The following is a 144179-nucleotide window of genomic DNA, read 5'->3' on the forward strand; positions in this document are numbered from 1 at the left end:
ACTGGCTAGGTAACCTCGATAACCTCGATAATTACTCTAAACTACACAATTATCTTGGATACAAAGACAGCAAAGACAACTATGTAGCTAGCTAACACTACACTAATCAGGTCGTTCCGTTGTAATGTAATAGTTTCTACAGTGCTGCTATTCGGTAGAAGTTGGCTGGCTAGCTAGCAGTGTTGACTAGGTAGGAGAACGGCAGCGCGGCGGACGAAAATAGCTGGCTAGCTAACCTCGATAATTACTCTAAACTACACAATTATCTTAGATACAAAGACAGCAAAGACAACTATGTAGCTAGCTAACACTACACTAATCAAGTCGTTCCGTTGTAATGTAATAGTTTCTACAGTGCTGCTATTCGGTAGCATTTGGCTAGCTGGCTAGCTAGCAGTGTTGACTACGTTAGAAGGACGAAAATAGCTGGCTAGCTAACCTCGATAATTACTCTAAACTACACAATTATCTTTGATACAAAGACGGCTATGTAGCTAGCTAAGAACAAATTGCTATGATCAAACAAATCAAACCGTTGTACTGTAATGAAATGAAATGAAATGTAATACTACCTGTGGAGCGAAGCGAAATGTGACTACTCGCTCCAACCCGGAAGTAAAATAATAGAATTAAGAAATATATAAATATTAGATTGAGCAATTTCGGAGTGGCATTGACTAAAATACAGTAGAATAGAATACAGTATATACATATGAGATGAGTAAAGCAGTATGTAAACATTATTAAAGTGACTAGTGATCCATTATTAAAGAGGCCAGTGATTCCAAGTCTAACTATATAGGGCAGCAACCTCTAAGATGCAGGGTTGCGTAACCGGGTAGAAGCCAGCTAGTGATGGCTATTTAACAGTCTGATGTCCTTGAGATATAAGCTGTTTTTCAGTCTCTCGGTCCCAGCTTTGGTGCACCTGTACTGACCTCGCCTTCTGGAGTTCAGGTGGTTGATGTCCTTGATGATCTTTTTGGCCTTCCTGTGACATTGGGGGCTGTAGGTGTCCTGGAGGGCAGGTAGTTTGCCCCCGGTGATGCGTTGGGCAGATGGCACCACCCTCTGGAGAGCCCTGCAGTTGCGGGCGGTGCAGTTACCGTACCAGGCGGTGATACAGTCCGACAGCATGCTCTCAATTGTGAATCTGTTGCGCCTTCTTCACCACACTGTCTGTGTGGGTCGACCATTTCAGATCGTCAGTGATGTGTACCCTGAGGAACTTGAAGCTTTTCACCTTCTCCACTGCGGTCCCGTCGATGTGGATAGGGGGGTGCTCCCTCTGTTGTTTCCTGAAGCTCCTTTGTTTTGTTGACGTCGAGTGAGAGGTTATTTTCCTGACACCACTCTCCCATGGCCTTCACCTCCTCCCTGTAGGCTGTCTCATCATTGTTGGTAACCAGGCCTACTACTGTTGTGTCGTCTGCAAACTTGATGATTGAGTTGGAAGCGTGTGTGGCCACGCAGTCATGGGTGAACAGGGAGTTCAGAAGGGGGCTGAGTTGAGGATCAGCAGAGTGGAGATGTTGTTTCCTACCATCACCACCTGGGGGCAGCCCATCAGGTAGTCCAGGACCCAGTTGCACAGGGTAGGGTTCAGACCCAAGGCCCTGAGCTTAATGATGAGCTTGGAGGGTACTATGGTGTTGAATGCTGAGTTACAGTAAATGAACAGCAATCTTACATAGGTATTCATTTTGTCCAGATGGGATAGGGCAGTGTGCAGTGCGATGGAGATTGCATCGTCTGTGGATCTATTGGGACGGTAAGCAAATTGAAGTGGGTCTAGGGTGTCAGGTAAGTTAGAGGTGATAGGATCCTTAACTAGCCTCTCAAAGCACTTCATGATGACAGAAGTGAGTGCTACGGGGTAATAGTAATTTAGTTCAGTTACCTTTGCTTTCTTGGGTATAGGAACAATGGTGGACATCTTGAAGCAAGTGGGGACAGCAGCCAGCTGGTCTGCGCATGCTCTGAGGACGCGACTAGGAATGCCGTCTGGGCTGGCAGCCTTGCGAGGGTTAACACGCTTAAAATGTCTTACTCACGTTGGCCACGGAGAAGGAGAGGCCACAGTCCTTGATAGCGGGCCGTGTCGGTGGCACTGTGTTATCCTCAAAGCGGCCGAAGAAGGTGTTTGTTCGGAAGCTTGTTCAGAAGCAAGACATCAGTGTCTGTGACGTGGCTGGTTTCCCCTTTGTAGTCCGTGATTTTCTGTAGACCCTGCCACATATGTCTCGTGTCTGAGCCGTTGAATTACGACTCCACTTTGTCTCTGTACTGACATTTTACCTGTTTGATTGCCTTACGGAGGGAATAACTACACTGTTTGTATTCGGCCATATTCCTAGTCACCTTGCCATGGTTAAATGTGCTGGTTCGCGCTTTCAGTTTTGCGCGAATGCTGCCATCTATCCCCGGTTTCTGATTTGGGTAGGTTTTAATAGTCACAGTGGATACAACACCTCCTATACACTTCCTGATGAACTCAGTCGCCGTATCCGTGTATTCGTCAATGTTATTCTCAGAGGCTAGACGGAACATATCCCAGTCCGCGTGATCAAAACAATCTTGAAGCATGGATTCCGATTGGTCAGTCCAGCGTTGAATAGACCTTAGCACTGGTACTTCCTGTTTGAGTTTCTGCCTATAGGAAGGGAGGAACAAAATGGAGTCATGATCAGATTTGCCGAAGGGAGGGCTGGGGAGGGCCTTGTAGGCGTTTTGAAAAGTTGAGTAGCATAGTTCCAATGTTTTTCCAGAGCGAGTACTACAGTCAATGTGAGTACTACAGTTTAACTTCGGTAGTGTTTTCCTCAAAGTTGCCTTATTCAAATCCCCAGCTACAATAAATGCGGCCTCAGGATATGTGGTTTCCAGTTTGCATAAAGTCCAGTGTAGTTCTTTGAGGGCCGTCATGGTATCGGCTTGAGGGGGAATATACACGCTGTGACTATAATCAAAGATAATTATCTTGGGAGGTAATATGGTCGGCATTTGATTGTGAGGTATTCTAGGTCGGGTGAACAAAAGGACTTGAGTTTCTGTATATTATCAAAATCACACCCTGAGTAGTTAATCGTGAAACATACACCCCCGCCTTTCTTCTTCCCAGAGAGTACTTTATTCCTGTCTGCGCGATGTACTGAGAACCCAGTTGGATGTAAGGATTGGGAGAGTATATCCCGAGAGAGCCATGTTTCCGTAAAACAGAGTATGTTACAATCCCTGATGTCTCTTTGGAAGGAGATCCTCTCCCTGAGCTCGTCTACTTTATTATCCAGAGACTGAACATTATCGAGTAATATACTCGGAAGAGGTGGATGTTGTGCAGAAGTCCACTCCGAATACCTCTTCTCCGCCGCCAGTGTTTTGGTGCAGCCTCTGGAATAAGTTCAGTTACTCTGGGGGGGTACGAACAAAGGATCCAATTCGGGAAAGTCGTATTCCTGGTCGTAATGCTGGTGACTTACCGCCGCTCTGATATCCAAAAGTTATTTCCGGCTGTATGTAATAACACAAAAAATGTTCTGGGCTAATAATGGAAGAAATAACACACAAAAAAACCCGAAATAGTGCAAAGTTGCTTAGGAGCTAGAAGCAGAGCTGCCATCTAGGAAATAAGACTATTTACCACGAACAATACGAGTGGGAAAACACCCTCTTACCCTCTGCAGTTTTTCCAGACATATGGAACATAACACTTATTTTGAAATTGTGCATTATTTAGTTACTTTTAAATAATTAGCTGTTTTTCCAAGCAGAAAAATGTTTAAGCTTGGTCAGTTGGTCGGGATATTTTTACCAGACGCCCACATCATGACCTGTAGTGAAAAACGGTTCATATGTACTTAGATATGTGCCAATTTCCCAATAACAGGAACAAATTGTCTGTAAAAACACAATATTTCCTTTGGAGTCTAAGTACCAAAATACACTGCAGCCTGCCTGCCTACTGCTGTATAATGCACCCAGAGCAGAACAAATAAAGTACTGTGTAAACAATAGCTTAGAGATCCTAACCCGTATCTCACCCTGATGATTAGGAATGATAGGAATAGCAGCACCTCCTGCTAACAGAGAGAGGAGGCTGATCACAGCTCTATGCCTGCAGGCTAGAACAGACAGGCTAACACACACAAAGAGGAGGCTGATCACAGCTCTATGCCTGCAGGCTAGAACAGACAGGCTAACACACACAAAGAGGAGGCTGATCACAGCTCTATGCCTGCAGGCCAGAACAGACAAGCTAACACACACAGAGAGGAGGCCGATCACAGCTCTTGCCTCCAGGCCAGAACAGACAGGTTAACACACACAGAGAGGAGGCCGATCACAGCTCTATGCCTGCAGGCCAGAACAGACAGGCTAACACACACAGAGAGGAGGCCGATCACAGCTCTATGCCTGCAGGCCAGAACAGACAGGTTAACACACACAGAGAGGAGGCCGATCACAGCTCTATGCCTCCAGGCCAGAACAGACAGGCTAACACACACAGAGAGGAGGCCGATCACAGCTCTATGCCTCCAGGCCAGAACAGACAGGCTAACACACAGAGAGGAGGCTGATCACAGCTCAATTCCTACAGGCTAGAACAGACAGGCGCCTTTGAATAGACAATATGTACAGTAGACAATATAGTAGCATTGTACATCAATCGATCGGCCCTCAAAGAACTACTACAAATGTATTTATAAAGCCCTTTGTACATCAGCAGATATCACAAAGTGCTTATACAGAAACCCAGCCTAAAACCCCAAACAGCAAGCAATGCAGATGTAGAAGCACGGTGGCTAGGAAAAACTCCCTAGAAAGGCAGGAACCTAGGAAGAATCCTAGAGAGTAACCAGGCTCTGAGGGGTGGCCAGTCCTTTTCTGGCTGTGCCGGATGGAGATTACAAGAGTACATGGCCATTTAAGGCCAGTATTGTTCTTCAAGATGTTCATGTCACGCCTGCTTCCGCTCCCCCTCTCTGGCGCTCGAGGGCGCCAGCAAGCCCATTATTACGCACACCTGTCACCATCATTACGTGCATCTGCCCAATATTGGACTCACCTGGACTCCATTACTTTGTTGATTGCCCCTCTATATCTGTCTGCTCCTCAGTTTGTTCCCCGTGTCAGCATTAATGTCATTATGTTTTTCATGTCCAGACGCTGTCCTGTTTCATGTCTGTTTATTAATTAAAAGTTCACTCCCTGTACTTGCTTCTCGTCTCCAAGCTGCTGTCCTTACAGAATGCTGACACCACAATTTTAAGCATCAGGGAGTTTTTTTGTTTTTGTTGGTGATGTCGGGTCCGGGTGCCCGCTTCCAGAGGAACCAGGGGTGCCTCAGCGGGCTTCCACACCTTAGCTAGCTCGTGAGGGTTCCTTGCCTTGGTTGGCTCGGCAGGCTCCCATCAAACGTCATGCCTCAGCCAGCTCATCGGGCTCCCACGCCTCGACCGGCTCATCAGGCTCCCACGCCTCATCAGGCTCCCATCCCACGTCATGCCTCAGACGGCTTGTCGAGAGAGAGAAAATCAGAGGGAGCATACTTAAATTCACACAGGACACCAGATAAGACAGGATAATTACACCAGATATAACTGACTGACCCTAGCCCCCCGGCACATAGACTATTGCAGCATAGATACTGGAGAATGAGACAGGGGTGGGTCTGGAGACACTGTGTCCCCGTCTGGTGAAACCCCCGGACAGGGACAACCAGGCAGGATATAACCCCACCCACTTTTCCAAAGCACAGCCCCCACACCACTAGAGGGATATCAACAGACCACCATCTTACTACGCTGAAAAAAGGCTGAGTATAGCCCATGAAGACCTCCTCAACCATACGATCCCGAGGGGGTGCAAAACCGGACAGGAATATCACGTCTGTGACTCGATCCACTCAAGTGACGCACCCCTCCTAGGGACGGCATGGAAGAGCACTAGTAAACCAGTGACTCAGCACCCGTAATAGGGTTAGAGGCAGAGAATCCCAGTGGAGAGAGGGGAGCCAGCCAGGCAGAGACAGCAATGACGGTCCATCGCTCCTGGAGGCAGGAAGCCCTGAAATTTTAGGGACAATAAGGAGGCCTGCGTCTTGTGACCGTAGCGTATTTGAAGGTATGAACGGCAGGATTAAAACAGAGAGATAGGGAGGAGCATGCCCATGTCATGCTTTGTAGGTTAGCCGTAAAACATTGAAATCAACCCTAGCCTTAACTGGAAGCCAATGTAGAGAGCCTAGCCCTGGAGTAATATGATACATTTGTTTAGTTCTAGTCAGGATTCTAGCAGCCGTGTTTAGCACTAACTGAAGTTTATGTTGTGCTTTATCCGGGTAGCCTAACCTAGAAGTGAAAAAAGCATGGATTAGCTTTTCTGTATAATTTTTGGACAAAAAGTTTCCGATTTTTGCAATGTTACGAAGATGAGAAAACGCTGTCCTTGAAATATTCTTGATATGTTCGCAAAAAGAGAGCTCAGGGTCCAGAGTAACGCCAAGGTCCTTCACAGTTTTATTTGAGATGACTGTAAAACCATCAAGATGTCACGATTGTCGTCTGGATAAGGAGAGGACCAAAACGCAGCGTGGTAAGTGTTCGTCATTTTAATGGTAAACTGAACACTACAAAGCAAAACAACAAAGTGACAACCGAAAACAGCTCCGTCAGGTGCAACACACACTAAACAGAAATTAAACACACAATGGAAAACAGGCTACCTAAATATGGCTCCCAATCAGAGACAACGATAGACAGCTGCCTCTGATTGGGAACCACACCAGGCCAAACACATAGAAAACCAATAACCTAGAAAAAAGAACATAGACTCCCCACCCTAGTCACACCCTGGCCTAACCAAAATAGAGAATAAAAACCCTCTCTATAGCCAGGGCGTGACACAAGATTAATTGTCAGATCCAACAGCAGCTCTCTTTGTTTCTTGGGACCTAGAACTAGCATGTCTGTTTTGTTCGAGTTTAAAATGTAAAAATATACCGCCATCCACTTCCTTATGTCTGAAACACAGGCTTCCAGGGTAGGCAATTTTGGGGCTTCACCATGTTTCATTGAAATGTACAGCTGTGTGTCATCCACATAGCAATGAAAGTTGACATTGTGTTTCCGAATGACATCACCAAGAGGTAGAATATATAGTGAAAACAATACTGGTCCTCAAACAGAACCTTGAGGAACACAGAAACGTACAATTGATTTGTCAGTGGACAAACCATCTTTCCGACAGATAAGATCTAAACCAGGCAAGAACTTGTCCGTGTAGACCAATTTGGGGTTCTAATCTCTCCAAAAGAATGTAGGATTGATCGTGTCAAAAGCAGCACTAAGGTCTAGGAGCATGAGAACAGATGCAGAGCCTCGGTCTGACGCCATTAAAAGGTAATTTACCACCTCCACGAGTGCAGTCTCAGTGCTATGATGGGGTCTAAAACAAGACTGAAGAGTTTCATATACATTATTTGTCTTCAGGAAGGCAGTGAGTTGCTGCGCAATAGCTTTTTCTAAAACATTTGAGTGGAATGGGAGATTCGATATAGGCCAGTAGTTTTTTACATTTTCCGGGTTAAGATTTGGCTTTTTCAAGAGAGTCTTTGTTACTGCCACTTTTAGTGAGTTTGGTACACATCCGGAGGATAGGGAGCCATTTATTTCGTTCAACATAGGAGGACCAAGCACAGGAAATAGCTCTTTCATTAGTTTAGTTGGAATAGGGTCCAGTATGCAGCTTGATGGTTTAGAAGCCATTACTATTTTCATGAATGTGTCAAGAGATACAGGATTAAAAAGCGTGAGTGCCTCCATTGATCCTAGGACCTGGCAGTTCTGTGCAGACTCAGGACAACTGAGCTTTGGAGAAATACGCAGATTCAAAGAGGTGTCCGTAATTTGCTTTCTAATGACCATGATCTTTTCGTTTAAGAGGTTCATGAATTTATCACTGCTGAAGTGAAAGCTATTGTCTCTTGTTGAATGCTGCTTTTTAGTTAGCTTTGCGATAGCATGCACATTTTGGGGGGGGATTGTTCTTATTCTCCTCAATTAGGTTGGAAAAAGCGGATGATCGAGCAGCAGTGAGCACTCGTCGATATTGCACGGCACTGCCTTTCCAAGCTAGTCGGAAGACTTCCAGATTGGTGGAGCGCCATTTCCGTTCCAATTTTCTGGAAGCTTGTTTCAGGGCTCTGGTATTTTCTGTATAACAGGGAGCAAATTTCTTGTGACAAATGTTTTTAGTTTTTAGGGGTGAGACTGCATCTAGGGTATCACGCAAGTTTACATTTAGATCCTCAGTTAGGTGGTTTACCGATTTTTGTACTCTGACATCCTTGGGTAGGTGAAGGGAGTCTGGAAGGGCATCTAGGAATCTTTGTGTCATCCGAGAATTTATAGCACGGCATTTGATGATCCTTGGTTGGGGTCTGAGCAGATTATTTGTTGCAATTGAAAATGTAATAAGATGGTGGTCCGATAGTCCAAGATTATGAGGAAAAACGTTGAGATCCACAATATTTATTTCACAGGACAAAACTAGATCCAGTGGACCATGAGTAGGTCTGGAGACATGTTAGACAAAACTCACTGAGTCGATGATGGCTCCAAAATCCTTTTGGAGTGGGTCTGTGGACTTTTCCATGTGAATATTAAAGTCACCAAAAATTTGAATATTATCTTCCATAACTACAAGGTCCGATAGGAATTCCGGGAACTCATTGATGGAAGGCTGTATACGGCCCAGGAGGCCTGTAAACAGTAGCTATAAAAAGTGATTGAGTAGGCTGCATAGATTTCATGACTAGAAGCTCAAAAGAAGCTATTTTTTTTGTAAATTGAAATTTGCTGTCATAAATGTTAGCAACACCTCCGCCTTTGCGGGATGCGAGGGGATATGGTCACTAGTGTAACCAGGGGGAGAGGCTTAGTTTAACACAGTAAATTCATCAGGCTTGTGCCATGTTTCAGTCAGGCCAATCACATCAAGATTATGATCAGTGATTAGTTCATTGACTATAACTGCCTTGGAAGTGAGGGATCTAAACATTAAGTAACCCTATTTGAGATGTGAGACATCACAATCTCTTTCAATAATGATAGGAATGGAGTAGGTCTTTATTCCAGAGAGATTGCTAAGGGGAACACCACCATGTTTTGTTTTGCTCAACCTAAATCGAGGCACAGACACGGTTTCTTGGGGATAGCTGAGCTGACTACACTGACTGTGCTAGTGGCAGACTCCACTAATCTGGCAGGCTGGCTAACAGCCTGCTGCTTGGCCTGCACCCTATCTCATTGTGGAGCTAGAGTAGAGTAGACAACATGGCTCACATCATTGGCTGTGTGTGTGTGTGTGTGTGTGTGTGTGTGTGTGTGTGTGTGTGTGTGTGTGTGTGTGTGTGTGTGTGTGTGTGTGTGTGTGTGTGTGTGTGTGTGTGTGTGTGTGTGTGTGTGTGTGTGTGTGTGTGTGTGTTATATTGCTATACTGTACGTCTCAGGGCTCCAAAGGGACAATGGTATGAGCACAGATAGAACAATGAGACAGATATTTCACTGGATGTATAAATGTGAAGCATCCGGTTGGCATTTCCACTCACTACCAGATATGGAGGGGGAAGAGGGAACAAGATGGATTTTGGCCGACATTCTGCAAATTTTCTCATCGATTAAACATTTGATCTCAATACAGTTTTCTGTTCCCAAAACTAAAATCTGTTATGAACGGAGTTAACTAAGTTTTGTAGACTTGATCTTTTGCAAAAGTTTTTAAAAACCATACTGTTTAGGAGTGCAAAGGCGAATTGAGTTATTGCACATGCACACTTCACAGAGTAGGCGTTCCCTAACGGAAATATGCAGATGTATACTAGAATGCGCCAATAGGATATCGCTAACGCGTACTTGGTTCTGCCCACCTCCTTGCTTGTTCTGCCCACTATGACTAATTTGTTCCCATTGGAAACGACAAGCTGTGGTCTATCTTAGTTTAGTTATACAAATCTGTGGTATGAGTGTGATAGTTAAAGGCCCAGCGCAGTCAAAAACATGATTTCCTGTATTTGATGCATATATTTCCACACTAAGGTTGTAATAATACTGTGATATAGTCAAAATGATGATAATACCCTTTTAGTGTAAGAGCTGTTTGAAAAGAATATCTGGAATTTCTGCCTGTTGTGGTGGGGTGGAGTTTTGGCCTGCCTGGTGACATCACCAGGTAGTAATTTAGTTCATAGACCAATAAGAAAGAGTTACAAATCTCTCTGCCAATAACAGGTAGTTTTCCGTTTTCCTCTCCCCACTTAGACCACTCAAGCAAGATTTTTTCCTAGGAAACCTCTTGCTTAAGACATTGCTCTTGCTAAGAAGCTATTTTTGTTCATTACAAAAATAAAAAAAATATTGAAAACAATCACAGTAAGGAACTTAAATGTTACCCAGAAATGAATGCTCAAAGCGCACATTGCACAGTTTCTCTAGAAATAAATCAGATCCAGCCCGAACTGTGCAATGTAGTAGGGAGTTCTAGTGTCCAACAAGCAAATATACTACATAGTTAAGCGCATAAAACGTGGTAATTAACTACAGTGATCATAATCCATTGAGCATCTACTTGTCCAGTCTGTGTTTCTTTTACGCCTGCTATGGAAGAGACAGAAGAATGCATGATCATGAGGTGATTATAGAGAGCAGTTGTTGCTTCATGAGGTACACTATATATACAAAAGTATGTGGACACCCCTTCAAATTAATGGATTCAGCTATTTCAGCCACACCCATTAATGACAGGTGTATAAACTCGAGCACACAGCCATGCAATCTCCAAAGACAAACATTGCCAGTAGAATGGCCTTACTGAAGAGACTTTAAACGTGGCACCGTTATAGGATGCCACCTTTCTAACAAGCCAGTTCATCAACTTTCTGCCCTCAGCCGCAAAGTGGTAGGCCACACAAGCTCGCGCAGCGTGTAAAAATCGTCTGTCCTCGGTTGCAAAACTCACTACCGAGTTCCAAACTGTAAGCACAAGGGCTTTTGGAAGTAACGTCAGCACAAGAACTGATCATCAGGAGCTTCATGAAATGGGTTTCCATGGCCAAGCAGCCGCACACGAGCCTAAGATCACCATGTGTCGGCTGGAGTGGTGTAAAGCTCATCGCCATTGGACTCTGGAGCAGTGGAAATGCATTCTCTGGAGTGATGAATCTCGACCTCTACCCCATAGAACACTTTTGGGATGAATACCGATCAGTGCCCGACCTCAGTAATGATCTGGAAGGATCCTGGAAGGATATTGATCTCATCCCGTCAGTAGAGGATGCCGGGTTATTTTTTTAAAATGCCTTCCTGACCATCTTAAATAAGCATGCCCCATTCAAGAAATTTAGAACCAGAAACAGATATAGCCCTTGGTTCTCTCCAGACCTGACTGCCATTAACCAACACAAAAACATCCTATGGCGTTCTGCATTAGCATCGAACAGCCCCCGTGATATGCAACTTTTCAGGGAAGCTAGAAACCAATATACACAGGCAGTTAGAAAAGCCAAGGCTAGCTTTTTCAAGCAGAAATTTGCTTCCTGCAACACAAACTCAAAAAAGTTCTGGGACACTGTAAAGTCCATGGAGAATAAGAACACCTCCTCCCAGCTGCCCACTGCACTGAGGATAGGAAACTCTGTCACCACCGATAAATCCACTATAATTGAGAATTTCAATAAGCATTTTTCTACGGCTGGCCATGCTTTCCACCTGGCTACCCCTACCCCGGTCAACAGCACTGCACCCCCCACAGCAACTCGCCCAAGCCTTCCCCATTTCTCCTTCTCCCAAATCCAGTCAGCTGATGTTCTGAAAGAGCTGCAAAATCTGGACCCCTACAAATCAGCCGGGCTAGACAATCTGGATCCTTTCTTTCTAAAATTATCTGCCGAAATTGTTGCAACCCCTATTACTAGCCTGTTCAACCTCTCTTTCTTGTCATCTGAGATTCCCAAAGATTGGAAAGCAGCTGCAGTCATCCCCCTCTTCAAAGGGGGGGGCACTCTTGACCCAAACTGCTACAGACCTATATCTATCCTACCCTGCCTTTCTAAGGTCTTCGAAAGCCAAGTCAACAAACAGATTACCGACCATTTCGAATCCCACCATACCTTCTCCGCTATGCAATCTGGTTTCAGAGCTGGTCATGGGTGCACCTCAGCAACGCTCAAGGTCCTAAACGATATCCTAACCGCCATCGATAAGAAACAATACTGTGCAGCCGTATTCATTGACCTGGCCAAGGCTTTCGACTCTGTCAATCACCACATCCTCATCGGCAGACTCGATAGCCTTGGTTTCTCAAATGATTGCCTCGCCTGGTTCACCAACTACTTCTCTGATAGAGTTCAGTGTGTCAAATCGGAGGGTCTGTTGTCCGGGCCTCTGGCAGTCTCTATGGGGGTGCCACAGGGTTAAATTCTTGGACCGACTCTCTTCTCTGTATACATCAATGATGTCGCTCTTGCTGCTGGTGAGTCTCTGATCCACCTCTACGCAGACGACACCATTCTGTATACTTCTGGCCCTTCTTTGGACACTGTGTTAACAACCCTCCAGACGAGCTTCAATGCCATACAACTCTCCTTCCGTGGCCTCCAATTGCTCTTAAATACAAGTAAAACTAAATGCATGCTCTTCAACCGATCGCTGCCTGCACCTGCCCGCCTGTCCAACATCACTACTCTGGACGGTTCTGACTGGACGGTTCTGACTTGTGGACTATGTGGACAACTACAAATACCTAGGGGTCTGGTTAGACTGTAAACTCTCCTTCCAGACTCACATCAAATCTCCAATCCAAAGTTAAATCTAGAATTGGCTTCCTATTTCACAACAAAGCATCCTTCACTCATGCTGCCAAACATACCCTTGTAAAACTGACCATCCTACCGATCCGCGACTTCGGCGATGTCATTTACAAAATAGCCTCCAATACCCTACTCAATAAATCGGATGCAGTCTATCACAGTGCCATCCGTTTTGTCACCAAAGCTCCATATACTACCCACCACTGCGACCTGTATGCTCTCGTTGGCTGGCCCTCGCTTCATACTCGTCGCCTAACCCACTGGCTCCAGGTCATCTACAAGACCCTGCTAGGTAAAGTCCCCCCTTATCTCAGCTCGCTGGTCACCATAGCAGCACCCACCTGTAGCACACACTCCAGCAGGTATATCTCTCTGGTCACCCCCAAAGCCAATTCTTCCTTTGGCCGCCTCTCCTTCCAGTTCTCTGCTGCCAATGACTGAAATGAACTACAAAAATCTCTGAAACTGGAAACACTTATCTCCCTCACTAGCTTTAAGCACCAGCTGTCAGAGCAGCTCACAGATTACTGCACCTGTACATAGCCCATCTATAATTTATTTAACTACCTCCCCCTACTGTATTTATTTATTTTGCTCCTTTGCACCCCATTATTTCTATCTCTACTTTGCACATTCTTCCACTGCAAATCTACCATTCCAGTGTTTTACTTGCTATATTGTATTTACTTCGCCACCATGGCCTTTTTTTTTGCCTTTACCTCCCTTATCTCACCTCATTTGCTCACATTGTATATACTTATTTTTCTACTGTATTATTGACTCTATGTTTGTTTTACTCCATGTGTAACTCTGTGTTGTTGTATGTGTCGAACTGCTTTGCTTTATCTTGGCCAGGTCGCAATTGTAAATGAGAACTTGTTCTCAACTTGCCTACCTGGTTAAATAAAGGTGAAATAAATCAAAAATATATATATTGTGGCTGAATGTAAGCAAGTCCCAACAGCAATGTTCTATCATCTAGTGGAAAGCCTTCCTAGACATCAATGCATGAAGTGAAAATATGTTTTTAGTGGAAATTAGCATTCTCTCCTAAATAAAGTTTAATTCAAGTTAAATTACTAAAATGAAAGGCTTGTTTGGGAGTGACCCCAGGCCCCTGGGAGGCCTTCTGCAGCTGGCCCTCTAACCAGGCCTCCTGGACGTCTCTCAGGTCCGGGCAGGCCCACACACCAAAGAACAGCTGGGTTGGGATTACAGTATAGGTTAATGTTATTTAGATAATGTCATTATCAAGCTTTATGTATACAGCACATTTCAGACATGGAATGCAGCGCAATGTGCTTCACAGAAAAAAACAAATAAAAAACAATGAAACTTTTACTACACAACAAACATAAGAGGATAAAAAAACTAAAGAATAACAATAAAAACGGAATGACTAAAAAGCACACTAAGATCTCTTTAAATTTCCACAGTTTTGGCCCCTTCAGGTTCTCTGGAAGGCTATTCCAGAGGCTGGGGGCATAATAACTAAAGGCTGCCTTCATGCCTCTTTGTCCTAGGCTTTGGGATTGTTAAAAGGCCAGTGCCAGAGGACCTGAGGGACCTACTGGGTACATCACTTAAAAGTAGGTCTGACATGTATTGGGGTGCACAATTGTGGATTGATTTAAAAACCCATAGAAGAATATTAAAATGAATTCTAAAACTCATAGGCAGCCAGTGCAGAGACCTTAAAACCGGTGTTCTCCCTCTGGTCTTGGTCATTACCTGTGCTGCTGCATTCTGTATGTTTTGCAGTTGACCAATGGCTTTCCTGGGTAGACCAGACAGGAAAGCATTACAGTAGTCAAGCCTGCTTTTAATAAAATCATGGATGAGTCTCTCTGTATCAGCCTGAGAGAGAAACAGACGCACGATCGAAATAGAGTTCAGAATCTAAAATGACACCTGTTCAGAGCAAAATTTGTGTGACTGTCCTTGTCTATCAGTTTTTTGTTACTTGTCATGTTTTGTGTTATTTGTGGACCCCAGGAAGAGTAGCTGCTGCTTCTGCAAAAGCTAATGGGGATCCAAATAAACAAACAAAACAGTCGTAGCCTAATTCACATTGGATTAAAGTGTTAGCTAAGGGCTGGCACTCTGCCCCTACCATTCATGCTATAGGCCAATTGTTTCTATCTGGGTCAAAATGACCAGTGTTTTTATAAGGGACTGTAAGGGCTTTGTACAATCTCCTTCTACAGTATGTTTTCATCTCACTCTAGCCACCCACCCAGAAGCTGAAGTAGTCATCTCCCCAGGCGTTGCAGAACTGGGCTACAGTCTCCGGGGTGGGTGTGTTACCCAGGTCATGGTTCTCACTGACAAACACCAGAGGGATGGAGGGCTCTGTACCCCTCAGAGCCACCTTCAAGTCCCGCGCCTGCCCCTCCCGGAACGGGGTGCCTGCATGGGGGAGAGAGGACACACTCACTGTTAGGGGTCGGCAAGTGGCGACCTGTGGGCTAGAAATAGCCCAAGCCTGCCTTTTATCCGGCTTGAGAATTGGTGGTATTATTTTTTAACTTCCAAGGTTGTTTTTTTTCCATTTAAAGTTTGGATGGATATTATGGCCCCCTGCCTGTTCACAACATTCATTACCATCCACATATTAAAAACTGAGAAATTGAACAAAGTGAATATATCTGCTCTGTGAATAAAGTAAGGAGAAAGAGTCAAATAAGTCTATTTATAATTTACAATCAAACAAACCCATCAATGCATAGCAAAGTATTTCTTCCTTCCTTTCTTCCGGTTTTTATTTTTCCATTTAAGTAATTATTTTACTGCCCTACTTTTGGAGATAAAAATTCCTTAGAAGTTTGGATAGGGTTGGTTTCATAAGACAAGAGCATTTCCGGCAATACGAATTGTGCTGGAAGTAGAGAATAATAGTTTAGTAAAAAAATAAAAAAAGATAAAAAACCAAAGTGACTTTTTCCCTCCCTGCTATAATTAAGTGAACCTTTCTATATTCTGACACACGTACAAACAAGCACACACACACACACACACACACACACACACACACACACACACACACACACACACACACACACACACACACACACACACACACACACACACACACACACACACACACACACACACACACACACACACACACACACACACAAGGAAATGGGAAAATTAGGATAGCGCCTTCTGTCATTTAAATCTGGTGCTTGTATTCCCCATTCAAGCAGCTGTGGTGTCTGTACTGTATCAATGCCTGCATGCATTGACTTTATTAACATTTGGGGATCCTCGTGGGGTGGGGAGCCAATCAGCCCATATGTCCTGCAGAAAGGAATGGACGAGCAGCTAATTATCTGATGACTGATGTGGAGACCGGAGAGACTAAACCAAATCAGAGAGCCATCTGGACTAATAGTTACAATACACTAACATGATTTAGACGAGAGGAACATTTATCGTATAGAGCAACAAAATCCGTTAAGTAAGAAAGAATAACAATCAAATGAGGTACAACGACTGCCAACTGACTGCTGATTGCTGCTGTGAACAAAGGGTCAATACAGGGAGTCTGGTCTGAGGCTTTCAACAATATGTGTCATTATGTTTTTTATTTGATTTATTTTACCTTTATTTATACAGGGTTTTTCTCATTGAGATAATATCTATTTTCCAAGAGAGACCTGGTCCAATAGCAGCAGGGGGAACAACGTTTCAGACAAAACAACTTCCATACACTAACACAACATTAAACAAAGCTATTTATTTTATTTATTTTATTTTACCGTTATTTTACCAGGTAAGTTGACTGAGAACACGTTCTCATTTGCAGCAACGACCTGGGGAATAGTTACAGGGGAGAGGAGGGGGATGAATGAGCCAATTGTAAACTGGGGATTATTAGGTGACCGTGATGGTTGAGGGCCAGATTGGGAATTTAGCCAGGACACCGGGGTTAACACCCCTACTCTTACGATAAGTGCCATGGGATCTTTAATGACCTCAGAGAGTCAGGACACCCGTTTAACGTCCCATCCGAAAGACGGCACCCTACACAGAGCAGTGTCCCCAATCACTGGGGACACTGTAAACACACATATAAACACACATGCAGTACAACAATTACATATTACATTAAAAACACAAACATCTTGACTAAAAACACCTGGCCTAAAAACAATTACACTCTTCTATGTTAAATACAACTGGTAAATAAATGCTCCTGTCCTCTTAAATACATTTTCAAAACAATAATACAATTATAAAAAAGGAGCCCTCACATACAGACACAGATTGACATACAGGCTACTGTTGATAAATCCACTACACTACACCATACAAGGCTACTGCTGTTAGATCCACGACACAACACCATACAAGACTACTGTTGTTAGATTTGGATCCTGTAGTACAAACTCTAAAAAGTTCTGGGACACTGTAAAGTCCATGGAGAATAAGAACACCTCCTCCCAGCTGCCCACTGCACTGAGGCTAGGAAACACTGTCACTACCGATAAATCCACAATAATTGAGAATTTCAATTATCATTTTTCTACGGCTGGCCATGCTTTGCACCTGGCTACCCCTTCCCCGGTCAACAGCCCTGCGCTCCCCACAGCAACTCGCCCAAACCTCCCCCACTTCTCCTTCACCCAAATCCAGATAGCTGATGTTCTGAAAGAGCTGCAAAATCTGGACCCCTACAAATCAGCCGGGCTAGACAATCTGGACCCTCTCTTTCTAAAATGATCTGCCGAAATTGTTGCAACCCCTATTACTAGCCTGTTCAAACTCTCTTTCGTATCGTCTGAGATTCCCATAGATTGGAAAGCTGCCGCAGTCATGCCCCTCTTCAAAGGGGGAGACACTCTAGACCCAAACTGCTACAGACCTATATCTATCCTACCCTGCCCTTCTAAGGTCTTTGAAAGCCAAGTTAACAAACAGATTACCGACCATTTCGAATCTCACTGTACCTTCTCCACTATGCAATCTGGTTTCAGAGCTGGTCATGGGTGCACCTCAGCCACGCTCAAGGTCCTAAACGATATCATAACCGCCGTCGATAAGAGACATTACTTTGCAGCCGTATTCATCGACCTGGCTAAGGCTTTCGACTCTGTCAATCACAACATTCTTATTGGCAGGCTCAACAGCCTTGGTTTCTCAAATGATTGCCTCGCTTGGTTCACCAACTACTTCTCAGATAGAGTTCAGTATGTCAAATCGGAGGGCCTGTTGTCTGGACCTCTGGCAGTCTCTATGGGGGTGCCACAGGGTTCAATTCTCGGGCCGACTCTCCTCTCTGTATACATCAATGATGTCGCTCTTGCTGCTGGTGATTCTATGATCCACCTCTACGCAGACGACACCATTCTGTATACCTCTGGCCCTTCTTTAGATACTGTGTTAACTAACCTCCAAATGAGATTCAATGCCATACAACTCTCCTTCCGTGGCCTCCAACTGCTCTTAAATGCAAGTAAAACTAAATGCATGCTCTTCAACCGATCGCTGCCCGCACCTGCCCGCCCGTCCAGCATCACTACTCTGGACGGTTCTGACTTAGAATATGTGGACAACTACAAATACCTAGGTGTCTGGTTAGATGTAAACTCTCCTTCCAGACTCACATTAAACATCTCCAATCCAAAATTAAATCTAGAATCGGCTTCCTATTTCGCAACAAAGCGTCCTTCACTCATGCTGCCAAACATACCCTCGTAAAACTGACCATCCTACCGATCCTCGACTTCGGCGTTGTCATTTATAAAATAGCCTCCAACACTCTACTCAACAAATTGGATGCAGTCTATCACAGTGCCATCCGTTTTGTCACCAAAGCCCCATATACTACCCACCACTGCGACCTGTATGCTCTCGTTGGCTGGCCCTCGCTTCATACTCGTCGCCTAACCCACTGGCTCCAGGTCATCTACAAGACCCTGCTAGGTAAAGCCCCGCCTTATCTCAGCTCACTGGTCACCATAGCCGCACCCACCCGTAGCATGCGCTCCAGCAGGTATATCTCACTGGTCACCCCCAAAGCCAATTCTTCCTTTGGCCTCTCCTTCCAGTTCTCTGCTGCCAATGACTGGAACGAACTGCAAAAATCTCTGTGCAGCTGTAGCTACAGTCCTGCTACAGTTATACCTCATCAATCTGCATTTGGGACAAGTCAATACCACGGTATCGGTGAGTGATGATGAGACTAAGATTTTTCACATTAGGGTACTAGGGGGTAACTAGCCACCCCTAACAACAATGTCTAATTGCTGACACAAAAAAGCAATGTTTAGAAAAAAAAGTATCTGGATGAAGGTCGTGCTTTGGCGAATAAACTAAAGGGACATAAATGGCTATTAAATCCATTTAATCAGTTTTATTTAGAAATTCTTAAGTAAGTAATACTTAAAATCTAAGTCTAGTTGTTATATTTTCATTATTTAAATCAAATTTGGGGGAAAAGGGTGTTGCACATGTCACTATTAATATCTGCACTATGAGGAGATTTGATGTAAAGTCCCTCTTTTTAACTCACCTGCACATTAATTGTCTTTGTTCTTTCTTTGTTGTTTATTTTCCTTACAATCCATTATGTAAATTACACTAAATATCATTTGAATAATACAAGATTTTAAATCCCAGCAGTCTTTAAAATGACATTCAGGAGCAAAAGGTTTTCAATAGCTTTTAATTCATTCAAAAATGTATTCATTGGAATATGATATTGGAATGGAATATAACTAATAACATTAAATAACATTGGAATATAACATTTAATAACAATAAAACATAACTTAACTAATTCAGTGTAACATTGATGTTGCGTCTCTTATGCTCTGCTATTGCACGATTCTAATTTGTACCTAGGTCACAAATGAAGCTATCCCCAGTAAAATTGGAGCACAACTCATGAGCCCACCTCCTGCATTGCTCACACCTAATCCAGTCCTGTGACTGAAAACAGCTCCTCACAGAAAAGACATTCCGCATCCCCTTCTTTGGTGGCTGATGTGGCTTGTTGTGCTGCAACAACCTTCTTTGAGACAACTTTTATTTGAAGAACCTGCATCATTTTCTTACTCTCTCTCTCTTCTTGTTGATGTTTCTGTAGAGCGTTTTCCTCCAGCAACCTTTTGTAAGGTGAGGCTGTCAGTACAGCCGCAGACTCTGCCTTCCTCTTCCTCGGCCTCGACTCCTGGAGCCTCGACCTCAGGGACAACTCCAATAGAACTGCTGCAGCTGTTGGTTGTCGGTTTAAGCAAAAACAAACAAACAAGAACACATGAGTATTGGTACAATAAACACTTCTAACAGACTAACAGACTTTTTTATTTTCTTACCAACATTTGGACACGGGTAGGCTGCAGGGTGGAGGTTGTGGCAGAGGTAGATGGGGTGGAGGTAGAGGTTTTGGTGTTAGAGCTGGTGGAGGTAGAGCTGGTGGCCGTATCGGTAGAGGTGGAGACGGTAGAGCTGGTGGCCGTATCGGTAGAGGTGGCGGCGGTAGAGCTGGTGGCCGTATCGGTAGAGGTGGAGACGGTAGAGCTGGTGGCCGTATCGGTAGAGGTGGCGGCGATAGAGCTGGTGGCCGTATCGGTAGAGGTGGCGGCGGTAGAGCTGGTGGCCGTATCGGTAGAGGTGGAGACGGTAGAGCTGGTGGCCGTATCGGTAGAGGTGGAGACGGTAGAGCTGGTGGCCGTATCGGTAGAGGTGGCGGCGGTAGAGCTGGTGGCCGTATCGGTAGAGGTGGCGGCGGTAGAGCTGGTGGCCGTATCGGTAGAGGTGGCGGCGGTAGAGCTGGTGGCCGTATCGGTAGAGGTGGAGACGGTAGAGCTGGTGGCCGTATCGGTAGAGGTGGCGGCGGTAGAGCTGGTGGCCGTATCGATAGAGGTGGCGGCGGTAGAGCTGGTGGCCGTATCGGTAGAGGTGGAGGCGGTAGAGCTGGTGGCCGTATCGGTAGAGGTGGCGGCGGTAGAGCTGGTGGCCGTATCGGTAGAGGTGGAGACGGTAGAGCTGGTGGCCGTATCGGTAGAGGTGGCGGCGGTAGAGCTGGTGGCCGTATCGGTAGAGGTGGAGACGGTAGAGCTGGTGGCCGTATCGGTAGAGGTGGAGGCGGTAGAGCTGGTGGCCGTATCGGTAGAGGTGGCGGCGGTAGAGCTGGTGGCCGTATCGGTAGAGGTGGCGGCGGTAAAGCTGGTGGCCGTATCGGTAGAGGTGGCGGCGGTAAAGCTGGTGGCCGTATCGGTAGAGGTGGCGGCGGTAAAGCTGGTGGCCGTATCGGTAGAGTTGGCGGCGGTAGAGCTGGTGGCCGTATCGGTAGAGGTGGCGGCGGTAGAGCTGGTGGCCGTATCGGTAGAGGTGGCGGCGGTAAAGCTGGTGGCCGTATCGGTAGAGGTGGAGACGGTAGAGCTGGTGGCCGTATCGGTAGAGGTGGCGGCGGTAGAGCTGGTGGCCGTATCGGTAGAGGTTGCGGCGGTAGAGCTGGTGGCCGTATCGGTAGAGGTTGCGGCGGTAGAGCTGGTGGCCGTATCGGTAGAGGTTGCGGCGGTAGAGCTGGTGGCCGTATCGGTAGAGGTGGAGACGGTAGAGCTGGTGGCCGTATCGGTAGAGGTGGAGGCGGTAGAGCTGGTGGCCGTATCGGTAGAGGTGGCGGCGGTAGAGCTGGTGGCCGTATCGGTAGAGGTGGAGACGGTAGAGCTGGTGGCCGTATCGGTAGAGGTGGAGGCGGTAGAGCTGGTGGCCGTATCGGTAGAGGTGGCGGCGGTAGAGCTGGTGGCCGTATCGGTAGAGGTGGAGACGGTAGAGCTGGTGGCCGTATCGGTAGAGGTGGCGGCGGTAGAGCTGGTGGCCGTATCGGTAGAGGTGGCGGCGGTAGAGCTGGTGGCCGTATCGGTAGAGGTGGCGGCGGTAGAGCTGGTGGCCGTATCGGTAGAGGTGGCGGCGGTAGAGCTGGTGGCCGTATCGGTAGAGCTGGTGGCCGTATCGGTAGAGGTGGCGGCGGTAGAGCTGGTGGCCGTATCGGTAGAGGTGGAGACGGTAGAGCTGGTGGCCGTATCGGTAGAGGTGGAGACGGTAGAGCTGGTGGCCGTATCGGTAGAGGTGGCGGCGGTAGAGCTGGTGGCCGTATCGGTAGAGGTGGAGACGGTAGAGCTGGTGGCCGTATCGGTAGAGGTGGAGGCGGTAGAGCTGGTGGCCGTATCGGTAGAGGTGGCGGCGGTAGAGCTGGTGGCCGTATCGGTAGAGGTGGCGGCGGTAAAGCTGGTGGCCGTATCGGTAGAGGTGGCGGCGGTAAAGCTGGTGGCCGTATCGGTAGAGGTGGCGGCGGTAAAGCTGGTGGCCGTATCGGTAGAGGTGGCGGCGGTAGAGCTGGTGGCCGTATCGGTAGAGGTGGCGGCGGTAGAGCTGGTGGCCGTATCGGTAGAGGTGGCGGCGGTAAAGCTGGTGGCCGTATCGGTAGAGGTGGAGACGGTAGAGCTGGTGGCCGTATCGGTAGAGGTGGCGGCGGTAGAGCTGGTGGCCGTATCGGTAGAGGTTGCGGCGGTAGAGCTGGTGGCCGTATCGGTAGAGGTTGCGGCGGTAGAGCTGGTGGCCGTATCGGTAGAGGTTGCGGCGGTAGAGCTGGTGGCCGTATCGGTAGAGGTGGAGACGGTAGAGCTGGTGGCCGTATCGGTAGAGGTGGAGGCGGTAGAGCTGGTGGCCGTATCGGTAGAGGTGGCGGCGGTAGAGCTGGTGGCCGTATCGGTAGAGGTGGAGACGGTAGAGCTGGTGGCCGTATCGGTAGAGGTGGAGGCGGTAGAGCTGGTGGCCGTATCGGTAGAGGTGGCGGCGGTAGAGCTGGTGGCCGTATCGGTAGAGGTGGAGACGGTAGAGCTGGTGGCCGTATCGGTAGAGGTGGCGGCGGTAGAGCTGGTGGCCGTATCGGTAGAGGTGGCGGCGGTAGAGCTGGTGGCCGTATCGGTAGAGGTGGCGGCGGTAGAGCTGGTGGCCGTATCGGTAGAGGTGGCGGCGGTGGCAGTAGAGCACTGTGGTTGAATGAATTCTTTGCATTGAAAATAAACAACAAAAAACACTTTCTACCAAGTACATGCTGCTTCTGCAACGTTTCCTTCATTTTGATGACTTTTTCTTACCGGCAATGGGCCCCTCTATAACCTCAGCGGACACGAAGTCCGCTTCTGTGAAGATGTCCTTCTCCAAAGGCCACAGCCCACTGGCCCGGAAGCCCTCCACTCCTCTCTCCACACTGGCCAACTTGTTATAGGCCTTTGCGAAGAGGCCAGCCATTTGGTATATACCTATCGTTTTCACAGGATGGGTCGTCATACACTGATCTGCTGCCCTGTTGTAAAAGGCCTTCAGACCCTTGAAGATGGTACGGTCTAACGGCTGCATCTTGTGGCTGCAGTGGGGTGGCAGAGTGATGAGAATCACTCCCTGGCTTCTTGCCGTCAGAACAACCTCCAGGGTCTAATGGAAGGGGTGCCCATCGGGGATCAGGATGTGGGGTTCCTCAGGGATGCAACCAACACTATGGGTGAAGTGGTGGAGCCAGGCGACAAAGATGGTCCTGTCGACCCAGCCTGAGTCACTCACCCTTCCAACGGACCCTGGAGGTGCTCCAATCAGGAGCTGTTCTTTCATCCTCTTCCGGGGAAAGATGAAGAGGGGCGGTACGTACTGCCCCGCTGCACTGATAGTACAAATTACTGTGACTGTAAAGCCCCTCTCTGTGCTGGTCATCCGTGCAACCTGTTTTGCTCCCGGGTGGCCACCACAGGCAACGGTTTCTGGACACTTTGTATTCCCATCTCATCCATGTTCCAAATCCTCATTGGCCCAACGTCCCTGACGCTGTTTAAAATGTCCTCATAGGCCTTAAAAAAAACTGGTCAACCTTAAGCTCATTAATGCCCACGGCCCTCACAAGACCGGTTGCTTACAGTACTCAAACTGATAGTTGAGTTGCGCTTCATGAAGCCACTGCACCAATCGAGCCCTGCATACCCCGTTCCTTTGCTGAACCTGTGCTTGATTCCCATCCTCTCTGTCAGATCGAAGGCGAGTCTTCTCACGTCCCATGATGTTAGGCCAAATAGGGCTCTTTCCAATTGTTGAATGTGGTTGACAAGGTCACTTTCATACGTGGAAGAGAAGGCTGGCACCCCACCCATTTGGCTGAAGCCTGGGTTTTTCACCTCCTTTCCTCTGTGGTGCTGTAGGGTTCTTGGTGGAATGTTGAACACCCCGGCAGCCCCTTTAAGGTCTGCCAATTTTCTACTGCCTTCAGGGCATGCTGTATCACCTAAGAGCCATAGCTTCCACGGTCTGTTTTCTTCTTGTATGTTCTCATCTGCAAATAAAAAAATGAAATTATTTTAGGAACTGTAAGGAACTGACCCCTAATCTAACAGATGGCCCCTAACCCCCCTAACTACCCCACATAGGACGGTGTACCTTAAGACAAGTCAGTTTCTTTCAAACCACCTGACTCAAAGTATTATTATTAACCTGCAGAGGGAAGAGGTGCCAATTTAAAAGCCCTCTCTTAAAAACGTAGCTTGCTATCTAGCTATATGACGTAAAATGCTGTGTAAAATAGCTAAAAGGCTATAAAGTAAGATTAACTGTAAAGCTATCAGTCACTAGTGCAAACATTTACAACTGCTATTAAGTTGTGTTATATTTTTTTATGTATCTTACCTCAGACGATCTTGTAGTAAGGTTGCTAGCTATCACTGCTAGCAGCTTATGCTAACTAGCATTTACTGGTATGCAGGTTAGCATAAACTAGCCCATAACTAAATGTCTAAATGACAGGTAAACACATTCATAACCATAACCCCAGGGGCCAGTTACCCCCTAGTAGAGGGGGTACTCAAAAATGATCTACATTTTTCTCTCTAAACAAGTGGATTATGTATCTTAAGGCTTTCCTACTTGTATATACAGTTGAAGTCAGAAGTTTACATACACCTTAGCCAAATACATTTAAACTCAGTTTTTCACAATTCCTGACATTTAATCCGAGTAAACATTCCCTGTCTTAGGTCAGTTAGGATCACCACTTTATTTTAAGAATGTGAAATGTCAGAATAATAGTAGAGAGAATAATTTATTTCAGCTTTTATTTCCCTCCGATGAACCATCAAACACGCAAAGCGCCAATAAAATAAAGTGGTGATCCTAACTGACCTAAAACAGGGAATTTTTACTAGGATTAAATGTCAGGAATTGTGAAAGAATGAGCTTAAATGTATTTGGCTAAGGTGTTAAAACTTCCGACTTCAACTGTACCTTAATTTTAAGAATGTGAAATGTCAGAATAATAGAGAGAATTATTTATTTCAGCTTTTATTTCTTTCATCACATTCCCAGTGGGTCAGAAGTTCACATACACTCAATTAGTATTTTGTAGCATTGCCTTTAAATTGTTTAACTTAGATCAAAGGTTTTGGGTAGCCTTCCACAAGCTTCCCACAATAAGTTGGGTGAATTTTGGCCCATTCCTCCTGACAGAGCTTGTGTAACTGAGTCAGGTTTGTAGGCCTCCTTGCTCGCACACGCTTTTTCAGTTCTGCCCACATATTTTCTATAGGATAGAGGTCGGGGCTTTGTGATGGCCACTTCAATAACTTGACTTTGTTGTCCTTAAGCCATTTTGCCACAACTTTGGAAGTTTGCTTGGGGTCAGTGTCCATTTGGAAGATCCATTTGCGACCAAGCTTTAACTTCCTGACTGATGTCTTGAGATGTTGCTTCATTATATCCACATCATTTTCCGCCGTCATGATGTCATCTATTTTGTGAAGTGCACCAGTCCCTCCTGCTGCAAAGCACCCCCACAGCATAATGCTGCCACCCCCATGCTTCACAGTTGGGATGGTGTTCTTTGGCTTGCAAGCCTCCCCCTTTTACCTCCAAACATAACGATGGTCGTTATGGCCAAACAGTTCTATTTTTGTTTCATCAGACCAGAGGACATTTCTCCCAAAATTACAATCTTTGTCCCCGTGTGCAGTTGCAAACTGTAGTCTGGCTTTTTTCTGGCGATTTTGGAGCAGTGGCTTCATCCTTGCTGAGCGGCCTTTCAGGTTATGTCGATATAGAACTCGTTTTACTGTGGATATAGATACTTTTGTACCCGTTTCCTCCAGCATCTTCCTCCAGCATCTTCACAAGGTTCTGTGATTGATTTGCACTTTTCGCACCTCAGTACGTTCATCTATAGGAGACAGAATGCGTTTCCTTCCTGAGCGGTATGACGGCTGCGTGGTCCCATGGTGTTTATACTTACTATTCTTTGTACAGATGAACGTGCTACCTTCAGGAGTTTGGAAATTGCTTCCAAGAATGTACCAGACTTGAGGTCTTCAATTTTTTTCTGAGGTCTTGGTTGATTTCTTTTGATTTTCCCATGATGTCAAGCAAAGAGGCACTGAGTTTGAAGGTAGGCCTTAAAATACATCCACAGGTACACCTCCAATTGACTCAAATTATGTCAATTAGCCTATCAGAAGCTTCTAAAGCCATGACATCATTTTCTGGAATTTTCCAAGCCGTTTAAAGGCACAGTCAACTTAGTGTGTGTGAACTTCTGACCAACTGGAATTGTGATACAGTGAATGATAAGTGAAATAATCTCTATCTGTAAACAATTGTTGGAAAAAATACTTGTGTCATGCACAAAGTAATGTCCTAACCGACTTGCCAAAACTATGGTTGAAAAACGAGTTTTAAGGACTCCAACCTAAGTGTATGTAAACTTCCGACTTCAACTGTATATATATATTTTTTTTTTTAAATATAAAAAAAATCACAAAATTGTTTTGTTGAAATATATCCAAAAGTTGTGATGACACAAATTACATTTTTGGTTGAGCAAGAGCAGTGGCAGCCGGGGAAAGTGTTGGGGAAATAGTTTGGTGACATCTTGTGGTCTTAATTTGAATTACAGGAGGGAGGGCAGTTACCCCCCTAGTACCCTAAAATGTGAAATGATTACAAAGTTAAACAAACCATACAACTCTATGCACAGACTACTTTTTTCAATTTCCACTGCAAATTTTACAAAAACATATTTAGGCTTACTAGAAGAAGAGTGCAGATGCAAAGATGGGTAACAGGATGACAGTTTGTGCTGTTTTAGTGCCGTCATTCTGTTACCAAACTTTGCATCTGCACTGTTCTAAAAAAAAATATTTTAAAGTGAAATATCGGTGTCTCAGCATTATTACCATGAAATTGCCCAACACGTCAACTGAGATTCATGAACCATGGCTAGCTGTAATTTCTGTAGACACAACCCCACTAAGGCATTGACAGCAACTGTAACCTAGAACCACATGTCTAGCTGTGATGCTGATTTTCATTCACCCATTGATTTCTGATATTAAAGTTATGATGTATGTGGACCACAGGAAGAGTAGCTGCTGCTTTTGCAGTGGCTAATGCGGATCCTAATAAATACCCCTAAATACCAAATATTGCAACGCTAAGGCCACTAGCTTCTATGATGGTATCATTTTATTTAGACAGCGAAAGGCACACTTTAATAGGCTGAGCTGAGCTCAGAGAATATCTGAGAAAGAAAGGATTTTGACAGGTCGGGATAAACACTTTCCCATGGGACTCTGCTGAGAACTATAGTCCTGTACTGTATACCACATCGTTGGCTCAAGCATTTAGGAGATTGAAGGGTTCTCCAGCTGCTAGTCCTTCAGTCTAGCCAAATACTGTATATAACCTATGTATCCATATTCATCAGACTGCATACTGTGCTTAACTTCCTGTGCGTACAACCTTGTGAAAACCTTGAGAAAAGTATAAAAATATGCATCACAATTAGTCTAAAAGATTAAAACTATATAAAACTGAATACATAATAAGCAATTCACAAGAGCTATAACAAAACAAGGGCACAGGCAGTATTACAAAGTACTGTATTGACTTCACTATGAATCAACTGAGCCAGCCAGTACATTCTGACACAGATGTACCAGAGACAGTTAGTTCTAACTCTTCTCTGTAGGGGTCCCCCCTACATAGTCTCCTCTCTCCTCCTCTCCTTTCCTCTCCGCTGTCCCCAAACCCCTCATAAACCCATTAGAAGCTCTTCCCATTGGATGTCCCCATCAGCAAAACACAGACACGCACACGCACACGCACACGCACACTACGCTGCATGTACACACACTACGCCTTCTCACAGAGCCTGATTTCCCCACTCTCTCTCCTGTCCAAATTATGTGCTGCTGCTGCTCAATTCCACAGAGTCCCACTTTATCTGCCTTCAACTACAATTAGGAGGCTTCCGCATGGGTGGAGGGGGACTGTATGGCTCAGTTGGTATAGCGTGGTGCTTGCATCACCAGGATTGTGGGTTCAATTCCCGGGGCCACCCATATGTAAAATGTATGCACCCATGATTGGATAAATGCATCTGCTAAATGGCATACAGCATATTATTCTATACTACTGGGAGTCCGAGACTAACCTCACTCTTACCTTCCCCCGTTCATGTGCTCTTCTGTCGTCCCCTAACCAACCCCTGAAGTCCTTTGTAGTGCTCATTAGGAGTGTGTTTAGTCCAGCATGTTGCTTTAATCGAATCATCCTTCCTTCTCTGAACGTTTCACGGCTCTTCATTCTCTGTGAGAGAAAAGTCCTTGATGGGTCTCTCCCTCAGTCTCTCCTGGGATGGGATTACATTTTAGTCATTTAGCAGACACTCTTATCCAGAGCGATTTAGAGGAGCAATTAGGGTTAAGTGCCTTGCTCAAGGGCACATCAAGGGATTTAAAAGAGCAACCTTTCGGTTACCGGCCCAATGCTCTTAACCACCTGCCGCCTTGGGATCACAGCGAGATCTGTCAGTAATAGCAGCACGGAATGGGATGGTAACAGGGGATATGTTTCCTCTGACAGCTGCTAGTTAGGGAAGGAGACCTGTGGATTGCTGGAGTAGGGGGTCAGGGATGGGCATTTTCATTGGGCCCAGCATGGAGCCTTGTGGCACACCACAGGTAGTTAACAAAGGTGATGGATGATCAAACTGTCAGTCGCTGAGTCATTCAAGGCCCTGTGTTTTCCTGATCACTACAGTGATAATGTACGGTGTTGAAGGATACAAGTAGAGAATTTAATTAATTATTTAGCCTTTCTCCCTTCGTGGTGACTGAAGAATGGTGAAATAAGATATGTATTTTCACACAATAAAGTGAGTTATGCAAACAGGTTGGGAAGGGAGATGTTTACTCAAAGACACCCAGCCAGGAGACATTTGGCGCCAATTTCCTGTCTTTCCCTGACAGCACTGTTTGTGGACAGGCAACTTCCTCTGGCCAGCAAAATACTTTTTTTCTGTTTGTAAATAAACACAAACAGTTTTTGGGCGATACCCCCCCCCGGTAGTGGGAGCCGTGGAAACGGCTGTGCGTGTGACGGACGTAGCTTGTAATGCACCTGGCACACACAACCTGCTCAGGCTGCCTGACGGTAACTAAGAGAGACGGCAGGCCATTTAAAATGTCCCCAAACCCTGGGCGGTTAGACTATCACTATGCATTTGGTAGGGACATGTGAAATCACAGTGACCTATAAATGCAACTGATCAGGGAGGGAGGGAGGGACAAAGGGGAATGAGAGGGAATCGTGCCCGACTTAAACTGTACAGTCATGGAAAATATTAGTTACCGAGCACTCAGAGGATTGTGCAGGAGTGGAATGTGTTTAATGTATAAATGTATCCATTATAGTGTTTGTCAGCAGAACGTACAGTACAAGGCGAATTGGAGGTCATTATTACTAAGCATGGACAAAAGGAGAGGAAGAGGGTAGCTCTGGGGTTATCTGTATGCACAGCATTTCTTATGTAAGCAGAAGTAAGATTTTTCCCTCGTCATTTAGCTAAATGTGCATTCTGCAAAATGTGAACAAACAATACAGAAAAATGATACCTTTTTATATAGTCATAATAAAATCCTGTTCATGAGAACTATATTGGACACGTATAGTATACATCCCAGAGAAAACAGACAGACAAGCCTGATGACTTCTGCAGATGCCAAATATTCAGAGCCAAATATTCCACAGATCCACCCTTGGAAGGCAAAGCACCCCACAGTCCCTAATTGTCAGGCAAAGGTAGTTCCATTGGGAAGCAGCACGTTGGTGTGCAACAATATTATCTCTGCAGTGGGTCTAGCCTTCCGATTCCTCTTATCCTGTTATCAAATTAGTCAGCTGGACATCAAACACTCACCAAGCTATAGCCGCTCACTTAATTACATTCACCACCAGCACCTGTTTCCCCGCTAATGCCTCTCAGGCATACAGAGAACACCACTCAAACTTGTTCTCCTCTTTAAAACCACACAGGGAAGGATTGGGTTTTTCTGATTTTTTTCTTACATTGACAAATGGGAGTTTAGTTTTCCTTAAGGCCCAACAAACCTCTGCTCTGCTTTCTCCCAAGCCAGACTCAGATCTATTTGAGTAGATAAAACTCATCAATTTTCCAAGATCTACCATTTGTGAAAAATTTCCTAGAGGCAAATACTTCCCTCATATATTTTTGATAAAACATCACACAGATACAGTAGTGGGAGGGAGTCTGCTGTTAAGTCCACCGGTATCAAGATGCGGCTCATTCTTCTGCCTCTCATAGAGAACATTCTGTAATGATTCCAAACGCTCTAACGTCCTCAAGAGTGCATACATTTAATCAGAACAATCTCAGTGGGGAAGGAGAATCCATTAATCATTATATAACAGCCATATTCCATTCCCTTTATAGACCCATATAATATCAGAGACTTTCAAACTGATTTATCAGAATGTCAGTAACAGTGCATCTGCATAGCTGCTGGACATAAAACTGTTGTGGTCACACAACTACAATGAAATGTGCCGTAGCAAAACTATACTCGTCCACTCCTAGTTGTTGTTATGAATACAAACGATGGCATCATGTCGGGGACTGTGACACAAAAAGGATCCCATCATTGTCAAAGCATGACTGGACTGCTCTCTTCTATACAGTATGTCTACCATATGAATACAGGTAATATCCTCATGTTCACACCTGTTAAGGCTCAAGTGTGTTTCCTTTGAACTTTGTCTTACCTGGCATGGACCATATCCCCACACAGCACCATGAACTTGGGCCTGCGGCACAGCTTGTTGATGGCCTCCACAGCCTGCTGGGTCAGTTGGACCTCTTCGGCCCACTCGTCCCCTTCCCCGTCGCAGTCCCCCTCCCTCCAGGCCTTCATCAGACCCAGCTGGAGGTCTGCAAAGGATGAAGCCGAATGGACCTCTCCATTCCTTCTGCTCTTCTGGGAAGGTAGGGGAAGAGGAGAACAGGGGAGAGTCATCCCAGAGACATTGAATAAAAGATACACTCAACATACGTTTTTTGACACCCAGTCTCTCCTCTGTTCGTGAAAGTAATGCCAGAGTTATAGTCCTAATAGCAGCATTCTTACAAAATGGTCCTGTAGACCCACAGGGGATTTTGTTCTAGCTACTAATCAATTAATCATCAAGCCCTTGAATTGTTTAGTCTGGTATGTTACTACTGTCTGTAACAAAAAGCCTACACACCCTGTGGGTCCAGGACCAGGAGTGGAGAACAACACTGATGTAACAGTTATTGTCATAGTCGTGTTTCCCCTCTCAATAAAGAAAAAGGTTAAATAATTAGGCCTAACAGAACTATGGATATTGATGTGTGCATGGCAAAGTGTTTGAAATTATCTGGACATTACATAACGTGCCCATAACCTACAATAATCTCACTCAAATATGAATTTAAAAAGGCATTTGTTTTCACAGAGATAGGCAGGTATGCTGCGCCGCCAGTGAGTAGCAGTCGGGAGGACCTAAGACGGATCTAACAGTTTTTAATGGATTGCCCTTGTTGCATGAAAATGGCCAGCAGAAACAGACATCCGCTGTTTGTACAATGTGTTGAGAGGAAGGACAAACAAACTCTCTCTAGTCTGGTCTGCATCCCTCATTCTGTTCTAGAAGCTCAAAAAGCTACATGCTGTGTATACACACACAGGACTACACACACACACACACACACACACACACACACACACACACACACACACACACACACACACACACACACACACACACACACACACACACACACACACACACACACACACACACACACACACACACACACAGGACTACACACACACACACACACAATACAGTACAGTATACACTCTCTCACACACACACACACACACAGACACACACATGGCCGTACACAGCAGGACTTCCTTTCTCATCAGAATCTTCAATGTTTAACAAGCAGCAAATGAATGATGGTGAATCACAGTACTTGGAACAACAGAAAAGAGCTTTGTCTTTGGTCTTTGTATCTTCGTTTAGGAAATAATGGGGAACATTCCCTGCTTCTATGGTTAGGGCAATTCTGCTACATTTTGACCTCATATTCATTATCTCCAGCACCATACCAGTGTTTACATAATGTGACAATGGCACGTTTCTATGATCTGTTATTAAAACAATAAGAAGAAAGATCCAAAAAAATGCTTCTCTGTGACTTCACAGGGTAGAATTAAAAGTAAGGAAAACTGTGATTTTTAAAACCTGCAACAAGTTTCTAGCCAGAGGGAGGGTATTTTCTTGCTCCCCAAGTCACCACGAATGTCATACTTTGAAAATCACTGTTTTTAAAATATTGTATATTTTGATGATGTCATCAGGTAAAACTTTTTTAATGTATATTCTTTCTACAAAAAGTATAAATATACCGTTTTCATATATGTAGACATTGGTATTGTGCTGGAGATAATGATAATTAATTTGAAAAGAGTTGGAATTGCCTTAAAATATCAGATTTATTAAACACAACACCAATTAGATGTCTTACTTGCAGGGTATTTGGAGGGATCAAGGTTAAGGCAGTGTAATGTCTGCTTCCAACTCACACCCTCAAACACGTAGATCACCTGAACGCAGCTCACTTTCCAGACCACTTTCCAGCTCACACCCTCAAACACGTAGATCACCTGAACGCAGCTCACTTTCCAGCTCACACTCTCAAACACGTAGATCGCCTGAACGCAGCTCACTTTCCAGACCACTTTCCAGCTCACACCCTCAAACACGTAGATCACCTGAACGCAGCTCACTTTCCAGCTCACACTCTCAAACACGTAGATCGCCTGAACGCAGCTCACTTTCCAGACCACTTTCCAGCTCACACCCTCAAACACGTAGATACCCTGAACGCAGCTCACTTTCCAGACCACTTTCCAGCTCACACCCTCAAACACGTAGATACCCTGAACGCAGCTCACTTTCCAGACCACTTTCCAGCTCACACCCTCAAACATGTAGATCACCTGAACGCAGCTCACTTTCCAGCTCACACTCTCAAACACGTAGATCACCTGAACCCAGCTCACTTTCCAGACCACTTTCCAACTCACACCCTCAAACACGTAGATACCCTGAACGCAGCTCACTTTCCAGACCACTTTCCAGCTCACACCCTCAAACACGTAGATACCCTGAACGCAGCTCACTTTCCAGACCACTTTCCAGCTCACACCCTCAAACACGTAGATACCCTGAACGCAGCTCACTTTCCAGACCACTTTCCAGCTCACACCCTCAAACACGTAGATACCCTGAACGACACTAATGACGCCTTTTGCCTATTCCCTGCAGGTTCTTTAGCCTATTGGATTTCCTGTTATCTACCTATTTCCTGATCTCCCGGACTACGTTACTAGCCTTTTCCCTGCCTGTACTGTTGCCCTTTTGGACCCCCTGTGCATGACCTTCTGCCTGCCCCTGGACCCAGCTACCTGCCTCCTCCTGTGGTCCTTTGCAATAAACACCTGCTGCGCCCTGCGCTTGAAACCAGCTCTCGGTCTCCCTCGTGTTCATTACTGGCAAATACTAACTAATTTTGACATTACAATTTTCAGTCGAAGTTTATATCATTTTCACTGAAGACAGAATGTTGCTTGGGTACTTTTCATAGGTTGAAAACTTCCCTGAACTTCTACAATTCAGCAAAACCCTTATGCTGTAAAGGATAATGCTGCAATATATTGGAATATCCTGCATCAGCATATGGGCCTTAGTTCACTGATCTCTCCAGCACCAATTGGGTATATGTGTTTCCTCCCAACCCTAGATATGTAACAGGCTAAGCCCTCTCTTTTTTACTGCCTCATATGAGACAGATGCGTGATTTGTAAGGCTTTCATACTAGCCTAGCATTTAATCTCTCATTCTAGCCAAGCATGGTACCTTTTAACACTAAACAAACTTTACAGTAGTGTGCGTCTCAGGAATCGCTGCTGTGTGAACTATTTTAGAGGCAACTTTTTTTTTTTAAAGCATAAATAGTTTTTTACACAAGGAGCCAAAGCTCCCATGACCGCTGATAAGTACACGCAACTTTGTGCGGATGCGCTGAGCGAGCACCACTTCAAACATAAATCGGAGAGATTTCTCAGGTGGCAGATGGTATGTTCAAACAATCCTAATCATATTTCAACATGAAGCACTGAGGGCCTTTTTAATAAAAAAAAATGAAAAAGGAATGAAATATGGAATTTATGTGGGATTGTCAGTGAAGAGAAAAACCTATTAATTCCACCATCAGTTTGAGGTGCTGAAAAACTAACACGGTTTGTAGAGATGTGATGGTGCAATCAGCAAAGCTGTCAGAGGAAGAGATTAGTCTGCGAATCTGATTAGTCTGAACACTCAAATGCCTCAGTCTGTAAGCTTGGCCAGAAATAGGACTATTCAGCCCAGTCCGTTCACTGGTCAAAGGTCAAATGTCTAAGGTAGATAGGGTCTTCATTAGTTACCACAGCTACAAAGTCATTATTAAGGCTAAACCTAACTTTAACCACACTTCTAACCTTATGCCTAAACTTAAAAAGCAATTATTTGTTTTTATACATTTTTATGATATAGCCGATATACACCGAACAAAAATATAAACACAACATGTAAAGTGTTGGTCCCATGTTTCATGAGCTGAAAAAAAAGATCCCAGAAATGTTTAATATGCACATAAAGCTTATTCTCTCAAATAAAATGCTCAAATTTGTTTACATCCCTGTTAGGGTTGGCATATCAAGAAGCTGATTAAACAGCATGATCATTACACAGGTGCACCTTGTGCTGGGGACAATCAAAGGCCACTCTAATGTGCAGTTTTGTCACACAATGCCACAGAGTTCTCAAATTTCGAGTGAGTGTGCAATTGGCAAGCTGACTGCAAGAATGTCCACCAGAGCTGTTGCCAGAGAATTTAATGTTAATTTCTCTACCAATGTCGTAATAGACCGCAGACCACGTGTATGGTGTCTTGAGGGCGAGCGGTTTGCTGATGTCAACATTGTGAACAGAGTGCCCCATGGTGGCGGTGGGGTTAAGGTATGGTCAGGCATAAGCTACGGGCAATGAACATGCAATTCATAATGCATTTTATTGATGGCAATTTGAATGCACATGAGATACCGTAATGAGATCCTGAGGCCCATTGTCTTGCCATTCATCTGCCGCCATCCCCTCATGTTTGAGAATGATAATGCACGGCTCCCTTTTGCAAGGATCTGTACACATTTCCTGGAAGCTGAACATTTTCCAGGTCTTCCATTGGCCTGCATACTCACCAGACATGTCACCCATTGAGCGTGTTTGGGAAGCTCTGTGGCAACTTGTTTCGACAGCGTATTCCAGTTCCCGCAAATATAGAGCAACTTTGCACAGCCATTGAAGAGGACTGGGAAACATTCCACAAGCCACAATAAACCACCTGATAAACTCTATGTGAAAGAGATGTGTCGCGCTGCATGAGACAAATGGTGGTCACACCAGTAACTGACTTTTTTCTGATCTGCGCCCCTACCTTTATTTAAAGATATCTGTGACCAACAGATGCATAGCTGTGTTCCCAGTCATGTGAAATCCATAGATTAGGGCCTAATGAATTTATTTCAATTGACTGATTTCCTTATAAGGACTGTAACTCAGTAAAATCTTTGAAATTGTTGCACGTTGCGTTTATATTTTTGTTCAGTATATATTTTTACTTTGTGTCTATGGCAACTAGTGAGAACCGATAGACAGTGAGCGGGTTCGATTAATCCTGCCTGGGCACACGTGTAGCCATGTTTTGCATCGGCTGAAAGTTGCTTCCCGGGCGTGAGCCAGGTGCCCGCTTTGTCCGACAGCGACGTCTGCTCAAAACAAAAGTTACTTAATTAAGCACGTGTTGTAATTAGTAGGATTCTGTGTTTTTACATGAAAAAGTGATTGCTTTTGATTAAAACCCTTTATCTGCCTTCCCAATGAAAACTAGTTTGAAAATTCTAAATGTATTTGATAGAAAAGAGTAGATGTATATTTAAGCAATAAGGCCAGAGGAGGTGTGCTATATGGACAATATACCACGGCTAAGAACAGCCCGTGGCCATATATCACAAACCCCAGAAGTGCCTTATTTCTATGATAAACTGGTGACTAATGTAATTAGAGCAGTAAAAATAAAGGTTTTATCATACCCATGGTATACTGTCTGATATACCATGGTTGTTAGCCAATCAGCATTCAGTGCTCGAACCAGACAGTTTATAATTCTGGACAATGCACCATGCTGCCTTGTTGACAACATGACCGAGCGGTGCAGATTACTGTTCGATTTGAGACGGGCAGTCCTCCTTCCCCACTTTCGCCCAATGATGTGATAAGCCATTGCCCGGTTCAGCCCGGGCCAGCATAAAATAACTCCCACCCTAACTGACTTCCTATCACACCATGACCAACCAATCCTAAAATAGGCCTATTTAAAGTTAAAATCCTAAGTTGCTACAGCCATTTTTGGACTTATAAATTAATGATATATACCCATTGAATCTTGAAGAATTTTACTTATAAACGCCTCATAAGCTTAGTTCAACCCATACCCCATCAGAACCCCAAATATAAGCTTATTTTTCTTTAATGTTTCTAAACAATGTAAATTTAAACAAACACTGCATAGCCTCAAAACATGTTTATACATGTGATATCATGGATGGTCAGTACTTGCATCCATAGCTCTGTCTATGAATTTGAGAGTGGTTACATTTCTCCAGCCCTTCCCTTAGCTTTTTAACAAAACAGGGGTGGGGATGTTTTCTTATTGTTTCAATTAAGGATTCTAGCTTAAAAAATATGATTTGAAGGTATTCATAATTTGTTAAGTATTCCATACAGCACCACATGTAATATACCATTGGTTTTGGGCAGAGACCCGTTTTTGGGTTATGATAAGGAAGCTAAACGGCAATAATGCAACTCACATTTACAGCTATAGGCATTTGTAAATCATAATCTTCAAAATCAAGGGGTATATTTCAGCAAAACTAAATTGCAAAACGAATGGATGTTAGCTAGCCTACTATATGGACGGCTAGTTAGTTAGCTTGCTAGCTAGTTGGCTAGATTTAGGTAGCTACCTTCAGTCAGTCTTGATGTTGTTCTTTTTTTGTCAATGTACAGTGAGGTATTTGTGAATCACAAACAAGGCGAAAGTCACTATCTGGCCAAGTAGCATAACAACAATGTCCGAACCCCTGCCTAGTTTTACAATTTCTACAACAACCCCCGGCCTTGTTGCTGACGAAACTCAGAGGGAGACTTCCAGAGAGTGACAATACACTCGTGAATTTAATTATGTAATTCATATGAATTAATAAAACGAGCATGAAATTCATATTTGTGATTCAGCCATAGACTCGTCGCTCTTGTTGAATCGACTACATCATCTAACTATTAACTTTGCTTTGCTGCATAACTTTTCTGTAGCAGCCCTTGTGACTGACTGACTGCATCTGGGAGCTGTACCTTGACTTTCTCTCTCTCTCTCTCTCTCTCTCTCTCTCTCTCTCTCTCTCTCTCTCTCTCTCTCTCTCTCTCTATATATATATATATATATAAACTCAGGAAAAAAAGAAACGTCCCCCTTTTCAGAAGCCTGTCTTTCAAAGATAAAAATCCAAATAACTTCACAGATCTTCATTGTGAAGGGTTTAAACACTGTTTCCCATTTGCGTGAACGTACCTTAGGCATGCTGCAAGGAGGCATGAGGACTGCAGATGTGGCCAGGGCAATAAATCCGAACATCACACCTGCGGGACAGGTACAGGAGTGCAACAACAACTGCCCGAGTTACACCAGGAACGCACAATCCTTCCATCAGTGCTCAGACTGTCCGCAATAGGCTGAGAGAGGCTGGACTGAGGGCTTGCAGGCCTGTTGTAAGGCAGGTCCTCACCAGACATTACCTGCAACAATGTCACCTATGGGCACAAACCCACCGTCGCTGGACCACACAGGACTGGCAAAAAGTGCTCTTCACTGACGAGTCGTGGTTTTGTCTCACCAGGGGTGATGGTCGGATTCACCTTTATCGTCAAAGGAATGAGCGTTACACCAAGGCCTGTACTCTGGAGCGGGATCGATTTGGAGGTGGATGGTCCGTCATGGTCTGGGGCGGTGTGTCACAGCATCATTGGACTGAGCTTGTTGTCATTGCCGGCAATCTCAATGCTGTGTGTTACAGGGAAGACATCCTCCTCCCTCATGTGGTACCCTTCCTGCAGGCTCATCCTGACATGACCGTCCAGCATGACAATGCCACCAGCCATACTGCTCGTTCTGTGTGTGATTTCCTGCAAGACAGGAATGTCAGTGTTCTACCATGGCCAGCGAAGAGCCCGGATCTCAATCCCATTGAGCACGTATGGGACCTGTTGGATCGGAGGGTAAGGGCTAGGGCCATTCACCTCAGAAAGGTCCGGGAACTTGCAGGTGCTTTGGTGGAAGAGTGGGGTAACATATCACAGCAAGAACTAGCAAATCTGGTGCAGCCCATGAGGAGGAGATGCACTGCAGTACTTAATGCAGCTGGTGGCCACACCAGATACTGACTGTTACTTTTGATTTTAACCCCCCCCCCCCCCCTTTGTTCAGGAACACATTATTCCATTTCTGTTAGTCACATGTCTGTGGAACTTGTTCAGTTTATGTCTCAGTTGTTGAATGTTGTTATGTTCATACAAATATTTACACATGTTAAGTTTGCTGAAAATAAACGCAGTTGACAGTGAGAGGACATTTCTTTTTTTGCTGAGTTTATATACCCACTACCGTTCAAAAGTTTGGGGTCACTTAGAAATGTCCTTGTTTTCCATAAAAACATACTTGAAATGAGTAGACATTGTTAATGTTGTAAATGACTATTGAACCTGGAAATGGCAGATTTTTTATGGAATATCTACATAGGCGTACAGAGGCCCATTATCAGCAACCATCACTCCTGTGTTCCAATGGCACGTTGTGTTAGCTAATCCAAGTTTATAATTTTAAAAGGCTAATTGATCATTAGAAAACCCTTTTGCAATTATGTTAGCACAGTATCTGGAGCATCAGCATTTGTGGGTTCGATTGCAGGCTCAAAATGGCCAGAAACAAAGAACTTTCTTTGGAAACTTGCCAGTCTATTCTTGTTCTGAGAAATGAAGGCTATTCCATGTGAGAAATTGCCAAGAAACTGAAGATCTCGTACAATGCTGTGTACTACTCATTACAGCGCAAACTGGCTCTAACCAGAATAGAAAGAGGAGTGGGAGACCCCGGTGCACAACTGAGCAAGAGGACAAGTATATTAGTGTCTAGTTTGAGAAACAGACGCCTCACAAGTCCTCAACTGGCAGCTTCATTAAATTGTACCCGCAAAACACCAGTCTCAACATCAACAGTGAAGAGGCGACTCCAGGATGCTGGCCTTCTAGGCAAAGTTCCTCTGTCCAGTGTCTGTGATCTTTTGCCCATCTTAATCTTTATTTTTATTGGCCAGTCTGAGAGATGGCTTTTTCTCTGCAACTCTGCCTAGAAGGCCAGCATCCCGGAGTACCCTCTTCACTGTCACTGTTGATGTTGAGACTGGTGTTTTGCAGGTCCAGACACAGTATTTTGATGAGGTGAGCTTTTTGAACAGGTGAAAGGCAGCGAGTAGAATATGATAGCATATGGGAAATATGAATTGTATATAAGGGAAATCATTCCTAAAGGAAATCAATCCACAGAACTCTATAATCCAACGTTTGTGAGGCATAACAAATATAATTTTGTGATGAATAGAGAAACGTCTCTGTGTATGATGTCACTGTGCATGGAAAGAGACGAGTGTTTGTGTGGACTCTTAGTCAGGCCAGTGTATAAAAGCATTAGTCTTCGAGTGTAAAAAATAAATACATACGTGTAGCCTATGCAACTCAGGCTGGCAAAACAACCCCCCTATAACCCTCTAATCTCATTTGGAAGTTACCATAACGGAAATGTCTGCATCCCGTGACCATATTTTGTCCGTGCGCAAATTATAAGAAGGAAAAAACTGATTTGCTAGGCAGCACAACTCGATCCACAATTCGTAATGCGCGTTTTGGGCTGTCACAGACTCACAGATATGTTTAACAATACAGTGATCTCTCTTTCTTCTTCGGAATTCCTCCTTACCTTCTCTCCTCCTATCTTTTTGCGCACCATGCTCTCCCACCTCAGCTCTTATTCGTTCACTCCCGCTCAAAACATTTGTGCAGTTAGTTCTAGCTCCATCGACTCCTGTGTGTGAGAGCGCGCTGATGGATGTGAGAAGTGAAGTAGCCTAGATTTGATAACATCATGGAATTATTTTTCTAAGAACACCTGTAGAGAGATTGTGCACTGGGGAAATATTCTAAGAAGGACAATACCCATATAAATGCAACGTTTTATTTGGGAAAAAATAACAACAAATGGTTCTCTTTACCTTCATGGATGTCGAGGACATTAGTGAAAACGTTCACCAACACTGATGGCAGTGTTCTGCAATTTGCATGTATGTTTTTGGACTTTTCATAATACCAAGACCGTACGCTCTTCTTCTTCTTCGAGTGTCTTCTGAAATGCGCTAGAGGAGCTGAAAGGAAGGGGGAGAAGGACAACACAATGAGGGGGAAATACTTTCTGCTCGGTTACTTGTTGGTCAAAGTTATGGCGCTGGTCTGCAAGGCGGACGGAGAACCAGGACAACTGGAGGGCTTTGTCATGATGACGACGTCCAACGGATCCAGGGAGGACGAGGGCGCAGGCTTCTCAGAGCCCCCACACACAGAGGACCGGTGCCGGGGGTACTATGATGTGATGGGCCAGTGGGACCCGCCGTTCGTTTGCAAAACGGGCGATTATCTGTATTGCTGCGGCACCTGTGGCTTTCGGTTCTGCTGCTCCTACAAGACCTCGCGGCTGGATCAGAGCACCTGTAAAAACTACGACACTCCGGTGTGGATGATGACAGGTCAAACCCCGTTTAAGAAAAACGACCTCCGGCACGACCCCACCAAAGATAAAACTAATTTAATCGTGTATATAATCTGTGGAGTAGTCGCTATCATGGCACTTGTTGGGATATTCACAAAACTCGGCCTGGAAAAGGCGCACCGACCTCAGAGAGAGAATATGGCTAGGTGGGTTTCTGGGGTTCTGCTGCTGTTGAGCGCGCCGCGAGCTCCTTTCATGCGCTTGTTTTCAAGGAGCTCGCTTGGTGCGCACATATAGGCTAGAGCGCGCGCCACAATAATATTAAAGCTTGAGTTCTAGACTCGTGCTTGCCAGTTTTATATTGGTAAACGACTCTATTGTAATAGCCTTGTCACTGATAGTAGGAAGGATCCAATCTAAATGTGGTTCTTGTTTAAAATTATAATAAGAAATCCCCCCTATAAATTACTTTTACGCGAACAATAAGACCTCTTCGATGGACAGAAAGTAGCTGTCATCGACAGTTTATCAATTGGACTAGATTGCATAATGTCATCAGACACTTGGCTCACCTGTGTGGGTTGCTTGCCTGCTTCACTCGCAGAGAGCACGGGGGCGTGTGTCTCTTGCAGTTGTGAGCGAGGCCACAATGCCCCCCACAACATGCGCATGCTATGCCTTTATTTGGAGATAACAATGGACTTCAATTATTGTCCTATTAGTTTTCATCATCATGTCTTATTTATTCTTAGAATTTAATATTTTCGAATTAATGTGGAAGCGGTTAAAATTAACTAGTCAAATTAACTTATTCATTTGAAAATGTTTAATTTTGCTTTCTCTTGAACTCCCTGCCCTGTGCCTGGTCTCATAGACTAGACATATCATAGTAAATGTAAATCTGAGACACTAAAATTAGCATGATATGTTATGTTTGGTATGGTTACATAAGACAGATGGTTACGTGGTTGGTCAGGGTAGTCTAGCAACTGAAAGGTTGCAATTTCGAATCTCATCACAGAAAACTTTAGCATTTTAGCTAATTAGCAACTTTTCAACGACTTACTTATTTTTTCCTAATTTGCAACTACTTAGCATGTTAGCTAACCCTTCCCCTAACAGTAACCCTTTTAGCTAACCCTTCCCCCAACCCTAACCCTAACCTTAACCCTTCTAGCTAACCCTTTAACCTTCCTCCTAAACTTAACCCTAACCCTAATCCCTAGCCTAGCCACCTAACCACCTAGCTATTATTCGTAACATATCATACGTTTTGAAAATTCGTAACATATTGTGCGTTTTGCTAATTCATAACATATAATACGAATTGTAATTCGTAACATATACAAAATGGGTGATGGACATCCACAAATGAATACATAATATTCGAAACATAGCATATCACACTAAATGGATTGTCTCAGATTTCCTTACAGAATAATACGAAATGCTCTGAGACCAGGTTGCAGCGCAGCGGTGTTTAGCATGAAATCAAGCATTAGGCGCAATTCTTCATTCTCTCTCTCTCTCTCTCTCTCTCTCTCTCTCTCTCTCTCTCTCTCTCTCTCTCTCTCTCTCTCTCTCTCTCTCTCTCTCTCTCTCTCTCTCTCTCTCTCTCTCTCTCTCTCTCTCTCTCTCACTCATACACACACAGGGCTGTCCAAAGCGTGTTACAGGTCGGCAGTCCAGGTGAGCAGTTCCAGGGGGAGGACACCCTTGGCATGCACGCACAGCACTATGACACAAGGGCCAACAACCTCCGTAAGTTTCACAGTTTTGGCCCTTATAAGCAGAGGTTTTTGGTGGTGATGGTTGTGGACAGCTTTGTGTGGATGTATCTGCCCCAAACAGATAATAGCAAACGTAATGTGGGCAGGTTGCATTGTTGCATATTGTATTTGTTTCAAGTGTGGCATTCATGTTATAATCTTAGATGGAGTCATGTGGAGGGAAACCAACTGCCTTATGCTTTAGAAATCCAGTGGTAATTCACAGTTTTATTTTGTCCCATGCCTACATGATTCAACGATTCAAAATGTGTAGGAGAGAGAGAGAGAGAGAGAGAGGGAGAGAGAGAGAGAGAGAGAGAGAGAGAGAGAGAGAGAGAGAGAGAGAGAGAGAGAGAGAGAGAGGTGTGAATGGCATCTATTTCTGTTGCATCATGTGGGCAGCACAGTTATGGGCTTTGTGTAAACAACTCAGAAACACAGAAGAGGCTTAATCTGGAGTATTTCATACTCATTCCATACTGCTGTACCAAGAGATTCTGATTCCAGTATGATTACATCACCACCTTTTGGGGCTGGATGTGTTTCATCCTAAAAATTGAAAAATTATTAAAACACAAAGCAAGCGGCACATCTAAGCCCCCTTCTACTTGAAAGGATGTATTTTGAGACGTACTGACTGAAACTGAGAGTGTAGCTGACAGTGCTGTTGTCAATGGGATTTGTCCTATTTTCTTGATACTATCAAACACAATCTGACTGACACACCTTATCATCCGGTGTGACTGTACTGGACTCCTAACAGCTCTCCTTCGAATCATTTTAAGGTAGTGTCCTTTGTCTCTAATGTCTTCTGGGGTGCTGGTGTCATCTGTCATCAATTATATCTATAAATAACGGTCACTGATGTTTCGAAGAGGCAGATGTACCAGGTCTACCTCAAAATAAATAAAGGTTAAATATATATAGATAGAAGTACCAAACATGGGGAGGCATGTGTGGAAATCTTAAACGAGGCTCTAGTCTAAAGCCAGGCTCTCTGAAGTATGCATATTAATATATGTCTTCTGCTGCTGTGAGGGACCACAAAAATAGGATAATATCACCTGGGAGGCCTGGCTGGTGAAATAGTGATTATTATTGATGTGGAACCCTGCTCCACTCTTTAGTCTGGGGTCTTGTGGGTAATCATGTGGAGTGTTATTAACCCCTATGATCTGATTAGATCCCCAGAGAGGCTTCATATGGGTTTAGATGTCTCGACCAGCCGGGAGACGGATTTATCATAGAGAGAGGGATGGATGAAGGGAGTTCAACTGTGTACTTGTCTTGTTGATCACACTCTATTTTTAGAGTAGACCATCTATTGATTATAGCTTATGGCCAGATTACCTTATTACTGACATTATCAGTAGATCCCCATCTTAGCTGTCCTCACCCAGCTTTGGAGAAGAATGACGAGGGCAGTTTGTATGGCTGATAGTCATAACAATGCCTCTTTCAGCAGGGCAATGGTGGATAACAGCTTGGGATGAGCTACTTTCTCCCCCAAGCATTTTCTTCAAGCACCTCTGAGTATTAGCTAAGGACAAGACTAGAGCAAGTGTTTTGTTCCTTACGTTGCTTTGTTTTGCCATCATATGGGATGTAATGCGTAAAACCCTTTATCATGTATCGCACATGTGAGACATGTCTCACACACCACATCAATGAGTAATACGTCAGATCTCTCCATGTTATGTTAGACCCCATGAGGACTGGGGCCTCTGCTCTGTACCCCTCTACATATGAAAAATTAACAGTTTAATCTTGGTGGCTCCACGGCCATGAACCAAGCAGCCCTCCCAAGCCTTGCTGGGCTGGTGATAACACTTTCATGTCATCTCAAAACGGGATACTTTTAAAAAATTCTTAAAGAGCTCAAAATCCCATGTCTCCGAGCCTTCAGCATCAAAGCACAAAGTGAGAAATGGAGTGAGAGACGGAGACAGAAATAAAGAGGCAGCGAGACACAGAGAAGGAGAAGGGGAAATGGGGAGAGAGAATGAAAGAGAAGGAGAGAGAGAGAAAGGGAGAGAGGACAACATGTCAAGACTGTCGGAGAGGATCAGTTCAATGTCAACAGTCAAATATCTTTAGAGTGACAAAGTTGACAAACTGCAGGCAGAATGTAACCTTGTTTACATCTGTGAAGGGAAATGTGTCATACAAACGATATAAGGTCACCGCTGCTTCTGGTAGATTTGTCCCACCTCAACCTAAACTCATGAGGTGGGACATTGAGAAAAATAGAAGATAGAAATGGTACTCTGAAAAAAATGAAATATTGTGACATGAGAGCCCCAGGACGAGAGCAGGGTAGGCTTTCCATCCGTGAGCTGACTGAGAGTGATCTGTATTTACAACTCACGTTCACACATAGTGTGTGTGTGTGTGTGTGTGTGTGTGTGTGTGTGTGTGTGTGTGTGTGTGTGTGTGTGTGTGTGTGTGTGTGTGTGTGTGTGTGTGTGTGTGTGTGTGTGTGTGTGTGTGTGTGTGTGTGTGTGTGTGTGTGTGTGTGCAAGTGGGGGTGTGAGTGTGTCTAAAATGTAACACTACTGCTGGGTTTATCAGATCACACAGTTCTGTTGAGAGATACAACTTTACCCTGACCTCTAAGTCACCCATCACCTAAGACTCCAGACTCTTTCATCCTGAATCCTACACAGACATGCATCCAGGGAAGCAGCTACAGACAGAAAGCAAAGGAAAAGAAAGAAAATTGACATTTTCCAATCAAGGTACAGGAAGCTAAGAATAAAAAAATATTCAGCAATTCTAGGGAGGACAAAAATAGTTATTTATTTTTGGCAAAAAACATAACAATAAAGAAACAATGTGACCCACCACCTGGATTCGGTCCTATGTAGCAACATTTGAAATGTTTTTTTTTTACTATGCTCATTATTTAACAATTTTATTTGTATTTACAGATGGCATACAAGTTTGTTATTAAGGCACATGAACGTTTGCATGTTCGAGAAGGCATTTCTGCCCCCCCCCAAAAAAAAACGTTCAAATGCTTCTCCTGTGAAGTAGTAATGAGCGACATACGCCTAGTTTCTTGAAACAGGTCACAAGTGTATACCTTGAACTTCCATTGTGTTTTTTTTATCCATTGTCCTCCTAAAAGTTGCAGAATGTTTTTTAATCTACAGACAGACCCAGGTCCAGACGTGCTCCTCCCGGGCCTCGTTCCCGTGCCCTTGCTCAGGCTAATTACACTAATATGGGTCCCCTCAGCAGCACCGGAGATCCATTAGGCTGTGTTCATTAGGGCTGTGGGCCTCCCAGCCTCCTCAGACGGCTCTGATCGACCAGACACAGTAATCAGCTCAGAGTCATACACATGGGGAGGCTGGGACTCACTGCTCTTTGGAAGAAGTAGAGTAGAAAACATAGAAAAAGGGATTATTTAACCATCTAAGGATTTTTTTCATGGAGGGAAGTTGATTACTGGACTTGGTCTTAATGTATGACTCTGTTCCTATGTACTGTATAATCTGCCATCTTGTTGTCATGGTGTAATAACAAAAGAAGCTGTAAGGAGGCTGAATATCTCAGGGTGTAATCAGCGGACTGGCCTCTGTCCTTGTACGACCCTGGGGAATATTAATCAGTTCATTTACAGCCAGAGACTCAAATAAAAATGTTGACAGATAATTACGTGTGTGTGTGTGGCTTCTGCATGTGTGCGTGTTTGGCTTGTGCGTGCGTGAGTGGGTGTGTGGATTGGGTCTGAGGAGGGCTAAGTGGATAAGAGTCTGTCATGTCTTCAAGGGAGCGACTCATCAGACATTTGTATTACTACACCCATCTACATCAATATCAATAAAAAGATGAGCATTCCTCCTTTCTATGTTTGAACAGTCGGGAATCCTTTGGATTGTAATTAAATGCTACAGTGAGTATATCTTATTACACAGTTTAATTCATTTGAATTAAGATCTTCACAAATATTAGGATTATGTGTTTTAATCTGCAAAAGGAAAATCTTTTTCCAGATGTCCTTTGATTTTAAATGTCTTAAGTTTTAATGTAATGTAATGTAATACCCCAAGGAAATTAGGGCGGAAAATTGTTATTGATTGAGGCTCAGATTATGATGCATATGGAATACATCGATGTAGCTCCTACTGAGGAGAAAAAAAAGATGCTCAAATGTCTGTTTTGCTCCTCTGGGGTCCAAACAATTGGGGATCCTAATAAAATACAAATTAGTGAAGGGAGGAAAATCTGAGAGAGACATTCTAGCACTATTTAGCTTCTGTATGTGGCTACACAGTAGTATTTAGCTTGCCGAACATGTGGCTGAGTTAGTACTAGTCTCCCTAGCATGTGGCTGTGCTACACAGTGAGAAATCCCCTTAATGTCTTGCATCATATTTTCAGTCAGAAAATTCCATTTGAATTTCCATTCATTACATTGACATTGTGTTGATGAACGCCTCTGTATGTAGGTTTGCATTGCAAAATTGTATTGTGAAGAAAGACTATACAGAGTTTTCATGTTGGTTCTAAGCTCTGACGCTACAGAACATACTGGCACTTCTGGTTCAATCTCTGTACATGGACTGAGACGTTTGGCTCACTTGCTCACTCAATCAATCACACACACACACTCACTCACTCACTCTCTCACTCTCTCACTAACTCACATACACTCAAACTCTCCCTCCCTCATGATTTGCCCTGGGGGCAGGCAGCAGATTCTTTTGGCTAACTGACTAACGCCACCAGCGATGTCATATTACTGGCAGGGGGACCACCCACTGAGGGCAAATTTTGTGATGCACCACCTCCCTCTCTCTTAGGGCACGGCTCTATGGAGAGTTGGCCCCTTCTCCCCCGCCTAGAGATTCTCTGGCAGCAGCTCTCTGTATGCCTCCTGGGCTCTGGCCCAGCCCGGGAAACAGGGACATGTGGTGGCAGTGAGAAGTGCGTCACGGAGCTGGGCACATTCACAGGTCTACTGCTGATCTTATCTATTTAGGATTGGTGGTTACACACACTGAATCCTGCTGCTTTCTGGGTTTTGGTTTTGACAGACTTTGATCTGTAATTAGCTTGCAATTGATTTGGGAAACATTATCAGGTATCAAATCAAACTTTATTTCTCACATGCGCTGAATACAACAAGTGTAGACTTTACCGTGAAATGCTTACTTACAAGCCCTTAACCAACAGTGCAGTTCAAGAAGAGTTAAGAAAATATTTACCAAGTAGACTAAAATAAAAATATGGGCTTTCCTCTGACACCGCCTATTATATAGGTCCTGGATGGCAGGAAGCTTGGCCCCAGTGATGTACTGGGCCGTTCGCACTACCCTCTGTAGCGCCTTACGGTCAGATGCCAAGCTGTTGCCATACCAGGCGGTGATGCAACCGGTCAGGATGCTCTCGATGGTGCAGCTGTAGAACTTGGGGCCCATGCCAAGTCTTTTCAGTCTCCTGAAGGGGAAAAGGTTTTGTCATGCCCTCTTCACGACTGTCTTGGTATGTTTGGACCATGATAGTTTGTTGGTGATCCCCAGGTATGTAGGCATTATAAAGGCTTCATGAAGGTTTCATAAAGCATTTGTAAGTTATACTGTACTTTGTTTGAAGTGTGACCTTTTTGATTGATGTTTTTAATTAACTAGTAGTTTCTTTCATCAGTCATGTATGACGATAATACCTGCCACCCATGGCTAATCGATCAATCAAAGGTATTTATAAATCCCTTTTTACATCAGCAGATGTCACAATGTGCTATACAGAAACCCAGCCTAAATTCCCCAAACAGCAAGCAATGCAGATGTAAAAGCACAGTGGCTAGGAAAAACTCGCTAGAAAGGCAGGAACCTAGGAAGAAACCTAGAGAGGAACCAGGCTCTGAGGGGTGGAGATTATAAGAGTACATGGCCATTAAGGCCAGATTGTTCTTCAAGATGTTCCAACATTCATAGATGACCAGTAGGGTCAAATTATAAGCACAGTGGTTGTAGAGGGTGCAACAGGTCAGTGCCTCAGGAGTAAATGTCAGTTGGCTTTTCATAGCCGAGCATTCAGAGGTCGAGACAGCAGGTGCGATAGTGAGAGAGAGTCGAAAACAGCAGGTCCAGGACAAGGTAGCACGTCCGGTGAACAGGTCAGGGTTCCATAGCCGCAGGCAGAACAGTTGAAACTGGAGCAGCAGCACGCCCAGGTGGAATGGGGGCAGCCAGGGGTCATCAGGCCAGGTAGTCCTGAGGCATGATCCTAGGGCTCAGGTCCTCCGGGAGTGACGGGAGAGAGAGATAATTAAAGGGAGCATACTTAAATTCACACAGGACACCAGATAAGACAGGAGAATTACACCAGATATAACAGACTGACCCTATCCCCCCCATCACATAGACTACTGCAGCATAGATACTGGAGGCTGAGACAGGGGTGGGTCGGGGGACACTGTGGCCCCGTCCGACGATACCCCCGGAAAGGGCCAACCAGGAAGGATATAACCCCACCCACTTTGCCAAAGCACAGCCCTCACACCACTAGAGGGATATCAACAGACCACCAATGTACTACACTGAGACAAGGCTGGCTATAGCTCCTGGAAGATCTCTTCCACTGCACAAGCCAGAGGGGGCACAAAACTGGACAGGAAGATCCTAGGGACAGCTTGGAAGAGCACTAGTAAGCCAGTGACTCAGCCCACGTAATAGAGTCAGAGGCAGAGAATCCCAGTGGAGAGAGGAGAGCCGGCCAGGCAGAGACAGCAAGGCCCTGCCGTTCACCTTCGCACCCCTGGGCCAGACTACATTCAATCATAGGACCTACTGAAGAGATGAGTCTTCAGTAATGCCTTAAAGGTCGAGACCGAGTCTGCGTCTCTCACATGGATAGGCAGACCATTCCATATATGAGAAAGTCCTGCCTCCAGCTGTTTCCTTAGAAATCCTAGAGTCAATAAGTAGGCCTGCGTCTTGTGACCATAGATTACGTGTAGGTATGTACGGGAGGACCAAATCTGAGAGATAGGTAGGAGCAAACCCATGTAACGCTTTGTAGGTTAGCAGTAAAACCTTGAAATCAGCCCTAGCCTTAAAAGCAAGCCAGTGTAGAGAGGCTAGCACTGGAGTAATATCATCACATTTTTGGGTTCTTGTCAAGATTCTAGCAGCCGTGTTTAGCACTAACTGACGTTTATTTAGTGCTTTATCCGGGTAAACGGAGAGTAGAACATTACAGTAGTCTAATCTAGATGTGACAAAATCATGGATTAGCTTTTCTGTATAATTTTTGGACAAACAGTTTCCGATTTTTGCAATGTTACGAAGATCCTTGATATATTCTTGATATATTCTTGATATGTTCGTCAAAAGAGAGATCAGGGTCCAGAGTAACGCCGAGGTCATTCACAGTTTTAGTTGAGATGACTGTACAACCATCAAGATTAATTGTCAGATCCAACAGAAGATTTCTTTGTTTCTTGGGACCTAGAACTAGCATCTCTGTTTTGTCTGTTTAAAAGTAAAACATTTGCCACCATCCACTTCCTTATGTTTGAAACACAGGCTTCCAGGGTAGGCAATTTTGGGGCTTCACCATGTTCTATCGGAATGTACAGCTGTGTGTCGTGAGCATAGCGCTTAAAGTTGGCATTGTGTTTCCCAAATTACATCACCAAGAGGTAGAATATATAGTGAAAACAATAGTGGTCCTAAAACAGAACCTTGAGGAACGCCAAAACGTACAATTGATTTGTCAGAGGAAACCATCCACAGAGACGGACTGATATCTTTCCGAGAGATAAGATCTAAACCAGGCAAGAACTTGTCTATGTAGACCAATTTGGCGATCTAATCTCTCAAAAATAATGTGGTGATCGATGATGTCAAAAGCAGCTGTCACAGTTCCAAAAGTGGTGATTGAAGGAGTCAGGCGCAGAGAGCAGGGTAGTTCAGAAGGACGTGGATTTAATATTCCAAAAATAACAGCGAGACGGTTACGCCACACACACAAAGGCGCGTCAAGTCCCAGTCCAAAACAAACAGGACTAAATGTAATCGGAACAGACACCACAAGAAATAACGAAACACCACAAACAGAAAAACAAGCCCGCACAAAAGTCGGCGGGCCAACTGGGTTTAAATAGCCCACAATAAACCTAAACACAAAACAGGTGCAACAAATCAGACAAAACTAAATGAAACAGAAAAGGGGATCGGTGGCAGCTAGTAGGCCGGAGACGACGACCGCCGAGCGCCGCCCGAACGGGAAGAGGCACCATCTTCGGCGGGATTCGTGACAGCAGCACTAAGGTCTAAGAAGGACATATGCAGAGCCTTGGTCTGACGCGATTAAAAAGTAATTTACCACCTTCACGAGTGCAGTCTCAGTGCTATGATGGGTCTAAAACCAGACAGAAGCTTTTTATATACATTATTTGTCTTCAGGAGAGCAGTGAGTTGCTGCTCAACAGCTTTTTCTAAAAAAATTTGAGAGGAATGGGAGATTCGATATAGGCCGATAGTTTTTTTTACATTTTCCGGGTCAAGGTTAGGCTTTTTCAAGAGATGCTTTATTACTGCCACTTTTAGTGAGTTTGGTACACATCCGGTGGATAGGGAGACATTTATTACGTTCAACATAGGAGGGCCAAGCACAGGAATTAGCTCTTTTAGTAGTTTAGTTGGAATAGGGTCCAGTATGCAGCTTGAGGGTTTAGAGGCCATGACTATTTTCATGAATGTGTCAAGAGATACAGGATTAAAAAACTTGAGTGTCTCCATTGATCCTAGGACCTGGCAGTTCTGTGCAGACTCAGGACAACTGAGCTTTGGAGAAATACGCAGGTTCAAAGAGGAATCCGTAATTTGTTTTCTAATGATCATGATCTTTTCATTTAAGAGGTTCATGAATTCATCACTGCTGAAGTGAAAGCAATCCTCTTTTGTTGAATGTTGCTTTTTAGTTAGCTTTGCGACAGTGTCAAAACTACATTTGGGATTGCTCTTATTCTCCTCAGTTAGGTTGGAAAAATAGGATGATTGAACAGCAGTGAGGGCTCTTCGATATTGCATGGTACTGTCTTTCCAAGCTAGTCGGAAGATTTCCAGTTTGGTGGAGCGCCATTACCATGACAAGCCTCGGGTATTTTCTGTATACCAGGGAGCAAATTTCTTGTGACAAATGTTTTTTGTTTTTAGGGGTGCGACTTCATCTAGGGTATCACGCAAGTTTACATTTATATCCTCAGTTAGGTGGTTTACCGATTTTTATTCTCTGACATCCTTGGAGGGAGTCTAGAAATGCATCTAGGAATCTTTGGGCTGTCCGAGAATTTATAGCATGGCTTTTGATGATCCTTTGTTGGGGTCTGAGCAGATTATTTGTTTGCGATTGCAAATGTAATAAAATGATGGTCCGATAGTCCAGGATTATGTGGAAAAACATTTAGATCCACGGGAGAAAACGTCCTCTCACTGTCAACTGTGTTTATTTTAACCTCTTGAAGCTAGGGGGCAGAATTTCTATGTTTGGAAAAATAACATTCCCATTGTAAGCTGCCTATTTCTCAGGTCCAGATGCTAGAATATGCATATAATTGACAGAGTGGGATAGAAAACACTCTAAAGTTCCCAAAACTGTCAAAATATTGTCTGTCAGTATAACAGAACTGATTTTGCAGGCGAAAACCTGAGGAAATCCAACCCGGAAGTGACTCTTATTTTGAAAAAGCACTGTTCCATTGCCTGCCTTTCGTCCATTCAAAGGGACATCAACCAGATTCCCTTTCCTGTGGCTTCCTCAGGGTGTGAGCAGTCTTTAGACATAGTTTCAAGCTTTTATTCTGAAAAATTAGCGAGACTTATCAAATCGCGTCAGTGGATGGCCGATGTCCTTCCATTAGTTCATGCGCGCAACACTGGTAGCTAGACATTTTCTTTCTCTCCAGTATTGAATAGTTTACAGTCCGGTTGAAATATTATCGATTGTTTATGTTAAAAACAACCTGAGGATTGATTATTAAAAACGTTTGACATGTTTCTACAAACTTTACGGATACTATTGGAATTTTCGTCAAGCCTTGATGACCTGCCTAAGGCTGTGGAATACTGAACATAACGCGCCAAACAAATGGATGTTTTTTGCTATAAAAATAATCTTTATCGAACAAAAGGAACATTTATTGTGTAACTGGGAGTCTCGTGAGTGCAAACATCCGAAGATCATCAGAGGTAAGCGATTAATTTTATTGCTTTTCTGACTTTTGTGACCAATCTACATTGCTGCTAGGTGTTCTTAATGTTTTGTCTAGTGATCGATAAACTCACACAAACGCTTGGATTGCTTTCGCTGTAAAGCATAAAATCTGACACGACAGGTGGATTAACAACAAGCTAAGCTGTGCTTTGCTATATTGCACTTGTGATTTCATGAATATAAATATTTTTTGCAATTTGTATTTTATTTGGCGCTCTGCAATTCAGCGGTTGTTTACGAAAATGATCCCGCTAAAGGGATCCGTGCGTCAAGAAGTTTAAGCAAACTTAACATGTGTGAATATTTGTATGAACATAACAAGATTCAACAACTGAGACATAAACTGAACAAGTTCCACAGACATGTGACTAACAGAAATGGAATAATGTGTTCCTGAACAAAGGGGGGGGTCAAAATCAAAAGTGACAGTCAGTATCTAGTGTGGCCACCAGCTGCATTAAGTACTGCAGTGCATCTCCTCCTCATGGACTGCACCAGATTTGCTAGTTCTTGCTGTGAGATGTTACCCCACTCTTCCACCAAGGCACCTGCAAGTTCCCGGACATTTCTGAGGGGAATTGCCCTAGCCCTCACCCTCCGATCCAACAGGTCCCAGATGTGCTCAATGGGATTGAGATCCGGGCTCTTCGCTGGCCATGGTAGAACACTGACATTCCTGTCTTGCAGGAAATCACGCACAGAACGAGCAGTATGGCTGGTGGCATTGTCATGCAGAAGGGTCATGTCAGGATGAGCCTGCAAGAAGGGTACCACATGAGGGAGGAGGATGTCTTCCCTGTAACGCACAGCGTTGAGATTGCCTGCAATGACAACAAGCTCAGTCCGATGATGCTGTGACACACCACCCCAGACCACGACGGACCCTCCACCTTCAAATCGATCCCGCTCCAGAGTACAGGCCTCGGTGTAACGCTCATTCCTTCGATGATAAACACGAATCCGACCACCACCCCTGGTGAGACAAAACCACGACTCGTCATTGAAGAGCACTTTTTGCCAGTCCTGTCTGGTCCAGCGACGGTGAGTTTGTGCCTGCCTTACAACAGGCCTACAAGGCCTCAGTCCAGCGTCTCTCAGCCTATTGCGAACAGTCTGAGCACTGATGGAGGGATTCTGCGTTCCTGGTGTAACTCGGGCAGTTGTTTTTCCCATCCTGTACCTGTCCCGCAGGTGGGATGTTCTGGATGTACCGATCCTGTGCAGGTGTTGTTACACGTGGTCTGTCATTGCGAGGACGATCAGTTGTCCGTCCTGTCTCCCTGTAGCGCTGTCTTAGGCGTCTCACAGTAAGGACTTATTTTATTGCCCTGGCCACATCTGCTGTCCTCATGCCTCCTTGTAGCATGCCTAAGGCACGTTCACACAGATGAGCAGGGACCCTGGGCATTTTTCTTTTGGTGTTTTTCAGAGTCAGTAGAAAGGCCTCTTTAGTGTCCTAAGTTTTCATAACTGTGACCTTAATTGTCTACCGTCTGTAAGCTGTTAGTGTCTTAGCGACCGTTCCACAGGTGCATGTTCATTAATTGTTTATGGTTCATTGAACAAGCATGGGAAACAGTGTTTAAACCCTTTACAATGAAGATCTGTGAAGTAATTTGGATTTTTAATTACTTCACAGACAGGGTCCTGAAAATATAGGCCTATGGGCTAGGCTACATGAGGTGTGTGACTATGTTATGACTATGATTTGACCAAGTTGACAAAAAAAAGACATTGTTTCTTATTCTGGGCATCATTCACAAGTGATTGGCTAATTGTCACCCATCACACTATTCTTGATTTAATCTTGTGTTTACATATACTCAATAATATATGTGACATTTGTTTTGATTTAGAATCTACCATTATCATGCACCTGTATCAAAACAGGGGCAGAGGAAAAAATTAATGTAATCTATGCACATACAATAGCGAATGGAGGGCTCTTTTCCCCGTGGTTTATTTTCATTCCAGCCAGGTAGGGTATTCTCCTTTAGTAAATATAAGCAATGTGCTTAATATTAGGAAAGTTGAGAAATAAATATAGTAGGCCCAGCCTATAGAAAGCTGATGGGATCCTATTTTTATTACCGGCCATCACTCGGTTTTCTCCCGCAATTGCATAGCCTATAGAAATGTTGCTCAACATGAGCTCATGGGCTCTCATGAAGTGTTTGATTAGATTTTTAAAGACATTTGCATTGATGTCAGAGTGACTAGAGGGACAATAGAGTGCTGAGTACCAGGCATTTAGCAAGTTTGGTAGGCTACTAATGACCTGCAGCAGCATCAGAGCTTGGAGAATCCTAATTACCGGGACTAAACGGTCATGTGGAATTTGACTGCCTTCATGACTGGTGACCGCCGGTAATACGGTCACCGCAACAGCCCTAGGCGTGACCACCATTTGCCTCATTCAGCGTGATATCTTCTTTGCATAGAGTTGATCAGGCTGTTGATTGCGGCTTGTGGAATGTTGTCCCACTCTTCAATGGCTGTGCGAAGTGGCTGGATATTGGCGGGAACTGGAACACGCGGTCGTACACGTTAATCTAGAGCATCCCAAACATGCTCAAAGGGTAAAATGCAGCATGCCTAAGGCACGTTCACGCAGATGAGCAGGGACCCTAGGCATCTTTCTTTTTGTGTTTTTCAGAGTCACTAGAAAGGCCTCTTTAGTGTCCTAAGTTTTAATAACTGTGACCTTTATTGCCTACCGTCTGTAAACTGTCTTAACGACCGTTCCACAGGTGCATGTTCATTAATTGGGAAACAGTGTTTAAACCCTTTACAATGAAGATCTGTGAAGTTATTTGGAATTTTTACAAATTATCTTTGAAAGACAGGGTCCTAAAAAAAATTTGATCCAGGGTATGACTGTGGGAAAGAGTAGGTCCGGAGACATGTTAGAAAAAACCCACTGAGTCAATGATGGCTCCGAAAGCCTTTTGGAGTGGGTCTGTGGACTTTTCCATGTGAATATTAAAGTCACCAAATATTAGAATATTATCTGCCATGACTACAATGTTCGATAGGAATTCAGAGAACTCTGAGGAATGCGGTATACGGCCCAGGAGGCCTGTAAACAATAGCTATAAAAAGTGATTGAGTAGGCTTCATAGATTTCATGACATTTTTTTTTCTAAATCGAAATTTGCTGTCATAAATGATAGCAAGACCTTTGCGGGATGCGAGGGGAATATGGTCACCAGTGTAACCAGGAGGAGAGGCCTCATTTAGCATAGTAAATTCATCAGGCTTGAGCCATGTTTCAGTCAGGCCAATCACATCAAGAATATGATCAGTGATTAGTTCATTGAGTATGACTGCCTTGGAAGTGAGGGATCTAACATTAAGTAGTCCTATTTTGAGATGTGAGACATCACAATCTCTTTCAATAATGACAGGAATGGAGGAGGTCTTTATTCCAGTGAGATTGCTAAAGTGAACACCGCCATGTTTAGTTTTACTCAACCTAGATTGAGGCACAAACACGTTCTCAATGGGGATAGCTGAGCTGACTACACTGACTGTGCTACTGGCAGACTCCACTAAGCCTGCCTGTGGAGCTAGAGGAGTTAGAGCCCCGTCTATGTTGAAAGATAAGATGAGAGCACCCCTCCAGCTAGGATGAGGTCCGTCACTCCTCAGCAGGCCAGGCTTGGTCCTCTTTGTGGGTGAGTCCCAGAAAGTGGGCCAATTATCTACATATTCTATCTTTTGGGAGGGGCAGAATACAGTTTTCAACCAGAGATTGAGTTGTGAGACTCTGCTGTTGAACTCATCACTCCCACTTACTGGGAGGGGGCCAGAGACAATTACTTGATGCCGACACATCTTTCTAGCTAATTTACACGCTGAATCTATGTTACTCTTGGTGACCTCTGACTATTTCATCCTAACATCATTGGTGCCGACGTGGATAACAATATCCCTATACTCTCTACACTCGCCAGTTTTAGACTTAGCCAGCACTACCTTCAGATGAGCCTCTATGTCAGTAGCTCTGCTCCCTGGTAAACAGTGTATGGTCACTGGATGATTATTTAATTTTTATTGCGGGTAATGGAATCGCCAATGACTAGGGTTTTCAATTTGTCAGAGCTAATGGTGGGCCGCTTCGGCGGCTCAGACCCCGTAACGGGTGGAGGAGAGACCTGAGAAGGCTCGACCTCTGACTCCGACTCGTTGTTTAATGGTACAATATGATATTATTACAGGTTGAAAGTTCCTGTCGACTGAATGAGCGACACTGGTTGAGCTTCACAAGGCGATAGTTCTCCTGTATATTATGAGTACAGTGACTGCAATTGGATGGCATAGTGTTAATGTTACTACTTAGCTTTTTCAGCGGGTGGAGGTCCTGTAGAAACATATATAGCGTCCGGGGTGAAAACTTTCAATGAAAAAAGTTGAGCGAGGAAAAAAACGAAATGTTTGGCAGATAGATAGTCAAGTAGCAACAAATAGCACAGCAGCATGGTAACAAGTCCGGAAGTTTGTTAGGACTGTCTGGGAGTGTTCAGAAATCGAGATAGCAGCTGTACAGAACTCATCCAAAGTAGCTAGTAAACATGTTTTACAATTAACAGACACATACAGAGACATATACTGTATTTTACATTTTTATAGTGGCCTTTAAAGTAATAATATTTATTATTTATTCATACTGTCAGGTCGTAACAGTATCTCATTTAAAGCCAGATTTTGTCAGAGTGAAAAAAGTGTTTTGTTTGACATTGGACAAAAGATGTAACCCACAAATATGTTGGATTCGTTTTTTTTTGCCAAACTAACAATGTTTTACTGTATTTAATTTCTTTATTTGATTTCAACTAACTTATGTTTTAATGTCCTTCAGAAACTTTGATACCTCTGATACCTGCCTCCTTGAATCTGAGACGATCACTCACAGAGACGCAGTATCAAAGAGATTGGTCAAAGTTTTTAATGTTACCCTTCCTGATTGAATGTATAACATCAAAGACATTCATACGACCTTGCCTTCAAAAGAAATCCAGGGATTAAATCTGTTTGAATAGATGAGATCAAATGATATAATCTCCACCCATCGTCATCTCTACATAGCTCGATCTATTATCATGTACAGTATACCATCCCCTTCACTCTTCTCATAGATTTCTGAGTGTGTGTTTGTGAATATGGTGACTGTTCTGGAAATGCTGGCAGTTTCTCTGCCTTTTTGTCACCCACTGTATTTCGTGCAAATGCTACTACATGATACTCCAATGTTCCCTATACCCATCATGAGGTTGCTACAACCTAGCCTATGAATAAATGTTTACAATGTAGGTGCACGCACACAGGTCGAGAGAACATTTGACTTGACAGACAGTGACACATTCAATTCCTCTTGCACACTCTTTCCTGCATCTAGCTGATCTAGGGTGTAATCATTAGTCGAACAGTTGCGAACAAGATTTTTTCTATGGGACAAATTCAGGTAAGTTTATCCTCATTTCGTTCCGTTTGCGTCCGTTTAAGATTTTTTTTAAAAACAGAATCGACGGAATGAATACACCCCTGATCACGGGTAAACACAGTTCACTTTCATAGCAGCCACGTTGTATTCCTTCTCGCATCTATGCGCTCTCCTCCTCTCACCTTTTCCCTTTGCTTGTGGACTTGCACAACACATCAGCTGTATGTGACCAGGCAAAAAAAACTTTCCATGCCAAACCATATCATAACCGCTACAGACAGCCTACATTGTTGTCACCATATTAGCTAAATTAACGTCAGTCAGCATAGCTAATAGAACTAACGAGTTAGTAAACCCACTACAATCATGCAGTAACATTACAGTGTACTGTCAGTTAGCAGTTTAGAACTTACACCGGCGGGCCCGGTGGCAATATTTTTGACAAACCAAAAGCTTACCTTGACTTGGAAGACTTCCAGTGTTGTGTTGGATAGTCATAGACAGCTAGCTAACATAGCATCTCTCTGTTTGAGCAGGGTGTTTGAGTGGGCTAAACTAGCTCTCTGCATTTGCTAGCTAAGTAAGTGAAACTGAAAGTTTAAAAAAACGACTGTCTATATCTCTCTCTTGCTTGTCCTTTATTTGAGAAGAAATGAATTTGTTCAAAACTATTCAACTATTGTCTTTCTTTCTCTTTGAGTCAACTACTCATCACATTTTATGCGCTGCAGTGCTAGCTAGCTGTAGCTTATGTTTTCAGTACTAGATTCATTCTCTGATCCTTTGATGGTGCACCATGGTGCTACCCTACAGAGTGCTGTTGAGGCTACTGTAGACCTTCATTGCAGAACAGTGTGTTTTAATCAATTATTTGGTGATGTGAATATATTTAGTATAGTTCTAAAAAGGATAATTGTTTTAATGTTTTGCAATTAAAAAAAAAAAAATCCACTAAGGAGGATAGTCCTCCCCTTCCTCCTCTAAGGAGCCTCCACTGGTACAATATGATATTATTACAGGTTGATTAATTACTTTATCTAGCACTGTGACATATTGACACGTTTTGACTCTGAATTTGTTTCTGTCTTGTCAGTAGTATGTTTCTCTCTGCGACTTGACAGCGAATTTCCCCTTGGGGATCAATAACGTCTGAATCTGTCTATCTATCTGTCAGTATGGCACACTGCAGAATACTCCAACCCTACTTTTAGGATTTCTGTCCTTTCCTCAAAGTGAAACATGCGCATTGTCTGAACATGCACAGGCTAAACTCAAGCAGGCAGTAAGTATACCACTCCCACGGTCACCCAACGTATAATCAAACATCTAGACATCTTGAAATCATAGAACAGAGAGTGACTGTACTCTGTACAGTTGAAATTCAAACAGGGCATGGGGAGAAAGAGCTCCAAAGGGAGAAAAATACCTTGGATGTCACTGTCATTCTCTCTAGAAATTATATTGAGTTTGCCCCTAGGATTCCTGGAAAATAAAAGAACACAGGAGTTGAAAGGATCTTTTTCCCCGATATGGTTTGTAGCCCGAAGGGGAGTAAGACGTGTCACACACCCGCAGGAGCACCTCTCTTCGGAATACTGATCTGGGAGCCATGCTTTGCAGAGTGCCTAACGGCTCAGGAGAGAATTCTCCCAGTCGGTCACCTGGTGCTGGATTCTGACACAATGGGTGTTGTTTTGGTGACGGCTTCGACTTTCTTTACGTAAAAAAAAAACACATTTTCATGTGATCTCATGTGAAGTTAATGTGATAACATGTGACAACATGTAACACAACATGTGAAAACATGTGATCACATGAGAAGTGTTCCAAAAACATGTTTTCACATGATTTCACATGAAATTTCACATGAAATCATATGATTTTCCATATGTGAAATCATGTGGTTTTTCTGTAAGAGTTTATAATTAGTCAATGATTCTCAGTATGTAAAGAACTGCCCGAGCCCAATAGGAAATCCCTATTATGTCAAGTGTAAACACATTTGACAGGTTGCGTCAGTCTAGTAGAATTTCATTTGAAAAGATAGCAGCCAGTTGAATGATGCATCATTGATAACTGATTCCTTCAAGGACTAGGCTGCAGTTTTATAGTCATACAGTACGATCATGATGAAAAGACTTGGCCTGGTTGGCCTGCTGGGCAGTGTGTGTGTCTGTGGACGTCTTTAACTATTCTTGTGGGGTCCCCACATGAATAGTGAACAAACAACAATTTTACCAACTGGGCACATTTTGTTGGTCCCCACAAGGTCAAGTGCTATTTCTAGGGGGTTTAGGGTTAAGGTTAGGGTTAAGTTTAGGGTTAGGGTTAGGGTTAAGGTTAAGCTTTTTGGTTAAGATTATGGTTAGGATTAAGGCTAGGTTTAGGGTTAGGGAAAATAGGATTTTGAATGGGACTGAATTGTGTGTCGTCACAAGGTTAGCTGTACAAGACTGTGTGTGTGTGTCAGTGTGCTCATGTGTGCTCGTGTGTGTGTCTGCATGACGCAATTATTTTAGTATCATATAGAATTGCATCTATCCTGACCTCAGTCACTTAGCAGGTGTATATGTGTATTGATTTTAATCTGTAACTGTGGCTCTTCCAGCATCCACCTACCCCCCCCCCCCCCACACACACACACACACACACACACGCACATCTCGGGTAAATGACTGATTGTGTGCCAGGATCTGCAGTCCTCATAAAAACGTTTTACAGGCCTAAATCATGTATAATTCATAGCATGTATGTGTGGTTTCTGTTTTTGACCTAGAATATTTATCTTGTGGAAACTCTCTAGATTTTAATGCATTACTCACTTTTCTTGGGTGAAGTAAGAGAAACGGGAATATTATTTGACATGTTGTCATAGGAATTCTGCGCTTGCTATGGTTTTCTGTATTTGATCTACACTATAGCACAGTACTGCAGTACTTACCGTATACCCCTCAGTTTGGTAATCATGTAAATATGATTAACAAACATCAATGTTTCTCAATTATCTCCAAAAATGTCAGCATGTATGTTTATGTACCCAATTATAATTCATTACATACAGTATCATAACTACATTGACATATCGTCCTGATAAAAAACAAAGACGGTGCATGTCTCTATTCTTCTGTCTCTCGTCTCCCGGACCACAACAGACAGCTGAGTGTTTGTTTATTTGTTAGTTTATTATCTAAAATGATTTGCTAGCAGCAGGAGAAGGCCACAGGTTGTGAATGGTAATGAGTAGAGAGTCTGAAGGTCTATCGTTGTGGCAGCGTGTCATTTTCTCCTGAGGCAGTGATTGGCATTAATTACTTAACAGGTGTTAACTGGGATGAATCTCATAATTAACTATTTTAGAATTTTAGTTCACTCGGAGTGTGTATCTTTGTGTGTGTGCGTGCATGTGTGCACTTGTGCGTGCGTACACTCATGTTTGTGTGCACGAAAGCATGCATACCGTACATACACAGTTCCTTGCTGAAGGCGCTGAGTTAGTTCTGCAGCCCTGAAGGCAGTGGGGCTGAGCCGAATGGCCCGGGGTTCCATATGGGGTTTCCTAGCGACCCACTTCTTCCTCCATAAAAAAAGTAGTCCCTCCCTGGCGCTGCTTCATATTAGGAAGAAGGAGATCCTTTGTCTTGGACCAATATATTTTTCTCACCATTTCCAAGACGCCGCAATGGCAAAGTACACCCAAAACTACTGCTCATTCTGCTTGTGCCCTCACCAACAGAGCCACACGCTGTGTTCAGTAACCTAGTTTTCTCCCTGCTAAATGTGCTAGCTTGTATTTTTCTCCAACGGAGTATAGTTGTCTTCTTTGAATTGATTTTCATCTCTCAGATCGCCACTAAGATACATGTTCAGTTTTAGCTAATAATAAAAATAATGTGCATCCTAGAATGTAAATGGATAGGCTTGTCCAATGCAGGGTGGACATCACTGGTGAGCTAATATGCCCTTCTCATTGCTGCATTCCTATGGGATGCTTCTGCTCCTCCTGAAAGATATGCCTCTGCATCTTTTATGAGCTATAGGAGAGGAAAGGTATCTGCTGCTGGAGTGTTGACCTAGTCTCTCTGTGTCAACAGACTTTGCAGCAACCTTCAACACACAGAGGCCCGTCACTGCTTTCCAAACACAGAGAGAAATGAGAGCAAAGCGAACAGACGGACAAGTAGACACACATGGACAGACTGACAGACATATACGTAGTCACATACATGAACACACACACACACACACATCAAGCTCCCCATGCCCTAAAAACACAGTCCTGAGGTTTAGTGTCTCTTATTATGATGTTTTTTAATAATAGCATTTTCTCTCAGTAATGGAAAGTGAACCTGTAAAAAGAGCAGCTTAATCATGTTCAATTTCAGCTAATTATAGTTTCACTGCTGCCTTTCACAAACGCTAATCCCCATGCTGGGTAAAACCTCTCCAGAAGAATCCTACCCAGCTACCCTGTCTGGGCTGATTTAGAAAAACATCAGTACACAGATTAAAAGCATGAAGTAGCCTGAGGGCCCGAACAGGAAGAGGATGACAGTGCCGTTTAAAGAACAGGGGGACAGACGTACAGTACAGTATTATCTAAGTCTTACCAATTTGATTCTGATGTTTATCCACGTTAATCCAAGAGTCAAATTTCAAAGTTAAGGGTTTATGTTTTTTATAGGGTTAAAACAGTACATTTAGGCATTCATTCCGAATGGTTAAGTTTGGGGTTAAGGTTTGGGATAGGGTTAAAACAAAACCATTTCTTTTGTGTGTATCACTGGGATCAAACACGCAGCCTTTCGGATCTGGAGTCATGGGATTACGCCTAACCACCACCCCCATCCACCCTAGCAAAATCCAATCCTACATGATGTAATAGCACTCACCATTGCCCATAGCGGTCGGTTTTGAAGACATTTCCTGACTTCCTCAGGACATGGACAGGTGTCCAATTTTAAAGTCAATCTTGAGCGATCTGCCTGGTACGGAAAGGCAAGCGGATGCTTTTGACTCACTTGTTTGGGATTTCTCTCAGTTTTTTTTAACCAGAGATAAATATATGTATTTATTCAGGTTTTTCCTCGTTTTCATATTTCATATTTCAAGTTATTACACATTTCATGATTTACAATTACAGATGACTTCTTCCAGTTACATACTGTACATTTAGATGGGTCAGAGGGTCAGGTCTATTCAAGGTCATGGACACTTTAAAAGGCAGTGAGAGTATTACCAGAGATGATTTGATGTTGAGTTTGAGTGCTAGGGTTTTGATGCTACCACCACACATTTCTAAACATCCCCCTTTATATCCCTATGTATTCCCTGGTGCATTTATTGATGAGTAGATTATGATACTTTAACGGACTGTAGGCTATCTCCAGCCTATCACCTCAAACTGTGCAATAAGAAGACATTTTGTAGAATCAATCGTTTTTTGTAAAACACTACAGAGTTTTTTGGACCTGGTGAAAGATTAGTTTGCAGCGTTGCCGTGTAAATAGTGGGCCCGTTTATTGTTTATTCCTGTTTGTCCCGTAAACCCACATATAATCACTTGCCTCTCTCATCCAGCTTTGCTGTTGCTGAGGGATTAAAAAAAATATCTTAATTTTATTTAACTAGGCACGTCAGTTAAGAACACATTCTTATTTACAATCAATCAATCAATCAATCAAATGTATTTATAAAGCCCTTTTTATATCAGGTGATGTCACAAAGTGCTATACAGAAACCCAGCCTAAAACCCCAAACAACAAGCAATGCAGATGTAGACGCACAGTGTCGAGGAAAAACTCCCTAGAAAGGCAGGAACCTAGGAAGCAACCAGGCTCTGAGGGGTGGCCAGTCCGCTTCTGGCTGTGCCGGGTTGAGATTATAACAGTACATGGCCAAGATTTTCAAAGGTTCATAGATGACCAGCAGGGTCAAATAATAATCAATGACGGCCTACCCCAGCCAAACTCTAATCCAGACGACTCTGGGTCAATTGTGCGCCGCCCTATGGGACTCCTAATCACAGCCGGTTGTGATACAGCCTGGAATCGAACCAGGGTCTGTAGTGATGCCTCTAGCACAGAGATGCAGTGCCTTAGACCGCTGCGCTACTCGGGAGCCCAGCTTGGGATGAACTGCAGAACTGCTTGCAATCGAACCACTCTGTTCTGTCTTCTCTTCTCAGGGCCAAGAAACTCCCTCAGAGAACGGGCTTTGCCTGGCACTCTCTCACACCTGCCAAGGCCTACAACACAAGGCCATGCAGGCTGAGGCTAGCGGTATTAGTTATTTAACGCACAGTCGTTTCACAGGAGCCAGACTGTTACACTCTAGGCCAGGGATGGGCAACTTTGATAGGGATGGGGTCCAAAGAAAATCAGAGCTCATGTCTCTCTGAGGATATTTACATCACATCCCTGTCTGTCTCTCTGAGGATGTTTTCATCACATCCATGTCTGTCTCTCTGAGGATGTTTTCATCACATCCCTGTCTGTCTCTCTGAGGATGTTTTCATCACATCCATGTCTGTCTCTCTGAGGATGTTTTCATCACATCCATGCCTGTCTGTCTCTCTTAGGATGTTTTCATCACATCCCTGTCTGTCTCTCTGAGGATGTTTTCATCACATCCATGCCTGTCTGTCTCTCTTAGGATGTTTTCATCACATCCCTGTCTGTCTCTCTGAGGATGTTTTCATCACATCCCTGTCTGTCTCTCTGAGGATGTTTTCATCACATCCATGTCTGTCTCTCTTAGGATGTTTTCATCACATCCCTGTCTGTCTCTCTGAGGATGTTTTCATCACATCTATGTCTGTCTCTCTGAGGATGGTTTCATCACATCCATGCCTGTCTGCCTCTCTTAGGATGTTTTCATCACATCCCTGTCTGTCTCTCTGAGGATGTTTTCATCACATCCCTGTCTGTCTCTCTGAGGATGTTTTCATCACATCCATGTCTGTCTCTCTGGGGATGTTTTCATCACATCCCTGTCTGTCTGTCTCTCTAAGGATGTTTTCATCACATCCATGCCTGTCTGTCTCTCTGAGGATGTTTTCATCACATCCCTGTCTGTCTCTCTGAGGATGTTTTCATCACATCCATGTCTGTCTCTCTGAGGATGTTTTCATCACATCCCTGTCTGTCTCTCTGAGGATGTTTTCATCACATCCATGTCGGTCTGTCTCTCTTAGGATGTTTTCATCACATCCCTGTCTGTCTCTCTGAGGATGTTTTCATCACATCCATGCCAGTCTGTCTCTCTGAGGATGTTTTCATCACATCCCTGTCTGTCTCTCTGAGGATGTTTTCAGCACATCCATGTCTGTCTCTCTGAGGATGTTTTCATCACATCCCTGTCTGTCTCTCTTAGGATGTTTCATCACATCCATGTCTGTCTCTCTGAGGATGTTTTCATCACATCCCTGTCTGTCTCTCTGAGGATGTTTTCATCACATCCATGTCTGTCTCTCTGAGGATGTTTTCATCACATCCATGTCTGTCTCTCTGAGGATGTTTTCATCACATCCATGTCTGTCTCTCTGAGGATGTTTTCATCACATCCATGTCTGTCTCTCTGACGGATGTTTTCATCACATCCATGTCTGTCTCTCTGAGGATGTTTTCATCACATCCCTGTCTGTCTCTCTGACGGATGTTTTCATCACATCCCTGTCTGTCTCTCTGACGTAGAGGATGTTTTCATCACATCTCATCCCTGCCTGTCTGTCTCTCTCCGAGACCTGTAGAATGTTTTTATCAGGGGTTGCTGGCTGCTGGCTGCTGACTCATACAGCTGTCCAGGAACTGTGAGCAGGCAGGGAATATAACTCACCCTGACGGTGGCAAAGAGCTACTCAGAAGGCCAAAATAAAATGCTCTCAGCAGACCACTCAGGGAAAACCAAAGATTAAAAACTAAACAGGGGTGACTGTCAGCCAGGCTGGCTCCCTTTAAACTCACAGAAACAACCATGGACCTTTTCTACGCATGTAGGGCTTGGAGAGAACACCTTGAACAATACGAAGTGGACAGTTGTTGCTCCGGTCTCTGTGGTGCTGTGGTGGTCCATCACTATGATGAACGAGCTGCTCTTTGTCAATCCTATTGTTTAGTGGACCATTGTTTATCTATCTGTCTGACTGATGAGGCTGTCAAGGAGGAGACACAAAGGCTAGTCACAGGGGAAACAAGAGGGAAGTTCCCGTTCAGTGTCCTACCTGCCCGGAAACCAGAGCATGACCTGAGACAGAAAGCAAACTTGTAACCACCTAGCATGACAGAAACTGGATGTGTATATTTCATAACAAAATGTCTGTTGGAATTTATAAACTATCCTTTTTGAGAGATAATATTTCTGTTTCCCTCATATTTAGGTTAGGTCCCTCATTATCCAATTCCTTATTCACCAGACAAGACAATGGTGGAGAAGGCTGCTTGTTTGTGAATCCATCTGGGAAGACTATATTCAGTTGTGAGTGAGTAGAACAATGGAGATAAATATGTGGTCTACAGAATAGGGGTGGAATATTATAACAGGAGCCAAGTGGAATTCATAGCGCGATCCAGCACGTCGTATCATAGCATAAAAGACACAGACAACTAATCATAGCATGAAAGGTACGGGCAGGACAATGAAAGCAACAGAAGCCAGTGCTTTATCTATGATCATCTCACTCTAAGAAAATATATGAAACCCTGCACATTTTTTATCTCCTGTAACAGTATTGCTTCCGTCCCTCTCCTTGCCCCAACCTGAGCTCGAAGCAGGGGCCCTCTGAACACATCGACAAGTCAACCTCGAAGCATCATTACCTACCACTCCACATAAGATGGATTATTTTTATTATTAGCTAAAACTGAACATGTATTTTAGTGGCGATCTGAGAGATGAAAATCAATTGAAAGAAAACAGGACCCTATGGGCACTATATAGTGAATGGGGTGCCATTTAAAACACAGTCAGGTTCTGTATCTTGTTCCCCTCTGAGTCTCCTTTAACTGTATTCTCATCAATGAATACATCCTGTCCTGCTAATGACAGATGATGAAGAGATGGACATATGGTGATGATAATGAGCACCACAATGTTTAGAAAACAAGCCATGTATTGTACAGCACCGTACTGTGGATCTCACACATTGTCTTCGCCAACGTACAGTATGACTACTGCAGAACCTATGAATTTAAGCTATACAGCAGCAATACAGACTCCTGATCAGTTGGCACTTACTGGATAAGTGTACACTTGGAATAAGTGCAGAGACAGGTATCTGCATAGTCCGGTTAAGTGCACTCTTGAACAACACTCCAAATGATTGCATACAGAATATTAGGAGGATGCTATTGTAAATTACAGATTCAGCGTCAAATGCGCAAAAACAATGTATGGCCACCTTTATGTGAGAAATAGAACACACAGTAATACCACAATCTGTATAATCACACATTTACGGATACAGATGTAGGATCTTAATTTGATCACTCTTTTGTTGCTGAGAATTTTCCTGCACAGAAGAAAATCCAAACTTGTAGTGTATTCAAGGTTTAAAAATGCTTCTAAAGTTTGTAATTTCCACTTAAAAATGTCCGACTTGATTTTCCTAAAACAAAAAGTGTATCAACCCCTACAAAATATGTAAATTATTTATAACCCACATTATAATTCACATTCCTGATGCTGTAGGGTTATTTACCTGCTGTATCAAACTGGCTCAAATTAAGATACGGCATCTGAAATGCCGAACACACACACACACACACACACATACACACACATACAGTATACACTCACACTCTTACAGATAGAGAAAACACACATAAATCCACATACAAACACACACACACGCTCACACTGACCTCACACTTCTCAGAGCAGATAAACCGGCTTAGAGGGCAAGTTCTAGTATACATATACAGTGCATTTGTAAAGTATTCAGACCCCTTGACGTTTTCCACATTTTGTTGGATTGGATTAACTTGCATTCCCCCCTCATCAATCTACACACAATACCCCATAATGACAAAGCAAAAACAGGATTTGAGATTTTCTTTGCAGAAAAAAAAGAAAAAGAAATATCACATTTACAAAAGTATTGAGACCCTTTACTCAGCACTTTGTTGAATCACCTTTGGCAGCGATTACAGCGTCGAGTCTTCTTGGGTATAACGCTACAATCTTTGCACACCTGTATTTGGGGAGTTTTTCCCATTCTTCTCTGCAGATCCTCTCAAGCTCTGTCAGGTTGGATGGGGAGCATCGCTGCACAGCTATTTTCAGGTCTCTCCAGAGACGTTAGATCGGGTACAAGTCCGGGCTCTGGCTGGGGCACTTAAGGACATTCAGAGACTTGTCCCGAAGCCACTCCTGCGTTGTCTTGAGGGTGTGCTGCGGGTCGTTGTCCTGTTGGATGGTGAACTTTCGTCTGAGGTCCTGAGCACTCTGGAGCAGGTTTTCATCAAGGATCTCTCTGTACTTTGCTCAGTTCATCTTTCCCTCGATCCTGACTAGTCTCCCAGTCCCTGCTGCTGAAAAACATCCCCACAGCATGAGGTTTAGTGTTGAGTGAGTGATTTGTGCCAAAAACGATGCTTTTAGTTTTGGAGATATTTAGCACCAGCCTATTGCTAGTTAAAAAACTGACTGGAGCTCTATATTAAGGGTGTCAGTTATTTATTTTACTGTCGTAGCCGACATGTATACTGTTGAGTCGTCAACCTACATAGAGACACATGCTTTATTCAAGGTCAGTAAAAATAGAAAACAATAATTGCTCAAGCCGGCTTCCCTGCGGTACACCACACTCAACTGAATTTGCATTAGAGGGGCTTTCATTGGGCCTCTCGAGTGGCGCAGCAGTCTAAGGCACTGCATCGTAGTGGTTGAGGCGTCACTACAGACCCAGGTTCGATCCCAGGCTGTGTCGCAGCCAGCCGCAACCGGGCTGCCCATGAGGCGGCACACAATTGGCCCAGCGTTGTACGGGTTAGGGGAGGGTTTGGCTGGCTGGGCTGTCCTTGTCCCATTGCACTCTAGTGACTCCTTGTTGCGCGCTGGGCGCATGCACGCTGACTTCGGTTGGCAGTTGTACAGTGTTTCCTCCGACATATTGGTGCGGCTGGCCTCTGGGTCAAGAAGCAGTGCGGCTTGGCAGGGTCATGTTTCAGAGGATGCATGGCTCTCGAACTTTGCCTCTCATAAGTCCGTATGGAAGTTGCAGCAATGGGACAAGACTGTAACTACCAATTGGGGAGAAAAAGGGGTACAAATTTGAAATAAAAAATATTTAGCAACTTGGATTAAAGAACACCCTACCCTCTGTGTTCTATTAGATAGGTAAATCTCAATCCATGATAAGGCAGAGGATGCAAATCAATTACATCAAAAGCTGCACTGAATCCTAACAAAACAGCTCCCACAATCTTCTTACTATCAATTTCTTTCAGCCAATCATCAGTCATTTGTGTCAGTGCCGAGCGGATTGTGTGCACTTCCCTATAAGCATGCTGAAAGTCTGTTGCTAACTTGTTTTCTGTAAATTTACTTTGTACACCATTTTTTCACAAATTTGCAAAGCACTGGTAACAAGCTGATTCGTTGGCTATTTGAACCGTTAAAGGGTCCTCTGCTATTATTGGGCAGTGGAATGTCCTTTGCCTCCCTCCTGGCCCGAGAAAACACACCATCTTCTAGACTTAAATTGAAGATGTGGCAAACAGGAGTCGTAATGTATTCCGCTACCTACCTCAGCAATTTACCATCCAGGTTGTTGGTACCAGGTGGCTTGTCCTTATTTATCTGAATCCAAGATGGCGTAGCAGTCAGGCGTCTTTGTCTTCATCTTGTCGTCTCCCGTGTTCAATTTTTTTCTTCGCATATATTTCGTATATATTTTTTAAATATTTTTTAACCTCAACTTCAACATACTCTCCTGCAACCCGGCTCACCCAATGTGGTATGGATCTGCTATTTTCTGTACTTTAGAACCGGAACCCCCAACAGAAGCTAGCCAGCTAACGAGCCACTAGCTAGTAGTCAGCTAGCCACTGCTAGCAGTCATCAGCTAACCTTTAGCCCGGACATCTCCTGCCAGTCTGCACAGCGCGATTCAATCCAGAGCATACATTACTTATTTTTCTCCACATCTCCGGATTCCTACCGCGAGCTCTGAACCTTCATCTCTGTCCCGAAGCAAGCACCAATTAACCTGGAGCTAGCCTATGCTAGGCCCATCTCCCGGCTAGCTGAAGAGGTCCATCAGCCACTCTTTGGGCTACAATACCTATTTTGCCAATTGGCATGGACCCCTTTTACTGCCGATACGGAGCCCCGCCGATCCATCACGACTGGACTACTGACGTAATCCGCCCGAGGGGGTTTTCAACAGGCTCCTCCGTCGTGACGTCCCCTGAATGTCCATTGCTAGCCTGCTAGCCGCGGCCCGCTAGCTGTCTAGAGCATATCGGACTGTTAGTTGAAGAGGTCCATCAGCCAATTTCTTTGGCTACAATACCTATTCTGCCAATTGGACTGGACCCTTTTACTACACGGAGCCCTGCCAATCCATCACGACTGGTCTGCCGATGTAACCGCAGGAGGGGGCTACAACAGACTCTTCCGTCGCGACATCCCCCTAAGGCCCTTCTGCTATCCCCGGCCCGCTAGCTGTCTGAATCGCCGTGTCTCCAGCTCGCCTAGCTACTCACTAGACCCCATGATCACTCGGCTACGCATGCCTCTCCCTAATGTCAATATGCCTTGTCCATTGCTGTTCTGGTTAGTGATTATTGTCTTATTTCACTGTAGAGCCTCCAGCCCTGCTCAATATGCCTTAGCTAATCATTTTGTTCCACCTCCCACAAATGCGGTGACCTCACCTGGTTTAAATGGTGTCTCTAGAGACAATACTTCTCTCATCGTCACTCAATGCCTAGGTTTACCTCCACTGTATTCACATCCTACCATACCCTTGCCTGTACATTATGCCTTGAATCTATTCTACCATGCCCAGAAACCTGCTCCTTTTACTCTCTGTTCCGAACGTACTAGGCGACCAGTTCTTATAGCCTTTAGCCGTACCCTTATCCTACTCCCCCTCTGTTCCTCTGGTGATGTGAAGGCTAATCCAGGCCCTGCTATGCCTAGCTCCACTCCCATTCCCCAGGCACTCTCATTTGTTGACTTCTGTAACCATAGAAGCCTTGGTTTCATGCATGTTACCATTAGAAGCTTCCTCCCTAAGTTTGTTTTATTCACTGCTTTAGCACACTCTGCCAACCCGGATGTCCTAACCGTGTCTGAATCCTGGCTTAGGAAGGCCACCAAAAACACTCAAATTTTCATCCCTAACTATAACATTTTCCGACAAGAGAGAGCTGCCAAAGGGGGCGGAGTTGCAATCTACTGCAGAGATAGCCTGCAGAGTTTTGTCTTACTATCCAGATCTGTGGCCAAACAATTTGAGCTTCTACTTTTAAAAATCCACCTTTCCAGAAACAAGTCTCTCACCATTGCCGCTTGCTATAGACCACCTTCTGCCCCCAGCTGTGCCCTGGAAACAATATGTGAATTGATTGCCCCCATCTATCTTCAGAGCTCATACTGTTAGGTGACCTAAACTGGTACATGCTTAATACCCCAGCCGTCCTACAATCTACCAGGTACAACCCCAAATCCGTAAACATGGGCACCCTCATAGATATCACCCTAACCAACCTGCCCTCCAAATACACCTCTGCTGTCTTCAACCAGGATCTCAGCGATCATTGCCTCATTGCCTGCATCCGTAATGGGTCTGCGGTCAAACGACCACCCCTCATCACTGTCAAACGCTCCCTAAAACACTTCAGCGAGCAGGCCTTTCTAATCGACCTGGCTCGGGTATCCTGGAAGGATATTGACCTCATTCCCTCAGTAGAGGATGCCTGGTTATTCTTTAAAAGTGCTTTCCTCACCATCTTAAATAAGCATGCCCCATTCAAAAAATGTAGAACCAGGAACAGATATAGCCCTTGGTTCACTCCAGACCTGACTGCCCTTGACCAGCACAAAAACATCCTGTGGCATACTGCATTAGCATCGAATAGCCCCTGCGATATGCAACTTTTCAGGGAAGTTAGGAACCAATATACACAGGCAGTTAGGAAAGCAAAGGCTAGCTTTTTCAAACAGAAATTTGCATCCTGTAGCACAAACTCCAAAAAGTTCTGGAACACTGTAAAGTCCATGGAGAATAAGAGCACCTCCTCCCAGCTGCCCACTGCACTGAGGCTAGGAAACACTTTCACCACCGATAAATCCACGATAATTGAGAATTTCAATAAGCATTTTTCTACGGCTGGCCATGCTTTCCACCTGGTTACCCCTACCTCGGGCAACAGCCCTGCACCCCCCACAGCAACTCGCCCAAGCCTCCCCCGTTTCTCCTTCAACCAAATCCAAATAGCTGATGTTCTGAAAGAGCTGCAAAATCTGGACCCCTACAAATCAGCCTGGCTAGACAATCTGGACCCTCTTTTTCTAAAATTATCCGCCGAAATTGTTGCAACCCCTATTACTAGCCTGTTCAACCTCTCTTCAAAGGGGGAGACACTCTAGACCCAAACTGTTACAGACCTATATCTATCCTCACCTGCCTTTCTAAGGTCTTCGATAGCCAAGTTAACAAACAGATCACCGAACATTTCGAACCCCACCGTACCTTCTCCGCTATGCAGTCTGGTTTCAGAGCTGGTCATGGGTGCACCTCAGCCACGCTCAAGGTCCTAAACGATATCATAACCGCCATCAATAAGAGACAATACTGTGCAGCTGTATTCATCGACCTGGCCAAGACTCAACAGCCTTGGTTTCTCAAATGACTGCCTCGCCTGGTTCACCAACTACTCCTCAGACAGAGTTCAGTGTGTCAAATCGGAGGGCCTGTTGTCCGGACCTCTGGCAGTCTCTATTGGGGTGCCACAGGGTTCAATTCTCGGGCCGACTCTTTTCTCCGTATACATCAATGATGTCGCTCTTGCTGCTGGTGATTCTCTGATCCACCTCTACACAGACGACACCATTCTGTATAATTCTGGCCCTTCTTTGGACACTGTGTTAACTAACCTACATACGAGCTTCAATGCAATACAACTCTCCTTCCGTGGCCTCCAACTGCTCTTAAATGCAAGTAAAACTAAATGCATGCTCTTCAACCGATCGCTGCCCGCACCTGCCCACCCGTCCAGCATCACTACTCTGGACGCTTCCGACTCAGAATATGTGGAGAACTACAAATACCTAGGGGTCTGGTTCGACTGTAAACTCTCCTTCCAGACTCACATTAAGCATCTCCAATCCAAAATTAAATCTAGAATCGGCTTCCTATTTCGCAAACATACCCTCGTAAAACTGACTATCCTACCGATCCTTGACTTCGGCGATGTCATTTACAAAATAGTCTCTAACACTCTACTCAGTAAATTGGATGCAGTCTATCACAGTGCCATCCGTTTCGTCACCAAAGCCCCATATACTACCCATCACTGCGACCTGTATGCTCTCATTGGCTGGCCCTCGCTTCATATTCATCGCCAAACCCACTGGCTCCAGGTCATCTATAAGTCTGCTTGGTAAAGCCCTGCCTTATCTCAGCTCACTGGTCACCATAGCAGCACCCACCCGTAGCATGCGCTCCAGCAGGTATATTTCACTGGTCACCCCCAAAGCCAATTCCTCTTTGGCCGCCTTTCCTTCCAGTTCTCTGCTGCCAATGACTGGAACGAATTGCAAAAATCACTGAAGCTGGAGACTCATATCTCCTTCTCTAACTTTAAGCACCAGCTGTCAGAGCAGCTCACAGATCACTGCACCTGTACATAGCCCATCTGTAAACAGCCCATCCAACTACCTCCTCCCAAATCAAATCAAATCAAAGTGTATTTTTATCACTTGCGCCGAATACAACAGGATACAACCGAATACAACCTTACAGTGAAATGCTTACTTACAGGTTCTAACCAATAGTGCAAAAAGGTATTAGGTGAACAATAGGTAAGTAAAGAAATAAAAACAACAGTCAAAAGACAGTGAATAATAACAGTAGCGAGGCTATATACAGTATCGAGGATATAAAAGTAGCAAGGCTACATACAGACACCGGTTAGTCAGGCTGATTGAGGTAGTATGTACATGTAGATATGGTTAAAGTGACTATGCATATATGATGAACAGAGAGTAGCAGTAGCGTAAAAGAGGGGTTGGCGGGTGGTGGGTGGCGGGACACAATGCAGATAGTCATTTGATTACCTGTTCAGGAGTCTTATGACTTGGGGGTAAAAACTGTTGAGAAGCCTTTTTGTCCTAGACTTGGCACTCCGGTACCGCTTGCCATGCAGTAGTAGAGAGAACAGTCTATGACTGGGGTGGCTGGGGTCTTTGACAACTTTTAGGGCCTTCCTCTGACACCACCTGGTGTAGAGGTCCTGGATGGCAGGCATCTTAGCCCCAGTGATGTACTGGGCCGTACGCACTACCCTCTGTTGTGCCTTGCGGTCGGAGGCCAAGCAATTGCCGTACCAGACAGTGATGCAACCAGTCAGGATGCTCTCGATGTTGCAGCTTATCTCAGCTCACTGGAACCTTTTGAGGATCTCAGGCCTCAGGTCAAAGTTTCCTGAGGGGGAATAGGATTTGTCGTGCTTCACGACTGTCTTGGTGTGTTTGGACCATTCTAGTTTGTTGTTGACGTGGACACCAAGGAACTTGAAGCTCTCAACCTGCTCCACTGCAGCCCTGTTGATGAGAATGTTCGGTCCTCCTTTTCCTATAGTCCACAATCATCTCCTTAGTCTTGGTTACGTTGAGGGATAGGTTGTTATTCTGGCACCACCCGGCCAGGTCTCTGAACTCCTCCCTATAGGCAGTCTCGTCGTGTACATATTCCTTTTTATTAGAATGACGCCGACAAAACAATAAACAAAACAATAAACAAAACAAAAACGACCATGAAGCTTAAGGGCTATAGTGCCACAAACAAAGACAACTTCCCACACAGAAAGGAGGGAAAAGGGCTACCTAAGTATGGTTCCCAATCAGAGACAACGATAGCTAGCTGTCCCTGATTGAGAACCATACCCGGCCAAAACAAAGAAATACAAAAACATAGAAAATAGAACATAGAATGCCCACCCAAATCACACCCTGACCAAACCCAAAATAGAGACATAAAAAGCTCTCTAAGGTCAGGGGTGACATGTTGTGTCGTCTGCAAACTTAATGAGGGTGTTGGAGTCGTGCCTCCCCATACAGTTATTGATTTGTTTTGCTCCTTTGCACCCCAGTATCTCTACTTGCACATTCATCTTCTGCACATCTATCACTCCAGTGTTTAATTGCTAAAGTGTAATTATTTCGCCACTATGGCCTATTTATTGCCTTACCTCCCTTATCTTACCTCATTAGCACACACTGTATACAGAATTTTCTATTGTGTTATTGACTGTATGTTTGTTTATTCCATATGTAACTCTGTGTTGTTGTTTGTGTGGCACTGCTTTGCTTTATTTTGTCCAGGTCGCAGTTGTAAATGAGAACTTGTTCTTAACTGGCCTACATGGTTAAATAAAGGTGAAATAAAATTTAAAAAAAAATGTTTTTTTAATGTACAGCAGCAATTTTTTCACCTCTTCCACACCCACTTTGTGGAACTCACAACTACAGTGCTTGTCTTTCATTATTTGGTCTTTATGCATGAATATGAAGGCTCATCGTTTGTTGTTTGCATGTCATGCCTAAGTTTGCTGATCTTTTCAACAAAAAAGTTATTAAAGTGGTTGGCAATATCAAAGGGTTTTGTTATGAACAAGCCATCTGCCTCAATGAAGGATGGAGCCAAGATTATTCTTCATTTAAAGTAGTCCAGAGCTTTTTTCTAGCATTCTTTATGTCATTTATCTTTGTTCCATAGTTTAGTTCCTTCTCCTTGTTTAGTTTAGTTACGTGATTTCTCAATTTACTGTATGCCTACACAGTAGCCTGTTGGTATGTGTGGGCGATGCGCACAAGACAGAAAAGAGCTCTCACACACACACACATACACTCTTCATGTTGCCATGACAAAGTGAAAGCGTGAGAACAGGAGAACATAAAAGGAATCAGTAGCTGAATCCAGGAGAGGAGGTTTATTATGACACAGCTCTTAAACACCAAACCAAACAAACACTGAATTCCACATGCAGCTCGACATGAAGCCATGCCAAGCACTAAGCATGTAAATAACTCCCATGTACATGGGTCACATGTACTGTGCTGCTGTTAAACTGTCAGTTTCTTCAGCATGTACATGTTCTTACCGCACTGCTACTGTTTCAGCAGAGATGGAGCAAAAGTCCAGATAGAGAACTGTTGTATTCGTGCCGCGATTCATGCAATTCAGAAACAGTGTGAGGGTGAGTCATTCGATACTCCATACAGACCTCAGAGGCACAAGTAGAGGAGTACAGATACAAAAACGTAATGCTCTCATACTGCAGAGTGCATCATGTGCCGTGCTGTTACTACCTATAGACCATGTGAATGTGTAGTGCTGTTACTCTACTCCCCTTGAACTCAGCCTTCTAACTGGGCCGACTCGTCATGCTGATGGACAGGCTGACATCTGTCACTCAGATGGGGGTTTCGATACACAGTGGATGAGATTGAGATGCTTACTGACTACATGTGTGTCGAGGTGGGACGGTACTGCAAGGTCACAGACTTACTGTGTGTGTGTGTGTGTGTGTGTGTGTGTGTGTGTGTGTGTGTGTGTGTGTGTGTGTGTGTGTGTGTGTGTGTGTGTGTGTGTGTGTGTGTGTGTGTGTGTGTGTGTGTGTGTGTGTGTGTGTGTGTGTGTGTGTGTGTGTGTGTGTGTACGTTCATGTGACTAAAATGTAAATGTTAGTCTCCTCTGTCCTCTGTTGTGTGTAGATTAGAGCCAGATCAGAAGCAACCATTGAGCCATTCTATATGGTGGTACACTGTGGAAATTGAAAACATTGCTGTTTACAGTGAGGTATGAAAAGCATTTACTCCTCTCACAGCATTCATCCTGATTTAACCTCTGACTATGAGGGGTTCTGCTGAAGTGTGTGTGAGTGGGCTTGAAGTTATGGTGTGACTGCAATCAGTCATTCTCCCTCTCCCTCTCTCTCTTTCTCTCTCTCTCTCACTCTTTCCCTCTCTGTCACAGACCCTGCATCAAGGGTAGATGATTAATTAGTCACAGCTTTAGCTGCCTGTCTGACAGGTGTGACGTGGAGGTTACAGGTGCCTTGATTGTTCCGCCACTCTGACAGCCCAAAGAGATGAAACAGAGGGAAACAACTGTCTGAATCAATAGGCGCTTGTTGCTGACATGGCTCCCCTTCCTCTGTCTGTCTCTCTGTCACGGGAGGAAGACAAAAGGGTGATGTCGCCACTGCCATAAGTAAATGAGACCGCTGCCGCTCTCTCCTCTCTCTTGGGCGGCGCAGCGTTTAGCTCTCTGTAGGGCTCTCTGTTTGATTCTGAGACTTAAGCTAGACGAAGCTACTCGGAGTCGGTTGGGAATATTAATATGAGGACTGGGTAAATCCTCTGATCAGACATACAAAGCTCTTTCTTTTCTGCTGTCTGTCTCATTCACTCTTTCTTTTCTGCTGTCTGTCTCATTCACTCTTTCTTTTCTGCTGTCTGTCTCATTCACTCGTTCTTTTCTGCTGTCTGTCTCATTCACTCTTTCCGTCTCTATTTGCTCTCTATCGGCCCTCTCCCCTTCTTTTATTTTTTCCCTCTTGTACTGCTCTCTCTATGTACTCTCTCTCTCTCTCTTCAACTCCTTCTCCTGCGCGCTCTCTCTCTCTCTCCCTCTCACGCTCTCTCTCTCTCTCTCTCTCTCTCTCTCTCTCTCTCTCTCTCTCTCTCTCTCTCTCTCTCTCTCTCTCTCTCTCACTCTCTCTCTCTCTCTCTCTCTCTCTCTCTCTCTCTCTCTCTCTCTCTCTCTCTCTCTCTCTCTCTCTCTCTCTCTCTCTCTCTCGCCCTCTCACGCTCTCTCTCTCTCTCTCCCTCTCACGCTCTCTCACTCTCTCTCACGCTCTCTCACGCTCTCTCACACTCTCTCTCTCCCTCTCCCTCTCACGCTCTCTCTCTCTCCCTCTCTCACACACTCTCTCTCTCTCACACTCTCTCTCTCTCACACTCTCTCTCTCATGCTCTCTCTCTCTCACGCTCTCGTTCTCTCTCTCTCTCGCTCGCTCGCTCGCTCTCCACTCCTTCTCCCTTTCTTAATCCGGCTTTCAAGGGCTGTAGTCTCTTATAAAGTATCACTTTGCCTTGAGTAAGATGGCAATTAACGTTCATCTCCATTACAGTAGGAGGATGGTTCTAAATGAGAGCTTGCTCTTTTTCTTACTGTCATTATCACGAGAAAAAAGACACTACCAGACCTGTCATGTACTTACCCAACAAAAACATCAAAATTACCAATGGCACATTATTTCGGCCCATGGTGGGCCGATACTGGGACAAGGCATGTGTATTGTAAAGTGAGAACAGCTGTTCATTGATGTGTTATATGTCCCCACTAGTGACATACCTAATATTTGTGTGTTATTGACATATAACTACAATGGTTAAATGTCACTATCTTGACTTATTGTAATGAGACCATGTTGGTACCAAAGCCCTCTAACATGACTCCATTTTGTGTATTGTCTCTTCAGAGGGAGGTCAGATTAACAACACCGTGGGCCAGCCACACCCCTACCCTGCTCTGAGCCAGCTGGCTCATGTCTATGAACAGCAACAACCTGGGAAGGAACTCAACAAGTATGCCTCGCTCAAGCTCGTCGGTGAGTGTCTGCTCTATCTTCTTTGTCCTGCTTTGTTGACGCTGCCTGTGTCTGTAGAGGCCTGGGTTCGACTAAGTAAGTAAGCCTAGGACGAGTAAGCCTTGTTCGAGCCAGAACGGCCCAACGACTAAGTAGTGTATACCATTATGCATACAGTCGTGGCCAAAAGTTTTTAGAATCATTTTCACAAAGTCTGCTGCCTCAGTTTGTATGATGACAATTTGCATATACGCCAGAATGTTATGGAGAGTGATCAGATGATTTCCAATTAATTGCAAAGTCCCTCTTTGCCATGTAAATGAACTGAATCCCCAAAAATGTCCACTGCATTTCAGCCCTGCCACAAAAGGACCAGCTGACATCATGTCAGTGATTGTCTCGTTAATACAGGTGTGAGTGTTGACGAGGACAAGGCTGGAGATCACTCTGTCATGCTGATTGAGTTCGAATTACAGACTGGAAGCTTCAAAAGGAGGGTGGTGCTTGGAATCATTGTTCTTCCTCTGTCAACCATGCTTACCTGCAAGGAAACACGTGCCGTCATCATTGCTTTGCACAAAAAGGGCTTCACAGGCAAGGATATTGCTGCCAGTAAGATTGCACCTAAATCAACCATTTATCGGATCATCAAGAACTTCAAGGAGAGCAGTTCAATTGTTGTGAAGAAGGCTTCAGGGCGCCCAAGAAAGTCCAGCAAGCGGCAGGACCGTCTCCTTAAGTTGATTCAGCTGCGGGATCGGGGCACCACCGGTACAGAGCTTGCTCAGGAATGGCAGCAGGCAGGTGTGAGTGCATCTACACGCACAGTGAGGCGAAGACTTTTGGAGGATGGCCTGGTGTCAAGAAGGGCAGCAAAGAAGCCACTTCTCTCCAGGAAAAACATCAGGGACAGACTGATATTCTGCAAAAGGTACAGGGATTGGACTGTTGAGAACTGGGGTAAAGTCATTTTCTCTGATGAATCCCCTTTCCGATTGTTTGGGGCATCCGGAAAAAGCTTGTCCGGAGAAGACAAGGTGAGCGCTACCATCAGTCCTGTGTCATGCCAACAGTAAAGCATCCTGAGACCATTCATGTGTGGGGTTGCTCACTCACAATTTTGCCTAAGAACACAGCCATGACTAAAGAATGGTACCAACACATCCTCCGAGAGCAACTTCTCCCAACCATCCAGGAACAGTTTGGTTACAAGCAATGCCTTTCCCAGCATGATGGAGCACCTTGCCATAAGGCAAAAGTGATAACTAAGTGGCTCGGGGAACAAAACATCGATATTTTGGGTCCATGGGTAGGAAACTCCCCAGACCTTAATCCCATTGAGAACTTGTGGTCAATCCTCAAGAGGCGGGTGGACAAACAAAAACCCACAAATTCTGACAAACTCCAAGCATTGATTATGCAAGAATGGGCTGCCATCAGTCAGGATGTGGCCCAGAAGTTAATTGACAGCATGCCAGTACGGATTGCAGAGGTCTTGAAAAAGAAGCATCAACTTCATGTAATTGTCAATAAAAGCCTTTGACACTTATGAAATGCTTGTAATTATACTTAAGTATTCCATCGTAACATCTGACAAAAATATCTAAAGACACTGAGGCAGCAGACTTTGTGAAAATTAATATTCGTGTCATTCTCAAAACTTTTGGCCACGACTGTACACTACATTTCATAAAGGGTTTCTGTATATTGCCCACTTTCGCTGGAGCTAAAGACCAGTGGGTGTCTAATGTAAAAGTCTCACAGTCAAAAACAGAATCAACTTGTTTGGTGATTGACATTCTGTACATTCCATTCACTGACGGCATATTTGATTTGAATAGAGCCTAAACCACTTTTCAATTTCAATATCATAATACATACGAGCAAAGCAAATAACAATTTATTTGAGTAGAAGTCGTGCTGAGTCTTCTTCTTTAGTATGCTAAAGGCAGCTCCCCCAGAAAATAAATGATAGGATCCATCTGGCTCTGAGTACTGTAAAATCATAGTCACTACCTCTGGAAAACACAACATCACGGGAATGCAAAATACCCACATCTCATTGAGATGTTAAATGTAGGAGTAAAGCTCTTAATTTTAAATGCAATTCCCAATCCATCACTTTACCATTCAGTCCCTGACTCATTTTGAACAGATTGTTGTGATTGTTTACACAAAGGCACTCCATTATGCTGGGGCATTCAGAGGGAGTAGAGAAGATGAAGTGTTTTTCTGTTTTCTGTTTATGCCACACAATTTATATAACCATTAGCTATTCAATCTGAGACAATTAAGAATGGGAAATGTTGACTGATATGGCCCATATCTCCTATGTTTGACTAATAAAGTGAGCTTGGTAGCTTGGTATTCATGAGGCTATTTGCATACTGGAGTAGGTCCACAATACCAGCAACTTTTTTAGAGAGACACCTATATTTGCTTATTTCTCCTCCTCCTCTTCCTCCCCCTCTTCCTCCCCTTATTCCTCCTACTCTCCCTCATCATCCTTTTCCTCCCCTCTTTCCCTTGCTCCTCTCCGTCTACCTCCAAACCTAATCTCAATGTGATTCTCCTTTTCTCATCTTCACCTTTCCGCTCCCCAGGACTCTATCTGATGTAATGTCTGTAATAGAGGGTCTCCCACCCCCAGTATTCAGAGCCTTGACTACGGCCTAACTGATAGCTTCTCATTCTAGAGCCGCTCTCCAATGAGATGGCACGGGAGTTATTTTAATCTGCTTTAGAAAGGAATGGACGCATAGTCCCAAGAGACCATCTCCATCTCCTGGAGTCATGAACCGATGATATGCACGTGGAGATGCACAATAACGAGGGCAGCCTAGAGGGACAGAAATAGAGAGAGAGGGAGAGAGACGGAGAAAGAGAGAGGCACAGAGACAGACGATAAATGGTGCCTTCATTTGAGCTGTGTTATTGCGAAACTTTAGCTGAGCCCTTTTTCTTCTCTCCTCCATATTGCTCTGCCCTTATTCCACTCATCACAAGTGGCCTAAAGGAAAGAAACACTCTAGTTTGAAACTACAGTGTTGTTTTCCCCTTTTTTCTTTAATTGCCTTTCTGTCACATTCCCAACGGTAGCTACAGAATCCTCAGGCTGAGAGCTGAGAGCTGATAAGCCACAATTCTGCAAATCAATATCTATCTGTACTGTCCCCAAGCGAATCTATAAGGTCACACTATTGGATTTTAAAACCAGACATGGAGAGACGGACTAATAAAAGGGACCCAGTACCCAAAACGTAACCCTGAAGACGGTTTAGATATCTCTATCTTTCACTGGAGCAAATGGCCAATTACTATGTATGGCATTGCAAATGCATTTGTGTCTCACTACTCCACCACCCCAATACCATAGAGACCAACAGTTAGGCTATCTCTGGCATTTCCCAGATACTATTGTAGCCTAATTGGAGTTGACACATCATTTAGTCCCTACAGTCCCGACGCCAAGCATCCGCATTTGAATTGTTTTTGTATGTCTGTGGCCTTTTGTGACGGAGGAACTTACTCTGTCTGTCTGTAGTTATTCTGTTTCTCATCACGTTTCCCTGTGAATGTGTGTGTGCCGTTGAGCTGACTGTTGCTAGATTGATTTATGTGTCGCCTGACTGAGTTTGATCCCAGAGGCGGTTTTCTTGCAGCCAGGCAGCCAGGCAGACAGGCAGACAGGTAGACAGGCAGACAGGCAGCCAGAAAGACAGGCAGACAGGTAGGCAGGCAGACAGGCAGACAGGCAGCCAGGCAGACAGGCAGCCAGGCAGACAGGCAGACAGGCAGACAGGTAGGCAGGCAGACAGGCAGACAGGCAGACACGCATACAGGCAGCCAGGTAGACAGGCAGACAGGCAGACAGGTAACAGGCAGACAGGCAGACAGGCAGACGTGAGGCGAGCTCACCGTTCAGAGTGCCTCGCCATGCCCTCCTGTCTCGTTTTCCTGCACTAAAAGGAGAGCAGAGCGATAAACTAGATGCATAGTTGCAGCGGCAAGTCAAACTCCCCTAGTATGTTAACTTTATCTTCAAGGATGTGAAAAGCGAAGGGCCATCCACCTTAACTTAAGAGTTACACTAGGATGCTTATTGCTCAACAGCTAAGGTTAAAGATTAATGAGTGAACCGGGGAATGTGAATCACCCAGTAAAAAGGACACATTTCTCAGTGTTAAGAGCGATTACAGATTGCCGACATGAACGACAGAGAAATTAATGAGGTCAATTTAACGTGAATAAACTGATTGATGAAGGCTAGCTGGAGTGCACAGGTCTTGGGAGACAGGAAGCATACGAGGCAGAGAATGCTATAGCCTAGACAACATTCCCCTGCCTAGAAGTGTCCTCATATCAATTGATCAGCAGAGTCCAATTTAAATTCTCCTCATTTACGGTATTTACAGTACATGTGTAGAAGTAGTAGCCTGCAGTGTCTGTATTATATCATAGGGTTTCAACCAAAGCAGTCTGTGTTAATTTGATGGTTGGAGGCTGTCTGGGTGATTCCAGGGCCGTTGGAAAGTTTGAGCGAAATATAATTCCTTCTGAGCAAGTTTCTCCTCCAACAGGGTGAAGTAGAAAACATGTTTTATTTCAGACTCAGTGCTCGATAAGGGAACTAACATTTGTAATAAAGTTTGGAATGTGATGAATGTACCCTGAACGGCACGTATGTGGATTCCTTATGATCTGAACAATGCTCCATGTTTGTTTTGGTATGGTATTACAGTAAGGGAAAGAACTCGAGTTAAAGGTAATGGTAAGTGCACAACCAGAGACAACTTTTGGGAGCATAGGCCACTAAAGGTGCTATAGGGCAGTATTACTGTAGTGTTATAAACTACAAAACATCTTAAACATATGCATCTGCCTCTATCTCCATGCAGCGGCCAAGGCCAACGGCGACTTCTACAACAAGCGGCGTCTGATGGTGGAACTGCCATCCGAAGGCGGCCTCCCCCTCCAACACATGAACGCCATGCGACCTATGAACCCTATGACCAACAACCCTATTTCCCACAACCCAATTAATAACCCCACCATGACCCACAATCCAATGAACAACCCCATGGCCCACATCAACCCCACTGCCCACAACAACCCCATGCCCCACATCAACCCCACTGCCCACAACAACCCCATGGCCCACATCAACCCCACTGCCCACAACAACCCCATGCCCCACATCAACCCCACTGCCCACAACAACCCCATGTCCCACATCAACCCCACTGCCCACAACAACCCCATGCCCCACATCAACCCCACTGCCCACAACAACCCCATGTCCCACAACAACCCCATGTCTCACAACAACCCCATGGCCCACAACAACCCCATGGCCCACAAAACCCCCATGTCCTACATCAACCCCATGGTCCACAACAACCCCATGGTCCACAACAACCCCATGGCCCACAACAACCCCATGGCCCACAACAACCCCATGGCCCACAACAACCCCATGGCCCACAACAACCCCATGGCCCACAACATCCCCATGGCCCACAACAACCCCATGGCCCACAACAACCCCATGGCCCACAACAACCCCATGGCCCACAACAACCCCATGGCCCACAACAACCCCATGGTCCACAACAACCCCATGGCCCACAACAACCCCATGGCCCACAACAACCCCATGGCCCACAATCCCATGAATCCCATCAGCCCCCTGGGCTCCCTGGGCCCAGAGCCCGTGGCCACCTACATCACAGAGATGCCCAGCAGCTTGCCCATTCTATCCAGCTCCCACCAGGGCTCCACCATGCCAGCCGCGCCCAAGCAGAACGCACTGAAGCCCCAAAGACTCAGCAGCAGTGGCGGCGACAGAGTCAGTAATAAAGGTTCAGGAGCCATGACCATGTCCAGCATGACTAGAACAGGGACTTTCCCAGGGCCTCACCGCCACACCGGGACGGTTCCCGGGCCTCACCACCAACAACAACACCACCACCAACATCAAGAGCAACAACACCACCCACTGGCCTACAGCTCCAACACCATCGCTGCCCCCAGGGGGATGGGGGGGGGGATGGGTCTGAAGGGCTGGGACGGGACTGAGACGGTAGGCAGGAGGAAGGGTTACGGCTCCAAGAGGCCCCAGTGTACGGTGGAGCAGATCAACAAGCTACACAGTCAGTCCCGCTCCCAGAGCCACAGTCAGCACTTCCTGCCCACTCAGCCTTACTTTGTGACCAACAGTAAGACGGAGGTGACTGTGTGAGAGAGTGGGAGAGGGGGACGAAGGTTGCCCAAAGCAGAGTCACCCAACAGGCAAAGAGGGAGAGGACAGAGATGGTGGTGTGTAAGACCCAGGTTGTTTTGTGTCTTTCTGGGAGCGGGGGCCAGAACAGTGCACCCTGGTGGTGTGGCAGTGTGCTTGCGTGTGTCGTCCAGTATGAGTGGATAACTGCACATGTGACTGTCAGTCAATCCTACACAGATCCTCAGTCAGAGGGCAGGGGGGCGGAATTGTATAACCATGGCAACGTCCAACAGAAGTATCAAATTCATTGTGTGTGTTATAATATCTTCTGTGTAATGACAATATTATCAACCAATGACAGTGAAACGCGAATCCAGCAACAGCAAAAGGAAACATGAGATTGCCATGGATTACCAAATCTGACAAGCAATATGAGATCTATGGACACCACAGTGGCTGGGGCTAAAACATTGAGCAGGGAAACAACAAACTGTAGGAAAAGGAAAATACATTAATTAAGGAGGCTCTCTCCTACAAAGCCATTGAATCAGCCACAGTTTTAGGGTTATGGGATATGGCTACGAACATTATGGGCTTTGTTCTGTGCTTGTAGCCTTGAGAAGTCTCTTGGTCATCAACACAGAGAATGGAGGCTGTTGTCCTGTATATTTGAAGTACAGTACTTGATCACAGCTGACCCGAAGGCAAGGAGGCTGAAGCATCATCTGGAGGATAGTACTGTACTCCTGAAAGACTCATCAGTCACAATGCTGTTCACACATAGAATCAGAGAGAATCTGTGATCCAATATTTAAAGATGTGACTACAGAACATGGCCATCTGTAGTGATACCAGCAAGCTTTTATATTCCCCCTTTTCTCTCTCTTTCATTTCCTCTATCCCACTGAGAAAAGGCAACCTTCAGGTAAAGACAATGTAAAGAGAGAGAAAGTGGTTCTGAATCGTTTCTGTTCTACAGTGTATGGCGAGGCCCCGATAAGAACTATGAAACCCTATTGAGAGATATCCCTCACCTGTATTATTGCTACACAGTATTGTGATTTATATAATGTACCAACATTTGTATTTCTGTTTGTATTTTTGTATGACTGTGTCCTCTTGACCTTTGGCCATCTCTTCACTCTGGCGTTTGTGGAAAATACTGTTGCTAGGGCATCCAAATATATAATGGTCTAAAAGTAGAAGACAAAACCTCTTCAAGCAAATTGAACAGTCAAATCCATACAAGCTGAATTTATAGTCCCATTTCAGCCTATAGAAAGCATACTGCATTCATGTACTGTGTTTCTGGTTGTAAACATCCCCCATGTGCTTCTGATTGTAAACATCCCCCATGTGCTTCTGATTGTAAACATCCCCCATGTGTTTCTGATTGTAAACATCCCCCATGTGCTTCTGATTGTAAACATCCCCCATGTGTTTCTGATTGTAAACATCCCCCATGTGCTTCTGATTGTAAACATCCCCCATGTGTTTCTGATTGTAAACATCCCCCATGTGTTTCTGATTGTAAACATCCCCCATGTGCTTCTGATTGTAAACATCCCCCATGTGTTTCTGATTGTAAACATCCCCCATGTGTTTCTGATTGTAAACATCCCCCATGTGTTTCTGATTGTAAACATCCCCCATATGTTTCTGATTGTAAACATCCCCCATGTGTTTCTGATTGTAAACATCCCCCATGTGTTTCTGATTGTAAACATCTCCCATGTGTTTCTGATTGTAAACATCCCCCATGTGTTTCTGATTGTAAACATCCCCTCATGTGTTTCTGATTGTAAACATCTCCCATGTGTTTCTGATTTTAAACCCCTCATGTGTTTCTGATTGTAAACATCCCCCATGTGTTTCTGATTGTAAACATCCCCCATGTGTTTCTGATTGTAAACATCCCCCATGTGTTTCTGATTGTAAACATCCCCCATGTGTTTCTTTTCTTTCTCTTCTTTGCTCATGTAAAGGACGTCACACTGCTTGTTTATCGAGTGCCACTTCCTCCCGATTCGGCCCATACCATTTTGCCTCCCGAGTGGCGCAGAGGTCTAAGGAACTGCATCTCAGTGATAAAGGTGTCATTACAGACCCTGGTTTGATCCCGGGTTGTATCACAACCGGCTGTGATCAGGAGTCCCACAATTGGCCCAGTGTCGTCTGGGTTAGGGGAGGGTTTGGCCGGGGTAGGCCGTCATTGTAAAAAAAAAAATTGTACTTAACTGACTTGCCTAGTTAAATAAAAAAATAAACAATTCCTAGTGCAAACTCTGCCTTGCTAGGACACGTGACCACCCTCCTGAAGCGTCTTACCAGTCAGCGCCACTCGAAAAGCTAGCTATACACTGGTGCAAGTGGGGACACTTCAGGCTGAGGAGTAAGTTTCACACGTCACCATGTGCTACATTCACCCCCAAACTTACTCAACTGCGACCCCAGCTTTGAGCTGAGCGTAACTGTACATCCGAGTCACAAGGCACCACTGTAGAGAACGTCACGCTGCTTGCTTAGCCAGTACCACTTCCTCCCAAGTTGGCCCATACCTGGCGCGAACTCAGGACCTCTGCCTGGCTGACCATCCTCCTCACACCTGACCATCCTCTTGAAGCGATTTACAAGTCAGCTCCACGTGAAAAGCTGGCTATTCGCTGGCGCATGTAGGGACACTCAACCCTGGTGGTTCCACTGTGTAAGCCATGATAAATAACATCAATGTTTTCAGGATGTGCATTATCACAATACTCAATTAAATTAATCCAGCTATGCGGAAATCTGGAAATATGAACCCCAAACCATCAACATTAAAGTTCACACTGTTCTCAGTGCAGCGGGAAGGCAGATGGGAAGGCAGACATGGAGGGAGGCAAACCAGGCAGGCAAAGGAACTCAAACAGAACATATTTTGTCTGAGCAGTGCACCGGGAAGGCAGGGAGGGAGGCAGGCAGAGAGGCAGGGAGGGAGGCAGGCAGGCAGGGAGGGAGGCAGGCAGGGAGGGAGGCAGGCAGAGAGGCAGGTGGGCAGGTAGGGTTACAGGCAGAGGAGGAGGCAGGCAGGCAAACCAGGGAGGCAAAGCAGCTCAAGCATAACATATTTTGTCTGAGCAGCATTCTGCACTCAGCATATCTTAATAGAGAAGAGTCATCCTTCACACTGTGTTCTTCCCAGCAGTAGACTCGGAGTGCATTCAGAGCACAGTTGGTCAGCGGGACTCACTCTGAAGTAGCAGTCATACAGCTCTGAGACGCTGAGAGGGCAGGAGATACTGGAGTATTACTAGTGTAGTAGATTACTACTTTGTCAATGATTGCCTTCTCATGACTGTCCTTATAGTAATGTTATGATATCATAGCTTTATCATTTCCATACTTTTACCTGGCTTGATTCGGCCCACTCGGACAAAGTGTATAAGGTCCCTAGCAGACCATTCCACACTAGCACACCATTTAGAATGCATGGCCATGCCAATGCATTCCCTCATTCTAAGTGTGCCAGTCTGGATATTGGAATGGAGCCTAATTCCCCCTCATCACATCTGATCCTTTCTTCCCCTCTAAAGCCAGGTGTCTGAAATTAGCAGATCGCCGAGCCAGCCAGCTCCTGATTGACCTGCTGCCAAAGAAAATTGTTTCTGCTCGGCTGAAAGGAGCGAAATTAAGACTGGATGGTGCGAGTGGCCTAATTAGTGGAATCAGAACCTCTCGTTCCCCCGCTCTGCTCTTGCCTCACGGTAGCAAATTGATCGAAGGAGTCGGGTGGTCGATACAATCAGGGCTGCCAGGCATGCAGCTGAAGTCTTGTATTAACTGCCTGGCTGAATATGATTTAGTATTGTGTAGTATGGTGTTGCTCGTTAATAACAACAATCACCCTGGATTTCTATATGGCTTGAACATAAACTACCCCTGATTGAGAGACCAATTAACATAAACTACCCCTGATTGAGGGAGCAATTGAGGGAAAACTGTACAGTACCGATTGTCACTCAAAGAGGCTACATTAAGGAACTCTGTGAACCCACAAATATTTTGTGTGTATAATAAATGTGATTTTTGTTCATTTTATTGGAAACCTGAAAACGTATTGAAACCATTCTTGTAAAGGTGTCTAAAGGAAGTGACTCATTAGAATGTTGGGACGATGTTTGAAGCCACCACACCGTTATTCTCTCTTTCTGTCAAACTTAGCTTGGTGGTTTCATTTGATTTTCCTCCTACAACCTTGAAGTGAGGAAGTTGAGATAATTACATATAATTACAATCTTGCGCCTATCATCTCAGAAAAGAAGTGACTGAAGGGAATCTGGAGAGAGAGAGAGAGAGAGAGAGAGAGAGAGAGAGAGAGAGAGAGAGAGAGAGAGAGAGAGAGAGAGAGAGAGAGAGAGAGAGACAGAGAGAGAGAGAGAGAGAGAGAGAGAGAGAGAGAGAGAGAGAGAGAGAGAGAGAGAGAGAGAGAGAGAGAGAGAGAGAGAGAGAGAGAGAGAGAGAGAGATAGAGAGAGAGAGAGAGAGAGAGAGAGAGAGAGAGAGAGAGAGAGAGAGAGAGAGAGAGAGAGAGAGAGAGAGACAGAGAGAGAGAGAGACAGAGAGAGAGAATAAAAACCTCTCTAAACCGTCAACATCAGACTCTCGCGTTCTTTCAGCTGCCTGCTGTAACAGGGAGAAACTCCACCTGGAAACTCAACATAAAAACTAATCTTGGAAACTCGGTGTAGGGGGGGATGAGGACTTTCCTTTTCAATCAATAAGATCTACAAACCAGACGAGATTAAACCTGACCTTAAAATACCTGCCATTGCCATTATTGACATTTATAATATAAAATCAGAAAACATCTGCAACCTACACACACACACACACACACACATACACATATACGTACACATACACACACACTCTCCCACAGTAATCAGCATCAGTAAAGGTATCAGGATTGTGAGCACTGAAAAATAATGGAAGTTCTCTAAATTCTTATAAAAGCTTATAATGAGCAATATAGTCACAGGCATCAATTTTGCAGATTACCCAACCAAATGCATATTGAAAAATATATTTGTCCGTGAATGTTATGTTTGTATGATTTGGTTGGACTGAGTATGTACACCAGGTTACATCGAGCCAGATTAAAACATAACGGAGGCTTATACTCAGAACAGAAATTGGAAGTGTATTAGATTATGAACTCTTTACCACAGTTCTGTACTAACCAGATAAGCAAACCAGGCGGGGATGTTAGTAATGATTGTTAAACCATTCTGTATGACAGAGAAACATAATTGTATTTATCAAGCAGTAAAAAAGGAATACATACAATGGGCTGATATTAAAGGACTTCTGCAGGTCTGATTTCTATAACACATTTTACACTGTTTATTTGGTTACCCAGAAGAGGTGAGCTGAATACATTCCAGTTAATTCCAGTTCCACCCTGTCATTGAAACTATGGACTGTTTAATCATGCTTTTGTCTGCTATGCCAACCTGTTAATTTTCTGTCATTCTGCCTTCTATCAAAAACTGTCTAAACTAAATATTGTACTGTATACACATGATGAGGGTGAAGATATCAAACAACATCTGCAGTTTCTCTTACATCTGATTAAGGGGTTTGTTCCAATAGGAGGTATATCATTAAGGTATTATCTGATATCAGAATCAATGGAAGGGTATCAAACCCATACAATCTGTGTGTTTGATATTTCTGGGGTTTGAACTCTATTGCAATCAAGGGCCAATGGATACAGTTACCATGGAATGATTAATATGCTTTCTATAAACTACAGTATATAAATATAATCCATAGAAACCACATCCTTTAATAGATTCTTACATTTATTAGATCATCTGAATTCTAATCATGCATTAATCAATAAAAGTCTGTTTTGATGTCCAACTCATTCTATGATATTTATATACACTACTGTTCAAAAGTTTGGGGTCACTTAGAAATGTCCTTGTTTTTGAAAGTGAAGAGGTGACTCCAGGATGCTGGCCTTCTAGGCAGAGTTGCAAAGAAAAAGCCATATCTCAGACTGGCCAATAAAAAGAAAAGATTAAGATGGGCAAATGAACACAGACACTGGACAGAGGAACTCTGACTAGAAGGCCAGCATCCCGGAGTCGCCTCTTTACTGTTGACGTTGAGACTGGTGTTTTGCGGGTACAATTTAATAAAGCTGCCAGTTGAGGACTTGTGAGGTGTCTGTTTCTCAAACAAGACACTCTAATTATACTTGTCCTCTTGCTTAGTTGTGCACCGGGGCCTCCCACTCCTCTTTCTATTCTGGTTAGAGCCAGTTTGCGCTGTTCTGGGAAGGGAGTAGTACACAGCGTTGTACGAGATATTCAGTTTCTTGGCAATTTATCGCATGGAATAGCCCTCATTTCTCAGAACAAGAATAGACTGACGAGTTTCAGAAGAAAGTCCTTTGTTTCTGGACATTTTGAGCCTGTAATCGAACCCACAAATGCTGATGCTACAGATACTCAACTAGTCTAAAGAAGGCCAGTTTTATTGCTACTTTAATCAGAACAGCAGTTTTCAGCTTTTGCTAATTGCAAAAGGGTTTTCTAATGATCAATTAGCCTTTTAAAATTAAAAACTTGGATTAGCTAACACAACGTGCCATTGGAACACTGGAGTGATGGTTGCTGATAATGGGCCTCTTTACGCCCATGTAGATATTCCACAAAAAATCTGCCGTTTCCAGCTACAAAAGTCATTTACAATATTAACAATGTCTACACTGTATTTCTGAACAATTTGATGTTCTTTTAATGGACATAAAATGTGCTTCTCTTTCAAAAACAAGGACATTTCTAAGTGACCCCAAACATTTGAACGGTAGTGTACATATGTGTATATTTATACATTGGACTGAACACTGCATAGTATGAGTGATTATTAGTCAAGCATATTTTATTATAGAGCCTATCCCATACTCTTGTTTGAACAGTAGCTATAAGAACACACTGTTGCCAGTCCTGACCTAGGATTTGTGAGGTTCAGTTATGGGGTAGCTGTATTTTTGGGTACTGTTAAATTATAAATAGATATAAAATTTAAAAAATAAGAAATATAGCAACGTTTTGTCCGAGAATATATTACTATAGTGTTGCTATGAATTTGTCTTTTCTAGTTTATGGATTGACAGGAGTATCTTCTTTTTTTAACAATTCATTTGATGTTGAAAAATGTTCATTTGTCATCTACAGATTACTATCAGTGTTCTATATTCAACTTTCTTATGTGGCAATAAAAAGATGAGTACATGACTTCTGAAAACACTGCATTCTGCCTGTTTCTGTTTCTGTTTATCGTCCTGTTTTTCTGTCCTAATCGTCCCCCAAGAGGTTCTCCCACTATCCCTGTCTATCCTCTCTTCCTCTCCTCTTCAAGCTCGCTGAGTCCATGCCAGTCAGTTAATGTGTCCTTGGAATTAAAACGGCTGATTGCTGCCAGCCACAGTCAAACCATACTGTTTGGTCATAAACATTGCTTTTACCTTCAAATGAACCGGGCGATTCATGAGAAAACATATACTGTCCTCACCTTTGCAGGTAGGAGACTGCCAGATTTCCAAAGCACTAATTACAGCATGCTGCCAGCGCTATTGGCTATAAAAGAACAGCTGTAGAGGCAATCCTTGGTTTTCCAATCAATCAGGAAAAAATAAGACCTGAGTTTCATCCCACCATAGAAGCTACCTTCTCCTCCTGATCAACCTAGACAAATAACACAGCAGTGAGGTAAATAACATAACAATGAACCAAATAACTCAACATTGAACTGTTTATGCAATATGTCGCTGAAGACAGGGATTTCTCTCCCTCTTGCCCTTCATTCATGTCTTTATTGATGTCTGGTCCTCCATGAGTCGACCTGGAGTAATTGTGTTGGAGCCTGGCCCACAGTGGCTCATTTCCTGAGAGAGAGGACAGGGAGAGAGGACCACTGATTAGCCATGTGGTATCCAGGTGCACTGACACACTCCCCTGGACCTTACTGCCCGTTCAAATCAAATCAAAGTTTATTTGTCACGTGCACCAAATATAACAGGTGTAGACCTTACAGTGAAATGCTTACTTCCAGGCCTCAAACCAACAGTGCAATTTTTAAGTAAAAAAAATAGGTATTAGCTGAACAATAGATAAGTAAGGAAATAAAAACAACAGTAAAAAGACACTGAATAATAACAGTAGCGAGGCTATATACAGGCACCGGTTAGTTGGGCTAATTGAGGTAGTATGTACAGTTGAAGTCGGAAGTTTACATACACTTAGGTTGGAGTCATTAAAACTCGTTTTTCAACCACTCCACACATTTATTGTTAACAAACTATAGTTTTGGCAAGTCGGTTAAGGCTTCTACTTTGTGCATGACACAAGTACTTTTCCAACAATTGTTAACAGACAGATTATTTCACTTATACTTCACTGTGTCACAATTCCAGTGGGTCAGAAGTTTACATACACTAAGTTGACTGTGCCTTTAAACAGCTTGGAAAATTCCCAAAAATGATGTCATGCCTTTAAAAGCTTCTGATAGGCTAAATGACATCATTTGAGTCAATTGGCGGTGTACCTGTGGATGTATTTCAAGGCCTCCCTTCAAATTCAGTGCCTCTTAGCTTGACATCATGGGAAAATAAAAAAAAATCAGCCAAGATCTTAGAAAAAAAGTGTAGACCTCCACAAGTCTGGTTCATCCTTGGGAGCAATTTCCAAATGCCTGAAGTTACCATGTTCATCTGTACAAACAATAGTACTCAAGTATAAACACCATGGGACCATGCAGCCATCATACCGCTCAGGAAGACGCGTTCTGTCTCCTAGAGAGGAACGTACTTTAGTGCGAAAAGTGCAAATCAATCCCAGAACAACAGCAAAGGACCTTCGTGAAGATGCTGGAGGAAACAGGTACAAAAGTGTACATATCCACAGTAAAACAAGTCCTATATCGACATAACCTGAAAGGCCGCTCAGCAAGGAAGAAGCCACTGCTCCAAACCCGCCATAAAAAAGCCAGACTACAGTTTACAACTGCACATGGGGACAAAGATCGTACTTTTAGGAGAAATGTGCTCTGGTCTGATGAAACAAAAATAGAACCGTTTGTCCATAATGACCATGTTTGGACCATGTTATGTTTGGAGGGAAAAGGGGGAGGCTTGCAAGCCGGAGAACACCATCCCAACCGTGAAGCACGGGGGTGGCAGCATCATGTTGTGGGGGTGCTTTGCTGCAGGAGGGACTGGTGCACTTCACAAAATGGATGGCTTTATGAGGAGGGAAGATTTTGTGGATATATTGAAGCAACATCTCAAGACATCAGTCAGGAAGTTAAAGCTTGGTCGCAAATGGGTCTTTCAAATGGACAATGACCCCAAGCATACTTCCAAAGTTGTGGCAAAATGGCTTAAGGACAACAAAGCCAAGGTATTGGAGTGGCCATCACAAAGCCCTGACCTCAATCCTATAGAAAATTTGTGGGCAGAACTGAAAAAGCGTGTGTGAGCAAGGAGGCCTACAAACCTGACTCAGTTACACCAACTCTGTCAGGAGGAATGGTCCAAAATTCACCCAACTTATTGTGGGAAGCTTGTGGAAGGCTACCCAAAACATTTGACCTAAGTTAAACAATTTAAAGGCAATGCTACCAAATACTAATTGAGTGTATGTAAATTTCTGACCCACTGGGAATGTGATGAAAGAAATTAAAGCTGAAATAAATCATTCTCTCTACTATTATTCTGACATTTCACATTCTTAAAATAAAGGTACAGTTGAAGCCAAATACATTTAAACTCAGTCTTTCACAATTCCTGACATTTAATCCTAATAAAAATGTCATGCCAATCTTCCACTCCCAATGTGTATCACCCACATGGGTGATTTGATTTTACAGTCAGAGATTATTATATAAAATTGTGTTGTTTAAATAAAGGATCACCACTTTATTTTATTGCCGCTTTGTTTGTTTGATGGTTCGTCGGAGGGCATAGCGGGATTTCTTATAAGCTTCCGGGCTAGAGTCCCACACCTTGAAAGTGGCAGCTCTGCCCTTTAGCTCAGTGCGAATGTTGCCGGTAATCCATGGCTTATGATTGGGGTATGTACGTACAGTCACTGTGGGGACGACATCCTCGATGCACTTATTGATAAAGCCAGTGACTGATGTGGTGTATTCCTCAATGTCATCTTAAGAATCCCAGAACATGTTCCAGTCTGTGAAAGCAAAACAGTCCTGTAGTTTAGTATCTGCTTCATCAGACCACTTTTCTATAGAACGAGTCACTGGTGCTTCCTGCTTTCATTTTTGCTTGTAAACAGGAATCAGGAGGATAGGATTATGGTCAGATTTACCAAATGGAGGGCGAGGGTGAGCTTTGTACGTGTCTCTGTGTGTGGAGTACAGGCAATCTAGATTTTTTCCCCCTCTGGTTGCGCATTTAACATGTTGATAGAAATGAGGTAAAACCGATTTAAGTTTCCCTGCATTAAAGTCCCTGGCCACTAGGAGGGCCGCCTCTGTGTGAGCGGTTTCCTGTTTGCTTATTTACTTATACTGCTGACTGAGAGCGGTCTTAGTGACAGCGTCCGTCTGTGGTGGCAAATAAACAGCCACGAAAAGTATAGATGAAATCTCTCTTGGCAAATAGTGTGGTCTACAGTTTATCATAAGATACTCTACTTCAGGCGAGCAAAATCTAGAGACTTCCTTAGATTTCGTGCACCAGCTGTTGTTCAGCTGTTGTTCACACCACTCAGACCGAGACGTTCATAAAGGCTACAGAGACAGGATGACATCAATAAAGGCTGAGTTTAGAAACACCTTTATCTAATAATCCCAGATTTCTAAAGACATACAAAGACCTGTATTGGTATTGTCTGTCCTCTGAAATGAACGTCAATCTGGTCTCGCCTTTTCTCAACTTGTTCTGAATATATTTTTCAACACCAGCGATTCAGTGATTCATGTGATATTTCATGTTGATATGAAATTATTTAGGAAATGCTCTTTAAAGCCTTAAATCCATTGAAAAATATTATCACTATTTCCTGCATGTTATTTTCAACACCTATTTTCCCAACTGAGATGCCAAAGGCCTCTGCATTTATTCCTCTCTTGTAGAACATATTGAATAGAGTACATGACTCTGTATAGTTAGGAGCTAATGGGAAAGTCTTTGGGTGGCAGCCACCACTGTGCCCTGTGTGCACCGTGACAGAACATTTTATTTACACACACACACACGCACACGCACACGCACGCGCGTACGCACGCACGCACACACACACACACACACACACACACACACACACACACACACACACACACACACACACACACACACACACACACACACACACACACGCACGCACACGCACACGCGCACACGCACACGCACACGCACACGCACACGCACACGCACGCATGCGGGCGCACACACACACAGACATACCTGTGTGGTGCCCTTTTCAGTGTCACGGTGACAGCACTGTTTATTCACCCCGCTCTAACGAGGGTACCCAGGTGCCCATGTGCTGGCTTCCTGTCAGCAGAGTGAACACTCCATATTTCTAAAGGAGGCACTCATGTTGTGTCTCTCTACTTATTCTGCGTCACGCTAACTGTGGTTTTATGACAGGGTGGATGGAGGGTGATGTAACAGTTTTCTTCCTGGGATGAAGGAGAGGACCAAAACGCAGCGCGGCTAGTGTTCAACATGTTTAATAAAGAATAATAACGTGAACACTACAAGCTACAAAACAATAAAATGTGAAAACCGAAAACAGTCCTATCTGGTGCAGAACACAAAGACAGAAAACAATCACCCACAAACCAACAGTGCAAACAGGCTACCTTAATATGGTTCCCAATCAGAGACAATGCAAAACACCTGCCTCTGATTGAGAACCATATTAGGCCAAACAACAAACCCAACATAGAAACACAAAACATAGACTACACCCACCCAGCTCACGTCCTGATCAACTAAACAAAGACTAAACAAAGGAAATAAGGTCAGGAACGTGACAGGTGATGTATGCATACAGGCACAACTCTGAGAACACAGCCACCCGGGGGTGATAATAACATGTGCAGTTTTTCTGTCTTTATCCACGCTGAACTTTAAAACTGGAAATGTACTTTGTGTGTATCTTTCCATTTTGGTTTAAATACTTTATGTACAGTAAATTGGCCAGAATCATGTGGCTAAATGTGGTTCTCTACTCATACCCTGCAACTGTACAGTGCAAGCCTACCCCATCAATCTCTCCTATCCCCACAGTGTTTCTTAGTGTTTCCAAACTCTTAAATTATAACCTCATCAATAGCGATACCACTGCTTCCTTTGTGTTTTCCAGTCAAGTGTGAGTGTCTGCTGGTGGTCAATTTGACAGCTGAATTTGAGGAGCCAGAGGGGTTGCAGGACTCAACAGTTCCTGGATGAAAGCCAGCCGTTGCCAGGGTGACCGAACTTGTGCCTCCTGTGAAGAAATCTCTTTGTATTGTTTCCAAGGCAACAACTGTAGAGAGAGAGAGAGAGAGAAACTAGAGAGAGTGAGAGAGAGAGAGAGAGAGAGAGAGAGAAGGAGGCTGAGGGTAGAGTGGGTAGGGCTATTGGGTTTGGTTAGATTTTTCTTCCCATGTCTGTGTTGTTTATGTTCAGTAGTTGTTTGCGTGGGCAAAGTCATATGATATAAATCCCCCAAAACAACGTAACTCAGCAGATTCTATAAAGTCAGGTGCAATGATACAGCTTACAGAGGGAAAGAGTAAGATACAATGGTTCTTGACGATGTTTGAGGTGTTTTTATGTGCAGTTATTGAAGAGACTGTCAACCCAAAAGCTCTTTCCAGATTATAGAATAGGACATGAAAAACAAGATTTACTGCGGGGATGATTCCGTTTTAAACAAACAACAACTTCAAAGTCTTTATGAAACCTTTAAAAAAAACATTATAAAACCTTCATAGATTTACTGTGGGGATGATTAGAGCTGTGACATTTTGTCAGCCGGTTATTGTCATGCAAAAGACTGCCGGTCTCACGGTAATTGACCGTTATTTAACATAAACATGTTTAGCAGCTCCACACATACAAGCAGCTGATGCCCGCCTTTGGAACATCTACATTTTAAAAAGTTGAATAAAAAAGTTGAATAAATGGGCCTCCAGCAGTCTAAGGCATCACTACAGATGCATGTTCGATCCCGGGCTGTGTCGCAGCCGGCCGTGACCGGGAGACCCATGAGGTTGCGCACAATTGGCCCAGCGTCGTCCGGGTTAGGGATGGTTTGGATGGATGGGATGTCCTTGTCCCATCACAATAAATCAATTTTACTTTAGGCAGGTCTAACATCTCTGGGTCGCTCGTCTTTTCAGTTCACTGCAGCTAGCGACTGGAACGAGCTGCAACAAACACTCAAACTGGACAGTTTTATCTCAATCTCTTCATTCAAAGACTCAATCATGGACACTCTTACTGACAGTTGTGGCTGCTTTGTATGATGTATTGTTGTCTCTACTGTCTTGCCCTTTGTGCCGTTGTCTGTGCCCAATAATGTTTGTACCATGTTTTGTGCTGCCAACATGTTGTGTTGCTACCATGTTGTTGTCATGTTGTGTTGCTACCATGCTGTGTTGTCATGTGTTGCTGGCATGATATGTTGTTGTATTAGGTCTCTCTTTATGTAGTGTTGTGGTGTCTCTCTTGTCATGATGTGTGTTTTGTCCTATATTTATATTTTATTTATTTTTATTTTTAATCCCAGCCCCAGCCCCATCCCTGCAGGAGGCCTTTTGCCTACCGTCATTGTAAATAAGAATTTGTTCTTAACTGGCTTGCCTAGTTAAATAAAGGTTCAATAAAACATTTTTAAAAGTCTAAAGAAACATTATGATACAAAGAAAATGCATTTTATAAGAACAGAATATGAGTTGGCTTGTATGTTATCTGGCTGTGCACCATGGCATCGGCTGTAGGCTTGCTCATTCAGCAGACAAGATATGCTTAGAAGTCTTGTGCCATTGTTTTATATTGTATGATTTTATAGTAAGAAGAAGTATAATAGCTGAATAAAATAGAAAGGATATTTTTCCCATACCAGAGCGAGTGTGCATATGAAGTGGCTATGTTGAGCGTTAAAGGGATCATTTGAAACAGGTCCTATATGCCAGATTTGGAGTTATTTGGCAACTTTAGTTGTGAATGATACAAACCTTAGAAATCAGAAGCTGTATGGGCTGCATGATGCGGCTATAGGTTATTGATTTGAGAAAGTCGCAAAAAAAGCTTGCCTGTTCCTTGCCTCAGGCTGTACACGTTGTTCTCTCATATTTTCACCAATCAGACTATTCTCAATTTAATCTACTCTTTAATAATATGTACAATTGGTTTTGATTTAGAATGGCACATTATCAAATGGGCAGAAAAAGGAGCAGGAGAAAAAATACATGTCATCTGTGTGCACTGGAATAGTGAATGGAGGCAACTTTCCAGGTTCATTTTTCACTCATGTCAGGTAGGCTATTCCGGTTATTTCACTCCATGCATCAAGCACAGTTTCAGGAGCTGGCAGCCTCTGGCTGTGTGACAGGTGATATTCCCACCCAAACTCTGCCATGTTCTCTCCAACCCTGTTCCTGCAGCTACCCAGTGTTTCATTTGGGAAACCAAGTTAAATCGGTCTGGGAATATTGACAGTAACATGTTTTCACAACAAAACATATTTCATTAAACTGTTGACAGCCTCTCTTTCTGTCTGCTTTAGAAAGGAATGAAGGAGAGAGGGGAGGAGATGGAAATGCATGGTGGTGAGATATTCTGTAGCTAAAGGTAATGTGTCAGCCTATTCATTATGGGGGCGAAAAGATTACTAGGCTATTCAAAATCAAATACAAATTCACTTTAATTGTATGCCAACTCGAAATTTGTTTAATTTAGGCTATCAATTATGTACCAATGATATAAAATATATATTTTTATGTGTTTATGCCATGCGTAATACGTCTAGTATTGTATAACATCACAATCATTATTTGAATTCAGGTTTTATGTCGGTCTTGGGCTCATTTAGAGGCCTGTGCTTATGCATAGGCCAATATATTTGTGTTGTGTTAGGCTTTGAAATAACATCCACCACGACCATGTTCTCCACTCAGTTTCAACCTGTTGTTGAACTTCTTTCTTCACATTGATCAATCACAGTGAGGTGAGTTTTAAAAGCATGATACTGTTCTGATGATAAGTGATGTGTTTTTAGATTGTATTTGCATCGATGTCAGAGTGGTTAGCGGGACAATAGAGCCCTGAGTAGCAGACCATTAAGACCTGATGGTCGTTAGCGAGTTGGATACTACTATGTGCATAAAAGGAGATTACCGTGACTCAAGCATCACTTAGAATTTGACTGCGGTCATGAATCATAACTGCCAGTGTGACGGTAATATGGTCACTGCAACAGCCCTGGAGATGATTCCATTTTAAACAAACAACAACTTTAAAAGCTTCATGAAGCCTTTATAAAACCCTTTATAAAACCTTCATAAACCATTTCTGAGAAAATGTCATGATATAGCCTTTAGTAGATGGAAAACGGACATCATCCTACATTTGGCAAAGCACCTCTCATATCAAAACTTTATATTTATATGAAAAGTTGTTGATTTTAATTGGGACCAAAATTGTGTTTTTTTTCTTTTTTATTACAATAGCTCTTTAATATAGAGAGGAAATGGATTCTGCTGCTTGATAATTGATTGCATAAATGTAGCAGTGATTTTACAGTTGATTAATAATGTCGCGAGTTCTCTCGCATATAAAACTGGTTTACCCATACCAACGGATTCCACTAAGACGCTCCTTCTTTCCTCAGTAGAATCTATTCTATAATATATAACTTACGTTTTGTTCAGGTCCAGTGATTTGTTATTTGATTAAAGAGTATGTATGACTTCATTTGGATAATGGTGTGGATTAGATTCCTACTATCTGCTGGACAGTCTACCAATAAATGAAAGGGATTGAAAGTTTTTGCCATTTAGTTTCTCACTATCTACAAATGTACTGTACATGTGTGGAGAAAGAATGAAGAGTGGATAAAGACACATCGCATGTACACACACACACACACACACAGCAGAATTCAGGAGATCTTACATTTACATTTTACATTTTTAGTCATTTAGCAGACGCTCTTATCCAGAGCGACTTACAGTAGAGTGCATACATTTTATTACATTTTTACATACTGAGACAAGGATATCCCTACCGGCCAAGAGCAGACGCTCTTATCCAGAGCGACTTACAGTAGAGTGCATACATTTTATTACATTTTTTTTTTTACATACTGAGACAAGGATATCCCTACCGGCCAAACCCTCCCTAACCCGGACAACGCTATGCCAATTGTGCGTCGCCCCATGGATCTCCCGGTTGCGGCCGGCTGCGACAGAGCCTGGGCGCGAACCCAGCCCAGCCTGGGCGCGAACCCAGAGACTCTGGCGATGCAGTGCCCTAGACCACTGCGCCACCCGGGAGGTGTTGTCTTCAGGGGAAGATGGATCTATACCTCTGGGTAAATATTATCCAAGTCTGGTATTATATGACACGTGTAACACAATAACTTGCAGAGAAAACCCTAGGAGAGAGCTGAACGGGCTGAAGACTCAATTCCAACTTTTCAGAAAATCTCCTGGGGGCATTTATTAGTTTGTTCCTCCGGCTTCCTTCCATGTGAGGTTGTTTTGTCTCTACAGAGACACATACAGCACCCGACAGCAGCCATGGAAGGTGAAGCTCTTCACCATGAATATTCTGAATGAGGCGATGAAAATTCAACTGTCAGGTAAACCCTGTTATCTCAGGGAGATTTACATATACCCTGTGAGGGTACTGCACCACTTAAACCCCAGGATCAGGCATCTGAACATCCCACTCCTCCTCCTTTAACTGTGCCTGTTGGGGTTTAATCAGACACAAGGCTACTGCAGTAGCTGGGATAGCCAGCCCTCTACCTATATCTATAAGCCAGACCATAGAATAGAAGGTAAAGCACCATGTTGAATCAATATAGGAGCCATGCGCCTTATCGTGGGCATTACACAGACATTAGCGAAGGGGTTGTTGCCCCCTCGTCCCCCCCTAATTCCGAGTACACACACACATGCACGGACACACACACAAACACACACATGCAGGCACTATCACACACAAACACACACACACACATATGCACACACATGCACACACATACATACACACATGTACATGTAAATACACACACACACACAATCACCATCCCTCTTCATTTTTGCTCTGCAGCTAAAGCGAAGCTCAGAGTGATAATCAAGTGTTTTTCCACAGGGACTCAGTGCTTAGTGGAGAAGACAAATAGAAACGCATGCATCTCCTACCAACCCACTCCCTCCACACGCACACGCACACACACAGGCATGCATGCACCCACACACACACACACACACACACACACACACACACACACACACACACACACACACACACACACACACACACACACACACACACACACACACACACACACACACACACACACACACACACACACACACACACACACACACAGGCATGCATGCACGCACACACACAGGCACACGATCCACCTGAAGCAAAGCATTTTCTGCATCTGTGTAACAACGTGAGACACACTCTTCCACACACTCTTCCACACACTCTTCCACACACTCTACTTACAGTAAGCTGAAGGGGAAAACATCCATATATAGCTAACAGATATGTGTTAGCAGATAACAACACCAGCACTTTATTTTCAAGAGGGAATGCATATGGCTGTAAAAGCATGCAAAATCTCCCCAGTGTACCTTAGAAACAGTTTTTTTCAATTGCTAACAAGCATCGGTCAATACTGAAGCCACTTCTTCAAAACTCTTGACCAAACAGTTAATCTCACCTCCAAAACTCACTCAAACCACCAAAACACTTCATACATGTCTCAAAATAATCTCGTTCGACCAAAACACTGGCAACATTTCTCACTCAGAAAGCGTACATTGTCACTCATAACACATTGACCTACAAAACACTAACAACTGGGAGCATTACATAAATGATGAACTTTTCTCTGAAGTTAGAATGATTGCACATACTGTACAGTACTGTGAGGGTTCTAGTTCTCCCTTTCTCCTGCATTTGGCCACAAGTTCTCATCAACATCACATCTTATGTCTTCTCTGGCGATGCATCTTGGAAAGTATTTTCTGGAATGTCTAATCCAACCCTGGCCATCTTCAGGAGAAGTGTCTATACACCCCGCATTCATGGCATCCAGTAAGGACATCTGGTCATGTGGATGGTGGTCATAAACCTTCCACCTCCATACAGAGAAGCACCTCTATGGGGTTTAGGAAGGGGGAGTATGTAGGCAGGAATAGTACTGACATCCTGGGATGTCTAGCAAACCAGTCTGTGACTGCAGCAGAGTGGTGGAATCCCACATTATCCCACACAACAACGAAGGTAGGGGAGTTTTTGCCCCTCTCCTCCGCTGGCACAAGTAGATTATGTAGGTCATCCAGAAAAGAAATGAGCATCTGTATTGTAGGGGCCAATGAGTGGTTTGTGTAACAGCAAACCATCATTGGACAGTGCTACACACATTGTGATGTTAGCTCCTCTCTGGCCTGGAACATCCACGGTTGCCCTCTGTCCAATCACATTTCTTCCCCTGCGGCATGTTTTTGCCAGGTTGAATCCAGCTTCATCCACAAAGATGAATGTATGTGCAGTTTGCCTGGCTTCCATCTCCATTACTCTCTAAAATACAGTAAATCCACAGTTTACCGTACTTTACATTATGCATAGCTGTTTATGTACTCTGTTTGGTTATTGAACAGACATCTTACCTGGACATATTGATACGGGAGTTCTTTCACACATTCACCATTTCTCTCAAAGGGTTCAGTGTACAACTGCTTCATCCTTATTTTATGTTTCTCTGGGACTCTGGCAACTGTCGTTGTGCTGACTGTATTCACATTCCCACACGTGCTATTGTCTGCCAGCACTCTGTCCCGAATTTCCCACAGTTTTATTGCATTGTTACCAATTACCATGTCAACAATGTCAATTTCCTGCGCATCTGATAATATTCTGCCTCTCCCTCCTGTGGGAGAATACCTTTGGATCTCACTGAAAAACACAAAACAATCAATATATTTCAAAATGTCAGTACATGTAAAAATGTGAACATACTGTATTTTACTGTAATATGTAGTTCAATTATCATTGAAGGATGCACATCTCATCTTTTGCCCGGGAAAATGTGTACTATTGATGCAACTGTTGAACGCTGCAGATTTGGTTGCACCCTGAAACCGGCCTCTATCTAAGAGAGACCATGGTTTACAACATGGTCAATAATTGTGGCCCTTGTCTCGTCAGAGACCACCGCTCTTGGTCTTCCTCTCCTTTGTCCTCCACGCATTCTCCCTCTCCCTGCCACTCTTCTTTCCCCACCAACCTGTCTTCCTTGATCCATTTTTCCAAACTAAATCATTCCGAAGCCGTCCTCTTTTGTCTGTTTGGTAACGAGACTAAAACAGGACACCTGAGTAGGCTGTCAGCTGAAATTGCAATCAGCTGTGTTAAGAATTATTAAATATTCTGATAAGATTTTCTATATGTTTCAATCTGGTTACTGCAGAACTGCACAACATTTGCCATCGTTCTGTTTTGAATGTGTTTTTAACAGTTTTGGAAACAGTGTGTTTGCATTTGAAAACATGTGCTGCAAATATATAGTTTAGCAGGTGGTGGAGTATGAATGAGAAAATAGTTGATGGATTTCGGAGAATGTGGTCATTGAATGCATTTTGTGTGAAAGCAATGAAAAATTATTCACAGTTTGGTCCACATACACTTCTGTTTCGCTGACTGTATGAAGAGTTTTGACAATGTGACTTCAGTTTTGACCAATGCATGTCATAAATTGAAAAAACTGTAAATGTATGCCAGGAGATATCATCAAATCAAATCAAATTGTATTTGTCACATGCGGCAAATACAACAGGTGTAGACCTTACCGTGAAAAGCTTACTTACAAGCCCTTAACCAACAATGCAGTTCAAGTAATAGAGTTAAGAAAATATTTACTAAATATACTAAAGTTTAAAAAAAAAAATCAAGTAACACAAGAAAATTACATAACAATAACGAGGCTATATACATGGGGTTCCGGTACCGAGGCAATGTGTGTTGGTACAGGTTAGTCGAGGTAATTTGTAAAGTTGTCAAACCCTGATCTGTTTTGCCTGTCTTTGTGCTTGTCTCCACCCCGCTCCAGGTGTCGCCCATCTTCCCCATTATCCCCTTTGTATTTATACCTGTCTTCTCTGTTTGTCTGTTGCCAGTTCCTTTTGTTTGTGAAACCTACCAGCGTTTGTTCCCTAAGACCCTGCCTGCCGTTCTGGACCCTTTGCACCCTCTCTGGATTATTGACCCCTGCCTGCCTTTGACCTGTCGTTTGCCTGGCCGTGTTTTAGAAATAAACGTTTGTTTATTCGACAATGTCAACACATCTAGGTCATACCTGAAACGTGATAGTACGAACTGGTCATGACTGACCCAGCAGACTCAGACCAGCTCCGCAACACCCTCTCCTCCTAAGGAGCCACCATTGGATGTTGCTTCGTGGTCTTTTGGAACGGTTCCAGACCTTAGCCGAACGCCACGACCAAGCATTGAACACATTTCTAGAGCAATTCCGTGGGTTGTCTACTATGCAGCCTACCACGACGGTAACCTCCCAGCAACTCAGTAACTCGGCTGTTAGCAGCGCCGTCACCCCGGTTCACCAGGAACTCCGCTTATCTCCCCCGGAGCGCTTCGATGGAGAGTCGAGCACCTGTCAGGCGTTTCTCACTCAGTGTTCACTCATCATCAAGCTGCAGCCCTCCTCTTTCCCCTCGGATCGCTCTAAGATAGCATACCTCATCACGCTGATGTCCGAGAGGGCTCTCGCTTGGGCTATGGCAGTATGGGAACAACAGTCGGTCGTATGCTCCAGTCTGGAGGAGTTCGTGGCAGAGGTAAAGAAGGTTTTGATGCTCCATTGTCTGGGAGAGAGGCTGCCCGGAAGTTACTCCAGCTTCGGCAAGGCTCCTTCAGTGTGGAAGACTACGCAGTGGATTTCCGCACATTGGCAGCTGAGAGTGCCTGGAACCCGGAAGCACTGTTCGACATTTTCCTGCACAGAGTTTTGGAGGAAGTAAAGGATGAGCTTGTTGCCCGGGAACTACCGACGGATCTCGACTTGATCATAGCCTTGACCATTCGAATCGATGGGTGACTATGGGAACGAAGGAAGGAGATGGATTTCACTCGCCCGTCTAAGGATTCCATCTCGCCTCTGAGGGAACCCGGAAGTCCCCGACGGCTCTGTTGCCGAGAGAACCCGAAGCTACCCGAGTTCCCCTGAGAGTCTCCGAAGGCTGCCGATTCACCTCTTCCCGAGCCCATGCAACTAGGCAGAGATAGCCTGTGTCCAGCTGAACGGCTATACAGGCTTCACACTAAGAGCTGCCTGTATTGCGGGACTACTGGTCATTTTGTCTCCACCTGTCCACTAAAAGACCAGGCTCACTGGTAGGAGTAACTATTCTGGTGGGACTGCGGGATTTATCGTCTCCCAGGCACCACTCCACCCCGGGGACGACTGTACTCTCTGTCGGGTCCGGAGACCAAGGCTATGGAGACCTACATTGATGATTCCCTAGCTGCTGGGTTCATCCGTCCTTCTGCCCCTCTGCTGTTTGTCTTCTGTTGCCCCGTACCCTTCATATACATCCCACCTTTCATGTGTCCAGAGTTAAACCCATGTCTCACAGCCTTTTGTTTCCTGTCTCCTGTTTGCCTGCCGTTCTGGACCCTTTGCACCCTCTCTGGATTACTGACCCCTGCCTGCCTTTGACCTGTCGTTTGCCTGCCCCTGTTTTAGAAAAAACGTTTGTTTCTTCGACACTGTCTGCATCTGGGTCATACCTGAAACGTGATAAAAGTGACTATGCATAGATGATAAACAGCGAGCAGCAGCAGTGTTAAAAACAAAGGGGAGATTGCGTTGTCTGTGGATCTGTTGGGGCAGTATGAGAATTGGATTTAAAAACCAATCGAAGAATCTTAAAGTTAATTATAAAACTCACAGGCAGCCAGTGCAGAGACCTTAAAATTGGTGTAATGTGTGCTCTCCATCTGGTCTTGGTCAGTACCCGTGCTGCAGCATTCTGTATGTTTTGCATTCTGTATGTTTGCATTCTGTATGACCAGACAGAAGAGCATTACGTTAGTCATGCCTGCTTGTAATAAAGTAATGGATGAGTCTCTCTGTATCAGCCTGAGAGAGAAACAGACGCACCTTGGCATTCTTCCTCAGGTTGTAAAAAGCTGTATTTGGGTCACATTGCTAATGTGTGATTTAAAATTGAGTTCAGAATCTAAAATAACACCTAGGTTTTTTATCTTTATTACCTGTGAATTAATATACCGTAGGTAGATACATTACTATCACATACGAGTGTATGAGTCTGCTTCCGCTACTGCATATTTAACATCCAATTACCGTTGTGAAGTAGAGAAGAACAACACACTTCCCAGGTGCAGATTAAAATAAAAAAGTTAGTTTGTCTTCTATTCTTAACTCTTGCAAAGTTATGGAAATAAAACGTGTTATAGAAATAAAGAAAGAAAGTTGCACACACTATGCTCCCAACAATTGAATTGGTAAACCTAATAATCAAATGGGATATAAACATATAATAACAACAGGAGATGACGTCCTGTGCCCTAGTAATGAAATGACAGTAATAAAATTAGTATTTGCTATCACTAGGGCTCAGAGTCTATCCTTATCATGTCAGCTAGCCAGGAACTACTCTGATCCTAACTATACAGTTTTCTCTGACAGAGACCCACACAAATGAAAAGATACGGTATTTCTGAGCTCAAACTTTGTGTGAAAGTAAGTTAAATTATCCCTACTCTGCTTCCCTCGTTGCTAATGGGCTTATCCAGTCGCCTGAGGTAGAGAAAACCAGTTTAATGATAATGAAGTATATGGGCTGGTCTGATAGCCACACTACACCACAGGTTTAGGATAACAGAGGCAAGTGCTTAATTGCAACAGTTTCTGCAGAAAAAGCTCATGGTTTTACATGATGTACAATAAAAGTGCATTAGGAAAAGGGACATCTCTGGTTGTGCTGATGTTCCTGAAAAATGTGTATAATGCCTTCTGTCTTGATGTAAGATGACCTAACTGGGCTGTTCAGAAAGGTTCCTAACAAATTGCTCAAACAGCCATGCAGTGTGAACAGACACTACATGGCTAAATGTATGCGGCGCCTGCTCGTCGAATATCTCATTCCAAAACATGGGCATTAATATGGAGTTGGTCCCCCCTTTGCTGCTCTAACAGCCTCACCTCTTCTGGGAAGGCTTTCCACTAGATGTTGGAACATTGTCCACATACACTATATATACAAAGTATGTGGATTAGTTACTATTACTATTTCAGCCACACCCGTTGCTGACAGCAGTATAAAATTGAGAACACAGCCATGCAATCTCCATAGACAAACATGACAGTACAATGTCCTTACTGAAGAGATCAGTGACTTCAACATGGCACTGTCATAGGATGCCACCTTTCCAACAAGTCAGTTCGTCAAATTTGTGCCCTGCTAGAGCTGCCCCGGTCAACTGTAAGTGCTGTTATTCTGAAGTGTAAACTTCTAGGAACAACAACGGCTCAGCCACAGTGGTAGGCCGCACAAGTTCACAGAACGGGACCGCCGAGAGCTGAAGCATGTAGCGTGTAAAAATCGTCTGTCCTTGGTTGCAACACTCACTACCGAGTTCTAAACTGCCTCTGGAAGCAACGTCATCACAATAACTGTTCGTCGGGAGCTTCATAAAATGGATTTCCATGGCCGAGCAGCCGCACAAGCCTAAGATCCCCATGCTCAATGCCAAGCGTCGGCTGGAGTGGCACGATGCCAGGAGAACGCTACCTGCCCCAATGCATAGTGGCAACTGTAAAGTTTGGTGGAGGAGGAATAATAGTCTGGGGCTGTTTTTCATGGTTCGGGCTAGGCCTCTTAGTTCCAGTGAAGGGAAATCTTAACACTACAGCATACAATGACATTCTAGACGATTCTGTGCTTCCAACTTTGTGGCAACAGTTTGGGGAAGGCCCTTCCTGTTTCAGCATGACAATGCCCCCGTGCACAAAGCGAGGTCCATACAGAAATTATTTGTCGAGAATATTTTTTACATTTTTTCTCCCTTTATCTCCCCAATTTTGTCATATCCATTTGGTAGTTACAGTCTTGTCCCATCGCTGCAACTCCCGTACAGACTAGGGAGAGGTGAAGGTCAGGAGCCATGCGTCCTCCGAAACACGACCCTGCCAACCCGCACTGCTTCTTTGCACACTGCTCACTTAACCCAGAAGCCAGCCGCACCAATGTGTCGGAGGAAACACCGTACAACTGGCGACCAAAGTAGCGTGCATGCACCCGGACCGCCACAAGGAATCGCTAGAGCGCGATGGGACAAGGTCATCCCGGCCCTCCAAACCCCTCCCTAACCCGGACGATGCTGGGACAATTGTGTGCCGCTCATGGGTCTCCCGGTCGCCTGTCCAGCTGCGACACAGCCTGGGATTGAACCTGGGTCTGTTGTGACGCCTATAGCACTGCGATGCAGTGCCTTAGACCGCTGCGCCCCTTGGGATGCCCCAGTGTGGAAGAACTTGACTGGCCTGCACAGAGCCCTGACCTCAACTCCATCGAACACCTTTGGGGTGAATTGGAACGCCAACTGCGAGCCAGGCCTAATCCCCCAAAATCAGTACCCGACCTCACTAATGGTCTTGTGGCTGAATGGAAGCAAGTCTCCTCAGCTATGTTCTTACATCTAGTGGAAAGCCTTCCCAGAAGAGTGGAGGCTGTTATAGCAGCAAAGGGGGGACCAACTCCATATTAATGCCGATGATTTTGGAATGAGATGTTTGACTTTTGGCCATTTAGTCCATTTAGCCTATTGGCCATTTAGCCAACTGTTTGACATTCAATATTAACATGCATTTGTCCTTTTATTATGTTCAAAGCTGGTCTAACTCACATAATCATGAGCCCTGCTGTTGACTCAAACATGACCTTTTCAGCAAGAGGTCTGATAAAAAATACATCTCATCACATCTCTCTAACGGTCACATCTGTCTGCAAACCTGGATCACGTCACGCTTCACAGCCTGCTGACGAGCCCACAGACTGGGATAACACACAGACCAGGATGTGGGCTTGGCTCCATAGCCAATCAAATCTCAGCATGGATAAACCCCTCAAAAACTATGATCCACAATGCTGCACCCATTTACTCCACTCCCAAATCATAAAACTCACTCACTCATCATCATAATCCCTTCCCCTTAAAAAGATTACAGGGTAAGTGAGTGAAGTACATAAGATATGTGTTAAAAACTATTTTAAGTCTCTTAACTTTCAGTCTCTAGCTCTGTTCCTGTTCTAATTCAACCAACACAGTACAGGAGGCCTACGTAGGGATTGTCTAAAATGACTATATCATATATCTATATCATATAGTGGACTACTTTTGATCAGAGCCCACATAGAGAGACATTTCAGAGGGAGCCTAACCTCACGTCACTGGACACAGCAGAACACAGTCAGGTTGGATCAGTCTTCCCGCCTAGAGAGGGCTCAACGTTTTCATCATCAGTACAGATTCATCTACAATAACTAAACAAACCACATGGGACTGTGATGACTGTGATGACACCCAGTAGGCCCCCTCTATCCATCCCTCCCTCCCCCCACTCTCCCCATGTTTAATCTCATCATAACTACAGTACCGTCAGTAATTACCGGATTACACTGTAATGAATGATGCAATGCCACCACCACCAGTGGAGTCACTGAGATGGATGGAGGATTACTTTGTTACTCCAGACAGATTTTTTACCATCTCACTCCAACAAGCTAATAAACATATGGATTTTCTCCCTGCACATAATTAGTGGCAGTATTCCAGCTTAATCCAGGTTTTTACACACACACACACACGCACACACACACACACACACACACACACACACACACACACACACACACACACACACACACACACACACACACACACACACACACACACACACACACACACACACACACACACACACACACACACACACACACACACACACACACACACACACACACACACACAGCCGTATAAATTGCCCTAAATCTTCAAAAGCATTAAATAAAGGATGATTTATCTAAATCATAACACTCTGTTATGAAAATGACAGATTATTCTTTTTCCAGAACACAGTTTGTAAATTAATTAGAACCAGCTTCTGCTCCGCAGTGTGAAAAATAACACTACATTTACAAGTAAACAAAAACATTATGTGAAAGCTTATTTCAGCATTGCATTTTGTAATTTGCCATAATAAGAGAGAGGAGAATGTATTAGTTTCAGGTTGTCGTCTACTCCTTCATCGATCAGTGTTGTGTGTGGAGGCAGCAGGCTTCGTAATGATAAAACTGCAGCGTTAGATGGAGATTCCAGATTGCAATGTAATAATGTAGTGTTGATATGCTGGAGGAGTTATTACACATGGAGGATTACAGATAGAAGCAGATGAAGTAGCGTGGCTGGACCCAGTAGACCTCATATCCTGCTTTTGATTTAGGAGGGAAGTCTCCACAGACAAAATTAATAAAACAATAAATCACCAGCCTTGAAGAGAAATCAGGATGACCTTTTGGAAAGATTGATTCGCAGATTGATTAATCCCATGCGCTAATCTTGATTTATTTAAACTACAGTAAAACGTCAAAGAAAATAAAAACTAAATTCAGATCATTACCAGTGAGTGTTTTTATTCTGTTCATTCTCTTCATTCACATCATGGCACAAAATATTTTCTATAGATGTTGATGGAATTCCATCCCTCCATTTGAGTATTCTAAATGTCAGGATCCTCTCAAAGCCACTCTAATCTTTCTGGAATGTGTTTTGTTCCATTGAATCAAAGACGGATCAACATTCTCTCATACACAGATTTAAGCATAAAAATAGGTCAAGATTTAACACTATGGATTCTAGTGGGTTCTATGGAACAATAAATGCGATGGACATATGAGTGAATCATATGAGCGGCCTGCTGAGGCTACAGCTGGAGCTAGCATCTCATCTTGCTGCAGAGTGGGTCAATCTGGGAACAAAATAAACCAAGGAAGCAAGCGACAACTCAGACCAGAGGTGGAGGGATGAGACAGAAAACAATGGCGAGAGAAAAAGTTTAGTAGGTGAGTATTACAAAGAGGCTCTACTGTTGGGGAAGTCTGACATACGGAGTTTTCTTGTATGTTGTTTGAATGTCATCATACCTACACAATCACAAGGCGAGGCAAATCACAATCAGAATCTCCTTTATACATCTACACGTTCTCAGAATTTAACTTGAGTAGTTTGACAGATGCGTTATTGGAGTTGCAGTCATTAGTGTAGAGTGAGTAGAGTAAGGTGAGAGCATGCATCCTTGCAGAGCTCCGGTGCTGAGGGATACAGTGGCTTCCAAAAATATTTGACAAAAACAAAAATAAAAGTTATAAAATTATTTATCTTTCGTCTGTCTGTATTTTCATAATTTTCCTTCAATTCGCAAGCTGAAATCTCACTAGAGAAATGAACAGAGTGAGGGAAACAGAGCCCTTCTGTCTCAGTATGTGTAGCTCATGTATCTGATGCTGTCTGGACCAAAAGAGTATGACATGTTGCCACCATAGCATTTGATTGATTGACGCCAGCAAGCGTTTGGCTTCCCTTGATAAAAAAAATATTAAAGAATTAGCCAATCAACGTTTAGCTGAGCTCAACTGCGGGTTTTCCTGGCGCAGCAAAACGCACCCCCAAGGGAGGCCAGTTTGGATTTGACTTAATGCTAATCAAATCAAATCCAAAGCAACACATCATTGTCAGAAAAACTTGTCTGTTTCTGGTCTGATTGTGTTGATGTCCTGCAGTAGCTAGCTTGCTAAATCAGCCCTTTCCTAAACCATGACTGGAGATTGGGATTTGGACTTGTGGTTTTGACTTAATTTTCTGTACAGTTCAATGATTATAAGGAGCGATTTTGGTCTAACCATAAATGTATATACAGTTGAATTCGGAAGTTTACATACACCTTAGCCAAATATATTTAAACTCAGTTTTCACAATTCCTGACATTTAATCCTATTAGAATCAATCAATCAATCAAGTTTATTTTATATAGCCCTTCGTACATCAGCTAATATCTCGAAGTGCTGTACAGAAACCCAGCCTAAAACCCCAAACAGCAAGCAATGCAGGTGTAGAAGCACGGTGGCTAGGAAAAACTCCCTAGAAAGGCCAAAACCTAGGAAGAAACCTAGAGAGGAACCAGGCTATGAGGGGTGGCCAGTCCTCTTCTGGCTGTGCCGGGTGGAGATTATAACAGAACTATGCCAAGATGTTCAAAATGTTCATAAGTGACAAGCATGGTCAAATAATAATCCTGAATAATTTTCAGTTGGCTTTTCATAGCCGATCATTAAGAGTTGAAAACAGCAGGTCTGGGACAGGTGGCGGTTCCATAACCGCAGGCAGAACAGTTGAAACTGGAATAGCAGCAAGGCCAGGTGGACTGGGGACAGCAAGGAGTCATCATGCCCGGTAGTCCTGACGTATGGTCCTAGGGCTCAGGTCCTCCGAGAGAGAGAAAGAAAGAGAGAAGGAGAGAATTAGAGAGAGCCAAGATTTTCAAAATGTTCATAAATGACAAGCATGGTCAAATAATAATCAGGAATAAATGTCAGTTGGCTTTTCATAGCCGATCATTAAGAGTTGAAAACAGCAGGTCTGGAACAGGTAGGGGTTCCATAACCGCAGGCAGAACAGTTGAAACTGGAATAGCAGCAAGGCCAGGCGGACTGGGGACAGCAAGGAGTCATCATGCCCGGTAGTCCTGACGTATGGTCCTAGGGCTCAGGTCCTCCGAGAGAGAGAAAGAAAGAGAGAAGGAGAGAATTTGAGAGAGCCAAGATTTTCAAAATGTTCATAAATGACAAGCATGGTCAAATAATAATCAGGAATAAAAGTCAGTTGGCTTTTCATAGCCGATCATTAAGAGTTGAAAGCAGCAGGTCTGGGACAGGTAGGGGTTCCATAACCGCAGGCAGAACAGTTGAAACTGGAACAGCAGCAGGGCCAGGTGGACTGGGGACAGCAAGGAGTCATCATGCCCGGTTTGCCGTGACGTATGGTCCTAGGGCTCAGGTTCTCAGAGAGAGAGAAAGAAAGAGAGAACGAGAGAATTAGAGAGAGCATACTTAAATTCACACAGGACACTGGATAAGACAGGAGAAGTACTCCAGGTATAACCAACTGACCCTAGCCCCCCGACACATAAACTACTGCAGCATAAATACTGGAGGCTGAGACAGGAGGGGTCAGGAGACACTGTGGCCCCCATCCGACAGGCCAAACAGAATGATTTATTTCAGCTTTTATTTCTTTTGTCACATTCTCAGTGGGTCAGAAGTGTACATACACTCAATTAGTATATGGTGGCATTGCCTTTAAATTGTTTAACTTGGGTCAAACGTTTTGGGTAGTCTTCCACAAGCTTCCCACAATAAGTTGGGTGAATTTTGGCCCATTCCTCCTGACAGAGCTGGTGTAACTGACTCAGGTTTGTAGGCCTCCTTGCTCGCACACGCTTTTTCAGTTCTGCCCACAAATTGTCTATGGGATTGAGGTCAGGACTTTGTGATGACCATTCCAATACCTTGACTTTGTTGTCCTTAAGCCATTTTGTTTGACTTTTGGAGGTCTACAATTTTTTCTGAGGTCTTGGCTGATTTCTTTTGATTTTCCCATGATGTCAAGCAAAGAGGCACTGAGTTTGAAGGTAGGCCTTGAAATACATCCACAGGTACACCTCCAATTGATTCAAATGATGTCAATTAGCCTATCAGAAGCTTCTAAAGCCATGACATAATTTTCTGGAATTTTCCAAGCTGTTTGAAGGCACAGTCAACTTAGTGTATGTAAACGTCTGACCCACTGGAATTGTGATACAGTGAATTGTAAGTGAAAGAATCTGTCTGTAAACAATTGTTGGAAAAAGTACTTGTGTCATGCACAAAGTAGATGTCCTAACCGACTTGCAAAAACTATAGTTTGTTAACAAGAAATTTGTGGAGTGGTTGAAAAACGAGTTTTAATGACTCCAACCAAAGTGTATGTAAACATCCGACTTCAACTGCATTGTGCCACTGGCCTGAGACGATTGAAGTTCAATATGTAGCCTGTATTCTAGTAGGCTCACGTTAACTAGCTAGCTGACTTAGCTGGCTCGTTGTTGCCCATGCGAGGAAGTTAGGTTAGCAAGCATTTTAGCTAGAAAGCCTACGACAACAAAAACTTAAAGCATACATTATATCAGATCCATAGACCGTTTTGCCAACATGAAAGAGAGGAGGACGGAATTGGTGTTCAACTAGTACGCAAATAGGGTGAGTAAAAGTAATATTTTTTACTTGCTCGCACATGTTTCTTTTAAACTTGGGCTGTGATGTCAAACCTCAGTCTTTTTAGTATTCCAGCTGCACTTCTTTGATACAATATGTCAAGTTAGAAAGTTGAAACAGAAGTCAAAGGGATGATACATTTTTACTCAGGTTTTTATACCTTTCATACAGGGCTTTCATGACATTGAGGGATCACACACACACACACACACACACACACACACACACACACACACACACACACACACACACACACACACACACACACACACACACACACACACACACACACGGGTGGGTGGGTGGGATTTAATTTAAGGTGAAAGTATCTCCTCTCACTTTCAATTGTACCTGAAGAAGAATAAGTTCCTTTGAAGACAATTTATTTCTTATGGTTCAACAGACAACAGGCAAGATGGACTTAGTGGTGGAATAACATATCTCGTTAATTCAGTTTTATCTCAGTACAGAAGATCCAAAACTGTGATTACTGCAGGCTTATTTTACAGATTAATATTGGATAAAATGATCAGCCTGATATTCTTGGTGCAACTATGTTTCTTAGATAAAGCATACTGTCCTGGTGGCATTAAATGTATTATGATGATGACACATGCTAAAACACAGGTAGTGGGATAAACCATAGAGTTGATGCCTTAAAATAAGTAGTAGATAAGTTCATTAAAAACCTATTTCACTGAAGATGTACAGCTTCAGTTTTCTCACTCTTGGCTTGCATGGTTTCATACTTCTAACAAGCCAGCAAAGACTCATTGAAGTAAAAAAAAAAAGCTGTGTATTTGCAATTATGTGAAATTAGTCCTGTCTGCATTAAGTATGTTGCTGCTGTCAGTGACTTCTCAAACAGCCCCAGTGTGCAAGTCTATTCCCTCAGTGAGCTCAATTGACTTCAATGGACGTTCTTTAATCACTGGCTGGACCTTTGATCAATAAGAACAGAAAGGTTTTTAGAGAGATTATTTGCATGGCAAGGAATGTGTAGTCATTGAGTTGGTCCCCCTGCTTTTATGATGTTCTCCAAGAAGTCAATTTCTCCTTAATCTCAACATGAAAAGCATATTCATATTGTACACAAGAAGTCTTTGAGATTGTGCTACAGTTGAAGTCGGAAGTTTACATACACCTTAGCCAAATACATTTAAACTCAGTTTTTCAAAATTCCTGACATTTAATCCTAGAAAAAATTCCATGTCTTGGGTCAGTTATGATCACCACTTTATTTTAAGAATGTGAAATGTCAGAATAATAGTAGAGAGAAGGATTTATGTCAGCTTTTCTTTCTTTCATCACATTCCCAGTGGGTCAGAAGTTTACATACACTCAATTAGTATTTGGTGCATTGCCTTTAAATTGTTTAACTTGGGTCAAACGTTTTGGGTGGCCTTCCACAAGCTTCCCACAATAAGTTGGGTGAATTTTGGCCCATTCCTCCTAACAGAGCTGGTGTAACTGACTCAGGTTTGTAGGCCTCCTTGCTCACACACTTTTTCAGTTCTGCCCACAAATTTTCTATGTGATTGAAGTCAGGGCTTTGTGATGGCCACTCCAATACCTTGACTTTGTTGTCCTTAAGCCATTTTGCCACAACTTTGGAAGTTTGCTTGGGGTCATTGTCCATTTGGAAGACCAATTAGCGACCAAGCTTTAACTTCCTGACTGATGTCTTGAGATGTTGCTTCAATATATCCACATACTTTTCTTTCCTCATGATGCCATCTATTTTGTGAAGCGCACCAGTCCCTCCTGCAGCAAAGCACCCCCACAACATGATGCTGCCACCCCCGTGCTTCACAGTTGGGATGGTGTTCTTTGGCTTGCAAGCCTCCCCCTTTTTCCTCCAAACATAACGATGGTCATTATGGCCAAACAGTTCTATTTTTGTACGACGATCTTTGTCCCCATGTTTAGTTGCAAACTATATTCTGGCTTTTTATGGCGGGTTTGGAGCAGTGGCTTCTTCCTTGCTGAGTGCCCTTTCAGGTTATGTTCATATAGGACTCGTTTAACTGTGGATATAGATACTGTTGTACCTGTTTCCTCCAGCATCTTCACAAGGTCCATTGCTGTTGTTCTGGGATTAATTTGCACTTTTCGCACCAAAGTACATTCATCTCTAGGAGTCAGAACGCGTCTCCTTCCTGAGCGGTATGATGGCTGCATGGTCCCATGGTGTTTATACTTGCGTAATATTGTTTGTACAGATGAACGTGGCACTTTCAGGCATTTGGAAATTGCTCCCAAGGATGAACCAAACTTGTGGAGTTCTACCATATATTTCTGAGGCCTTGGCTGGTTTCTTTTGATTTTCCCATGATGTCAAGCAAAGAGGCACTGAGTTTGAAGGTGGGCCTTGAAAGACATGCACAGATACACCTCCAATTGACTCAAATGATGTCAATTAGCCTATCAGAAGCTTCTAAAGCCATGACATAATTTTCTGGAATTTTCCAAGCTGTTTAAAGGCACAGTCAACTTAGTGTATGTAAACTTCTGACCCACTGGAATTGTGATACAGTGAATTATAAGTGAAATAATCTGTCTGTAAACAATTGTTGGAAAAAGTACTTGTGTCATGCACAAAGTAGATGTCCTAACCAACTTGCCAAAACTATAGTTTGTTAACAATACATTTGTGTGGTTGAAAACTAGTTTTAATGACTCCAACCAAAGTGTATGTAAACTTCCGACTTCAACTGTGTATATACTTTTGTCTAAACATAGCTGACCAGTGTTTCCCAAATGGCAAATGGTGGGTCGAGAATTTAGACTGAAGCTGTGAGATGAATGAACAGTGGACAAAGTGTGGACTGGACTATCATCTTTGTTACTACTGGAATATAGCAGGCGGAATTCTAATTAACATATATCTCATCAACTCTCCAAGAGAACGGACATCAATTAGACATCGACACGGTTATCGATTAAAACACAATCTGGAGTACAATCCTGCTGGTTTGTTATTCTTATAAAACCCTGCGAACACAGATGATGCAGGCTTCATAGAATTAGAATTCTATGAATTCAAACATGAAATTATTAAGTAAATGGATGTTATTTGCACCTGGGTCATATTAATTTGGAATCCAGGGTAGCAGGGTTTTGACAGCCAAGTTGCCAAACCTAAAACCAAGTTGATTTATTCTATGAAATCGGTCTCTGAAAGTGTTGATTAGCGTGAAAAAAATAACTTTGCCTGTCAGCGAGAGATGTATATAGAACTGTGAATAAGGTCCATTCCATGATTTATTCAAATGAGTTTCCCTACAGTGTGATTAGCACAGTACATTCGGAAAGTATTGAGACCCTTTTCCAAAAATCTTTACGTTACAGTCTTATTCAAAAATGTATCAAATTATCATTTTTTCTCATCAATCTACACACAATACCCCATAATGACAAAGATGTATTAAAAACAAAAAACAGAAATACCTTATTTACATAAGTATTCAAACCCTTTGCTATGAGACTTGAAATTGAGCTCAGGTGCATCCTGTTCCCATTGATCATCCTTGAGACATTTCTATAACTTGATTGGAGTCCACCTGTGGTAAATTCAATTCATTGGATATGATTTGGAAAGGCACACACCTGTCTATATAAGGTCCCACCGATGACAGTGCATGTCAGAGCAAAAACCAAGCCATGAGTTCGAAGGAATTGTATGTAGAGCTCCAAGACCAGATTGTGTCATGGCACAGGTCTGGGGAAGGGTACCAAAACATTTCTGCAAGATTGAAGGTCCCCAAGAACACAGTGGCCTTCATCATTCTTAATTGGAAGAAGTTTGGAACCACCAACTCTTCCTAGAGCTGACCGCAGAGTGAAGCAAAAGCAGCCAACAATTGCTCTGCATATGTGGAAACTCCTTCAAGACTGTTGGAAAAGTATTCCAGGTGAAGCTGGTTTAGAGAATTCCAAGAGTGTGCAAAGTTGTCATCAAGGCATAGGGTGGCTACTTTGAATACTATAAAATGTATTTAGATTTGTTTAACACTTTTTTGGTTACTACATGATTCCATATATGTTATTTCATAGTTTTGATGTCTTCACTATTATTCTACAATGTAGAAAACAGCTAAAATAAAGAAAACCCATGAATGAGTAGGTGTCCAAACTTTTGACTGGTACTGTATGTCACAAGCAGTGGCGTGTATTCATGGATGCCAAGGGAAACCAGGCTTTCCCCCAAACATTTACTAATAAAAAATAAAAGACAAAATAATTTATCTTTCATCTCTTTGTGCTTCATACATTTCCTTCAATTCACAAAATCCTGAATGTATCTCACTAGAGAAGGCATTTGAGCAAGCAAAACAGTGCCCCTCTGTCTCTGTATGTGGACTCCCTTGATAAAAAAAAAGTATACAATAATAGCCAATCAGTGTTGAGCTAAACTGAGTGAGCTCAACTGTGAATGGTCCTGGCGCACCAAAAAAAAGTGTGAAGGGAAGCAGTTTGGATTTGGCTTCACAACAATCACATCACATCAAAATGTAATTGTTGCATCTTGTTGTGTCGTTGTTCTCCGGTGGCTAGCTAGCTAGCTAAAATTGGCCCTTTCCTAAATTATCCATGGATGGAGATAGAGATTTGCGATTTTACTTAATTCTCAGTACTGGCCAATGATTTTAACGGTGATTCTGATCAAACCATTAATTCATACATTGCGCCCTGAGCTGAGAGGATGGAAGTTCAATATGCAACTAGATGTAGTAGGCTAATGTTAACTAGCTGGCTGATCGTTGCCTATGAAAGGAAGTTAGGCTAGCGAGCAAGCATTTTAGCCAGGTAGCCTTGGACAATAAAAACAAAAATCGTGTGCTGTATGACAGAGTCAGAGACCGTTTCGTCAACATGAAAGGGAGGATGACATTGGCGTTTCTCTACAAGTAGGGGTTTTTCTATTTGCATGAACGCATGCACGCACACACACACACACACACATAGAAATCAGAACCATGGACAGTCACATCATATGTAGATTAAGATGATTGGACACATTGAAGGGGGGTATCTTTCAGTTGTCACTGTATTAGACTAGCATAGGTGATTTGCTTATGTTGAATTGTTGAGGGTGAAATGGTGCTGGAATAGTGGGGGCAGCTCCTGTTTTCTTTGTGACGATAACTCTCCGTGGTTCTAAATGAATAGTTGTTTAGTAGTCTGAAAATGTCGGAAACATTAACTTGCTTGTGTCATGTTCCTGACCTTATTTCCTTTGTTTAGTCTTTGTTTAGTTGGTCAGGATGTGAGCTGGGTGGGCATTCTATGTTTTGTGTTTCTATGTTGGGTTTGTTGTTTGGCCTAATATGGTTCTCAATCAGAGGCAGGTGTTTGTCATTGTCTCTGATTGGGAACCATATTAAGGTAGCCTGTTTTCACTGTTTGTTTGTGGGTGATTGTTCCTGTTCATGTGTTCATCTTTTCTTTGTTCCCATGTTCAGGACTGCAGCGTTTTCGGTTCCTTCTGTCAGTTTGTTGTTTTTGTTCGTCATTTAAATATCCTAATTAAAATATGGATTATCATCACGCTGCATTTTGGTCCTCCTCTCTTTCACCCGAAGACAGCCGTTACAGCTTGACCATGCTGTAGGTCATGTAACTGTTTGTTACCTTTAATATGCTTTGTGGACTTCACCGGACAGAGGTTGCTCTCCAGTTTTGTGATGAAACAAAGGTGTGGTTGAATTTATTCTGCCACTGTGTCTTCATATTGTCTTGGCCTTAGGTCTATGTATGATGGTGGCAAGGCATATGAACTAACAGATTATAGAGCAAACAATGCAATTATTACAACACAGGTTGGCATTTTTGGGGGGCTTGGCTTCCCCAGTGATTTTACCCACACACAGCTACTGGTCACAAAAGTGTTTTTGTTCAGTTGCTTGCCTGTTGCACGATTATAATTGATTTAATTGGTTTATCTTACACCTTTCATGGTCATAGTTTAATGTAAGTTTAAAAGTTGAATGTAAGGGTAAAAGTGGAAAGAAGGTTTGGGTGCAGACAATTATTCCTCTTTTGTTTTATGTCATTAGTCAGGCATGTTATCGCTGTGAAATTCTATGCAAATTCCTACTCCATGGTGACATCACCATGACATGACAACAAACCTACATATGTCGCCTCACAACAAAAGAAAAGGCCCTGCTGTGTTGTCTTGTGTTTTGCATTTGATCAAAGTACTGTCTGTGCCGTATACCTATAACTCTCACAGAGAGAAAGCAGACCCAGATTGGATTCATTTGATTACAGAGTTATACTCTTCTGGATGCACACATGGGAACATCTGCGTTCCCATTAAATCACAATCACATATATTATGTTACTTCTCCTTTGATATGCTCGGTGTGCCACTGTCCCTCGGGACCATATACAGTGGGGAGAACAAGTATTTGATACACTGCCGATTTTGCAGGTTTTCCTACTTACAAAGCATGTAGAGGTCTGTAATTTTTATCATAGGTACACTTCAACTGTGAGAGACGGAATCTAAAACAAAAATCCAGAAAATCACATTGTATGATTTTTAAATAATTAATTTGCATTTTATTGCATGACATAAGTATTTGATCACCTACCAACCAGTAAGAATTCCGGCTCTCACAGACCTGTTAGTTTTTCTTTAAGAAGCCCTCCTGTTCTCCACTCATTACCTGTATTAACTGCACCTGTTTGAACTCGTTACCTGTATAAAAGACACCTGTCCACACACTCAATCAAACAGACTCCAACCTCTCCACAATGGCCAAGACCAGAGAGCTGTGTAAGGACATCAGGGATAAAATTGTAGACCTGCACAAGGCTGGGATGGGCTACAGGACAATAGGCAAGCAGCTTGGTGAGAAGGCAACAACTGTTGGGGCAATTATTAGAAAATAGAAGAAAATAGAAGAAGTTCAAGATGATGGTCAATCACCCTCGGTCTGGGGCTCCATGCAAGATCTCACCTCGTGGGGCATCAATGATCATGAGGAAGGTGAGGGATCAGCCCAGAACTACACGGCAGGACCTGGTCAATGACCTGAAGAGAGCTGGGACCACAGTCTCAAAGAAAACCATTAGTAACACACTACGCCGTCATGGATTAAAATCCTGCAGCGCACACAAGGTCCTCCTGCTCAAGCAGGCGCATGTCCAGGCCCGTCTGAAGTTTGCCAATGACCATCTGGATGATCCAGAGGAGGAATGGGAGAAGGTCATGTGGTCTGATGATTCAAAAATAGAGCTTTTTGGTCTAAACTCCACTCGCCGTGTTTGGAGGAAGAAGAAGGATGAGTACAACCCCAAGAACACCATCCCAACCGTGAAGCATGGAGGTGGAAACATCATTCTTTGGGGATGCTTTTCTGCAAAGGGGACAGGACGACTGCACCGTATTGAGGGGAGGATGGATGGGGCCATGTATTGCGAGATCTTAGCCAACAACCTCCTTCCCTCAGTAAGAGCATTGATGATGGGTCGTGGCTGGGTCTTCCAGCATGACAACGACCCGAAACACACAGCCAGGGCAACTAAGGAGTGGCTCCGTAAGAAGTATCTCAAGGTCCTGGAGTGGCCTAGCCAGTCTCCAGACCTGAACCCAATAGAAAATCTTTGGAGGGAGCTGAAAGTCCGTATTGCCCAGCGACAGCCCCGAAACCTGAAGGATCTGGAGAAGGTCTGTATGGAGGAGTGGGCCAAAATCCCTGCTGCAGTGTGTGCAAACCTGGTCAAGAACTACAGGAAACGTATGATCTCTGTAATTGCAAACAAAGGATTCTGTACCAAATATTAAGTTCTGCTTTTCTGATGTATCAAATACTTATGTCATGCAATAAAATGTGAATTAATTACTTAAAAATCATACAATGTGATTTTCGGGATTTTTGTTTTAGATTCCGTCTCTCACAGTTGAAGTGTACCTATGATAAAAATTACAGACCTCTACATGCTTTGTAAGTAGGAAAATCGGCAAAATCGGCAGTGTATCAAATACTTGTTCTCCCCACTGTATATGTTCTCATTCCGGAGGGTATTGGCATTAATGGCGTTATTACACACCACATTGCTATCCTCAGCTCAAGGGAATCAAATCAAATTTCAAATCAAATCAAATGTTATTTGTCACATGCTTTGGTAACAATAGGTGTAGACTAACAGTGAAATCCTTGCTTATGGGTCATTTTTCAACAATGCAGCGTTAAAGATAATAAAAAATCGATATATAAACACAGTGAGTAATGAATAAAGTACCAGTATAGAGTCGATGTGCAGGGGTAGGAGGCAATTGAGGTAGCTTTGTACATATAGGTAGGGGTAAAGTGACTAGGCAAGAGGATCAAAAATGGATAGTAGCAGCAGCGTATGTGGTGTGTGTGTGTGTGTGTGTGTGTGTGTGTGTGTGTGTGTGTGTGTGTGTGTGTGCGTGCGTGCGTGTGGTGTCAGTATGAATGTGCGCACGTGTAATGTGTATGTGGGCGTATGTAGTGTGTGTGTGTTGGGGTTTCAGTGTAAGTATGTGTGAGTGTGTGGGTAGAGTCCAGTTTGTGTGCATAGAGTCAGTGTAGGGGAGGTAGTGCAAAAAAAGTGTATGTGTTAGGGTGTCAGTAAAAAAATAAATAATCTTGTTTAGCAGTCTTATGGCTTGGGGGAAGAAGCTGTTCAGGGTCGTGTGTGTGTGTGTGTGTGTGTGTGTGTGTGTGTGTGTGTGTGTGTGTGTGTGTGTGTGTGTGTGTGTGTGTGTGTGTGTGTGTGTGTGTGTGTGTGTGTGTGTGTGTGTGTGTGTGTGTGTGTGTGTGTGTGTGTGTGTGTGTGTGTGTGTGTGTGTGTGTGTGTGTGTGTGTGTGTGTGTGTGTGTGTGTGTGTGTGTGTGTGTGTGTGTGTGTGTGTGTGTGTGTGTGTGTGTGTGTGTGTGTGTGTGTGTGTGTGTGTGTGTGTGTGTGTGTGTGTGTGTGTGTGTGTGTGTGTGTGTGTGTGTGTGTGTGTGTGTGTGTGTGTGTGTGTGTGTGTGTGTGTGTGTGTGTGTGTGTGTGTGTGTGTGTGTGTGTGTGTGTGTGTGTGTGTGTGTGTGTGTGTGTGTGTGTGTGTGTGTGTGTGTGTGTGTGTGTGTGTGTGTGTGTGTGTGTGTGTGTGTGTGTGTGTGTGTGTGTGTGTGTGTGTGTGTGTGTGTGTGTGTGTGTGTGTGTGTGTGTGTGTGTGTGTGTGTGTGTGTGTGTGTGTGTGTGTGTGTGTGTGTGTGTGTGTGTGTGTGTGTGTGTGTGTGTGTGTGTGTGTGTGTGTGTGTGTGTGTGTGTGTGTGTGTGTGTGTGTGTGTGTGTGTGTGTGTGTGTGTGTGTGTGTGTGTGTGTGTGTGTGTGTGTGTGTGTGTGTGTGTGTGTGTGTGTGTGTGTGTGTGTGTGTGTGTGTGTGTGTGTGTGTGTGTGTGTGTGTGTGTGTGTGTGTGGCTCAGTTGGTAGAGCATGGCGCTTGCAACGCCAGGGTTGTGAGTTCATTCCCCACGGGGGGACCAGGATGAATATGTATGAACTTTCCAATTTGTAAGTCGCTCTGGATAAGAGCGTCTGCTAAATGACTTAAATGTAAATGTAAATGTCCTGTTGGTTCCAGACTTGGTGCACTGGCACCGCTTGCCGTACGATAGCAGAGCGAACAGTCTATGGCTTGGGTGTCTGGAGTCTTTGACAATTTTATGGGCTTTCTCCTGACACCACCTGGAGGTCCTGGATGGCAGGGATCTCGGCCCCAGTAACGTACTGGGCCATACTTATCACCCTCTGGAGAGCCTTGCGGTCGGGTGCCATGCAGTTGCTGTACCAAGCGGTGATGCAGCCAGTCAAGATGCTATTGATGGTGCAGCTGTATAACTTTTTGAGGATCTGAGGGCTCATGCCAAATCTTTTCAACCTCCTGAGGGGGAAGAGGTGCTGTCATGCCCTCTTCACAACTCTGTGGGTGTGTGTGGACCGTGGCAGATGTAGAGTTTGCATCCCAACCCAATATTACACTTTATACACATCATAGAAGACTTAAATATAACAAAAGTGTTTGACATAGAAACACTGGATTTTTGGCGATTTAAACACAATTATGTTAATGAATTATGAAATTATGAAAAATATGAATAACATTCCACTCATGAGGCCACTAGAGGGATATTTGGTCATTTGACTGCAGAAAAGGGCTGCTTCCTTAGTGATGTGGACACAGAAGAACTTGATGCGATGTTGATGGTCAGCGTGGCAGATGTGTTGTTGCCTACCCTCACCGCCTGGGGGCGGCCCATCAGGAAGTCCATGATCCAGTTGCAAAGGGAGGTGTTCAGTTCCAAGGTCCTGAGCTTGGTGATGTGCTTGGAGGGGACTATGGTGTTGAATGCTGAGCTGTAGTCAATGAACAGCATTTTTACATAGGTAATCATTTTGTCCAAGTGGGTGAGGGTAGTGTGGAGTGCAATAGAGATTGTATCGTCTGTGTATCTGTTGTGGTGGTATGCAAATTGGAGTGGGTCCAGGGTGTCTGGGATGATGGTGTTGATGTGAGCCATGACCAGCCTTTCAAAGCATTTCATAACTAAAGATATGAGTGCTACTGGGCGCTAGCCATTTAGGCAGGTTACATTGGTGTTCTTGGGCACGGGGACTATGATGGTCTGCTTGAAACAAGTTGGTATTACAGACCGGGTCAGGGATAGGTTGAACATGTTAGTGAAGGCACTTGACAGCTGGACAGAGCATGCTCTCAGTATACATCCTGGTATTCCGTCTGACCCCGCAGCCTTGTGAATGTTAACCTGTTTAAAGGTCTTCCTCACATGAGGCTATGAGAGCGACATCATACAGTTGTCCGGAACATCTGGTGCTCTCATGCATGGTTCAGTGTTGCTTGCCTCGAAGTGAACATAGCTGGTTTGGTAGGCTCGCGTCGCTGGGCAGCTCGTGTGTCACGTTCTGACCATAGTTCTTGTGTGTTGTGCTTGTTTTAGTGTTGGTCAGGACGTGAGCTGGGTGGGCATTCTATGTTGTGTGTCTAGTTTGTCTGTTTCTATGTTTGGCCTAATATGGTTCTCAATCAGAGGCAGATGTTTTGTGTTGTCTCTGATTGGGAATCATATATAGGTGGCTTGTTTTGTGTTGGGATTTTGTGGGTGGTTGTTTCCTGTCTCTGTGTTTTCTCTGCACCAGCTAGGACTGTATCGGTTTGCCACACGTTTGTTATTTTGTTATTTGTAAGTGTTCACAGTGCTCTTCAGACGAAGAGGAGGAAGGCTGCCGTTACATCGTGGCTGGGTTTCCCTTTATAATCCATGATAGTTTGCAAGCCCTGCCACAGCCTTAGAGCGTCAGAGCTGGCATAGTAGGATTCAATCTTAGTCCTGTATTGACGCTTTGCCTGTTTGATAGCTCGTCGGAGGTCGTAGCGAGATTTCTTATAAGCGTCCAGATTAGTGTCCCTCTCCTTGACAGCGGAAGCTCTAACTTTTAGCTCAGTGCGGATGTTGCCTGTATTCCATGGCTTCTGGTTGGGGTATGTACGTACGGTCACTGTGGGGACAACGTTATCGATTCACTTATTAAAGGATCCGGTGGCTGATGTGGTGAACTCCTCAATGTTATCAGACAAATCCCGGAACATGTTCTAGTTTATGCTAGCGAAACAGTCCTGTAGCTTAGCATCTGCTTCATCAGACCACTTCCGTATTGAACACATCACTGGTACTTCCTGTTTGAGTTTTTGCTTGTAAGCCGGAAGCAGGAGATTAGAGTTATGGTCTGATTTGCGAAAGGGAGGGCGAGGAAGAGCCTTGTCATTTCTGTGTGTTGAGTAAAAGTGATCTAGAGTTTTGTCCCCTCTAGTTGCTCAAGTGACATGCTGGTAAACATGAAGGGAAACAGATTTAATTTCCTTGCATTAAAATCACCGGAGATATTATGTACCAAAAAAAGTTAACATCAGAGTAAAATAATAGCCCGTAAGATGGCTACTATCCACTGCAGAGCCATCTTTTCATGAATATCAGATGATGATGATGATGATGTGTGTGTGTGTGTGTGTGTGTGTGTGTGTGTGTGTGTGTGTGTGTGTGTGTGTGTGTGTGTGTGTGTGTGTGTGTGTGTGTGTGTGTGTGTGTGTGTGTGTGTGTGTGTGTGTGTGTGTGTGTGTGTGTGTGTGTGTGTGTGTGTGTTTCAGTCACCAGATCTCAACCCAATTAAACACTTATGTTAGATTCTGGACTGGTGCCTGAGACAGCATTATCCGTTACCATCAACAAAACACCAAATGATGGAATTTCTTGTGGAAGAATGGTGAGAATCCCTCCAATAGAGTTTCAGACACTGGTAGAATCTATGCCATCACTTTTCTTTAATTTTGGCAGTTACCTGTAGCTTCTTTGTTGGTAACAGTATCTAAAGACATGATAACATATTAATATCTATTCAAGAACATGCATTGTTTATTCCTCTGTCTTTTGGGGATGGAAATAAAGTATCTAAGAAAAAGTCCCTTGTTATCCCACTACAATACATAGGGATCATGCTGAAAGATGTACAGGCTGACATTCAGACAGCCATTTGTAAAGCCCATAATAATCAATGAGGCATTTTATTCGCTCTACATTCACATATCATCTTTATAGTCCCATAGATCACACCCTTGCTCTGTACTGTAGGTCTTTGTGTGAGTATTGAGTGTACAAAACATTAAGAACACCTTCCTAATATTGAGTTGCACCCCCCCCTTTTTCCCTCAGAACAGCCATAGCTTAGTTGACTCCATAGCTTTCCACAGTTGTGTCAAGTTGTCTGGATGTCCATTGGGTGGTGGACCATTCTTGATCCATATGAGAAACTGTTGAGCGTGAAAACCCAGCAGTGTTGCAGTTCTTGTCACAAACCGGTGCGCCAGGCACCTACTACCATACCCTGTTCACAGGGACTTAAAACTTTTGTCTTGCCCATTCACCTTCTGAATGGCACACACACACAATCCATGTCTCAATTGTCTCAAGGCTTAAAATCCTTCTTTAACCTGTATCATCCCCTTCATCTACACTGACTAAAGTTGATTTAACAAGTGACATCAATAAGGGATCATATCTTTCACCTGGATTCACCTGGTCAGTCTATGTCATGGAAAGAGCAGGTGTTCTTAATGATTTGTACACTCAGTGTAGTTTATTAATGGCATCTGTAATGTTTTGTTATGACTGAGAGAATTCTGAATCCACAATTAGTCAGTATAAACACCTGTAGGCCTAACCCTATCTCAGCCACACAACCTAACCCTAACCCAAGCCTCAGCCATAACACAAACCCTAACCCTATCTAACCATAACCCTAACCCTAGCGTAGGACATTCCACTCCATGTAGGACATTTTGCCCACCTCACATGACTAACTTTCTCACTAACCAATCTCCATCCACTCCTGAGGTGGGACTTCTACCACACCCTTTCCCCCTTAAATAGACTCACTTGTTGTTAATCAGTGTGGCCGACCTGACAAACTCCCGCAAAAATTAACCTAGCTTCATATCCACATCCCAGTTCAACCCTTACCCTCAGCCACTACTCTAACCCTAAACCTAACCATTACCATTACTCTAAGTTATGCAAGGACATAAGTTATGCATGGAAATTGCTGAAGGCAGTCTTATCATTGCCTCCACTATGCATGAATATACAGAAGCCAATTGGAACTGTCCATGGTGCTGAAACAGGATAGAATATGTAAAATAACACGTTGGTCTGTTTTCTGTGGAAATTAAGCTGCCCTGTAAGCAGGGTTGTCCAAACTCACAGTTCTCTAAAGAATTAGAAGCTTTTATAATTAGGTGCACAGTTGACGTGAGCAGGCAGAATTGACTAGACTTGTCAGAACTTGAGTTGGGAAAGGTAGGAAATCTTTAAACATGAATTCTCCTTCCACTTCTGAGGAGCAGAGTAGAGCAGAGCTGGAGAGGAGAGAGAATGTACACACATCCAATAAATGCATTACCTTATTTTACTTCTGCTGTCCAATGAGACGCATGAATATTTGAAACGTTGGACAGCTAGAAAAACAACATTATGCCTTCTGCAGTAATGCATACTTCACGTAATGGTGGTGTGGGAGAGTGAATACATCAAGCAAGCTAAAAAAAAAAGATTGTTTTGTATCAATAAATAACCATTCTTGAATGATATTCAACCTGTAATTAGTGTAGGCCTACATCAATATTGCTCTCTGTAGATCTATATAAGGCTGAGTTTGAAGTTGAAATGACTAGAAAACTCATAGTAATAAAAAACAACTACAACTAGGGCTTGGAGTTCTTTCAGGTTTGTCTACTGGTCTGGGAAAACTCATAGCAATAGATACACTAAAGTATGTGGACACCCCTTAACATTTGTGGTTTCAGTTATTTCAGCCACACCCGTTGCTGACCGGTGTATAAAATCGAGCACACAGCCAGGCAATCTCCACAGACAAACACTGGCAGTAGAATGGCACGTACTGAAGAGCTCAGTGACTTTCACCGTCATAGGATTCCACCTTTCCAACAAGTCAGTTCGTAACATTTCTGCCGAGCTAGAACTTACCCGGTCATCTGTAAGTGCTGTTATTGGAAGTGGAAACGTCTAGGAGCAATAATGTCTCAGCCGCGAAGTGGTAGGCCACACAAGCTCACAGAACGGCACCGCTGAAGTGCGTAGTGCGTAGAAAACGTCTGGCCTCGGTTGAAATACTCACTACCAAGTTCCAAACTGCCTCTCGAAGCAACGCTGTTCGTCTGGAGCTTCATGAAATGGGTTTCCATGGCCAAGCAGCCGCATACAAGCCTAAGATGTCCTTGATTTGTCCACTAGAGTGGTGTAAAGCTCACCGCCATTGGACTCTGGAGTGATGAATAACGCCTCACCATCTGGCAGTCCGACAGACAAATCTGGGTTTGACGAATGCCAGGAGAACGCTACCTGCCCCAATGCATAGTGCCAACTGTAAAGTTTGGTGGAGGAGGAATAATGGTCTTGAGCTAGGCCCCATAGTTCCAGTGAAGGGAAATCTTAACGCTACAGCATACAATGATATTCTAGATGATTTTTTACTTCCAACTTTGTGGCAACAGTTTAGGGAAGGTCCTTTCCTGTTTCAGCATAACAATGCCCATGTGCACAAAGCGAGGTCCATACAGAAATGGTTTGTCGAGATTGGTGTGGAAGAACTTGACTGGCCTGCACAGAGTCCTGACCTCAACCCCATTGGACACCGTTGGAATGAATTGGAACGCAGATTGTGAGCCAGGCCTAATCGCCCAACATCAGTGTTATAGCACCAAAGGGGGGGACCAACTCCATATTTATGCCCATGATTTTGGAATAAGATGTTCAACGAGCATGTGTCCATATACTTTTGTATATACTTAGTGTATAACCTTATATTCTAGTTTTCCACTCAGCGCCTCCATGACACAAAAAGGGCAGAAGCTATTTCCATATTTATTGAAGTGTGGCTGTGATGAACAAATCAAAGCCCCAGCTAATGGCCTTTGCACATTCCTTAATAAATCTCCTCTTTAATGTGCATCATTAAGTACTCGCCTGTGTGTGGCTCTTCAAAAGACCAAGAGTGCTTTGTTTTCATTTGCTAAAACATTCCTCTCTCTTTTTCTCTGCCTGTTGTTGTTGTGTTGCTGTTCTCTTCTGTCTTGTTGCTTGCTTGTTGCTTATTCTACCATCGCCACGACGACTGGGTCACAATCACTGTTAGTTGCCATGATTAAATACGATGTGTAATCAGCCAATTAAGATATACTGGTGTCCAATTAGTGATGTAAAATCACATGTTGCATCAAACTCTGTCAGACAGAGGAGGAGATCGAGGGTACCGCTCCCTTTGATTTCAAGACCGCCCCTGACATCAGCTCAAACATGTTACTAGCATCCCACTAGTCGGAAACACTTTATTTACTTATCACTCAGACTGACGATCCTCTCTAGCCAGCTCATCCAAATAAATGTGAGGAATTATGTAATTTGTTTAATGGAATGTTTCATGTAATACAGCATTAACAAACTATGTAACCCTAGAGACAGCACTAAATAAATTAAAATGGTCATTTGCCAAGCTGTATGCATATTAATTGTCACATCTGATCTTTTCTGAGTGTGCTCTCCATGGTTAATATGCCAGGATATCTGCACAGCCACTGGGACAGGAATGCTTCGAATACGAATTTGCATTTGCTTTCTGAGAGAATTGTAAAGTTTCAGGAGCTGGGAGAGGGAGTGTGAATGTGAGGAGAGCCATGCTGGCTGCGTGAGACGGGAGCGTTGTAGCGCGTGTGAAATGGGAAGCTAGGTAGCTGGGCTGGGTATTGTTCAGGTAGGAGAATGGATCTCTGAATGGTGTTCAGCAGGAGGTCAGGGGCCTAGGGTTCACACAGGCACAGCTTCCTCTCTCTCCTCTCCTTGGGTGAGACTACACACACACACACACACACACACACACACACACACACACACACACACACACACACACACACACACACACACACACACACACACACACACACACACACACACACACACACACACACACACACATAGAACAGCACCCCGTCTCACACCACTTTCTCGCAAGTAATACATTTCAAGACACGAGAAGGGAGCTAAACTAGAAAATTCATGGAGAATGGATGCTCAGCAAGGAGAATTTAATCATTTTAATATCTATAGACTTCATTCTAACAAGGCTCTAGACATGGCTGACTGCTGGCAGGGGAGAAAATGCACAGCAGAGGTACCTTCCAAAATGTTATACAACACAGCAAGCAACAGTTGCAAGTTGATTTATCAATAATTTAAAATATGGCAGAAGTATTGAAATGCGTCAAGCAAACATTTATTCAGGAATATATTGGATCCAGTTGTTCAGGTCTCCACGGTAATACTTTGAAGGAGGGAGTGGAGGAGAACCGAGGGATTTGAAGAGAGGTTATGAGACAAAACGAGAGGACAGAAGAGGAGAGGACATACAAGGATAGGTAATAAAACACAAGTGAAGTTAGAGAAGAGAAGAGAAGAAGGTCCTTCGGGTATACTTGACATGGCTACATGCCTCATTGCCTCCTCCACACCGCCTTTGCCTCCCAGCTTCTCCTCACCGTCTCCTCTCCCCGCTTCCCCTTTCACCTACTCCCCACTCACAAACTCTTTCATCTTGTCCTCTTTTCAATTCCCCCCATGTATTCCCAGCCTTGTTGCCTCCCTGCTCCTTCCTTCCCTTCCTCCTCAGTTCCTCCCTCTAATCGTGTCCTCTCGCTGGCTCCCTCCTTTCTTTGGGTGGCTGTGCGACTGAGGCAACGCTATGTGGCTGTGTGGCTAAGGCGGCGGTGCGATGCCAGGTCGGCTGTTCTGCTCCATTTGGCACGTCTGTTGGGGCTGGCATGTCTCAATGACACCCAGCAGCGCTACCGTTCTTCTGCTCCCCTGCACCACAGTCACCCCAGCACCACAATCTCCACAGCACCACCACAATTAATACAGAGACCCAGACCAATCCAAAAGAGTCCCCTGCTCCTTCTTCCATACACACAGAACCTCAGGCTACCTCTGTGTCTGTAATAAACCATTTAACTTAGCTTTGAACTGATTGTATGCAACTGGGTGCTCAGAATCCAGGGGTATACAAATTATATATTTTTTTACAACAAGATGGTTGCACAACAGTGATCTTGGTGTTATGGGACAACATAGATAAAATGGCTAGAGGGGCAGTCCATGAAAGGATCTGCCCTGGGACATCATGGGGTGACATTGGAGAAGGCTGGCAGGGAAGGCACAGTGTAGTAGAGTAGAGGAGGAGGAGGATGAAGTGGGAGTGCTGGATAACTGGCAGAGAGACAGAGTGTGTTTAGTGATTGACAGAAACAGACAAGACTATCTGTGTAGGGGAGGTTTTCCTCTGAGCTCTGATCTAAAGTGCAGAGTGATTTATTGACAGATAGACGGGCAGTATCATCAACCAGACATACAGGAGATGTATGACAATCACTGAGAGATACAGAGAGATGGGGAAGGGGAGGGAGGGAGGGAGGGAGGGAGGGAGGGAGGGAGGGAGGGAGGGAGGGAGGGAGGGAGGGAGGGAGGGAGGGAGGGAGGGAGGGAGGGAGGGAGGGAGGGAGGGAGGGAGGGAGGGACAAACAGAAAGTAATCAAGAGGAAAAGGAGAGTGAGAAAGGTAGAGAGAGAGGAAGAGAGAGGTGTAGTAGATCTTAATACTCAAAATATTTTCAAAAATGACTCCCATATCTGACTGAAGTCCTCAGATGAATAAGGACAATCTCTTACAGGATGTAGAATGAGTTGATTACAGGAAAGAGGTACAGTACAGTTGGAGAAATGGCAAGTAGTGTTTTTCAACTGCATCAGGGTAATTGAGGACCTCTGTCCTTAGAAACCAGTTAATACCACAGTCTGCAAGTCAGCTCTACACAGCTCTGATGAATTACCACGCAATATTAGGAAAGATAGAGTGTATCCGCTGAGAGGAGAGGGGGAGAAAGAGAGAGAGAGAGAGCGGAAGGAAGGGGGGAGTAGAAAGGAGGAGAAACTTGTGAACGGCATCTGTTCTGATCACTGCCCTCCTCGTTATTTCAGTTATTGTTACTAACTAAACTGTAATGACTGGTAATATGAGAGTTGTGCTATTCTCCCCCCAAATTACACTGCTGCTTATCATGTAAGCCAACATGCAGGGAGAGAAGCCAGGGAACTACAGTATCTCCAAGTTGTCAACCAGCCATTAGCAGTCTTTTCTACAGCTGCTGTCCTGGACACCGGTCTTTGGCTAGCCAAGCTAGTTCTTTTGTGATCTACTGTGGCTCAATCTCAGATAATATCCTATTCCCTCCCTATAAAGTGCACTTTTGGCAAAAGGGCCATTATGGTTTTGGTTAGAGGTAGCACACTATGTAAGGAATAGGGATTGATATTGGCCCTGTGTTATTGTCATCTTATACCATGGCATTGTTAAATACTTGTTTCTGATTGGTTTGAAGGGCAATCTAGAACGTGCGTTATTTCCCAAAAACGCAGGGTATATTTGCACGGTAGAATTCAATGGCTATAGTTCATTCTTATATCTTCTATGTTTAAACTTCTTTTGACAGCAAAAGTAAATTTGAAAACGTTAATGGCATTGTTGAATTCGATGTTCATAATGTCAAGTTAGGACTGTTGGTTTGGTTAGCTAAACTAGCAAATCTGTTTGTTTGGTTACCACAGCAACTACTGTAGCTATCTAATAAACCTGCTAGCTACTTCAGTGGATGTTGAACACAGATTTCTAGCAGCAAGTGTGCTAAATTATAGCCATTGTATAAAAGGGACTATATACAGAGGCTCTACGCTGTGGAAGCTCTTCTCTTCTTCCGCTAGCCGTCATGGAACACACCTTCCACGTCGTTCATTATTTTCAATAATGCATACCCCCGTATTGATTAATCCTTACATAACCATTACCCACAGCCTAGGCTTTACAGGCAACAAGTAGTGCTGGACATTCTGGTTGCTGTGGCAACTGCTATATCAAAAGTTGCAGTGATTCAGTTTGGTGAGGAATATCAAATTAATGTTTTGAAAAGCACACGTGAAATACAATTGTGTAGAAATATTGGAGCAAATATTGGTTCTCTCAGGCTCTAAAATGTCATTAATACTTTGATTTGATTTATCACTGTGTTGCTCGCAGTGTATAAAAGCATAAACTTTGTTTATTTCTGGTATGCATGGCTGGAGTGAGAGTTAGCACTTTGTATGCAGCCCCATACATCCCACGCAGTCAACAATATGCAGCAACAAATGTATTCTACAATAGATGATCAGATTGAACCCCTTTAAACCACCTCGTGCCCACGAAAACACACCTCATGCGAACATGAGGTGTGTTTTCGTGGGCACGAGGTGGTTTAAAGGGGTTCAATCTGATCATCTATTGTAGAATACATTTGTTGCTGCATGTTGTTGACTGCGTGGGATGTATGGGGCTGCATACAAAGTGCTAACTCTCACATTTGTATGCGCTTAGCGGTGCAGAGATATTTCAGGTTCTTATGATCAGTCCACACTAAGAATGGATGTTCAGCCCCCTCTAACCAGTGCCTCCACTCCTTCAACGGCATCTTCACCACGAGTAGTTCTCGATTTTCCACATCATAATTCCTCTCAGTGGTGTTAAAATAATGGGAAAGGAAAGCGCAGGGATGGAGCTTTTGGTTCTGGGCAGACTGCTGGGACAGGACAGACCTCACTTAAACATCCGAGGCATCGACCTCCACCATGAACTGATGGGATGGATCCAGATGGATTAAGATGGGAGATGTAGTGAATTGATGCTTGAGGTCCGAGAACGCCCAGTCAGCAGCTAGAGACCACGTGAATGGGACCTTTGGAGAGGTGAGTACTGAAAGGTGGGAAGCCAGGGTGCTGTAACCCTGGATGAAATGGCGGTAGAAATTAGCGAACCCTAGGAAGTGTTGCAACTGGAGGGGTTACTGAGAGTCTGGGAGGATACTGTTGTGGCTGGCTGCCTAATAGACAATCAGCAGAATTGCTCCAGCAATGTACTGAAAGTGTGAGGATGGCGTTCTGCCAAGGTCTGGAATCCTTACTTAAGATGGGTCAGGGCAAGCAGAATGTTCAGAAGCGGGAAAACTAGAAAACAGAAACTAGAGATACTGGAAACCGGGAAACACGCTGGTAAGACTTGACTTGACGAACTGGCAACAGACCAACAGAAGACGCAGGTATAAGTACACAGGGGATAATGCGGGAAAATGGGAGACACCTGGTGGGGGGTGGAGACAAGCACAAGACAGGTGAAACAGATCCGGGTGTGACAGTAAATACAAGTTGGATGCATTTACATGCTTTGAAATTGTTGAGAAATGCTGATTGGCTAATGACGAACAAGCTGCATAAACCATAAACTAAAACTAAAAAGAAATCACAGTAATTTACTGTAGCTAATTACAGTGACATGCTATAAATTAAATATTTTTTGTAGTACATGCACGTATATCAGCGTTTAACAAGGCTACAGAACTTCCAACTACAGTGTTTATGAACTGAATACAACAGAGCACATTAACAGGGATGACATTCCCTCTCATGGGAGACCAAAAAGAGTTAGCTGAAAGCCACGCCTGCAATCTTCTGATATGCTGCTGCTGCTACAATATGCTACCAATCAGCAAGTGATGCGCATGTTTTCAACAGGAAAGTCAGTGATGGCACAATAGGTACTGGCAAGAATTGCTAGTGGCAGAAAGTGTCCTCTTTGATACTGGCAACGTTTTGCCAGTAAGTTACTGTGGATTCTACAATAACTTACTAACTAGTAGTTTCCAGGTAAGAAATTACAAATTCACAGCAACTTCTGGGAACTACACTGAACAAAAATCTAAATGCAACATCCAACATCCAACAATTTCAAAGTTTATCCCAAGTGAGGTTGAGTCCCAAATAGTCAGCATCATACTGTCCTTTAACCTTAACACCTCAATTTCACTGTTCATTGTATGATGTTGAATTTTTGCTTCCCCATGTTGTCACATTTATTTCACATGAGATTGTGTTTTCACATGTGCTGACATGTCACTTGTAGTTTCATGTTAACACATGTTGAGATTTTGCATCCCCATGATGTAATATTTATTTCGCATGAATTTCACATTAAATCACGTGATCACATGAGATCACACGAAATCACATGTTCACGTGAAATGAATGTGTTTTTTCCGTAAAGGAAGCCACCGCGGGCGGCCCTGCTCCTCGCTTCCCTGGCCCCTCTCCACCCAGCTCCTCTCCTCCCCGGGTCCTCTCCTCCAGTGTCGGTTTAGTCAGGGTCTCAACTTACTGTCGAGAGTTAGAATAGTAGAAGACACAAGATGCAATTTCTAAGCCCACGATAGTGCATCAGCAGTTTTCCTCTTGTTATCTCACTGAATTAACCCATGTATGCTCACATGTTTTAGATTGCCAGGTAAGTTAGTCTAGCCAGCTATCTAAACCTTGTAGTAATCATGGCTGAATTACCAACCGGGCACTTGGGCACCTGCCCATGCCCTGACCTCAAGGGTGCCCCCATTGATTATGTTAGGCCTATATTCAATCAGATCAGGCATTAACCAGCAATAGCAGACACCCGCATAGAGGTTTTGGCGGTGTCAAAGGTGGAATTGCGTTGGAGCCGTCAAATTAGTGAGCCGCTGCTCTTGTGATCATTGTCAGGAAGCCACACCCGCCACACGCGCATTAGAAGTTCAGAACGAGAAAGTGTAGGCAACACAGAAATAATAACGCTCATATTGAAAAATCATTCAACAAAATAATGTGGATTTCTATTATCCTAACGGAGGTGTAGATTACATCTCACATTCCACTGTTCAAATTTGCATGGGATTTCTGTTAATGTGACTCCGTGCAGCCAATAGCAATCTCTGACAACATCAAAACATCAGCTATGCAGATGTCGGCTAAAGTGGATCTGCTTGAATAGTCAGTTTAACTCAGATATCATGGCATAAGTCAACAATTACAAGAAAAACTAAATGTTCTCTCCGCCCCATGGCAAAATATGGAGAATTACAGAAAATGTGCTTTAAAACTGCAAGAACCAAAAAAAACACAACCTAGAGCGGTGCCACTTCAATGTTTTGCGTGCAAAGTAGTGGGGCCCCCCAAACCAAATCTCGCTTAGGGCCCCCAAAAGGCTAGACTCAGCCCTGCTCTCCTAAACTTGACAGCACACTCTGTTTGTACCACAGAGCACCAAGCGTTCACCAGCCAGGCAAACAAATTAGCATAAGAGACTTGACCCCCACTAAAAGCAAAGGGCAGGCTGGGAAATTGGAATTTAGACGTTATTATGGTTACAGCGGCACACTCCCCAGATGGTTGTCAGAGATATGGTGGGGCTTTGGCACATGTTCAGGTCTTAATTAACATACACAGAAAGGGACAAACACACGCACACCCGCACAAGTCACTAGTCACTCAGTCCCAAATGTGTAAAACCCATATATTACACACAATTCGGTTTCATAGTGCCAACATACTGTACTATACATTACATACTAAACCACACCACACGACTACAGAACGTCTAAAAAGAGCCTAATAAATATGTCCTAAGAGGAAATATTCATGAAATTGTGTTAATCTCCATGAAACAACCACAACTATCCCTGGTTACTTACTCCAACAAATTAGCATAAAAACCACAACAATTGAGCATTTTTATTTTAATCAATGAAGCAGGTCCCCAAATAAATCCTACTCTGAATAGAGGAGGGAGAATAGCACAAACAGACAGAGAGATTTGGGCAGCTTATTGAATCCATTTGTCTTTGGATTACAGATAATAAAAGAGCTATTAGCCTGAAAATGTATTAGTCTTTATGTTCCTATTGTGAAGCTGGGGCTGAGGCTAGAGAACATTGAGATAATGACAGGAGTCTATCTATTGAACAGTCACAGAAGGCCAAAGTAAGAGACATCCCTCAAGACAAAATACTTTTTCAAAGTAACATTCATTTATATGGAGAGTTCAACATCCTCACACAACTGATCTGGGGTGAGTTTCCTTTGTAGCTTTGTAGCTCCCAACAACCCAGCTGCACAGCCAAGAGAGAGTTCCCTAAAACTGTTAAAACATTTTACACCCTAAAACTTCAGAGGCAACCAGAATAACAAAAACATTACATTTTAGATTTATTTCTGGTAGAAACAGCACACATTCACGTTCTCCCTCCCATCACCCAGTGTCTCAGACTCTCAGCAATGGAGGGAATTCATCTCTATCCTCCAAACAAAAAGCACCAAGGTCCCTCCCGATATGAGAGCCAGTGAGAAATTACAGTGGCTTGCGAAAGTATTCACCCCCCTTGGCATTTTTCTTATTGTGTTGCCTTACAACCTGGAATAAAAAATTATTTTTGGGGGGTTTGTATCATTTGATTTACACAGCATGCCTACCACTTTAAAATTGCAACATATTTTTTATTGTGAAACAAACAAGAAAAATGAAAACTTGAACTATTCAACCCCCAAAGTCAATACTTTGTAGAGCCACCTTTTCCAGCAATTACAGCTGCAAGTCTCTTGGGGTATGTCTCTACAAGCTTGGCACATCTAGTCACTGGGATTTTTCCCCATTATTCAAGGCAAAACTGCTCCAGCTCCTTCAAGTTGAATGGGTTCTGCTGGTGTACAATCTTTAAGTCATACCACAGATTCTCAATTGGATTGAGGTCTGCGCTTTGACTAGGCCATTCCAAGACATTTAAATGTTTCCCCTTAAACCACTCGAGTGTTGCTTTAGCAGTATGCTTAGGGTAATTGTCCTGCTGGAAGGTGAACCTCCTTCCCAGTCTCAAATCTCTGGAAGACTGAAACAGGTTTCTCTCAAGAATGTCCCTGTATTTAGCGCCATTCATCATTCCTTCAATTCTGACCAGTTTCCCAGTCCCTGCCGATGAAAAACATCCCCATAGCAGGATGCTGCCACCACCATGCTTCACTGTGGGGATGGTATTCTCTGGGTGATGAGAGGTGTTGGGTTTGCGCCAGACATAGTGTTTTCCTTGATGGCCAAAAAGCTCAATTTTAGTCTCATCTGACCAGATTACCTTCTTCCCTATGTTTGGGGAGTCTCCCAAATGTCTTTTGGCGAACACTAAAGGTATTTGCTTATTTTTTTCTTTAAGCAATGGCTTTTTTCTGGCCACTCTTCCGTAAAGCCCAGCTCTGTGGAGTGTACGGCTTAAAGTGGTCCAAAGGACAGATACTCCCATCTCTGCTGTGGAGCTTTGCAGCTCCTTCAGGGTTATCTTTGGTCTCTTTGTTGCCTCTCTGATTCATGCCCTCCTTGCCTGGTCCGTGAGTTTTGGTGGGCGGCCCTCTCTTGGCAGATTTGTTGTGGTGCCATATTCTTTACATTTTTTAATAATGGATTTAATGGTGCTCCGTAGGATGTTCAAAGTTTCTGATATTTGTTTATAACCCAACCCTGATCTGTACTTCTCCACAACTTTGTCCCTGACCTGTTTGGAGAGCTCCTTGGTCTTCATGGTGCCGCTTGCTTGGTGGTGCCACTTGCTTAGTGATGTTGCAGACTCCGTGGCTTTTCAGAACAGGTGTATATATACTGAGATCATGTGACAGATAATGTGACACTTAGATTGCACACACGTGGACTTTATTTAGCTAATTATGTGACTTCTGAAGGTAATTGGTTGCACCAGATCTTATTTATGGGCTTCATAGCAAAGGGGATGAATACATATGCACGCACGCACCACTTCTCTGTTTTATTTTTTATATATTTTTTTAATTTAAGTTATTTGATTTGATTTCACCAATTTGGACTATTTTGTGTATGTCCATTACATGAAATCCAAATAAAAATCAATTTAAATTACATGTTGTAATGCAACAAAACAATGAAAAATGCCAAGAGGTATGAATACTTTTGCAAGGCACTGTAAATCCCCTTAATTAGGCCAACTGATTTGCCGTAGCGTTCTCCTTTGCAACACAAACCCCTCCTCCTCTCAACAAATCTGTAATTACTGGGAGCAAGGAGCTGATTACCAGCACTTCTTCAGAAACAAGGCAGGGCATGACCAGAGATTCTCAAGGTTGGAGAGTAATACACTGGAAATAAGGATAGTACAATCAGTTTTGTGTGTTTCCTCTTCTTGTTTCCTCTCCTACATTTACACTCATTTTAAGACACAGGACAGGTTCTTTTACATCAATGCAGATGAAGGATAAGAGAGGAGGCCAGGTCAGACTTCATTGAGATGCACCCAGCGTCCCTCTCATTCTGCATCCTGCTGTACTATCAAATGCAAATCACAACATGGGAATTGTATCACCCCTAGAATATCTCTGACCATCAGCAGAATCATGACATACTGTAACCACCTCATTTACCCACAAATCTAAAGGTAGAGATAGGAAGAGCCTGCTGCTCCCATCTTTGCAACACCAGGCAGGAAGGAAGAAGCAATCTTACCCAAATCTCAGGTGGTTGCAGAGCAATCAATGTCATGTATTCCTCTGCTACAATTTGACATATTCCATAATTTCTCTCTCTCGCTCGCTCTCCCTCCCTTCCCCCTCTCTCCCTCCCCCACCCCCCTGCTGAACCCCTGGTTTAGATAAACATAGCTGTGTCCCAGCTGGGCTATACTCTTCAGAGCAGGGCCTTATTAGGCCTATTTCTATTTTGTCCTGTTTATCAAAAGTGTTGGAAAAACACGTCAATAATCAACTGACTAGCTTTCTTGTTGTCTATAGTAGTCTCTCGGGTATGCAATCTGGTTTCCGATTCAAGTTATGGATGTGTCACGGCAACCTTAAAGGTCCTCAATGGTGTCACCATTGCCCTTGATTCTAAGCAATATTGTGCTGCTATTTTTATTGACTTGGCCAAAGCTTTTGATACGGTAGACCATTCCATTCTTGTGGGCCGGCTAAGGAGTATTTTATTTTATTTTTTATTTTACCGTTATTTTACCAGGTAAGTTGACTGAGAACACGTTCTCATTTGCAGCAACGACCTGGGGAATAGTTACAGGGGAGAGGAGGGGGATGAATGAGCCAATTGTAAACTGGGGATTATTAGGTGACCGTGATGGTTGAGGGCCAGATTGGGAATTTAGCCAGGACACCGGGGTTAACACCCCTACTCTTACGATAAGTGCCATGGGATCTTTAATGACCTCAGAGAGTCAGGACACCCGTTTAACGTCCCATCCGAAAGACGGCACCCTACACAGAGCAGTGTCCCCAATCACTGCCCTGGGGCATTGGGATCTTTGTTTAGACCAGAGGAAAGAGTGCCTCCTACTGGCCCTCCAACACCACTTCCAGCAGCACCTGGTCTCCCATCCAGGGACTGACCAGGACCAACCCTGCTTAGCTTCAGAAGCAAGCCAGCAGTGGTATGCAGGGTGGTATGCTGCTGGCAAACACTGGTATTAGTGTCTCTGATGGGTCTTTGGGCTGGTTTGCTAACTACCTCTCTCAAAGAGTGCAGTGTATAAAGTCAGAAAATCTGCTGTCTCAGCCACTGCCTGTCACCGAGGGTGTACCCCAAGGCTCGATCCTAGGCCCCATGCTATTCTCAATTTACATCAACAACATAGCTCAGGAAGTAGGAAGCTCTGACTTGCCTAGTTAAATAAAAATACAATTTAAATAAAAAGTCAGGGTGAAAGAGAAACATGGTCCGATCCTGTCCTGGATCAGGACATACATCAGGCACCCTATTCCCTGTATAGTGCCCAGGATCCTGTTCAAAGGTAGTGAACTATATAGGGAATAGATTGCCATCTGGAACGTAGCCTTATTGATGGACCCATGTTGTCTCTAACACCCCATGATTCACATTAACCTCTGTGCTCATCAGGCAGATGGGGATATACAGTATGATGCTCATCTACCCTATGCTGTGTTTATATGGAAACAGAACCTATAGCCCACTACACCGTAAAAAGATAACTCTGGATCAACCCCCAAAAAATACTTAAACTGCTTATAAGTAGGGGAGAGTGGTGTAAGTTGAGCCAAAACCATACACAAAATTAATAATTTTACCAAATGTTTAGGAAGCAGTCATCATTTCATGGAGTGTGAAGGAAGAAACCACATTGAAAAAGTGGTAAGCAAGTTACATTCAAAAAACGGATTTTCATAAAGTCAAATGAATTTATTGTGTTAGAGGTTTCATGATGCTTGTATCTAAACCAAAGTACATAATTTTAAG

The 144179-nt window shown here is 43.8% G+C and overlaps 2 protein-coding genes and 1 long non-coding RNA gene across 3 annotated transcripts; 1 reads left to right on the forward strand and 2 right to left on the reverse strand.

The window, feature by feature from the left end:
• Window positions 1-1492: 1492 nt before the first annotated feature.
• Window positions 1493-40460, reverse strand: cpped1 (calcineurin-like phosphoesterase domain containing 1). Its single transcript, XM_071412081.1, is given in 8 exon segments — window positions 1493-1659; window positions 13946-14094; window positions 15094-15274; window positions 17010-17014; window positions 30974-31147; window positions 31149-31185; window positions 33162-33348; window positions 40431-40460. Coding segments are annotated over 8 exon segments (930 nt in total).
• On the reverse strand, window positions 19524-20448 carry LOC139580128 (uncharacterized). The gene is made up of 2 exons (XR_011675980.1): window positions 20191-20448; window positions 19524-20089 (listed from the first exon to the last, which is right to left on the reverse strand). It is a non-coding gene; the product is annotated as an uncharacterized lncRNA (long non-coding RNA).
• On the forward strand, window positions 40346-92997 carry shisa9a (shisa family member 9a). Its single transcript, XM_071408653.1, has 4 exons — window positions 40346-41419; window positions 42868-42974; window positions 79370-79498; window positions 84376-92997. The coding sequence occupies exons 1-4, from the start codon at window positions 40902-40904 to the stop codon at window positions 85716-85718; spliced, it is 2097 nt and encodes a 698-aa protein (XP_071264754.1). The 5' UTR covers window positions 40346-40901; the 3' UTR covers window positions 85719-92997.
• The last annotated feature ends 51182 nt before the right edge of the window (window positions 92998-144179 follow it).

The sequence above is a fragment of the Salvelinus alpinus genome, chromosome 7, assembly GCF_045679555.1.
Source record: "Salvelinus alpinus chromosome 7, SLU_Salpinus.1, whole genome shotgun sequence".
In the NCBI taxonomy this organism is placed as follows: domain Eukaryota; kingdom Metazoa; phylum Chordata; class Actinopteri; order Salmoniformes; family Salmonidae; genus Salvelinus; species Salvelinus alpinus.

Coding starts and splice junctions, on each gene's coding strand:
- shisa9a (XM_071408653.1), top strand. CDS start 40,902: ATGAGGGGGAAATACTTTCTGCTCGGTTACTTGTTGGTCAAAGTTATG. Junction 41,420..42,867: donor CAGAGAGAGAATATGGCTAG/GTGGGTTTCTGG, acceptor ATACACACACAG/GGCTGTCCAAAGCGTGTTAC. Junction 42,975..79,369: donor CACAAGGGCCAACAACCTCC/GTAAGTTTCACA, acceptor TTGTCTCTTCAG/AGGGAGGTCAGATTAACAAC.